Source organism: Eublepharis macularius, chromosome 17 (assembly GCF_028583425.1).
Source record: "Eublepharis macularius isolate TG4126 chromosome 17, MPM_Emac_v1.0, whole genome shotgun sequence".
NCBI lineage: Eukaryota > Metazoa > Chordata > Lepidosauria > Squamata > Eublepharidae > Eublepharis > Eublepharis macularius.
In genome coordinates this window covers 32,165,437-32,309,615 of record NC_072806.1, presented here as the reverse complement: position 1 = coordinate 32,309,615, position 144,179 = coordinate 32,165,437, and the positions used below count along the sequence as shown (strand labels likewise).

Here is a 144,179-nt window from a genome sequence, read left to right as displayed (position 1 = left end):
TTCTCTCTCCTTGATAAGTTATGACGGGCAGAAAGAGCTCCCATTTGCAACTTCCCTGTGTCGCTATTTTGCTGGCTCATAGCCACACTTTAATGAGCGCTTCTGTTTCCCTTTCACAGACAACACAGAACCGGAGGAGGAGGAGAGGAAGGTGTGCGGCAGTCTTCATACCATGGGTTTTTTTGGTAGAATAATTTTTATTTCCAAAAGAAAGAATTTAGAATACTTTGCCTAATCACATTACGAAAGCACTTTTTATTTCATTTGGAGCCCACAAAAAAATTAATAAACTAATATTAAAATATAATAACAGCAAGTTTAATCATGAGTTATAATTATATCAATTTTGAGGCTTATTGATGTAACAGTTACTTAATTCACACTTTCTTAACAATTTACTAATTTCCATTATTCGGTTTAATATAGAAGAGATGCATAATTACACATTTAAAAGTATATTTAATTTATTCCTCCAAATTAAAAAAAAACCCAGCTACCAGGAAACTAAGCTTTTTTAATACAACAGTCTCTTAATTGGGCAAGTTCTGACAATTTTGATAATTTTGCAATAGCCCAGACTTTTTGAATCCAAAATTTAATTGAAGGGAGCTCGTCCCACCATCCTCCTTTTTAAACGGTGGAGGGGGTGGGGGGGCGGGCGGGGGAGAGTCTTTTGGGTGCTGCATTTTTCATTCACAGTGTATTGTTTCTTCTCCTGTTTTTGTTTCAGGTCTCCCGCACTCGCTTCCTATCCAGAGCTTGGTGTAGAGTGGGGAAGTTTTTCAGGTAACTCAATATTACAGAGCAGTGCCTCAGAAGGCAGGGGGCCTCCATGCCAGTTTGGTGTAGTGGTTCAGAGCGGCAGGACTTTAATCTGGAGAGCCAGGTTTGATTCCCCACTCCTCCCCTTGAAGCCAGCTGGGTGACCTTGGGCTAGTCACAGCTCTCTGGATCTCTCTCAGCCCCACCCACCTCACAGGGTGATTATTGTTGTGGGGATAATAATAATTATTTTGTAAACTGCTCTAAGTGGGTGTTAAGCTGTCCTGAAGGGCAGTATATAAACCAAATGTTGTTGTTGTTTGTTTTTATTTATTTATTTATTTATTTATTATATTTTTAACCCGCCCGCCCTGCAAGCTCAGGGTGAGGCACAACATTGATTAAAATACAACATAAAAACAATAAACACAGCATAAAAACAGCAATCAATAAAACCACTCCACGATGGGCAGACCTGCCCTCCTGCCTGTCAACATACAAAAAGGGGAGGTAGTAGCGGACGGATAGATTACTGTACTCCGTTTCAGGGCAGCCAGAAGTGGACCCTCCATGTTGTGGTTGTTGGGACCCTACTAGAGGCATCTGGTTGGTCACTGCAGGGGTGGAGGAAAAACACTGCGCTCCTCTTCAAGTGGCTCCAGCAGGGCTTGCCTTATTTGTTTATGAATTTCATTCATACCCTGCCTTTCTCCCCAATGGGGACTCAAAGAGGCTGACCGCCTTCTCCTCTCCTCTGTCGTATCCTGGCAATAGGAGGGAGTTTCTTCTCTCTTCTGACTCTTCCTTCTTCTGCAGGTCAGCATTCTGTTTCCCCAGGACCAGCTGAAAGAGCAGGCAGGTATGTTCCCTGTCCTCAGATGGGTGGTTTGGGGAGGGGGGCTGCCCATTCCTTGAATCCTAGGGAGAGGCAGGCTTTTCCTTTTTGGGCTGAGGAAGAGAGGTGTGGAATAGCTTCATTCTTCCATAGCAACAAGCATACCTGCATTCCCACTCTGTGTCAGAGGATTAAATATTGAAAACCTTGTTTGAACCAAAAGCACAGAGGAAGTAATATGGTGCATCTCTTCATGAGTCACTGTTCCTCCTGGGCTTGTCCCATTTTGAAAACCAATCTCTCGCTGTTCTGAGATGTAGCAGAATGAGCTGCCTCCAGAAGAGAGTGCCTCTTAATAAGTTGCTGGCATTTTTCACGTGTCTTTAACATCACGCAAATCTCACGGAACAAGGGCATCTTCAAGGCATGATTTCTGACATTGTCGCTTCACAAAAATGGAATAATGACAGGGTGACATAAGAAATCGCACCATGTAGACTCTGTCTGGGGTCCACAGCCCAGCCCCCGGACTTACCTGGAGGAGGGGATGGGAGACGGCCGGGAGACAGCCGCCCAGTTGTCCCAGCAGGCTCCCAGGGCCAGAACCTACCTAAACGGGAGGGAAAGAAGCACCCAAGCCTCAGAGGGTTAGAAGGTGCAGATGGAGGCCAGCTAGTCCCACCCTCCAGTGGGAGTCTAGGAGCCCAGGCAGGGAGAGTAAGGTCAGCCCATAGGGGGCCAGAGCTGAGGGAGAGGGAAAAGGCAGTGGGGACAGACAGACAGCAGCTGACCAGAAACTTTACCAGCCAGGGAGGAGAAGCAGCCTCAGCAACCCAGAACCACGCCCCAGCCTGCAGCCCAGCTTGAAAGCAATAATCTAGCCCAGGGGAGGCCAGGAGCAAAGCAACACCAGGTGGAGCTACCTGAGGCAATCCAGGGGAGCCGATGGGCAGTCAGCCAAGGAGGCTCAGCTGGACCTGCCTTCAGCCATCAGCCCAGCCAGAGAGGCTGGATAGCCAGCCAACGAGGCACAGGTGTCCCAGCCCAGTGCTTCCAGCCAAACAAGCACAGGTGCAGCTGCCTAGGCCAGCCAGGGCCATGGTTAGAAGACAACAGGAGGGTGTGGTTGGCAGGTGGAGCATGGCAAGGCTGAGGGGATAAAAGGGAAGCCCTCCCACAGGGCAGGGTGGGTTGAGTAGGACTGATGGTGTGGAGTTGGAGCGGAAGGCGGAAGGCGGAAGGCGGAAGGCGGAAGGCGGAAGGCGGAAGGCGGAAGGCGGAAGGCGGATGAAGGAGATGGAGGAGATCAAGGGGGAGGACTGGATCAGGTTGAGCAGGCCAGCACATGGACTGAGAGGGAGTCTGGGTGATGTATACCGCCCCTCCTTCCACAGAGCAGGGTCCTGAAGTATCCCTGACACCCCTTTGACATCAGGGCCAGGGCTACGCCTGGCAGCCGCCGCAACAACCCCTGACAGACTCTCTTGTTCCGTGAGTTTTGCGTGATATTAAAGACATGTGAAAATGGTCACTCTTTCCAGCTGGAAGAGGCCTCCAGAAAAAGGTATTTCCAAAAAAACCAGGAAGGGACGATCCTCCAGTGAAGCAAGAAATTAATCATACTCACAAAACCACTAGTCAATTTCAAAAGAGAACATTTCCCGAACTTCCCCTCTGTCGATCGCAGCAGCAAAGCAAATGCGGCAAGCCATTCTATTGAAATGATAAGTCTCGGTGGCGGGGGAGGACCTCCCCAAAAGGATTTAAAGTGAAAAGAACAGCAGACCAATATACCCAAAGCATAGCACAAATTAAATCAAAAAGCAAGATCAATCCATGTTAACATTTAAACCCAAAGGAGAAACAGTACTTAACTTAAAAATCCACCACGACTCCTTTCGCAATAAGTCCCTCCTGATAGACTCCGGATTAGAAGATTTGCTAACATATAATACTGTGAAACAAACCCCTATCCTGATGTCCTACCTGGGAGAACTGTGGTACCAAAGGTGCCTCTAAAACATTTCTCCTAACCCGTGACAGGCGTTCCTGAATCCTCAGTCTAATTACACGAGTTGTGCTCCCTACAGACAATAAATTGCAATGGCATTTAATTAGATAGACCACATGCTCTGTATTGCAGGTAGCGAAGTCGCATAGGGAAATAGCGAATTCACTAACCTCCTCAGTACCCATAACCAGACTACACACAGAACAGTGGCCACAGGGAAAACATCCTCATGGGAGACTGTTGATGAAAGGGGGAAAAAGAATGTCTGAATGAACCAAAATTTCTTTAAAGTTACGTGTTCTCCTGAAGGCTATCCCAAGGGGCTGTTGACACCCTGGTACATCTTGCGCTATGGACCAGTGTTTGAGAATAGTTTCCTGATGATGTTAGAGAGAGGAGTATAGTCCATTACATAAGTCAATCTATTATCAGACCTCCTCAATCCTGAGTGTAGAATTCCATGTCTACTCTAGGGGTGTGCGCTTCGGGAATCCGATTCGGGTAAAATACTCGAATCGGACCCGATCTGGAAAGCTTAGGGATTTCCGAAATGGGGCCAGCATGCTGACCCCGATTTGGAAACCCCGAAGCAAAGCTTCCCGAACCATTTGTAATGCTTCGGGAAGTTTTGGGTTTAAAAGCCCTTTTCCCTGTCGCTGCAAACAGCAGGGAACAGGGCATTTAAACCCCTGAATCAGTTGTTCGTCGGGGGCTTCCCCCAACAAGCAGCAGAGTGCCGGCGCTGTCGGGGCCAGGGACCTGAAGAGAGCAGTGGTTCTCAAAAGTATATGCTACAATAAAGTTGGTCCTCTTAAAGTGCTCCTAGATGAAATGGCTGCTTTGAAGCATGGACTCTGTGGTGCTACACCCTGCTGAGGCCCCTCTTCTTCCCAAGACATACCCTCCCTCGGCTCCTGTTCCCCAAATCTCCAGGAATTTCCCAACACAGAGTTAGCAACCTTGCATGAAAATAGGTGGCCAGTCGAGGTATGGCTGTGCTGCACCCATGCACTCAGGTGGCAGGTGGCTCAGACCTCCCCGCTGTTAATTTTTCCCAAGACAACAAAGGGGTTTCCTGAGGCCTGATCGGGGCTTGCCTTGGCTGCTCGGGCAAGAGGACAAGAGGGCAAGGGTGGGGGGAGGCTGCCTGTGACCCCTGGACCCACAGAAGACAGAGGAAGAGGGAAGGCGCACTGAAGGCGTGGCCCCCATCTCAGAGGAGAAAGAGGGCGGGAGTGCCTCTAGAGCTGCCAGCTTGGAGATGGTGGGGGGAGTTGCTCATTGATCTCTCTATATAAGCATAGCTCACCTTCTGTACCGCCCCCACCCCTCTCTTTTTCTCTTTTGCGGCCTTGCTTGTGGTAATAATGCATAGAATTCTTTCTAAAGGACCTGGTTCTATACAAGGTTCTGAAGTGGGTGTGTGTGTGAAGAGAAGTTACATCAAGAGGACGGTGTGAGGCAAGAGTCTGTCATGGAGTTGTGTTGTGTTACCCAGCCTTCTCCTGCTTCCTTCTACCCTCTCAACCACCTCTGTTTTGTAAGTTGAGCTGTTTCAGATCCGCACACTCTGCATTTGAGGAAGTGAGCTCTCACTCACGAAAGCTTCCGCTATAATCGGTCTGCTGAGCGGAAGGTGCTACTCGATTCCTGTTGAGTTCCACTGACCTCTGGTCCCCAATTTTTGTGTCATTAGGTTCTTTAATGAAGAAAGATTGCAGACCCCTGCTAGACAGTGCCATTTTTAAATTTTATTTTTTTAATTTACATCATTTATAATCTACCTTTCTCTCTGAGGCTCAACAACAATGGAATAGCCAATAAATAGTGCAGGAGGGTTTGTATGGTAGAAATCTGAAAATGAGCAGAAATCTGAAACACGGCTAAATCAAATGCGAAACAAAGCATAAGTATTTAAACATGACACATTAAAGAATGCAGAAGTTACCCAGTAGGAGCATACTTATAGCAACAGACAGTACACAATAGTATAGTCCATAGTTCCTATCCCTTTAGCAATGCATCGCTTTGAAAGCAGTACAGAACAGCCCTCCTATCTGAGTTAAAAAAGCCCTCTTTAATAATTGGATTTTGCATAGCTTGTGGAATGCCAAGAGAGTGGGAACCTTCCTAACTTCTTCAGACAGGCCATTCCACAAGGTAGGAAAGAACGCACGTGAGTGGGTAGCTATAGATTTTGCCCATGAGCAGAGTGGCTCCTGCAGAAGGCCCTGTTCGGATGAGCAAAGCTGTCAAAGAGGCAATCCTGCAAATATGATGGACTGAGGCCATGAAGGGCTTTGTCTGTGATAGCCAATACTTGGTTTTGAGCCTGGTTCCAGTGGTGGGCAGCCAATGGGTTCCACGCAGTCGAGTCCAACAAATACTGCTGGGTAGCTCAATCAAGTCTGGTGTCATTTAAAAAAAACCAAGTACCAGTGGAATAGTACTTCAGCAATCTGCAACTCGTTGTCATTGGAATTTGTTGCTGTCAAAGGAAACTGAAACATATTTTTCATTCTAATCCCCGAGTGTTGTCATGGATGGATTTTTCACTAGGTCACAGAGTATCTCACCACCTGTGCTGCCTCCCCAGCACAGGGGCCTGGAAGTTGCCCTGGCTGCCCCACAGGCCAGACTGCCCCTGCCCAAGCCACAAAACAGGCAGTCAAGAAAAGAAACTCTTCCCCAAATAGCAGCCTTTGCGTTTCCCTTTGCACCAGACCAGGACAAAGTTCCGCTTCAAATCTAGGTCAAAGAATGGGGGTGAAAGAAAGGCCCCCTGTTAAATACAGTGTGGGGCGACAAATGGCTAGTCTGTTTCTTGGGTGGGATGGGCCAATCAGTTGACTTCTCCTGCCCCTTCCTCAGAAGGGGACAGAGCATGTCTGGAGGGAGTTGAATCAAAAGGAAACCTGGTGGATTTTCAAGCTTAATACAGTTTATCCGGAAGGACTCAACATAGACGTAGATTTTTCACCATATTTGTGAGGTGCTGTGAACTAATAGTACTGGCCCTTTATATAATTTTTGAAGTGTGTTTGGGACTTTAACCCATTTCTTTATAAATTGCAATTAACATTGTACATTTCACTTACATCAAAATGGAAGACGGATGCTAAAGGCGTGTAATTGAATGACTGTTTCAAGTGTATATGTGTGTATAATTGCACATGTTGCTTCTATTTATTTTTGGATAATGCAAATACAACTGACTTTATGATGGACCTTTTAGGTTGAACTCTGATATAACGACTGCCAGGATGAAGAGATGAAACGGGCAGATTGCTGGCTTCCCGTCGCAGTTGTTTATATTACCATCGTTGTTGCTGTTCATTATCTCCATCGTAGTTTACTGTACAAGACCATATACACCTTTTTGACTCAGTAGAATAATAACTGTGAGATTGATGTTGAAGACCTTTTTCATTTGCACCATCAAGAATAATTTGCTTGGACTGAATGGTGGTTACTTTGTAGACATTCTTGTCAGTTTCAGGCACTAGCACTTTAATATTGCATAGGAATTCTGATTGACTATTATTTTGTAGGATGCTTCGCCTTATGTATATGTAACCACTTTATATGTATATATGTTCACCATTTTTCGACTGTTTGGAATAATGTTTAATAATAACTTGTATTGAATTACACATTGTATATTAGTTAGGTTATCACGGCTTCTTGTTTTCTTTGTCTTTGATGATTACCGTGATACTCTCTGTTTTTCGCTTGGCGTTCCTCAGAACAGAACAGGTTTGCTACATGCCAGAGTCTGGGGATGGAAATACACTAAGTACCAAGGGATGCTCAAATGAACCTCCTTTCATGTGTCCCTCCTCCAACTTCCTGTGCACTCACTCGCACAGTCACACCTCAATCTGCTCCACAGTCCATTCACGCATTCAATATCAGTTCCTCCTCAACTGTGAAAAGTATCCCAGGCTGTTTGCAACTGCCAAGTTCCCAGTTCCCCCCACCTCCCACATCCATCCATTGAAATGCTGCTCTTGACACTTTCTCACACCTTAAAGAAATGCAAATTGGCAAATCAGAGGAGCCTAAAGTACTTGCTCTACGGTGTCCATCCCTGCGAGTTCTTCCTGCGAAAACAGAGCTGAATCAGAACTCTGCCCTCCCGATTCGGGCGTTCGTACTCACTTCTAAATGCAATCACACAAAAGGAGCTCCCGTTGAAGCAGCATGCGCGTGTGCCCAGCAAGAGACAGCCTGCGCGTGAATGGAAGAACACATTCTAAATCCTGCACTTGAGTGTCCCCAGGTAATTTGCAACATGCAGGGTTCATTTTGAGGGGGAACGTGCAGGAACACAGTTTCGGCAGTTCCCCAAGAGGTCACATGACAGGTGGCCCCGCTCACCTGACTCTCGGCCATTTTGGGCCCGTTTTGGCCTAGATTGGGGCCGTAACGGCCCAGGTCAGGCCTGACAGGTGGTGGATCACTCTCCTGCTCAGCAGTGGCCCGATCCTGACCATTTTGGGCCCCTTTTCAGCCATTTTCAGCCCCTTTTTGCCATTTTGGGCCCAATTTTGGCCCTGAATGGCCAGGATTGGGTCCAAAACCACCAGGATAGGTGATGTCAGGGGGTGTGGCATATGCAAATCAGTTATGCTAATGACACACTTCCAGTGATGTCAAGGGGTGTGGAATATGCTAATGAGTTCCTCACGCTCTTTTTCTACGAAATGACCCGTTTACCACTCAAGGGCATTGTATGCCAGGATAATAAGCACAATCTGCTCCTCCTCTTAGGAGATTAGCACAGCCAAAAAGAGCTCATGGAGGCAGACGAGATGCTAAGATGATGGCCTCATCCTTTGGCATAGCAAGCTACTACTGATTCAGTAACAAGATACTACTGAATCCAAATGAGGCACAAAATGGGACAGAAAATGCGACGATCATTGACACCTAACTTTACAAAGGGCATCCAGAGTTCAGCAACTGCTTTAACACAAGAACTGCTCTCCCGGATTAGTTTAAGGACCCAGCAATGGCCCGTCAGATCACAAGCAGGGCATGAAAGCAACAATTCTTGACCTTTGTTTGTCCCCCCAAAACGGCATTCAGAGGTAGAGTGCCTCTTTAACATGCTTTGGACTAGGGTTAAGCCTACCACAGCAAATGCATTATGTCTACTCTGCACTTAAAAGGGAAAAGAAATCCAAGTTCTGAACCAGGATATCAAAATACGGTGCTAGGACAATCTGCATTCAACTTGTAGACATACAAGCAGACTATAAAACCATGTAAATCCTATTCAATTGATCCCTTTTATTTCTGAGAACCTATTTTGATATAAGAGCCTTTCTCCAAAAGACAAGCAAAAGACCCACAACAGTAAGGACTAGCAATTTAACATAAAGTCTACCAAGTACAACACACAATCATAGTGTAAGTTACTGACCACTTTTATGAACAATATTAATCACAAAGGCCACTAGCCTGTTCCTTTTCAATACAAAATGAACACAAGGACTGCACAACAAAAAATCCACACTTCCCTCCGGGGAAGACGTCCCAAAATTGTCTGTTAATGAAGCGAGTCACTCCTTTCTTCTTAATCACGGTGGTCAAATGATGAACACATTCCAATGATCAGCCCCCAGTCGGGAGATTCCGCAAGAAGGACGCCAAACCTGCAGGGAGGACACAAAGCCACTGTGCGCTCAACAGGGCGCAAGCTGAATTCCTGTTTTGTATCTTCTTTGTCAAGAGCGCTATATACCGGTGGTTGGGCGGTTCCACAAGGGTGCACTCTCTCCTCTAGCTCCGAAATGGATATCCATTTGTGTTCATTTTGTATTGAAAAGGAACAGGCTAGTGACCTTTGTGATTAATATTGTTCATAAAAGTGGTCAGTAACTTACACCATAATTGTGTGTTGTACTTTGTAGACATTATGTTAAGTTGCTAGTCCTTACTGTTGCGGGCCTTTTGATTCATTATCTCTGTTACCACACAGTGTTCCCCTCTGTATTTTTTCCAAAAGACAACCAGGCAGGCACTTCTAAGTTGTACTATATATGAATGCTCTTACTTGTATGTATATTTAATTGCCTGTTGTATTCAACCTGTTCGTGTTCTTTTTCAACATATTGTATTATATTGGCCGTTTTCACACTGCTTACAGGCCACGGAACATCGCGCCGAGCTCCCGGAATGACAGCGTCTTCCTGGCGCGATTTTGCACGAGAACAGCAGTTCTCGTGCAAAATCGCACCAGGAAGATGCTTTTGTTCTGGAAGCTCGGCGCGATGTTCCATGGCCAGTAAGCAGTGTGAAAACGGCCATTGTATTGTTGAGCTAAATGGTTAAGTTTTTTAAACATTTTTTTTCCAAAAATAAAAAGTAAAAAAAAGAAGAAATACAAGCAGACTAGTAAAATGATACAATTCCATTCACCATTTATATATTGCTGTAGGCGTTTAAATGTTTTCCAAGATTTGGAAAACCGGCAAAAAGTTACGATGTCTATTTCAGGATAGCCTGAGAGCCAAGCTACAAGTGACGCCTGACACAGGTTGGACACTTGTCAGCTTCCCTCAAGTTTTGATGGGAAATGTAGGCGTCCTGGTTTTTACAGCTTGGCTCTCCATTACAGCTACAAGACCAGGACGCCTACATTTCCCATCAAAACTTAAGGGAAGCTGACAAGTGTCCAACCTGTGTCAGGCGTCACGTGTAGCTTGGCTCTGAGCCTGCAGAATGCATGGTTTCTGGTTCCAGTGCAGCCTTACCATTAATCATTTGTGCACAAAAGAAACACAGGAGCATATTAACTTGTTTCTTAACAAGAATAAGTAGCAGAACAGATTATATACATGTGGATTAGTTTAAACATTAAATGATCTCACGATATATTAAAAATGATATTGTTGCTACGGTTGCTTTATTAAACTAGATTTACCTCCCCAGCAGAATGCCTGCAAGGTATTAAGAACATAAGCAAAGCCATGTTGGATCAGGCCAGTGGCCCATCCAGTCCAACATTCTGTCACACACAGTGGCTAGAAATCCAGTGCCATCTAAAGGACTGTCAGTGAGGCCAGGACACCAGAAGCCCTCCCACTGCCTTCCTTCCAGCACCAAGACAACAGAGCACCACCTCCCCACAAAGAGAATACCATCTATCTCCTGTGGCTAATAGCCACTGATGGACCTCTGCTCCATATATTTGTCCAGTCCCCTCTTGAAGCTGGCAATGCTTGTAGCTGCCACCACCTCCTGTGGCAACGAATTCCATGTGTTTATCACCCTTTGTGTAAAGTAGTATTTTCTTCTATCTGTTCTAACCCGACTGCTCAATAATTTCATAGAGTGCCCACGAGTTCTTGTATTGTGAGAAAGGGAGAAAAACACATCTTTCTCTACCTTCTCTAACCCGTGCATTATCTTGTAAACCTCTATCATGTCTCCCCTCAGTCATCTTTTCTCCAGGCTAAAGAGCCCCAAGCGCCTCAATCTTTCCTCATAGGGAAAGTGTTCCAACCCTTTAATCATTTTAGTTGCCCTTCTCTGTACTTTTTCCAGTGCTATGATATCTTTTTTAAGGTGTGGCGACCAGAACTGTACACAGTACTCCAAATGAGGCCTCACCATCGATTTATACAGAGGCATTATGATACCGGCTGATTTGTTTTCAATCCCTTTCCTAATAACCCCTAGCATAGCATTAGCTTTTTTTATGGCAGTCGCACACTGTGCTGACGTTTTTAGTGAGTTATCTATCATGACTCCAAGATCTCTCTCTTGGTCAGTCTCCGCCAGTTCAGACCCCATCAACTTGTATTTATATTTTGGATTTTTGGTTCCAATGTGCATTACTTTGCACTTGGCTACATTGAACCTCATTTGCCACATGGATGCCCACTCTTCTAGCCTCGACAGATCCCTTTGGAGTGCCTCACAATCCTCTCTGGCTTTCACCACCCTGAACAATTTCGTGTCATCTGCAAATTTAGCCACTTCACTGCTTAATCCCAATTCCAAATCATTAATAAACAAGTTAAAAAGCATTGGACCCAATACCGACCCCTGTGGCACCCCACTGCTCACCACCCTCCACTGTGAGAAGTGCCCGTTTATACTCACTCTCTGTTTCCTATTAATTAGCCAGTTTTCGATCCACAAGAGGACTTGGCCCTTTATCCCATAGCTACTGAGCTTACTTAGGAGCCTTTGATGAGGAACTTTGTCAAAAGCTTTCTGGAAGTCAAGATAAACAATATCTATCGGGTCTCCCTTGTCCACTTGTTTGTTCACTCCCTCAAAGAACTCTAACAGATTGGTGAGACAAGATCTTCCCTTACAGAACCCATGCTGAGTTTTCCTCATCAGCTTTTGGTCATCAATGTGCCCACTAATTTTATTTTTGATAATAGTTTCCACCAACTTACCCGGTATTGACGTCAGGCTGACTGGCCTGTAATTTCCCGGATCTCCCCTGGAACCTTTTTTAAAGATGGGGACAACATTAGCTACCTTCCAGTCCTCAGGAACAGATGCAGAGTTTAATGACAGATTACATATTTTTGTGAGGAGATCTACAAGTTCACACTTGAGTTCTTTCAGAAAACAGGGTTAACATACCTGTAACTTATGTTCATCGAGTTCTTCTGTGCTGACACACATGGGGACTGCGCAGGCGCAGGCCAGCCGCCGGAGAATTTTCTAGAGCTTCCATGGCTCCGAAGGGGCCGTTTGTCGCGCGCCTCAGCGACCGTTTTCCCGCCCAAACGGTCACGTGATCCTCCAGCGACCAACGGCCCCTTCCCTCAGTTCTCCCTTGCCGCCGCCTGACCAACACACTTCAGCCATAACACCTTAAAAACACCAATTTCCGTTACAGCCATCACATTATTGTGCATTGGAGTTCACAGCGGGGTAGGAGGGAGGGTTGTGTGTCAGCACAGAAGAACTCGATGAACATAAGTTACAGGTATGTTAACCCTGTTTTCATCTTCGTTCTTCTGTGCCTCCACACATGGGAGTGTACCAAGCTTCACACAATAAGGAAGGCGGGGGTGAAGTCCAACACAATTTTATTGAACAAACAAGAACAACAATAAATAGACATGCATATATACGTCTATGTAAAAATACCGTGTAAGGACACATAAATACTCAAAATTTACATATATACACACCCCCAGGTACATATATACACACTTTCACTCAAGGGTACCCAGCAGGTACGCCAAGAAAGTCATTCCAAAACTCCCTCAGGAAAAAAGGGAGTGTAAGACAGCCTTGGCCACAGATACATCCTGCTCCGCATTGACATCAACGGCGTAATGCCTGACAAAGGTGTCTGCAGAGGACCATGTGGCTGCTTTACAAATGTTAACCAGGGGCACCCCCCTGAGGAGTGCCGAAGAGGATGCTTGGGACCGCGTGGAGTGGGCTCTGACATGAAGCGGGCAAGCCACCCCTGCCAGGGAATAGGCCTTGCTAATGGCCGTCACAATCCACCTAGACAGGGTCTGTGAGGAAGCCCTGTTACCCTTGTCCTTGGCCCCAAAACATACAAACAGGTGAGGACTGGAGCGGAATCCCTTCGTCCTATCCAGGTAATAGGCTAGGGCCCTCTTCAAGTCTAGGGAATGGAGGGCCTTTTCCCCCTTAGAGGAAGGCTGAGGAAAGAATGCAGGCAGTGAGATATCCTGCGAGAGGTGGAAGGCGGACACCACCTTGGGCAGGAACCCGAGGCAGGGACGCAGGACCACTTTGTTGGGATGAAACACAAGAAAGGGAGGGTCAGACCGCAGTGCAGACAGCTCACTGACCCTTCTGGCCGATGTGACGGCCACCAAGAATGCTACCATGTAGGATAGCATATCCAAGGGGCATGTAGCCATAGGTTCAAATGGAGGCAACATGAGACGTGAGAGCACCAAGGACAGCGACCACTGAGGCACTGGCGCCGACACAGGTGGGTAAAGATTGTACATGCCCTTAAGGAACTGGCGGGAATGTGGGTGAGAAAACACCGTAGCACCCTCAACTCGGGCGTGAGCAGCTGATATCGCTGCCAAGTGTACCTTGAGGGAGGACACCTTCAAGCCCAGGCCACGCAAGTGGCACAAATACTCGAACACAACCCCCAAGGGACTGGTGTCAGGCACCACTCCTCTGGCAAGTGCCCAGAGCTCAAACCTGCGCCACTTGGCCGCATAAGCGCGCCTAGTGGATGGCCGACGGGCATTCAGGAGGACCCGCTGTACCTCGTCAGTAAAGCCTATCGGGGAGGAACAATCCGCCAAGCCGTTAGGTGCAGCTTCCTGGGATCGTGGTGGACTAGGCTCCCGTTTAGGAGAAGGTCTTGCCGAGGGGGCAGACTCACATATGTCCGTTGGGACATCCGCAGGAGCTTCGGGAACCAAACCTGCCGTGGCCAGAAGGGGGCCACCAGGATGCAGTCCGTCCCGTCCTCCTCTATCTTGCACAGGACCCTGGGAATCAAGGGGAACGGAGGAAACATGTAGTGCAAGCCCTGCGTCCACGTAAACTGGAAGGCATCCCCAATAGAGAGGGGGTCGCTCCCTGCCCTGGAACAGAACGTGTGGGCCTTGGTGGTCGCCGCAGTGGCGAACACGTCTATCACTGGATGACCCCACATCTGGAAGATCGGCCCAACGCACTCTACGTTCAGTTCCCACTCGTGGTCCAGCAAAGGGACCCTGCTGAGGGCATCTGCCCGCGCATTGTCTGACCCAGCCACGTGTATAGCACGGAGCGACACGCCGTTCTTGATAGCCCACTGCCAAGTGAGTGTGGCTTCCCGGCACAGGGCCATGGACACTGTGCCCCCCTGCTGATTCACGTAGTACATGGCAGTCGTGTTGTCCGTCTGCACCAAGACCTGACGATTTCTCAGCAGTGCTGTAAGAGACACAAGTGCGAAACGAATGGCCCTTAGTTCAAGCACATTGATATGGAGGGTCTTTTCCCTGTCAGACCAGACATCTTGCACAGACACATCACCACAGTAAGCCCCCCATCCCAACAGAGAGGCATCAGTGGTAACCGTGATGTCATGGTGTTGATACCCAAAAGGGGTCCCTCTAAACAAGTTGTCATCAGACAGCCACCAGTCCAAGGAGGAGAGGATGACCCTCGGGATAGAGAATTTGAGGGACGGAGGGTGCAGCAGAGCATCGTACCTCCGCACAAACCAGTTCTGGAGAGGGCGCATACGCAGCCTAGCGAAAGGCACCACAGAGGTGGCCGCTGCCATATGCCCTAGTAAGCACTGGATAGTGCGCACAGACTGGAACCGGTTCCTTTTAAACATGGACACTAGACCCCTTAGGGACCGAGCCCTCTCCAAGGGGAGCAGAGCCTTACCCTCCACAGAGTCTAACAGTGCACCAATGTAGGACACCTTGCAGTTGGGCACCAGCTTGGATTTCTCCAAGTTCACCAGGAGCCCCAGGCGTTGGCAAGTGCTAAGTACCAAGGCAATGTCCTGCACCAGCCTAGACTCCGATTCAGCCACGATGAGCCAGTCATCGAGGTACGGAAAGATGGTACAGCCTTCTTCCCGTAGGAAGGAAACCACAGGGACCACACATTTAGTGAACACTCGTGGGGCAGTGGACAGGCCAAAGGGGAGCACCTTATACCGGAAAACCCTTTGCCGGTAAACAAAGCTCAGGTATTTCCTGTGCTCCTTCCGTATGCCCACGTGAAAGTATGCGTCTTTTAAGTCAAGAACCGCAAACCAATCTTCCTGTTTCAGCAAGGCGATCACAGCCGCCAACGTAACCATTTTGAATTTGGTCACCTTGAGGAAGGCATTAAGGCCCCTCAGATCTAAAATGGGACGTAAGCCCCCATCCTTCTTAGGGACCAGGAAGAACCTAGAGAAGAAACCCTTTACAGAGTCCTCATAGGGCAATTCTTCCACAGCACCCTTGGCCAAGAGCGACACGATCTCCGCATCCAGCTCGGCCATAGTGTTATTAACAGCTGTCAGGGGTGAACTGCATCTAGGCAGCTCAACGAATTCCAGCCCGTATCCCAGTTCAACAATAGTTAAGACCCATGAGTCAGATGTTATTGACTCCCACTCAGAGAGGAGTGGACTCAGTCTGTCCGAAAAGTCCGGGGATACGGCTGGCGTGACCCGTCAGTACTGCCTCCCGGCGCCCTGCTGATCTTTCTGCTGGGCCGGTAGCTGCGCCGGATGAGGCTTGAAGGGCCGACGCCTCCTCTGCTGTTGTGCGGGAGGGTAAGGCCGCTGCTGGTAGGCAGGATACTGTTGGTAGCCCGGCCGCTGATGTTGGTATCTGCCCTGGTAGTGGTAAGGGCCGGACCGGGGAGCGTACCGTGGCCTGGAGGAGGGCTTGTCTGCTGGAGCCAGACCCAAGGACCGCGCCGTCTGCCTGTCCTCTTTTTTCTTTTTCAGGGTCTCGTCGGTCGATTTGGAGAACAGCGAGTCCCCTTCAAAGGGCATGCTCTCCACCCTGGAACGCACCTCCTGGGACAGGGCCGTCGACCGTAACCAAGAGTGGCGCCTGAGGACCATCGCCGAAGCCATTCCCCGAGCAGCAGTGTCGGCAGCGTGGCTCCCGGCATTCATTTGCTGTTTAGACAGCCGGACAGCCTCTGTCTGCAACAGGGAGACGACAGCCTTCTGCTCAGGTGGAAGGTCTCGAGTGTAGGATGCCAACTTCTCCCAGAGGTACAATTGGTACCCTGCCATGATGGTCTGGTAGTTGGCGATCCTCAGACCCAGCGAAGCGACGATGTACTGGCGCCTGCCCATGGCATCCAGCTTCTTGCCCTCTTTATCGGCAGGCACCGAGGAGTGACCCGACCGTCGGGGGTTGAATTCCTCCGTGACCAAGGAGGAAGGTGGAGGGTGTTTCACCAGTGCCGGCCAGGTACCCTGCTTGATCTTGTAGAGCTGCTCAATCCTCTTGGATGTTGGAGGCTGATCACAGGGCACCTGCCATACCTTCTCCACGATTTCCTCAATACCCTCGAGCATTGGAAACCCAACGTACGCCGGATTATCCCCGTAAATACGTTTGAGTAGCTTGTCCTTGGTCTTCGGGGCTGCTGAAGAGATGTCCATCTCGAGAGCCTTGGCCATCCTTGCCATCTGGTCGGCGTAGATGCGGAGGTCCTCGAATGGGGAGTCCGCAGATGGCACTAGCTCCTCAGCTGGCGATGGCTCGGACCAGGACTCCGACTGGTAGCCGCCAAAGCTCTCCACATCCTCATCGGAACCGAGCTGGGATTCCGGGACCTGGAGCGGAGGGGGAGCCCACGCCGACCTAGATGTCGAAGGCCTCGGTTCCGACACGGAGAAGCCCGCAGGTGCCCCCTCCCATTGGCAACGGTATGGCGAGGGGAGGTAGGAAGCCTGCCGATGCCGGGACGCAGTGGACCGGACTGATCGGACACTGTCCCCGGAACCATGCCGCTCACGACCGACCGGAGGTGGAGACGGACGGACAGGCGACGGACGGCTCCGACGAGGAGACGGGCTCGGTTCCAGCCTCGGCGACCGAAGGGGAAGCGATGGTCGGCTCCGACGGCGCGGGCTCGGCTCCGGCCCCGACGAGAATTCCGCGGGCACCGTCTCGAAGGCCATCGGATCCGGCACTGGCACGGAGACGTCTTCTGGCTCCGGGGAGCCCAGATGAGGGGAAGGCGTGTGAGGAAGCACGATGACCTCCTCCTGAGGAGCGGGACGCGGCGACCGGTGATGCTTGGTCTTCTTCTTCTTCTTCGCTGGTTCCGAAGAAGACCTCGGAACCGACGCGCTCCTCGCCTTCGAAGGTTTCGACCCCGACCTCGCGGAGGCCACTGAGCCAGCTCTGGAATGCCGTTCGGCAGAGGGGCTAGGGCCGGCCTTGGACGGACGTAACGGGGTTCCCTCCGACATGACCTTCTGCCACAGTGAGGAATTAAGCCGGGCCTTGCGATCCTGCCGGGCCTTGCTGGTAAAACCCTGGCAGATCCTACAGGCCGAGACATTGTGGGTCTCCCCCAAGCAAAAAAGGCACAAATCATGGCCATCGGATTTGGCCATTTTAGTGTGGCATTTTAGGCAATGCTTGAAGAGAGCCGTAGAGGCCATCTTCAGGGGCACGCGAAAGAAGGGTCAAAAACAGTCCGAGTCAAATTACCGAGTCCACGTCAAAGTCCAAATCGAGATCCAAAGAATAGTCGAGGTCACGAAGTCCGAAGTCAAAAGCCAAGCAATCAGTTAGAGTAAAGTACGAAGCACAAAAGCACAGAGCAACGAAGCTCACGTTCTCTCCAAGCGGCGGCAAGAAGAGAACTGAGGGAAGGGGCCGTTGGTCGCTGGAGGATCACGTGACCGTTTGGGCGGGAAAACGGTCGCTGAGGCGCGCGACAAACGGCCCCTTCGGAGCCATGGAAGCTCTAGAAAATTCTCCGGCGGCTGGCCTGCGCCTGCGCAGTCCCCATGTGTGGAGGCACAGAAGAACGAAGATGAACTCTTGGATGTATGCCATCTGGGCCCGGTAATTTATCAGTATTGCTATTCTGGGAGCAGCTGAAAGGAGGGGCTGACTCCCAAGTAGTTTTTACACGCTGTCTCTGTCAACTCCGATTTTAAAGGAATCCTTACTTACAGCTGGAGCCAGTAAACAAGACATGGTTCAATCAGAAGCTAGGTACATCTTTATTGGTCCACATTTATTTGCAGACTAGCGGTGAATTCATGAAAGCCTTTTCATCCTTGCTTGAGGGAGTAAGTAGCAGAACAAAGGGGGAAAGAGGACCATAAAACTACATTTTTACAGGAAGACCTACAATAAACTTCTATGTTGGAGGCGGGAACTACGATTCCCATGAGTACCAGTGGTTAAAGGGACAGCACATGGTTCTGACTACACAGATACAGAGGTTTTCTAAGCTGTGGTTACAGTACAATTGCCCAGGATGAGAGTTATTTAGAACACACACACACACACACACCCGTACTTACCTTTCCTGCCAGGGGCTTGAGCTGGACAACTTCCCAATCCCCTATTTGTTCTCCTTTAAATGCCTCAACTGCTTTCAATCAGTGTTGCTTAAAACACACTCAGCTTTTACCGGGCTTATGGGGGGTGGGGGCTGGCCTTTTTCTTTTAGCTAATTTACGTGTATGTCTGTATACCTGAGGAGCCCCCTGAACAGGTATATATCCCTACCTATCTGAAAGTAGTCTCGGTTGGCTGCTTTCCTGATTGGCAAGATCCAGGGCTTTTTTTCTAGGAAAAAAGGTGGTGGAACTCAGTGGGTTGCCCTCGGAGAAAATGGTCACATGCGCTGGGGGCCCCGCCCCCTGATCTCCGGACAGAGGGGAGTTTAGATTGCAGCGGTGCGGAGGGCAATCTAAACTCTCCTCTGTCTGGAGATCAGGGGGCGGGGCCACCAGCACATGTGACCATTTTCAAGAGGTTCCAGAACTCCGTTCCCCCCGCATTCCAGCTGAAAAAAAGCCCTGGTAAGGTCTATCCACTTTCCTATTAGATACAGTGCAGCACATTAACATTAACACACTTAGATGCCAATTTATTTTAATGCTGCTTGTTATGGAGGGGGCAGAGAATTATGCAGTTTCATTTCTGCTGTCACAAGGTACAAGAGCAGGGCTAGGGGAAAAATTAGCCATCTTATTGCACAGTTCATAAGACTGCCAATGCCCACTGAAAAACATCAACCGCCTATTCTGTCATCTTTTGGGAATTCTCCAGATGTTGAACTAAATATGCTAAGGCCTCTTCTGGCAATCATAAAACTCAGAAACTTTTAGATGTCAATAGATTTGTAGTTCCAGGATGCTTAAATAAACCTCTCATTTTCAGGGGACAGAGGAGTTTTGGTAATTCTGAGGCCCCGGGCAAAATTATGCCCCCCCATATTTATTCCTACCCATCCCTATTTGAAAGCATCATGTTTTAAAAAGCCAACAACAACCATGAACAGTGCTAAGGAGACGCATCATGTGTAGGCATGCAACAGGAATATGGATTCAGTCACATTATACCGTAGTTGTACATGTGTATTCTCGTGAACTGTGTATGCACTTTAATGTCGTTTTTTAACTGGATGTAAAACCACATAGATGTTCCTTTAATTTTTGATAACCAGTTAAAAGTAATGGACAGTAGCAGACAAATGGTTCTTTAATTGCTAGAATGGATCAATGATGATCTGCTGATTTAACTTTTTCTGTCCCCTTATAACGATTTATGCAGTATTACTTTTTGTCCAGGCAGAGTATCTCGTGATTGAAAATCTTTGATATTGTTGTCACATGTGAAAGATTTCTTAGCAGATAACACATTCTAATTAAAATAAGTCACCCAAACAGGAAGTTAGAGGTTTGCTGAAAGAAATATCATCAAGATCTAGGAGAGAAAAATATATTTGTATCTCTGTTTGTTGAAAATTCAACAATTTCATAGTAAACCTGATTTTAAATCAGTGGTAGATTTGAGAGATGTTAGGAGAGTTAATCCTTGTTGCATGTATTTGTTCAATGCTCATATGTTTTATTTTAATAATCCTTTATATTTTGCTAGCTTGCTTCGTTTAAAAGATTAATTTATCTCAATAAAGAATAAACATTAAATTCTAAGAGAAGTCTGTGTGTGCCTGGATGGGGAAAGAGTTAAAGCAAGGAGAACCCATATAAATTATTTGTACTAAGTAACAGGTTCTTCAAAGAGAGAGTCCCTATTTTTAGATCTCAGTATCTAAGGCATTCAAAGCTCTTGAGTTATGATATAAATTTCAGCTTGGGACAGTTTGCAAGTCTTAATAAGGCACAGATAAGTAACCTGTTGCAAGCATTATAAGCACAAGTGGAACAGATTGTTTTTGAAGAGCAGGTAGACATCTGGAACAGTTAGAAAAAGTTTGTTTCCAAAGAAAACTGAAAGATGAAATCACTATCAGATGTTTCATTTTATACACTGGGTGATATAATTGATGGATTCCTTAGCAGGTCCTGACCTATCCTGGCTACTAAAATCTTGTAAAGACAACATAAAAGAGTCTTTGATGTCTATAGTCACTAACTCAAGACACCTCCCTTCAGCCTCTCAAAGAGCCGGTCATCTGCCCGCTACTTTAAAAAAACCCTTAAACAAAAATGATGTAGCCAATTACCAACCAGTCTCTAATCTGCCCTTTTTTGTAAAGTGGTTGAGAGAGCAGTAGGCAGGGCTTTTTTTCAGCTGGAACATGGTGGAACGGAGTTCTGGAACCTCTTGAAAATGGTCACATGGCTGGTGGCCCTGCCCCCTGATCTCCAGAGGGGAGTTTAGATCGCCCTCCGTGCCGCTCAGTGACGCGGAGGGCAATCTAAACTCCCCTCTGTCTGGAGATCAGGGGGCGGGGCCACCAGCCATGTGACCATTTTCTCCAAGGGCAACCCACTGAGTTCCACCACCTCTTTTCCCAGAAAAAAAGCCCTGGCAGTAGGTAACCAACTCCAGGCCTTCTTGGACAACTCTGGTCTTTGGACTCTTTTCAGTCTGGTTTTAGGCCAGGCTATGGGGCAGAGATGGCTCTACTGGCTCTAGTTGATGACCTCTACCTGAATGTAGACATAGGCCATGCTTCATTGTTGTTCCTCCTCGATCTGTCTGCAGCCTTCGACACAGTAGATCATGCCGTCCTGTTGAGACATTTGGAGGCAGAAGCAGGTATCAGGGGATGCGCCTTGAATTGGTTTAAATCATTCCTCATGGGATGGACTCAGAGTTGCTATTGGAGACTAGCCATCCTCAGTGTGGGAATTATCTCGGGGGGGGGGGTCTCACAAGGTGCCATCATATCCCCCATGTAAAGCCTTTAGGAGAACTCCTTTGTAGCTATGGAATTGGACGCCATCAATACGCAGATGATACTCCGCTCTGTATCTTGTGATCCAAATCCCCTGGTGATGCAACTCCACTGTTTGGCAGCTGCTGCCAATTGGGTGAAAGCAAAGAAATTGAACCCAGAGACATGATGGAAATGATGCTTGTTGGCAAAGCAGATATCTTGAAGGACATTGTGCTGCTGACCTTTGATAGGGCTCAGTTGACCCTGGCTGATTCAGTTAACAGCCTAGAGGTTATACTAGACCCAGCAATGCTGCTAGAGAAGTAAGTAAATACTGCTGCAAAAAGGGCCTTCTTCTAACTCAGACTAGCCTAGAAGATGGCCCTCTACCTTGACAAGGCTGATCTGGCTACCTGGATTAATGGCATGGTAACATAAAGACTAGACTACTATAATACATAGTACTATATAGGTCTTCCCTCAAAAGCTGAAGACTCCAGCTGATGCAGAACGCTGCAGCTCACTTACCCTCAGGAGCCAGATGGAAGAAGACATCACTTCCATTCTGCAGTCACTCCATTGGCTTCCCAGTTCAAGGCTTCTCAGTTCAAGGTCATGATCATCACATTCAAAGCCCTTCATGGCCTTGGCCCCTATCTGTTTAAGGAACTCTTGGCAGCTTCGCTAATCTAGTCAGGGTCTTCTGCAGATGCCACCCTGCAGCTGGGCAAAATCAACAGCTGCCCATACACATGCTCTCTCTTATGGAATGGCCGGTTTGAGTAGGTCAGAAAAGCTCCCACTCTCCTGGCATTCCACAAACTTTGCAAAACTGAGTTATTCAGGAGGGTTTTCTACCCAGATTATAGGGCTGTCATAAGAAATAGCTCAGAAAGATGCTTTGCTAGGGACAGGGACTATATGCTACGCTATTGGGTACTATCTGCTGATGCAGATATGCACCTACTAAGGAGTTCCCATGTTGCTAAACATGCCATGTAAATTAGTTATGTGTTGTTCCAAAAAGATTTCATCTCTATGCTTGACTTTATGCTTGTTTTCAAATTTTCTGCTACCATACCCTATAGTATCTGTTCACGGAATGTCCTAACGGGTTCATTATTGTATTTTCCTCAGGGAATATCCTAGCTGTTGCAGCTAGGATATCCTAGCTATTGTAATCTGCCTTGGATCTGTGAGAACGGCGAACTATAAATAAATAAATAAATTCATTCACACTGGCTGTTGGGGCCTTGGACAATTGCCCAGGCTGCTTCATAGGCAAAATGGAATGAAGATGAAGAACAGGACCACGTACAAAGAAGTTTAATGTTCTTGCTATCGAAACTCAAATATAAGGCACTCAATTGTAAGGCACAGTAAGCCAATGTCAACCGAGGAGTTGTGAAGAATTCCCAAACTCCCAGCTGGAGGTGGCAACGGGTTTGCCGGCTTGGAAATTAGGACCCGTTTCGCACAATGTGCTTTGTCATAAGCCACATATAAATCAATTATGGTCTGCTACTGCTACTCTTCTCTTAGAAGCTTCTGTTCCCGAATGATTTTACTACATGGGGTCTAAACGGGTCCTAATTTCCAAGCCGGCAAACCCGTTGCCACCTCCAGCTGGGAGTTTGGGAATTCTTCACAACTCCTCGGTTGACATTGGCTTACTGTGCCTTACAATTGAGTGCCTTATATTTGAGTTTCGATAGCAAGAACATTAAACTTCTTTGTACGTGGTCCTGTTCTTCATCTTCATTCCATTTTGTTTGGGACCACCCCCTCTTGGATTTGCTGCTTCATAGGCAAGACAAACCCCTTCTAGGGAAAAATATATCATCAGATTATTATTTTTCATTACAGAGAATAGTTAAAGGTAGCGTTTTTTACCAAGATCATCCCCTGCAACAGGAATATGAATAGCTTTAAATCTAGATCTTCCTGGTTTGAACTCATGTGAGCTTGGGCTTCAGAGTTTTTTTTACTTCCATGAAGCTGTGACCACAAACAACTCCTTAATGGGAAAAGTCTTGCATCTTTTTAATTAAACTTTATAGGTCACTTAAATGTAGCTAGGTAAGCTATTTAAATCAATGAACACTGGCACAGACTTGGCACTTCTGCTGGTTATAACCTGAACGCTTTCTAGACATGGGAGAGCATTCCTAGCACACAGGAAAAGTTTCTGCAGTAGCAAAAGGTTCTTATGGAAATCACAGGTCTTTAAAATTTCTTTAGAGAAGAAACAATTGGGGAAAAAACAATCAGCAGAGCTCTTGAAGATAAAGGTACTTTTTTTTTAACCTAAAAAAAGGACACACAATTCTACATTTTGGAGCAAAAAAGTTTTTAATGCCAAGTGTCACATTTTCACCTCTTTCAGAAGAGCTCTTGGTGCTGGAGAATTTCTGCAGATGGGAAACTGCACAGAGTATTTCGCAGCATCCTTCACTATATGAATGATACTAGATTACAATTTAAAAAACCCAATGAAGACAGACTAGAACAGAAGGAGAAAAACCTCCAGGATGTTGAATACTCAGAAGTTCTCTCCTCTTTCCTATGAGATGCATTCTTCTGAATAAGGAGTGCCTGGGACACGGACACAGTAGCATCCATTTCGGGAACAAGTCCCTAGTTGTTTGTGAGGGTGGGGCATGAGAACAGTTAAACCAGTTTACCCTGATCTTAAAGCAGTACGTGGAATGAAGTCCCATTGATTAAAATCGACAGGTAAGTCCACGTGTCGTGCACAATCTACCCAATTGGTCACTTGCGGGGAAGAGTGCTCTGTTGATACGGATCCATCCAATGCAGCTTCCTCACAAAAGCCACAGGTGACAACATTAGGCAAGGAAGTGTCTGCTTTAGAAACTGGCTGCACTGTCGAGAAAGCTGTACTACAGATCTGCAACTCCAGAGAATAAGGGTCCAACTACACCATCAGTACGTGGAACTCCCAATGAGGCACCTTTTTTAAAACTCACTGAACAGGCAACTAGGGACCCATCTGGATCAGGATTATAGCACAGGGAAGAAGGCTTAAAAGACCCCCCTCCTCACACCACAGTGCCAATCCCAACTAGGCCCCTGCACACCTGGCAAGTTAAAAAAATGACAGAACAGGATGGCTGGGAGGGCATAAAGTAACTCCCCACTTGCATGATGCGTGCATGTTGCGTGGAAGAAGGAAATCCTATTTATTGTAAAAACATCAAGGGGGGGGACCCAAACCATTAATAAAAATTAGCCTATGCCTGCTTTATTCTGCTTTTACTAAGCAAAGGGAAGGGGGAAAAGCATGCAGAGCTCCCAACTGCTGGATCAATGGAAATCAGATACCCAGGCACTGCCCCGCCTTTTAACTATTTTCCAGCTTCACAGCCTTCAAGATAAGAGATTGGAACCAAAACCACCATTTTCCCTTGGCTTGCTCTCAGAAATGGAAGCTCAGTACTCTGGGGTCCCATGAGCGATAGTCCAGCCCACATTTGTGCAGTTATAGGAGCCGAACATAAATACGACCGCCAAATCAATACACACCGCACATTGTCGGTGAGATTTGGGGCACGACTTCACTTAAGGGGATTTATAATTGGGAGCTACAAATCTAGAACAAAGGACGCAATCTTATTCATTCTCCCCAAACGCATGAAGTCAGTTGATTTATTCCATTCAGGCTGGGGAGCTTATTAGCAGGGCTGGTTCAAACCAATTATTTTTTTACTTGTGCTGGAACTGATCGAGTAGCTCAAGGGTATTCTACCATCTTAGTCAGAAAAAGAGCTGAATTCCCATTGAACACAATTTGCCTCGACTGTGACGAAGTACAGAAGGCAACCGCAGAGCTACTGGTATCCGACTTAGAAATCAGCGGCATTTTGTGCTGTTAAAAAACTATGAAACCAAACCCACCTTCATGAGAACGAGCCTCCTTTTGAATTCATGCTGCTATTTAACATTTTACACACATGGCTTTGCTAAAATGAGATTGCAGGCTCCCTACACTCAGTAAACCTGTTGAGATGTGGAGTTGAATCCAAGGACAGTTCAAATACCAAGAGATTGGCTGTGTAACTTAAACAAGACTTCATGAAAAGTGGAAAACTTGATGCCTGCTCCCAGGGACTAACAATCATTTAAAAACAGGGTGCGTAGGGTGGAGGGGGGAAGCAGGGGGACTGCAAAGGAAGAAGCCAGGGTCTCAAGCAACTTCCATCAAGAATACCTATTATTAAAAGAAATCCAAACTTCTTTCTTAGGCATCTGCTCATAGTGCAGTTATACAGGTGAAAAGAAAAGTCTTAAATACAGGAAGAACTACTAAGATTTGAATATTGCTTGGAAAAAGAATTACTTTTGCCAAGACCTATGTTGCAGAGGAGTGCAGTCTGTTTGTGTCATGACACCAGACCAGAGGTGAGCATGACCGACAAGAGCGTGTGTTATTTTACTCCAGGCAGTGCTCTCTGTCAAGCAAGTTAATTTCAATCAGGACGGCTGGAATTCAACATAGGTCTTTTCCAAGAAGGCACACTTTTTTTTGGCCTTCTAATCGGAAGACAGCTGCATCCTCCCTAGTAATCCTTCATGAAAACTTGTAAGATATACAGAAGCACACTTCAGCGTGCTACACTTCCTACACTTCCTAAAGTAGATCCTTGCATTTTTAAGTCTTAGTAATCAAATCTGCATCCTGCACTTCCTAAAATGAGATCATAGTGGAGCATACAGTGTTTTAATTTCCTCCTGTTACCTTGACAACAGCCACATGAGGTAGATTAAGAAATTCTGATTGGTACAGGCTTGTCCAGTCTATGTCACAAGGAGAAAGGCAAACGTACACTAGACCCTCACTTGCTACAGAAGCCCACTCCTGGCCACTCGGATACGTATCACAAACAAGTAGGGACAGGTTTCAAACAAAATACTGCCCAACGAGGACTTAACGGTCTACAGAAACCTGATAGAAAATAACAATAATGCAATTTTCATGGAAGTGCCAATGCAATGAGTGCAAAAAGTGCAAGGTAAGTATTCCAATATATATACTCCAAAAATACTAGGGACTATCCGTCTGCACACATGTAGCCCCAATGCATGGAATACGGTCCAAAGAACACATGTATAACAACATGCATATAAATACAAAGTTCGTCTTTCAAGGTGTACAGTTCCAATGGGTTTTTTCTTCTTTCTTGCAGGCAAACCTGCCAATGAAGGGCAAAGAGGGTCCAACGGGAGTCAGAAGGTCGGTAAGGAAGCTCCCGGGCTGTTGGCAACGGGCGCGCTAGCAATTAAGACAGCCCGTTTCGCTGTGTGTTGCTTTGTCAGGCCATTCCTGTTGCCTCATCTCCTCCAAACACCACTGGACCCTCTTCGCCCTTCAATGGCAAGTACTTACTTACCTTGCCCTTTTTGCACTCATTGCATTGGCACTTCCATTAAAATTGCATTATTGTTATTTTCTATCAGGTTTCTGTAGACTGTTAGGTCCTTGTTTGGCAACATTCAGATACGTAAACAGCCCTCTCACCTGGGCTAGGCTTGGGGGTGGGGTGGGGGCACCTGTCCTGATTTTCACAGCATTGCTTGGCTGATCTCCACGTGTCTGTCAAAAACCGCCACCCTATTTCAGACAGCATACAGCACTGATTGTCTGTCTGACAGCTTCATTCCCTTTCTGAACAGATTTTAAAATAGTCAGAAGCGTAAAAAAGGCCGAGCCCCTACCCCTCTCGCACAGGAATAAGACCATCAGTCCAACAAGGTCAGTACTGTCTACTCAGACTGGCAGCAGCTCTCCAAGGTCTCTGGTAGAGGTCTTTCCCATCTCCTGTTACCGAAAGACTTTTTAACTGGAGAGGCCAGCGATCGAACCTGGAGCCTTCTGCGTGAAAAAGAGATGCTCTGCCACTGAGCCACACCCCATCCCTCCAAACCACCAAACATCTGGCCCAGAAAATGCATCTGATGCTTGGGGCGGCGGGGTGTGTGTGTGTGTGTGTGTGTGTGTGCGCGCCCACCAAGTAGACAATCTCCCTGAATCACTGTGGGGAGGAGTCGCTAGATGGATGCAGTCAATGAATGGTGCGTTTGTTTTTTTCACACAGTGAAAGGAGAGTTCACTATGTAATCAAAACCCCTCATCTGCTCTTGTGCACAGGTATGTCTAAGAACTCCATTATATTTTACACTGTACTTGCTTCTGTTGCCTTCAGGCTGTCTGCTAGGCATTTAAAACACATGATAGGCCCTTTTAAAAAACTTGAACGGATACTGTTTTCTCCAATTGTCAGCAAGTTTTAAAAAGTCGCCCAGTGTATCAGTCTGGGAAACTGGTTCAGTTTACCGAAAGGGTGCCAGCAAATGAAAGGAGACGACTTTTCCGTTTGATTCTCAGCTTGCTCCAGAAATTCTCTTCTCCTGCCGAGGCTCCAGAGCTCTAACAGATGCACATAGAGGCATTTTTAGATACACCAACAAGACTATTCAGAGCCAATTGCTCCAAACTTGAAAAATATTTCAACTAAATATATTGTCAGTACATCACATCAGTATCTTTGCATGATAAACTGGCCTGAATATCCCTACAATAGTAGTACTATAGCTAGCTTTAAGAATCACTTTTGGACAAATACACAGGTTGCTAGTCTCATAAGCTACACTGGAGACTAACAACTGGGTGCCTTGACCACATCTGGCCCACCCAGCTGCCAACCAGGAGAAGAAAGCGAGCAGTGACTGTGTTGAAATGGGACTTGCAGTATCCCAAGGGGACAGAAGAGGAAAGAGCGGTGGGGGCACAGCTTGTCTCTGCTTGTCCCCAGAAAAACCAGCTGTGGACTGGAGGCTACCCACACTGAGAACTGTATAGTTCAGCACAGAATTTCCATGTTGCTTGCTCTTATTTCTTATTGCTTCCCCCACAGATTACCTGGGGTGACCAGGTAACGTAGTCACGTCAAGCAGTTTACTAGCAACATTTACACGTACTACACAACAACAAAATTATGTCTTCCTGGAATGCTTTCTGCAGGCAAATTTGGTGAAGTTGAAGCGATGAGGTCTAGCAACATACACAGTAAGTTATGCCTACCACTTCTATGAGTTACCCTGTCTGCACGTCTCTTTCTAGATATATCTACTAGGTCAGCGACTGACAGCTCACCGAGCTATTTACAAAAAGAAAATAAATGTAAACTATTCAATTAAAATTTTAAATAAATATAGCTGTATACAATCTCTATACTGTGTAATGACTTAAGAATGAGGTAATAAAATCCCAGCTATTTATGTCTGCCGTCAATGGGGTGAATGTGTTGCTGGAAAATCAGATCGCTGGACTAGCTTCCTTGGCTTGATCCTGTCTATTTTCTTCGGAGGCACTGTCCTTGGTATCTTTTATGCTGGGTAGTTGTGCAAAAAGTTCTTCAGTTTTGTTGGGTAGTCTGTCATGACTCCAGTCGCGCCCAAGTCAAACGCTCGCTTGTATTCTGGTTCTTCGTTTAGCACCCAGATGTACACCTGAATGGAAGGATAGAGTGAAAGATCTCTGTTCCAAAAATGCAGCAGTCAATCCCATTTGTCCCCCTCAAAGCCTTTGGTTTAGACCTAATCTCCAACTGACAGCAAGCTTAAGTACGAAGTAACTTCATCTGCTTACATTCTTCCTATTGCACTTGCTTCTCCCCCAGTGATGAAATCTGGACTGTAGGCCAAACAGGGCAGAAAGCACACTTTTGAGCTTTTACGTACAACAGAAGTACAGATATATACATACACAAATAACTATATACATACACATACAACAGTACAGGAAGACTGAGAAGGGGCAATGGAAAAAATCCCCTCAACTGGTTTCCTTCTTCCTCCACTTTGATTCCCAGTCCTTGACTGGATGGCCAATGCCTTTAACATTCTGTGGCTTGTTGAGAATTGTCTGTCCCCATGCTTTTTGAGGGATTTTTTTAAATTTAGAAAGCCTTTTCCGGCATGCCAAGGGAGCCCCCAAAGTATGAAAAATCTCCACTTCTTTCAGGGGGCCGATTCATTGCCTTGCCTTATCAGACACTTCATCATGAAGTTAAAAAGTTGAGAAATCTCTCCTCATCCCAACGTGCGTCTATATGCAAAAGAACAGCAGCTGCAAACTTTGCTCGGCTTAGTAGGTGGCCTTTTTTTGTGTCTGCCAACAACTCTTCCCTCTCTTGAGCATGCAAAGAACTTGAGGGAAGAGAAAGGGCTGGTTCTCAGGACCAGCAAAGCGAGAAATTCCTTGCTTGAGCGCCGTAGTTTGCAGGGCTCAAGGAGAGAGGGGATCTTGGTCCTGGGTGTCCAGGGAGAGGGGCAGTTGCGAAAGGGGATGTAACCAACCTAATATAACTCGGGGCCTGCCCTTCCCTAGAGTAAGGAAATACCCTGTGTTTGAGATAGCATTTTAGGTTGCCCGAATCACCCCAAATAGTACACAATGTTCCATGGTCCCAACCAGGAGGGCCAAGTTAGGGAAAGGAGAAGGGAAGAAGCAGGGGTAAGGAGACAGCATGGCAAGGGAAGAGGGGTTTTGCCCGCACACATGGGCTCAAGAGCCCTGGCACAATTAATAGACAGTGACAGAAGAGGGAAGGAGGAAAAGGCTGGGACAATGTCAAGCTCTTTTTAGAATCACTCTCATCCAGCCCCTAGAGCAGCACAACATTAAGTCCTCCAGTAATGATATTATGACTCTACATTTACTCAACAGTTAAACAGCAACCACTAACACAGAGTTCCCTACTCCTCTTGCTCGCCTTAGTAATACCAGTTTTGTTCTGCTATAGTTTTGTTCTGCTTAGTTACATCAGTTTTGTTTTGCATTTGACTTAACGCCTTAGAATAGGTGACTGTGTGCATACAGCTTAGGGGCTCTAAGAAAGAACACACAAAAATACCCCAGGGTTTACATTTTTCAATAAAAAAAGCTTTACCCCCTCACTGTCAAATTTTGAATGTGGTAGCGCTCTGGCCATGCAATGATCTCCTCTCACATTTTCAGCAGTTTTGTAAAAAGAACATTTCTTCTAACAACCATAAGGCCTAGAAACTATACTTTTTAGAAGGTAGTGCTCTATGGCTCACAGCTTCACCTCACTACTGTGATGTAGTGGTTAAGAGCATGAGCTAAAGGCTCCTTGTTCACATAGCAGCTTGGCCACAAACTTGCTACTGCCTGGTGTTAGTTAAGCTACTTCCCCACTTGCTGTCTCAATTCTGCCTGTCAGGGCTTGTCGCTGCCGCCGCTGGGCAGGGCCCCAGCTGGGCCGGCCCTGACGTCAGAGGGGTGCCAGGGATACTGCAGGACCCTGCTCTGTGGAAGGAGGGGCGGTATACATCACCCAGACTCCCTCTCAGTCCACTCGCTGGCCTGCTCAACCTGGCCTGCTTACCCTCTGCATCCTCCATCATCTCCTCCTTCCAGAACTCTCCTCCAAGCCTCCACTCTTGCATTGCACTGCTCTCACTCCACACCGTCACTCCTTACTCACACCCACCACCTCAGAGCTCTTCCTAGCCACCTTATATAGGGTTTCCTTTCCCCGCCCCGCCCTCCTTCTAGGCTTGTTCCTTCTCCTGACTTGGTCCAGCTGTGCCTTCCCTCAGGTGTTTCCCTCCTACCACTAATCCCTTCCTGGCTTCCTTGCCTTGCTGGCAGGGTGGGGCTGAATGCGAGCCATCCCCAGCTGAGGTCTCTTTGGCCTTGCTCACGAGGAGCTGCCCTGGCCAGCTTCTGTCAGCAAGTCCGGGGGCTGGGCTGCTGACCCCGGACACTGCCTCTGTAACAAGATGCTGATATTGGCTTACAACCACTGTGTAGGGTAGAATAAGGATCATACCTGGGGGAAGTGCCATATAAATAATGTATGCAAAGTTCTTCAAGCATTACAAGTAGTCTTTTTTTTAAAGCCAGTTAGAGACAGGAACAGTAGACAACACAAATGTAGAACCTCATATTACTTTCTGAAATCTTTGCCATGCTGTACCTGAATGCCTCGAGCAGTGAGGTGGTCAAATAACGCTTTCCGCATTAGCAACCTACAACAATAGGAAGAGAAAAGATCACTTACATGTTTTGAGGTCTTTGATGTTCAACATTTAAATCAGCCTTGCCCTGACAGAAGATGTAGAGACAGGTGGAACTAGGAAATAACAATGCCAACATTCATCATGCCCCTTGAACGCATTGCTTTGATAACTGGGGGTCTGTGCTCCAGAACAACATGGAAGCTTCAAAGGGAGACCAAGTACGGCTGATGTCTGGGAAGCATGCTTTGCCACACTGGGCTTGCTGTATGCAGTTGGACAGGGTATGCTTTATGTCCAAGTATTAGCTTTGGAGGGTAATCTGCTGCCAACCTCAGTTGTAAGAGTCTGCTGTATCGCAGAAAGGGGTCACCCACTCCAGCACTTCCAACAGCGGACAACCAGGTGCTTCTTGAGAAGCTCGCAAGCAAGACATGAAGCCGACAGCCCTTCCTCACTCATCTGCAGAAACCAGGACTCAGTGGTGCGCTTCCTCTAGACAAAGAAGTTCCCGTCAGCTGTTACAGCTAACAGCACCCAATGGGTCCACGCTGCATGAATGTATCTAACCCTTTTTTTAAAAATGAGGTGTCTAAATACGGTGGCCATCTGTGACAGTGAATTCCTTGCAATGACTGCAAGTAGTACTCCAGGTTCTGTTGGGACAGGGAGAAGAACTGGTCCTGGGTCACTTCTCTCAACCAGCCCACCAGTTTGCATCTCTTCCCAAACGTGACTCTGCTGCATCCCAGCCGAGAAACAGGAAAGGTGGCACAGAGGCACTGACGATGAAGCAAGAAGAGATGCATGGGGCAGGCAAAGATAGCTATGAAGGTTCAGAACCACATGCCCCACTTTCCCCCTCTTGCAGCTCCTCTTCTCCTGCAAGAGCCATAGGGAACCACGTGAGCTTTTGCCCACTGCCAAGTGAAGAGGCCTGTGGAAAACAGATTTTTGTTTTAAAGTAACTTGTTTTTGTTTTAAAGTAAAGAAGCAAATTAGCTACAGTTGGGTTTTTTATTTATGTCAACACATTTTCTCGAGGAACAGCAGATACCCACGTTACTTAGGAATTCCAGAGGGGTAGTCGTGAGAGTCCGCTGCAGCCAAAGGAATATGGTTTTGTGGAACCTTAAAGACCGATTTATTATAGCAGAAGCTTTCTGGGCAACAGCCCACTTCATCAGATGCATTAAGTGTTACATTAAGTATTTATGCAGGTTTATACTAAGAAAGGCACAGAGTGGGGTGTGTAGGAAAGCCATACATACACACGCCTGGCCTGAGCACTTTGGTTCAGGCTTGGAAGTTCTCACAGGCCCAGTTCTGGCTTGCCACCCTGGGAATGGAATGAACAGGCTCCTTGACTGATTACACCTGCAGCCAGTTGTTGCCGAGCAAGATGTCCTTGGGTGGAAGGGTGCCTCAGCTCCGGCTGCCCCCCCGCTTTCTCAGGCCTAACAACGCTGATATCAAGGTGTGCCCTGATTGGCTGATAGTCCTAGAAAAGATGGCTCCTCACAGCACACATCATCACACACTCTAGCTTGGACACCTGATTTGACCATTTTATTGAGAGACTTTGCTCCATGCCAGCATTTGAGAGACGTTGCTCCATGCCAGGTCCTACAATAACCAGAGCTGCCTGGCATGGCTGGACTTTGTGAGTATGAGCAACCTAGAAGCTACAGGGAAATGCAAGTGAGCAAGTTTTATGTCTAGTCAGGGGTTTTAGCCAGAATTAGGTAAGCTGTTATTTTATTGCCTTTCGCTTGTGCCTTATGGAGTGGTTCCTGCCCTGCATACACTCTCCTGAATTAATAAACAGCACTTATATTTAAGCCTGTCTAGAGTCTCTGACCACTTGTGTGCAAGTTCTCCCAGAACGAACCCAGAGACTGGGGAGTCTCAACAAATCAAAGGACCTCAACCCCCACAGAAAGCTGCTAGGGGTCTCAGTGGCTGTGCACCAGAGCTTGAGAATGGTAGCCGGGGGTTGAACGGTTATACATGGGGGGATAGGATAAGAACTGTTAGACGGAAGTCAGAATAGGTTCTCTTTAGGCACAGCCAAAAAGGTGTGCCTAAACAGCACACCTGATAATGCATATGACAAGAGCATATGACAATGGAAAAAGACAAGAGCATATGACAATGGAAAAAGGGATCAAAAAACAATCACAAAAACTTATATTGGAATAAATGTTAGTCTAAGACGCCACTGCACTTCTGTTTTGTCAAGAAACAAGGAAACCTTACATGTCAGTAAGCCAAATGGTAAACCGTTGACTTCTTGAGATCTTCTCTGGTTCTTTGAGCCTGAGATTGGGAGCGGGGGGAGGGGGAGGACAGAAGAGAACTTTGATTACATTCCCGTTACAAACCATCCCTGACAACACAGGAAAAGGAAGATGTACAGAAACAATTTCACAAGTGGCAGAAGCAACAATCTCAGCTCAAAGAGCACCTAAAAGATCACCAGCACTATGAACCTGATGAAGAAAACGAGCCCCTGTGATGAAAGAATGGCTGAGGCTCTCAGACCTATATAGAGAAGCCTGAATACACCAGTTCATACAAAAACACAAAAGCAGCCAGAAAATATATACGACCTGTGTTCTAAACCATTTTAAAATTAAATACAGGAAGCTGAAGGTAACCATCCTTACAGGAAGCTGTAACATTTGGTTAAACCTGGAGAGAGAGAAAATCAATCTAGAAGTAACTCAAGAGAGATAGGAACCATGAACAAAATTCTGCAGTTGGTCTTCATTTAGCTACAGAGCTGTGCGTAATGTGAGAGAGCAGAAACAGCATGGGTGTGACCAGGGCTTTTTTTCTGGGAAAAGAGGTGGTGGAACTCAGTGGGTTGCCATCGGAGAAAATGGTCACATGGCTGGTGGCCCCGCCCCCTGATCTCCAGACAGAGGGGAGTTGAGATTGCCCTCCCTGCTGCTGGAGAGCAGGGGGCGGGGCCACCAGCCATGTGACCATTTTCAAGAGGTGCCGGAACTCCGTTCCACCATGTTCCAGCTGAAAAAAAGCCCTGCTCTTATACATCTCTTCTGGGGCATACACATACCTTCCCCCACTCGAGATGGGTTTCACCAGGGCAAGGAACACTTTTTGTGACAAACTGAATTGGACACAAAAGATTTCCAATGCAACATAATATCTCCTTTGGACTGTCACAAGCAAATGGCTACTGTGTTATTACTGAACTGCTGTCAGTGTTTTATTGCCAGAAGTGTTATTAACTTGAAAATTACAGCTTTTCTCTTCTTTGTTACTCTGTAGCTTTGGTTAGGACAATAAAATTACCCCCGGTTAAGTGCCCGCCCTACCTCCTCCCCTATCTCCTTTACAAGTACATTAAGATGTGCCTGCTTATACACAGGCTAAAAAAATCCCGCCTCCTTTTGAATAACAATTCCATGAGCCAGGATAATGAAAAATTATTTCAGGGATAAGATAAACAGTTCTGCTTGCAAAAATCTTCCGCTTATTTGAGATATAGTTTTTATGCTCCATTTCATTTCAGAACTGGGCAGGTACTAAAGTTAACTGATAAAACACTGAGGAGTCTGAGGCCTAAAATAATTACATTATTCTCCCTACTTCCAGAATCGAAAGCACTGAAGCGTGTTATATATTTACAAGTGGATTATGCTAAGCCAATCATTCCCTGGAAAGCAAACCTTATTCAGCTTCCCTGGAGAATCTTCCAAGCACTGATAGCTCGGGTCTATACGGCAAGGATTCTCCACATAGCCTTCACTGTTGCAACAAAACATCTACACAGCGGTTTTCCAGGCACTGTCCTTATCTCAGCAGCACCCTGTGGCCACCATTTACCCCCATACCACGGGAGGCCTATTTGGGGGGCTTTAAAAAAAGACCATAATTGTTAGACTGCCATAACATTGCTGTTATAACCTGGCAAGAGTTAGTTTCTCTGAACTTTCAGCTTTTATTTTCAAACAAGACCTTTTTGTTGCAGAGATATAGGAGGTACAGCTTGTAAAAGGACCCCTCTTCCTTCCCACTGCCTTTGCCTGAGAGGCAGTGGGGAAGCTGCATATGTGAATGAGGGTTTGCTCCAATTGCCTCCCCGGCTCTTACTTTTCTTTGGTTAGCCATCATCACTCAAGCGATGCCCTCTCTTTCACTACCTGCACCTTGAAACACAGACAGGAGCTATGTGCTTGTGTGCCCTGCTTCTCTCCTTTCCTCCTCCCTAGCCAGCTGTCAGTTGCCCAATCATGAATTTCGGATCTGTTGCATGGATGAGCAGTCAGGGGCCTTCGGTGAGATCTCTGACCACAGCCTGATATCGTTACGTACTATGATACAATCTCAATGCACTAGAGCCCAAAGCACTGGAAAATTATATCAAAACACTACAGGATGCCAAGGTGACTGGCACCCGTGATGTACAATCTAGTTCATTGTCTTGTTTGATTTCTTTTCTTAGTTCTGTAAAAAAAGAAATCAATCAAGGGACTACGTTGGACTCGCAGCCCTTCCGTGTAATAGACGCAGACATGCGGGAACTCTGAGAACAGAGGCTCATCCACACAGACTTCACTCCACTGCCGCCCTTGTTCCCCAGTCTCTGGCTTGTGTTCTTCTGCCAAAACGTCCAGACATTTTACCCCTTCCTGTTCCAGCAAGGATGGCTTCAGCTTAACCTGTCATGAAAGCTGGAGTGGGCCCCACGTGTATTGCTGTGCATCTTCTATCCAGTTAGTTATCAAGGTGCAAGTCCCCCACAGCCTTTCCAGCCCAACTCAGTATATCCAAATAGCCGTCTATCTTGCCCCTTCCCGGAAGGGGGGCAACCTCCATCCTGCCCACTTGTTTCCATAAAAGAAGCTCATTTCCTCGTAGCCTGAAATCGGAGTTTATTGCTTCGTCTCCCAGAAAAAAGGTCTTTCCTGAGATCAGGGCATTCCTGAGTGTTAAGATAGCCTGTATATTTATATCACGCCTCTTTCCCCTTATATCACTGGTAGGAAAAACTGCTAGAAGTTCACATTTTTAAAAAAAGGAAAACTGGGAGTTCAGAGAAGCTAATAAATGGTGCCAACTGATTGTTACCCTGTTACAGATATATACTGATACAAAAATATCCCATTATTTTAAAAGCCCGAAAAAAGCCCTCTAGTGGCTGGGAACAGGGTGGCTGCAAGGGGCAAAGAGAAGGAAAATAGCGCTGATGTGGGCAGGTCCTTGGAGAATGGGCAGATTCCCATCCAGACTGCTTGAGAACACATTTGGACTGCGCTGTTGGCAAAGAGGTGGGAGAAAGAGCATGCTGAAGACAGATAAAGGATGAACGGAGCATGAACAGACTAGTATTTCATGTGGATGCAAAAAAAAAAAAAAAGCACGGAGGTTTGGCACCTGAAGCAGAGAAAAAAGTCAATACGGCAGCAGCCATCGACTCTGGAGAGTGATGGTTGTTGGGGGTTTTCCGGGCTGTATTGCCGTGGTCTTGGCATTGTAGTTCCTGACGTTTCGCCAGCAGCTGTGGCTGGCATCTTCAGAGGTGTAGCACCAAAAGACAGAGATCTCTCAGTGACACTGTGACACTGAGAGATCTCTGTCTTTTGGTGCTACACCTCTGAAGATGCCAGCCACAGCTGCTGGCGAAACGTCAGGAACTACAATGCCAAGACCACGGCAATACAGCCCGGAAAACCCCCAACAACCATCGTTCTCCGGCCGTGAAAGCCTTCGACAATACATCGACTCTGGAGAGCTTTGAGAAACCCTTGTTTCAAGACTGCAATGCCAGTGTCATTGGTCCAGGTAGAGAAGCAAAAAAAAGCCACTTACTTGAGAATTATTGAAGGCATCGGAATCTCCAAGAACTCCTCCATGATGGGAAAGAAAGGCAGGAGTCCAGTATAGAACAGGCCAAGCAGCAGCAGGACACGGCGCAAGCAAAAGAGGATAGGAATGTGGGCATTCTGACAAGAGACGCAGACAGAGAGAGAGAGAGATCAAACAAAACTACCAAACGCAGGAGGATTAATTCATGACTAAGATCAGCTCCAACAGCTTCAGCAAGCTTCGAGTCAGAGCCACTAGTGATAGCCACTAATATGGCTGGGAGATTTTTCAAATGCCTCCCCAAGATGGAACAGAGAACTGACACGGGAGCCAAGTGGAGCAGTAGAGTTGATGCAAACTGTACACAGTGTTATCGTCCGCATTCTACCTTTATAGGAGAATGCATGAAGTTGCTCTAGACTGTCAGACAATTCAGGTGACTAGCTGCAGCTCTCTGCTGTCTCAAGCACAGAAACAACTTCCGGGCACTTGGCCCCTGCGCCTTATGTATGTCAAAGGCTGAATCTGGTGCCTTCAGCAAGCAAAGCACTTGCTTGTCCACTGAGTGATTTCTTTAGCTAAGGAGTCCCAGGCACTTACCTCTTTGTGACACTTGTCCACAATCTCATGACTGACATTCCCCCACACGGTCAGATGTTCTCTTTGGTACTGGCTCACCAACTCGGAAACCTGGGATCAGTATAAAACCACAGATCTCTTACAGATGTTCACTGATCGCTCTGGCCCTCGGGGGGATTTTATTTTATGTTATTCTGGAGCAGATGTCTCATGCCGTGAGAATGCCTTGGCAAGATTATCACTACAAACTTTCTTCTTGTTAGGGAGACCAAAAATTACAGTGTGTTGGACTCATGCTCACTTAAACTAAAGCAAATTCAGACAAGCTTGAATAAAAATATAGTTTCAAATTTTATGCTATTCCTTTGAAATTGACTGTGCTGATATTATTTATATGTTGCCTCTCCAGAGCTGCTTGAGATGGCTCACAGTTAAAATAGTAAAAAAAATAAAAAGAATTATCTCAGTAAGAAATAAAAATATCTATAGAATATTACTAATAAAAACATCAAGAGAAAATTGGAAAGATAAAATGACAGGCTATGTGGCAATGACAAAACTAACAAATTATATAGATAGAAGACCCATTAAAGAATTTGAAAAGAAATAGGAAAATTACTTCGCCTATTATTGATAAAGATGAGAAATAAAAGAATTAATAATGTAAAGTTGGACATGAGCTTTGATTAACAGAGGTTATAGTAATGTTGCTTACTTTAAGTTTCAAATTTTCAAAAATAGTGTATAGAAACACATTATTTAATTTGACTGATACATTTATTTATTTATTTATAGTCCGCCTTTCTCACTGAGACTCAAGGTGGATTACACAGTATGAGATTAGTGCAATCAGCATCAAGTACATTTCAATACAGTATCAAGGAATTAGCATAATTTGGTATATTATAGTATATTGTTAGTATTAAAATGTTTATATCAGAATATGTTTTATATAAATAGTTTGGAGGTAAGGAAAGTACAACAATATTGTTAAATACTTTTAAAATACAACACTGTATTTTTAATATTTGATTTAATAGTGAGATATAGTAAAAGAGAGAGAGGAAATGTTTCTGAGAATGGCTGTTATAAACCCTAAATACAAGATTTAAATGATATATGGTTATTGTATTCTAGACAATCTTTGTAATGGGTATCTTCATCTTTCTTTAGTGTAATTTGTATTCCTGTTTCTTTTTTGTTTTGTATCCCTTTTATAGTTTGGAAGATAAAAAAATATTAAAAAATAAAAGCTATCAAGAGTATAAAAGATACAGCAGATTTTTCTAGATTTCCTTCAAGAGAGATGAGAGGTGAGAAGTACAAGGCACTGGCACAGAGCAATGTACTCTGCACTTCGATACCAATTTCAGCTACAGACAGAAGCTAAGGCCATTAGAACTCATCTATCAAAGCTGCCTCACTGAAAACACACTTTAAATTGTTTATGAAATGCTTTATAAGAGTCAGCACAGATTTCAAGTCAGCATTACAGCTTATTAATGAATTTACTGCTTCATGCTTTCAACAATGAATCACCTAGTTAAAAATAGCATACTGAAACACTAACAATATAGTCAAAGGATATGCCTACCCTATAAATATGAAACCCATTTCAAGGCAATGGAGCCCCCTGCCCACTCTCAACATAACTACAATTCCCATAACACACTGGGTGAAGACAAACCTTTTAAAATGGATATACAAGGCTCTGCAAACAAGGCTCTGCAAACAAGCTAACCTACCTTACAGGGTTGTTGTGAGGATAAAATAAGAGAACAATGTAAGACACTTTGAGTCCTCAGTGAAGAGAAAGGAAGTAAATAATTATTACATCATACAGAGAAGTGTCATTTGGGCTTTTTAGAAAAATTGTTCACTTCTTTTAGCCGTCTCTTTGGTGAATTGCTTTGACAATTTCATTTCCCCATCCCTTCAATCCTGTTTTCCTTTCTTCTCTCGAGATGATTGCTGCTTTACTACCTCTAATCCTGGACTACCCCACAGAGAAGTTGTGAGGACCAAATGGAGAAAGGGGAGAATCCTGTATTTATAGAAATAAAGTATATGTAAACAAAGGCCAGGGGAATGGCCTGGGAGCACCAGATGCTAGTGGGGCCCTGTTGGTAATAAACAGGTTTGGGCCTGACCACAGACTTGTGTGGGGGCCTGTGGGAGTGCCCCCTGCCCTGGAGCAAGGTACGAAAATAATCAACAAAAATCCTCTGCTTCCCGATTGTGCATCCATACTTCGTTCTTTGAACAACTGCTCCCTCGCTTCTTCCACACTCCCTTCTCTACACATTTTCTATGATTTCTTCCCCAGTAGAATACAATCTTGGTGCCGCATCTCATTTTTAACAGCGGTTTTCAGCGGTGACACTCTTATGACCATCACTGGACTGATGCAGATTCCATACTTGCTCTTTTCAGAAGGGCTTCTCCTACCAGTGCTTAGTTCTTCTGGCCCCTTCTTACATGCCCAGGATAAGTCTGATTGTCACCTTGGGGTCAGGTAGCAATTTTCCCCAGGCTAATTTGGCTAGGGATCCTGACAGGTTTTTTTGCCATCTTCTGGGCATGGAGTAAGGGTCACTGGGTGTGTGTGGGGAGCAGGGGGAGGGGAGATATTTGTAAATTTCCTGCATTGTGCAGGGGGTTGGACTAGATGACCCTAGAGGTCCCTTCCAGCGCTATGATTCTACCAAATCTTAGCCAGGAGATCAGGCTGCTGCCATTCAAAATGAAAGAGGTGACATTTGCCCAATCTGACATGACTACAGAACAAGGCTGCTACTAGAAAAACTAAATGACCAACTCACCTTTTTGATCAGCACATCATTGTTCACTTTGATATCTATGTTGACTGGGGTATGGGGAAAGGCCTCAAATACCTCCTTCAGCAGGGGAATGCGCTTGTCTTCACCCTCACAGTGGCACTCTGACAGAGGCAAGAAGAAGTTGGTTGTTGTAAGAGGCACTCACGTGCCACTTGCATTCGTGATAAGGAGAATCGGGTCTTTTTCGGGCTTGCATTGGTCCTGGGTTCTGCCAGGCATATTTAAGTGACACTAGTTCTGTCGGGCTTGTAACAGTGTCCCTTGCTCCAGGTCGGTTCCGGTGGGATTTTCTGGTTTGACATTGGTTCTGGTGGGCTTTGTTTGTTCGGTTTGCATTGGGAAGGTTTTGTTCATTGGTTGCTATTTTGTGTTTGACTAAGGTTTCCTGTGTCCTGGAGAAAGCCTTGGATTTTGTCCCAATAGGAAACAACGGAGAGTGGCTAGATGCAGGTGGTTCAGTGGCCAATCTGCTTAAAACTTTGGGGGGGGGGTCTTTAGTGAACAGTCATAACTAGATTACCTGCCATTTTGGTGTAGTTTGTTTGAAAAATGTCCCTCAACATACAAACTCATACCACTCGCCCCAGAAAGATTTCCCCATATGGAGCTGAATCTATCTGGATTTCCTGAATTCCAAAAGAGAATATTATACTGGTATTTTTGGACCCATATATTGGGAATACTGAATCCAATAGCAGATACCGGAATCCAAATAACAGGGTGTTTTTTTTTTAAATTGCACTCCCCTACCACCGACTCATGAAGCTTAGGGGGTGACTTCTGGACGCACCACTGTAACCTAACAATGATGCTATAAAAGCTACCTGTAGTAGCTGCTACATTCACACTACCCTGAGCTCCCTCGACAAAGAGTGGGACACACATGATAATTTACTATGCTGATTTATGGACTGGCAAAATTAATGCATTACTCTGTTTATAAACTATTCCAGTAATTTTCAAAATCTTAGAAAATTTAATACACTATTAGGGTAATACTGCAGTTGTCTATTTCAAGAACACACTAATACCAGAAAATTTGTTTTTGCAAGCTATCTACAGTTCACAACATTACCTTTTTGAAAAGTTACATCCAGTCTGCAGAGGTATGGTGGGAGTTCCTTTAAAAGGAGAAGAAAAGAATATCAGCAGAAATACAACTGTGCTGAGTTCTGCAACTTGAACAGCTTTCATTCAGAATCAGGCTGGTTTCAATCTACCAGCTGCGATAGCATGTACTCTGGGAAAGGACAGTCTCACAAACACGAGTCATTTTGGAGGACAACACAAAGATTTGTGATACATGCTATCTGAAACTGGTACAGCCAAAGAGCCTGTGGCAGAACAGCCCTAGTAACTCACAGGCCCTCTCCTATTCAGTTTTCCATGGCACCTAGGCAGCAGCGGTTATTAGAATTCTCCACTCAGTGACAAAACACTCTCCTAGCTCTCTCAACTTGTGTGTGTGTGTGTGGGGGGGTCGTCCCCTGACACTTCTCTTTCAGAAAACTGCCCCAGCTGGTCAGTTTTGGAATTACCCACCAAGAGGACCGAGTACTCCCAGCTTCCTTTCCACGCTGCTGATAAAATGCTTTGCCTAGTACCTGCATCTCCTGCTACCCAGTGACAGGTTACCACAGGGACAGCTTACCACATCTGCACACTCCCAGAGAATTAGTGATCCAGGAACCAAGTGCTTCCATTCCCCTGCCATCCATTTTGAAATGTGTGTTCAAACGGTGGCAGTCTAAGTGGTATGGGGAGCAACTATGAGTATTTAAAATAGTGAAGAATTTATTAAAGGGGAAAAGTCCACACACATACTGTGCACAGCAATGGACTGACCAAGTAGCACAAAGAAAGGGTGCAAACATGCAATTCTCTGTATTGTCGAAGGCTTTCACGGCCGGAGAACGATGGTTGTTGTGGGTTTTCCGGGCTGTATTGCCGTGGTCTTGGCATTGTAGTTCCTGACGTTTCGCCAGCAGCTGTGGCTGGCATCTTCAGAGGTGTAGCACCAAAAGACAGAGATCTCTCAGTGTCACAGTGTCACTGAGAGATCTCTGTCTTTTGGTGCTACACCTCTGAAGATGCCAGCCACAGCTGCTGGCGAAACGTCAGGAACTACAATGCCAAGACCACGGCAATACAGCCCGGAAAACCCACAACAACCATGCAATTCTCTGTTCCACAAATCTACACATGCCTTAGAGCCTTTGTCCAGGCAGACAGTCCCTTGTCTGCTCCATGTGGCATGGCAGCCATCAAGACAGAGCTCAGGCATGAGAACTCCTTCCTACAAAAAGATTTAACCAAAACTGACCCTCTCCCTTCATGCCGAGATTCTGTCTCTTCTTTCTGCTCTCATCCCTCATGGGTCAAATCATTTCTTCCTGCAGTCACCAGGAAAGATCCTATTTAGCCTCCTGCATTCCAAGTCTCTGTCACCTTCTGGGTATCAGATTCCAGTCAAGTTGTGTCTCTGGTCATAAGCAAAGCTTTGATGGCCTGATATTCAGTAGAGCATTGGTAGGACTGGTGATACCTGCGGAGACGGACATCCCCCCCTCCTGCCTGTCTTCTGCTCACAGAGAAAAATATCTAAAATCAAGTGTGGGGTTTCTGCAGAGTGCAAGCCTTGAAATAAAATGCATTTCTTCACAGAGCCAACAAGGCACATCAATTCTCCCCATCAATCCTACACAGAAGAGCTTCAGGCTCTTCCTGAAAGCAGCACCACTATAGACCCCAATCCTGTGGAGACAAGTTTCCCTTTCTGTTGAGGATTTTACCTTGTTGCAGAAGGCACCGGGCAGCCGGCAGCCAAGCTGCAATGCCGCCTGTTCCCTGCCTCTGGATCTAACAACAGTCTCTTGGGAACTGGCCCTCGTATGTGGAGAGAGCTTACAGGACACAAACATGAGCCAGAACATTGTAAGGCTGACTCTTGGCAGAGACTATACTTGTGTACATAAAAACCTTGCTGAGTCAGACCAGTGGACCATCTAGTCCATCATCCTGACTTACATAGTGGGAAACTAGTTTCCTTGGAGGCCAACAAGACGGTATAGAGGCTAAGGCTTCCCCTGATGTTTACTGCTTTTGAATGTAGAGGGCTCCCTTTAGTCCCCACGGTTAGTAGGTACTGATAGAATTATCCTTTGTGAATCTGTTTAATCCCCCTTTAAAGCTGTCTATGCCTGTGGCCATAACTACTTCCTCTAGCAGCAAATTGTACATTTTAATCACTCACTTAGAGTCTCTCTAAACAAGACACATTATGAAAGGATGCTCAAGTGAAGGAAACACAATGTTAGCTGGGAATTGTGGTGTAAAAAGACAAATCGGAAGGCTCCATCCTTTTCACCTCTCTAGAGCCGCATGGCAAGATCATTCCTCAGAGGGTTTGTTGATTTCCTCTTTGCCTCCCTGAAGGCTCTGTCAATTTCCCCTCCCCTTTGGGGAGGCGGAGAGGAAATAAACAAACCCTCTAAGGAGGGATCTTGCCTTGGGAGTCGAAAGAGGAGAAAATGACAAGAGCGTTTCAATCTGTCTTTTCACACTACAATTCCTAGCTAACATTGCGCCTCTCTTCACTTGAGCATCCTCATGTAATGCGTCTCGTTTAGAGAGACTCCGAGTAAAGCCTTATTCATCCTCAAGCGAATGCCTATCAACTTCATTGGATACCACTGAGTTCTAGTATTTTGAGAGAGGGAGAAAATTGCTGTGCCCACTCTCTCTAACCCATGCATTGTTAAATAAACTTCAATCATGTCCTCCCATAATAATCTCTTTTCAAAACTGAGAAGTCCCAGACTCTTCAGACTTTCCTCACAGGAAAGGAGCTCCAACCAAAGTCCTTTTGAGCATCATCTGCTTAACCCCAAGGTAAACTTTTAGTGGAATGTGCAACCCTCAGCATGTGCAAGGTTGTTTTCCTGAGCGTCTCAGTTTCCATGTAAAAACACAAACTCCAGCTCACGTATGTTGATTAAAGTTTGAAAGCACAACAACGAAGTCCACAACCAGGAAGATACCTGATGGTATTCAGTGGGCAAGACTAGACATGGCTCACTAGCAAACAGTGTGAGTTCTTGCAATGTACATAATTAATCACTTTCAAACTGAAGGGATATTATGTATCCAGCAAAGGAGGCTCTGGTTCAAGGAATCTCATATCACAATACTTTTAAAAAATCTTTGAAGTGCCACAACACTATTATTTTGGCTACACTTATCTTGTTGTCAAAGTGCATAAAATTACAGATTTCCAGCCCGGCATGTGCTTCCCCAGCATTCTTTAGCCACAGAACAAGTTTCACCAGGCAAGAGGTATTACAAGGATGCAAACAAGCCTTTGCCCTTTTGCAGATTTTAAAATTAATTTATTTTAAATTTTAAATGTTAGCTTAGGTAAGACTGCCAGTTAGTTTTGAATACTTTGGGAATCAGGGTAGGGGGAGCATTCTCATTAACTTACCGAGTACTTGAGGTCAGATATATTGATATCTAGTCCTGTTGATCGTTTGAGATTCTCATCATGAGACACCACGACTTGTTCATCCTTCGTCATGTGACAGTCAAGTTCCAACATATCGGTCCCTACATTAACTGCACTGAAAGAAGAGAATAACCCTGAACATCTTTACACTTTGGGAAGAGGGGAAAGTATTTGTAACTTCATCCATTAAAAAAGAAGGAAAACATGTTTTAGTTTAGTAACAATAACAACAACAACTGCGCTTATATACCGCTCTTCTAGAAAGATTAGTGCCTCACCCAGAGCGGTGAACAAGTTAGTGTTATTATTGTCCCCACAATACAGCTGGGGAGGAGGGGCTGAGGGGAGGGGCTTACCCAAGCCCCCTACTGAGCTCATGGCAGTAGTGCCAAACTATGGCACCTGAGCTCGACACAGTTCCCAGGTAGTTCAGATAGTACACGACGTGAAAATGCTCTTAGCTGGGATGGAACAGCAGCAGCTTCTTGAAAATGGAGTTGCAGGGAGGCGAGGGAAGGGAAAATATCCAAGAAGTCGGACAGTTGGGAGGAGAGAAAGAATAACCTGCGTAGCTACCCCTTGTCCTGAGCGTTACTGCCACCCACAAAAAGCAGACAGAATGGTATCTTTAGTTTGCAGATGCTGTTCTATGAACAATCAAACAGTTCAGTTAGCAACGAGCTTTGAGGTGAAGATATCACATCCAGCAGACATGACTTCATTTTACCCTTCAGAATGAGAAGGAAAAGGTAAACAACAGCTACATACAGGCAATTTACCTAAGGGCTCTTCAAGGACTTTGAAACAAGGGATTTGAGCCAATTAAAGACTTTTGTTTTCCATTTGTAAATTAAGTTTGCTTTGGTGTTCTGTACAGAGGAGATCAATTCAAGAGCCAGCTCTTTTCACTGGAGGTGCATAATTCTTTTAATATCAGCATTTTTTAAAAAATGCTGCTATTACTCCACGCTAACATCTAATTTGGAGTGTGAACACAGTATGGAGCTCTGCTTTACCTTCAGAGAGTAGTAAACAGGGAAACCCCAAGGCTCGCCTTGTTTCATTCTAATGCAACACTTGCTTTATGGTCTGGCCGCCGACACCAAGCAGTAGCACTTGAACAGAGATAAAGGGATTCTCTGGCAGCCTAGCAAGCAATATTTTACAAAAGCCATTCTTTGGAGCGAAACGATCTTGGCTCTGCCCACGGACCCCTCCGTGTGAGCCCATATGAGCAAAGGGCTCTAACTCTCCTCTTCCCCCAAGGTGAATAACGACAGAGGCTCTGGCCAAGTCTTCCCCTGATACATCTTTACTACACATTCAACTTTCCTGCAGCTTGGCTTATGCGTGTGAGGAAAATCTCCTCTGGGAACCGAAATGTGTAAAAGGCTAATTTTTTAGTAATGCAACCTGAACACATCATGTTTACACCTACATGTAATAATCAATTACCATGTGTGTGTGGGGAGGTGGGGTGCTAAACTGCACACATTCTCAAGTACACTGAAATAAACTATTAATTCACAGAATGTGCAAAATAAATGTCAAAATGGTAATATGATGGAAGAGCACCGGAGGTCACTTCTATAAGGGATAGTGACATGGCCTATTTCATTGTTTCTTGCACGTATTTATACTGCAATGTCCTCTACCTTTGTCATGTTGTAGAGTGGTTTTTGTTTGTGTTGTTTTTCCAGTTCTGTAATCCTAGTTCTACATTGTTTATTGGAGGTCTTTCCTGTCTGACTAAACTGCTTTTTCGTATTTTGTAATCTGCTTTTACCTCAGTGAGAAAGACTGGCTATAAATGAAGATAATAAATATTTATCTACTAAACGGGGGAATTAATGATGTGCTCTACAACATGTTGTAGAATAAGGTGGCGCTCAGCTGTACCACTTCAGGTAAGCAACGACATTTTCCAGTGTTCCCCCATACTGACTCCCTGCAAATAGAAAATTAGCACAGCATGGTAAGGACCAGGTATACACCCTTCTGCTTTGAAAACACTCAGGATGCCTTACTATAATAATAAGAAGGTAAAACAACCTAAGCTAGAACCTCTCTCCTTGATGTTCTAATTATTTTTATGTTGAGTCTTTGCACGAGAATAAGTATTAAAAATCCAACTCTCCTCAACTGCAGTCTGAAGTGGTACAGCCTGATATTAACACCTCATTCTGCCGCATGAGTAGGCCAGGCCTGAAATTAACTGAACATTTAACTGATTTCAAGAGACAATCAACAATTCACCCTGTCTTCTTGTGCAAGTCACCACAGCCCTTCTAAAACGGAATGTGTTAGCCTTTATATGTGAACCATCTATGCTGAGATTAAGCATGAATGTTTTTATTTAAAATAAGGTCCACTAGGTCTGCAGTCCTCTCGAAATCTGAACCAGAGATGCAACTCTCCTCCCAGAGGTCTGTTCTAGTACAGTTAAAAAGAAAGGGACAAAGGAAGACTCTGCTGTTAAACCATCATATATAACTGCCACGGAGATCAGAAGCCCCTGTAGCACTTTCCAATAACCTTGCAAGGTTAGGAAAATGTTGCCACTGCAGAATACTTTTGAAAGAAAGAATACCAGCTGTGATAATGCTGTTCAGGGCAAAGAATTCTTTTAAAAATCAATCCCTTGTAGTAATAACTCTCTCACAAAGAATTTCATGTGCACTTTCAATCTTTTATAATACGCCATTTTGCTGGGAGTAATTTGATGGGCCTTGGGGAAAAAGCACTTTGAAATTCAGGTGTTAATACTACAATCTGCATCCCACTCAATTTTAGAATGGTCTTGAAGTCAATCTCAGTATCTGAAGTAGAATTAGCGTGGCGTATGTGGGATGTAAAGAGCAAGCTACAATGTTCACACACAGCTATTATCTACATGGGGAGTTTTTGAGAAGCAGCTTGGGCTCTATTATGCCTGTTCCGCCCTATGGATTTTGAAGGTAACCTGCTTCTTTTCAGGTGGCCTTGAACTGTTGAAGAAACCAGAGTTATCAAGGTCTTCTGAGCCAGTCTGTGACACAACAGAAAACAGATTCTTGAACAAAAAGTATAGGGGTATATATCAACACTCAACAGCTAACTGTAGTAATCTGCAACATGTACACACTCAGACAGAACAGGGTATCAGTGAAAGGAATGAAGTCTAGAATTCGTGAACTGAACATGTTAAGTATTGTAGGCAAAAATGCCATAGTTCAAGGAAAAACTGTTCCCTAGCTCCCCAGGTGGTGGAGAATGCCCTCAAGTCACAGCCAACTTATGGCGACCCCTCTTGGGGTTTTCAAGGCAAGAGACTAACAGAGGTGGTTTGCTATTGCCTGCCTCTGCAACCCTCATCTTCCTTGGAGGTCGCCCATCCAGCTTAGCTTCTGAGATCTGACGAGATCAGGCTCACCCAAGTATTATAGTTCATATGCTGCTCCAATGCCTTGCGCCTTTTTGTACCAAGTTAGAGCAGATGTTAGCTAGAGCCAATGGCGCTACTGATCCTGCTAGGTGCCACTGTGGAGCAGGTTACCCACTCGTGCTACAAGGCTCATTTATCCAGAGAAAACTACGAACATGCTCCACGGGCACAAATGTGGAGGGTCAAATGCCACCATAAGCACAAATGCATACCCACTGCCCCAGAATTTGTTTCAGAAATTGACACCTCTATGGGCAAGAAGGAATTTAAAAAAATTAAAAAAAAAATATTCTTTGGAATTTCCTCTCTGCAACCTATTTCATTATATATGCTAAGCTATAAATGAAGTATTTTGTTATATCAGTAAAAGTTTAGATAGGAAAGTATTGTATGTATTTTAATTTCCCCCCACATTTCCACATAAGGAAATTCATGCATGAAATCTATGCAGTGTAGTTATTTAAAGAGCCCGGGGAACTTCCATATGGCATTCTCAGTTTGATACCAGGAATTAGCACTAGGCTATTCCTGTTACCAGACATTAAATACCCAGCTTTATAAAACGACTAGGGCTCTGCTGTACCAAAAAGCAGGACAAAATATCTGTAAAATAAAAAGCAAGTGGCGTAACAAGAAAGGCAGATTTATGTTTTGATTTGAGAAAAACTTAATATGGTCTCTTGGGTTTTACTCCCAAATCAAATGATTGTGGGCAAGTCACAACTTGCAGGCCAGATTCCCTCTATCACAAGCGTGGGTCTCTGATTTCCAAAACAGAGAACAAGCTTTATTTATTCAAATGCAAGAAGAATTCCTAGGGCTTCCCATGAATTTCTGCCCTTGCCAAAATGTCATCAACTCCTCTGGGTGAAGCTGACAGAACAGGCTTAAACTGGAAGAGACAGGGATACCTTCATACCTGACATGGGAACTAAATATGTTCTTGTACTAATAGCGTACTTAACCAAGTGGATCACAACATAATGTGGCTTGAGAACAAGTGAAGAGAAAAAGGAAAACTTTCCCCATCCCTAAAGGGACTTCAAACAAATAGCTGTGGGGAAGAGAGAAATTTAAGCCTCATGAGAGAAAGGGGGATGGGAACAGGGATAGAAAAGTCCTTCCTCCTGGAAGAAGAGCATAAGCCCTCCTCCATCAAAGTTGTATCAGAAAAAAAGGTTTTGGTTTAGAACACAATCTACGGATTCTGTTGATGTGAGAAAACTGCACAATGTTTTAGATACACACCCTGCTTCTTACTTTCAATTTCATTCAGGACACTGCATAAAAATATACAATGATCCCATTGTTTACCCCTAATATTTGATTTCCAGTGATCAAAAAGCAAGAGCTGATCCTCCAGTTAACTGGGAGCTCTGCTTAGACCTCATATTTGGATACGAATCTCCAGTTAATCCTTGGAATATTCAAAGGAACCAGACTGAAGCAACAGTTATTATTCAACAAGTGATCACATGAAACAAGTCTATAGACACACAAGCCAAGAACGTCTGGTCAAAAGTCAATCTTTATACTCACTGGCGAAAAGCTCCCATGGTATTTTCCAGATTCTCTCCAGCACCTGTGGGAGTATTGAAAATATATTTTAAAGTGGTGTTAACTGGTAACCACACTGGTAACCACTTTCTTCAAACTTGACAACAAATATAGTTAGTGTTCAAAGAGTTTCAAGGGGGCTAGCTGAATTCTGCAGATGTGAACTTCAAAAGGTACCCACTGGTGACTTTCAGTGTATTTGCAGGAAATTTCATGAGTTCTGAGATCTTCTTTTCCACTTATCTGACTCTTACAGGAATATGTATCTGGCTCATACAGGAACACATATCTGGCTCATACAGGAATACATATCTAGCTCACACAGGAATACATATCTGGCTCATACAGGAATAACTTTACCTACATCATGTATTGTACAAGGTGTATTTGGACAAAGGTAAAAAAATACTATTAAAATAGTGTACCAACCTTCATTTTAGTACAGCTAAACTTTCCACAGAATTTTTTTTTCAATATACCCTAATAAAATTCACATGCCACTATCAGAACTGGCCAGATATGTAAATACTATTTGCAGTATCATCTAGCCTCAGTACTACGAACCATTATATTATGCAGAAGTAGTAGTCAATGTCAGTGAAAAGTTTTTCTCTTCTCTTAAATACTGTCAGAGAGCCAGAAGCGTCACAAACCCTTTGCCAGTTACCAGTTACTGTAGCAAGATATACAACCAAAAGAAAAGAAAAAAGAAAAGAGCAAAATAAGCCCTGTGCAAAGCTGCTCTGCAAGGTGGATCGATGCCAACTTATAACCACTTGATATGCAGTCTAGATGGCAGCAAAGGGAAGTGTCAGTATTATTTACTCTCATGTCTCAGACATACAATACTTCTGTTAAAATGTATGTAACTCTGCAGCTTCAAAAGCTATGCTAGACAGTTAATTTATTGTGTCTAACTTTCTGCAGTTGAGAACAGGGCTAAACAAGCATTCATCCTTTTCCAGTCTCCCATCCAAAAAATCTACACCCGCTGGAGATCCCTGGACACAGGAAACTTACCCAAAATATTCCTTTCTTACTCACATGCTGTGTTCATCTGGCATACTCCTGAAAACCTAATGTAAGGATTTTTAAGAGGCCCCCAAATCTTTTCATGTATTAAACGCTGGTAAACACATGTGGAAATCAGATAAGTGTCCAGTGTGCTCTCTAGAGAAAAGAGGGCTGTGGGAACAAAGTGCTCTGAAAGGTCAAAGTAAGACAAGCAAAGAACTGTGACAGAAGGAAATCTCTAGCTACAAACAGCCAGGAAAAGTTGCAGGCATCTACCTGTATTATAAAACAAAACTGGAGAGGTGATGATGCAAACAGGAACTAGAGTAGCTCTGGACCCACAAGGTCATCCTCTTTGTTGTCTCCCATACAAGTTAAAGGCACCCATTTCCCCCAATGGCACCGCACTTGGAAACAGTATTGCAGTGAAGGGGGGGGGGAATCTTACCCTCCACCCTGAGGTTGGACTGGGAGGGAGGCACAGAAAGGGCACTGAAGTAGCTCACTTCATCCCCTCCCATGCAAACTGTCTCTTACACCGTCCCAACCCGCCATAGCAACAGAAAGGAGAAACATCTGTGCCTTTAAAGTAAAAAAAAAAGGATATGCAGAGGATACTCTTCCTGAAACAATATAAGAGGTGCAGCAAGAATCCAGGAAGTATATTTCAGAAAATGAAGATCAGAACAGAGATAGCATAAAAGAGCAGTTGAGACAGGGTCAATGAAAACTGCCAGCTATGAACTGGGAGGATTAGGATGGCCCTTAATTCGGAAGTAGGTTTGGTGCAGTGAGAGATGTAACATTTTCAGAAATCCCTGAGGGCCCCCCCTCTTGGTTTTGCCCCCTGGGGAAAAAAGGGACATGTGGGGTAAATTGCTGTAACATCTACTCCCTTTATCAACTTGAAACTTATTTTACTATTTTAGCAACATAAGATACGTCATTTATAACTTGGTCGGCATATAAAACTGTAATACTTTATCTTATTTATTTATTTCATTTATACCCCACTAGGGGTGTGCAAGCCAAAAATTTTCAGCTATAGCCGAAAGTAGAAAGCCGAAAGAAGATTCTCTATTGTTAAAGCTGAAAGCCGAAACAAGAATCTCTTTCGGCTTTCGGGATTCTTTCGGCATTCTTTCGGCTTTTTTCTATGGGAAAATGCCTCCGTCTTCCAGGACGCCTGGAGGAGGCATTTTCCCACCGAATAAGCCCAAAATTGGTGGGGACCTTCCTCTAACCCTTCTCTAACAACCACCCAAGTTTCAGACAGATTGGACTTTGGGAGGCCATGTTATGGCCCCCCAAAGCAGGTCCCCCCATCCTCCCATAAGAAAGCGAAGGAGCAGCATATTGTTAGCATGCTGCTGCTAATCTTTCTTCATTATTTCCTATGGGGAAAAAATGAAGAGGCAGGCTTCCTTTGCCAGGGGTGGCATTTTGCATGCAAAATTCCCCCTTACCCTCAGGAGCCCTTCTCCCACCCCTCCTCCCACCCCCCACCAAGGCTCAGCCTGCTCCCACTTGGGGGGGCCATTTCATGGCCTCCCCAAGTAGGTGCTCTAATCTCTACCACTGACAGCTGGGGGAGGCTTGTCTTGCCAGGGGTGGCATTTTGCATGCAAAATGCCCCCCAACCCTCTGGGGCCCTTCTCCCACCCTTCCTTCCACCCCCCACCAAGGCTCAGACTGCTCCCACTTGGGGGGGGCATTTCATGGCCTCCCCAAGTAGGTGCTCTTTTCTCTACCACTGACAGCTGGGGGAGGCTTGTCTTGCCAGGGGTGGCATTTTGCATGCAAAATGCCCCCCAGCCCTCAGGGGCCCTTCTCCCACCCCTCCTCCCACCCCCCACCAAAGGGCATGGCAGCAGTATCTTACACAAAAATAACACAACTCACTTAACATCAGAGAATCACCCCAAAATATTGCTGTCAAAAGCACTTTATTTCCTTAACTGCTTTAGGTTACACAGTAGGAAGGCACAACAGGGCATGAAAGCAGTGTACTACATAAAAATAACACAACTCACTTCACATCAGAGAATCACACAAACACAACTGCTGTCAAAAACGGTGAAGTGGGTTGTATTATTTTGTGTAGTACACTTCTATCATGCCCTTTGGTGCGCCCCCCTGCTGTGCCCACATTTGTGGCACCCCTGGGCTGTGCAGAATTGCCCAGGGAAAGAGAGTTTAGAAGTTCCCAGCATAGGGAACAAAGGGAGAGGGCTGGCCTTTGCCAGCCTGTTCCTGGGGTTATGGGTGTGGGGCAGGTGGGGGTGGATTTGGGTCTGTGAGGGGCTAATGTGGGGATTTGGGTCTGTGTGTGGCAGCTGGGGGGGAATTGGGTTTGTGTGGGGCTGTAAGGGGTGGACTTTAGGGGCTGACAGGACCTACTTGGGGAGGCCATGAAATGGCCCCCCAAGTGGGAGCAGGCTGAGCCTTGGTGGGGGGTGGGAGGAGGGGTGGGAGAAGGGCCCCAGAGGGTTGGGGGGCATTTTGCATGCAAAATGCCACCCCTGGCAAGACAAGCCTCCCCCAGCTGTCAGTGGTAGAGATTAGAGCACCTACTTGGGGAGGCCATGAAATGGCCCCCCCAAGTGGGAGCAGGCTGAGCCTTGGTGGGGGGTGGGAGGAGGGGTGGGAGAAGGGCCCCAGAGGGTTGGGGGGCATTTTGCATGCAAAATGCCACCCCTGGCAACACAAGCCTCCCCCAGCTGTCAGTGGTAGAGATTAGAGCACCTACTTGGGGAGGCCATGAAATGCCCCCCCCAAGTGGGAGCAGGCTGAGCCTTGGTGGGGGGTGGGAGGAGGGGTGGGAGAAGGGCCCCTGAGGGTGAGGGGGCATTTTGCATGCAAAATGCCACCCCTGGCAAAGGAAGCCTGCTTCTTCATTTTTTCCCCATAGGAAATAATGAAGAAGATGAGTAGCAGCATGCTAACAATATGCTGCTCCTTCGCTTTCTTATGGGAGGATGGGGGGACCTGCTTTGGGGGGCCATAACATGGCCTCCCAAAGTCCAATCTGTCTGAAACTTGGGTGGTTGTTAGAGAAGGGTTAGAGGAAGGTCCCCACCAATTTTGGGCTTATTCGGTGGGAAAATGCCTCCCCCAGACGTCCGGGAAGACGGAGGCATTTTCCCATTGAAAAGCCGAAAGAAAGCCGAAAGAATCCCGAAACGTTTCGGCTTTTTTCTTTCGGCTACCCGAAACGTTTCGGCATTCCCCAAAACGTTTCGGCATTCCCCGAAAGAAGCCGAAACACTTTTGTTTCGGCATTCTTTCGGCATTCTGAATGCCGAAACGCACATCCCTATACCCCACCTTTCTCCCCTCACCGACTCCCAAGTTGGCTCCTCTCCCCCATTTTATCCTCACAACAATTTTACTGTTGAGGTAGGTTTAGCTAAGAGTGTGTGGCTGGCTCAATGTCATACATCAGGTTTCTAGTCTCTGCCTTTGAGATGGTAAACGCTGAGATATATGTTCTAAGTAGCACAGGGAACAAGCAGTTTGCAGGTCTATCTCAAATACTGGATATATTCACAGTTTTGGACATAGAAAGCTAAGGTGCGCACACACACATATATATATACATTCCATAAATATATTCATTTAGGTAATTTCACTTTGCTTTTTTCCATAACAAGGAACCCAAAGCAACTTACAAAAACTCCAAAATGTAGTACCCCCCCCCCGGTCCTGACAAACTATAATTTAGGGGGGGGGGACAAATAAATTAAATCACACCCTTTGGAGCCAACCCAGACTGTAGCTTTTCCACTTGACTCATAAATATGCCAGATAGTACAATGCTATGCTATAAATTATGCATTTTATGCTGTTTAAAGCAGTTAAGTGATCCCTCAATCTACAAATCTTCCCTTTCTGTGCCCATATGTACATGCACGTATCTGCCAACTGAGGATTCTAATCCACAAAAACTTGTGCCACAATAGCCTTTAAAGGTGCCTCAGGTTTTGTTTGCTTTTGCTGCAACAGACCAGCATGGCTATCCTTCTGTTATTTAATTACCGCATTAACTCATATTATTAATGCGCTTGCAGTCCACATACCATAATATATTAATACATATAATCCAATCAATGTTTGCCTACAAAATTACTCTGCTTCACATCTGAGTTTACTATGCCCAGTGTTTTTTCATGCCTACACAGAACAGGAAGGCTGGTAGCATGCAACTCAAATCGGAAGAACTTTAATGAAACAGATTGGCTAAATCTTTACAGCAATAAGCTTAAGCTTCTGCGTTAAGCAACCTTGGAACATTTCAGTCCCATTTATATTTTGCCCTTTGCAGGCAGTACAGAAAGAAACTTCTCTTTCATAAGCAGTCACGGTCTTGCAAGTAACCCACTTCTGACATTAAAAATTGCTTGCCTTGAAAGGACCAAAAGAGAACACAACAGAACACCACAGGTTGTCACTTTGAACTCCCAGCTCAAACCAGTTCAAGACATCAATGTTCTACACAACCCATCCTGGATAATAATCTCTCTTTTCAGAGGCCTTGGGAGGCAGGCCTTTCCTTGCTTACAGACAGAACCTAATAGGGGTGGGTAATTCAGGATCGATATTTGGTTAAAATACCAAATTTTACCTGATTCGGTAAGATTCAGTAAATCTGAACTTTAAAAGGAATAACAAATCAGATTAGTTACTAGTTAGTGTACATTCCATGGGGCAGAAAAATGAGTGACAGACCAGAGAGGGGCCCTGAGAGAAAGGTGAGGGCTAAGAGTGGGAGGGGGGGGGGCTGTGGTTCTCCCCCACCTACGTGGAGCAGGCCCGTCCCAGCGCAGTTGCCGTTTACCAGCCTGGCTTCTAGTGACAGCAAGAGGGTTTGCAAGGCCCTCTTTCCTGAAGCAGCTGCAGGAACACCACCCCCACCACAGGTGCCTGAGGCAAGAGCTGGTACTGGGCAGGGGCCTACTGCTGAGGCTCCTCTTCCAGCTGTTGAGATCCAGCAGCGGGAGGAGGAGCAGCATGAGGAGTGTTTTGGGGTGGGCTTGGGGGCACATGAGTTTGCCATCCCTCGTGCTCACCTCAGGGACCCAGAGGATGTTGGAGGAATTAGTGGACAGGCCCACCATCGGAGAGCCTTCCCCAGTTTCCTCTGACACCAGAAGCAGGCCTTTCATGGCGAGGCAGGAGAAGAGGATGGTGGAAGAAGAGAATGTGGAAGTGGTGACCCCCAAATCTCCACCCTTTCACCTTCAGCCATCTTTTTCTGCCCAGCCTAAACATGGTGTGTCTGTCCCAAGCACCCCACAGGAGGTGTCTCCTGGGGTACCCACAACTGCAGGGCAGTGTGGGAACCCCTTGTCCTCCAATGTCCAGGGGCACTTCCAGAAGCTGGAGGCCCCTGGTATGCACAATGCCAGCAATGTAGGGCCTGAGTCAGTCGAGGGAGGGATGTGAATCATCTCTTGATGACAAGCCTGAGGAACCACATGAAGAAGCACCACCATGTGGAGCTTCTTCAGGAGGAGAGAGGGACTGGCACCACATGGCTGCCAGAAAACCAGCAAGAGGTCGTCCTGCAACTACCTCTGGCACTCTCCCCCCAGGTTTCCCTCTGCTGGAGATGTTTGCTGTGCATGGCATTAATGTGCCAAGAGGGGTGCAGGGATCCAGAGGGCATTTAGGTTCATCATTTGGAAGACTGTGGGGATGATCACCAATATAGGCCACCTTTCTTCATAGTAGAGGACTTCGGCTTCTGAGGGCAGCTTCAGCTAGTCTAGCCTTGGTACACACCCCCTGCTCACACCATGCTGAGCAGGACCATGGTGCCCTCCCTTTACAGGGCTGCCAAGGAGCACGGGAAAGCCCAGTTGTCTCGTGCCACTAGGAGAAGTGTGCACTTCACCTCAGTCACAGCATGCGTACTTCTTGCTTACTGAGCACTGCTGGCAACCCGATGACCTTCAGGGTGGGGGTGGGCCAGATGAGAGACTACTGGGCCAGCTAAAACAAGGCTTTGCTCCATGCTGAGGTTCTCGACAAGACATACATGGCGGAGAACATCACTGCCACCATCAAGAGGGAATCAGTGGACTGGGAAGGTGAGGGCAGCGTCACCAAGGGATACATGGTGATTGATGGTGGCGTAAACAGGAAGGCAGCGGCGATGTGAGTGGGTCTCAAGCGCATTTACTGTGAGACCCATAAACTTCACCTCCTGGTGAAGAACGTGGTTGGTCTGGGTTCCTCTGATGAACTTGCAGAGGATCCCACAACTCATGAGTTCCAGTGTCTCTTCCAGCATGAAAGCAACTCACCAATTGTGCCAGAAGCAGGCCAGAACAGAACATCATCTGATCACTGATGTTGTCACTCGCTGGAACTCCACCAGTGCCATACTTGAGCATTTGATGGAGCAGTAGGCCACCCTGAGGGTGTGGCTCTCAGAGAGCAACACTTCGAGGGGGAAGGTTGAGTTCAGCCCAGAGAATTGGCTCACCATCTCCCAGACAGTGGAGGGCCTGAGGCCTCTCACGGAATTCACTGTCATGGTCTCGTCTGACACGGCGCCCCTGGATCTGGTCATTCCTTTGGTGCATATACTTCAGAGTGCTACGGCCTCCTTCCTGGACCCACGTGCAGGATGTGCAGACCTCACACACTTATGAGAAGGCTGCAACAAAGCATCACGTCCTGGCTGCAGCCTCTCACCAAGAAGGAGTCATACGTGTTGGCAACCATGTGTGATCTGCATATCAAGGGGCACCTTTGGCAAGCAGGCAGAGCACCTCATCAGCACGAGAGATGCCCTCTCTTTGGGGGTGCTGTGTGGGCAGGCCAAGAGAGGCTTCCTGACAGCAGAGGGGACGGGGGAGGGGCCCAGCTCAGCTGGTCCTGCTCCTACCCATTCTCAGCAGGCTCCACCCCCATGGCCAGCACTAGGATGTCCATACAGATGGAGATACTCTGGTGTGCCTTCAGCCCCTCTGGGAACATGAGGTGCACGAGCCATGATTTGGCGAAGGCAATAGTCAGGGACTACCTTGCAGAGCCCTGCAAGTTGCTTTCCACCAATCCGTTGAACTACTGGGCCAAGGAGGAGGTGATCTGGCTGAACCTCTCTCCTCTCATGCCCTCCAATGAGCATGGAGAGCGAGCGTGTGGGCAACAATTTCCAAACTTTGGTCTTCCAGAGTGAATGAGGTGAGCCCACCTTGTGGCCTGCATCCTCTGAGAGTCTGTGAGGTGGGATGGAAATGTTCTTCCCAAGACTTAAAAAGTTAGGTAGAAAACAAGCAGAAGGAGGACAGTTGGCACAACAAATGCACACTGCAATTTGGATCCCCACACATACATACTACAAAACCACCAGCCTGTATTAGCACAAATTTCTATAAGTAATTGAGAAAAGAGGCCCCAGAGATGTTGTTCTCTTGCGACTGAGATGGGAAGAGTCAAAGAGATATTAGGGAAAGCAGAGAATGACACACCATGTATCACAGAGGGAAACCCACAGAAACACCCAAAGCTAGTGCTACAGACTGCAGTTGTGTAATATAATGTATGTAATGTGCTTTTCTAATGTTAACATAACTTTCCTCATTGCAGGGGTGGGAAGGATGGCTGATGTAATGTGCTGTTCTAATATGTTGTTGTTCTCATGTTAACAGTTGCAGTTCCACAGGGCTTGCAAAACAGAGATGTTGAGAGCCAGTGAATTATCCCCTTCCTGTTTGCTAGTGGCCACCCTGGGCTGTGCCACAGTTATGTACATGTTTTTTTAGTTATTTATTATAGCCTGAGTTGATCATGGCACCAGTTGTTTGTATTATTTTTATGGTTTTTTAAAAATATGTATATGGTTTTAGTTGTATAATGTTGTTAGCTGCCCTGAGCCCGTTCGCAGGGAGGTCGAGGTATAAACCTCAGCCCCTTGGATAGCCCCTATAGATTTCCCCACAGGGATTAATGGAGATTGGAGTTGGCCGGAGACACCTTCTTTGGGGGGGCCATAAAATGCCCCCTGGGGTCCAATCTTTGTGAAATGGGGGAGTGTGTTAGAGGACAGTTAGGAGGAGGTCCCTGCAAATTTGGTGAAATTCAGTCAAAAATGACTCCCCACAGGCCACTGGATATACCCAAATTGAGTTTCCTATAGGAAATAATGGCCAAATTTTACCGAATTTGCTCTGTACTACCAAACCAACCTAGAGAACAATTTTAGTATTTGGGGAATACCAAATTTTGTTCCCAGTTCAGTATTACTGAACCGGAATTTACTGATTTCTTTTCCTGTGCACAACCCTAGACCCTAACTTAAAACAGCTTCTGGCCAGCAGTGATGAGCCACCTAATATAGAGGCAAACCTAGGGACCAAAACAGCAACCAGCTCCTATACACACTTGGGCAATAGCATTACAGGGTCCAATGACATCAGCTACATCATCATGGGCTCATCCACTTTTTCCTCCAATGTGATGCCATGCATCAACAATATCCTGCTGTCTGCAAAGGACAAACAGGTCAGTCCCTCCCTACGCAAAATAATAAATCTAATACTCAAAATAATTCAGGAACTAGTGGGAGAACATTTCATTCTCACAGCATGATTTCTGACAAAGTCACCATCCTTCTACAAAACAACATCAAAGGAAGGCACCTGCACGAAGCTGCTGAATTAGACTTTATTAAGTCTTCATTTAAAAGGTGCTACTGGACTCTTTTTGATTTTAAAAAGAGTAGCTCCTGTAGAGCTGTGTATTGAGTTGTTATACACATATTCGGAAAAATCAAGAATATCAATCCAATCATCTTGTTGATAGTTAATGTAGCATCTTAAAAACTGTTCCAGCACTTGATTTGTGAGTTCCGACTGCCCGTCGCTCTCGGGATGATAGACGGAGCTAGTTCCTTGTTCAATCCCAGCAAGTGTGAGAAGCTCCCACCAGAAGTTGGCAGCGACCTGTGGGCCCCTGTCGGAGATCGCCTTATTAGGAAAGGAGTGTAGTTTGACCACGTGTTTGATGAACAGGCTGGCTAGTTTCTTGGCTGTAGGGATCATAGTGCATGGAATAAAATGAGCCTGTTTTGAAAACAAATCTACTACTACTAAAATGACTATATATCCTTTCAAGGGGGGAAGATCTGTGAGTCCACTGATATCACAGCCCACGGTCTAGGAGGGGTTTCTAAGGGTTGCAATAGTCCTGGGGGTTTTCCCCTCTAGATTTACCCATTATACAAACTGGGCATGAGGATACATATTGAGAAACATCTTTTCTCATTGCTGGCCACCAAAACCGTCTTTGTACTAAGTGTAGGGTTTTAAGATACCCAAAATGTCCAGCTGTTTTGGCATCATGACATTGTTGTAAAATTTCTTTTCTTAAGATGGCTGGGATGTATAATTTGCCCATTCTGTACCAGAGGCCATCCCCCTCCTGTTTCAGGTTGGCTTTGGGCGCATTTTCCCCCTCCCTTTCTGTTTCAGCTTTTATCTTTTCTCCCAATTCTGAGAGATCAGGTTTTGTGCCACTTTGTGTTTTCACAGCTTGGCTGCATGTCGTCATCGCTCCTCCCAGTTGAGCTGGTGAGAAAACTGTATCAATTATCTCCTCCTTCTGGCTGTCGTGTTGGGAGCATACGTGAAAGTGCGTCTGCAAGGAAATTTGATCGGCCAGGGAGGTATTTCAACATGAAGTTGAACTTGGAAAAGAATTCCACCCACCTTAACTGTTTGGTGTTCAGTTTACGGGGTGTGTGTAACGCTTCTAAGTTTTTATGACCAGTTCATACTTCAAAAGGAATTTTAGCCCCCTCTAACCAATGTCGCCAGGTGGTGAGTGCAAATTTCACCGCAAAAGCTTCCTTCTCCACACGCTCCAGTTGCGTTCTGCCTCAGAGAATTTCTTAGAAATGTATGCACAGGGGTACAACTTCCCTTCTTTATTTATTTGCAATAAAATGCCCCCTACGGCAGTATTGCTCACATCTACCTGGACCACAAATTTTCAGTTCTCATCTGGGTGCTGTAGAACCGGTTCTGAAATAAACAACTTTTTCAGTTTTTCAAAAGCTTCCTGGCATTCCACAGTCCAATTCAGTTTAGCACTAGGCTTTTCCCCTTGCATTCCCCTCCCCTTGGTTTTTAGCAAGTCTGTTGGGGGAGAGCGATTTGAGCAAAGTTCTTTATGAAGGGTTAGTAAAAGATAGCAAACCCTAGAAACGATTGCAATTGCCTTCTTGTTGTGGGGGGTTCCTACCCCACTACAGCTTGGACTTTTGCCAGGTCCATTTTAAGTCCTTGATGTGAGACCTGGTACCCCCAAAAATCTAGTTCCTCCTTGTGGAACTCGCATTTAGACAGTTTCACTGGTAGTTTGTGCTTTTTCAAAGCGGTCAGCACTTTTCTCACCAATTCCACATGGGATTCTTTATCAGGAGAATAAATCAACATGTCATCTAGGTAAACAACTACACCTTTGTACAAGTACTCATGCAGCACTTCATTGATTAAATTCATAAACACACCTGGCGCCCCCTGCAGGCTGAAAGGCATCACAAGATATTCAAATTGGGGGGGGGGGTGTTAAACCATCGCCTCTATGCAAACACAGAGGCATGTATGAACCACTGTGCAGCATGAATTGTAATATTTAATGTTTTTAAAATGTTTTTAAATGTATTATTTAATGTTTTTAATGATGTTTGTATTTGTTATCCGCCCTCAGCCTGCAAAAGCGGGGAGGGCGGAATATAAATATAATAAATTAAATTAAATTGCCCCAGGGGGGTATTGAAGGCAGTTTTCCATTCATCCCCCTCCCATATTCTGATCCGGAAGCAAGCATCTTTTAAATCTAGCTTTGAAAAAACTTCCCCTTGTGCCACCACACTGAGCAAGTTTCTGATCAAGGGGAGGGAGTAAGCATTTGACATGGACACAGCATTTATTCCACGATAATCAGTGTAATAATTCCATCAGTACACCATGTCTAAAGGTTGGAAAGTTTTATTTAACAAAAGCAGGGCCTTCCTTGGCCTCTGCTTGGGAGAGAACAAACAGACCACAACATGGAGGGGAAATGAAACTAAAACTACTACACAGGCTTTTTGGCCTAAAGGTAACGGGAAAAATACTAAACAGTTCAATAAGGGAACATCACCAAATCCACAACTTGCCACGATATAACACCCCTCTTCCTTTAAGACTCGATCTAGAATGTTAATCCATCTGGTTTTCTCCGTAATCTCCTGGACCTCCTGGGGCCAGTCATCTCAGAGTTCGTCTGTGGCAGTTCTTGACCTCTATCACCTTGGAGGGGCTGAGCCTCAGTCACTCCTGATGTTTGAGGCTCTTCTGCAACTGCTGGTGATTGTTGATAAGCCCCTGTGTCACCTGGCTTTTGAGGGGCCAGCAACTTCCTCAGCAGGGAATAGGACTTTTGCCCACAAACAGTCAAAAAGATAGATCGCTGCTGGACTGCATCTTCAATCTTGTTTGCCAGAAAATAGTGTTCTAGCCTCTCCACATACTCAGACCAGTCACTGACTCCATCAAACTCCAGCATCACACCATACATTGCCATGGTCACTGTAGCTTTATCCACATCGCCAGTGTAATAATTCCATCAGCACACCTTGTCTAAAGGTTTGAAAGTTTTATTTAACAAAAGCAGAGCCTTCCCTGGCCTCTGCTTGCTAGAGGAACAAGCCCACAACATGAAGGGAAAATGAAACTAAAACTACTACACAGGCTTTTCGGCCTAAAGGTAACAGGGGGGAAATACGAAACAGTTCAATACGGGAAAACAGTTCAATAAGGGAACATCATCAAATTCACAACTTGCCATGATATAACAATCAGTACACAGTTTCATTCCCCCATCTTTCTTTTTGCGGAATAATACAGGCGTGGCATGGGCGGAGCTGGCAGGGTGGATGAATCCCTGCTCCAGGTTTTGATCAATTAACTCTCTGAGTTCTTTTCTCTCTGCTGGGTTCATAGAGTACAATTTTCCTTTAGGCAGCTTTCCCCCTGGAATTAATTCAATAGTGCAGTCTGTGCTTCTATGGGAGGGGAAGCTCACCAGCTTCTTTTTCATCGAACACTTGTTTTAAATCATAATATTCGGGGGGAATGGCTTTTTCCTCCTCTGTGGTCCATCACACAGTTTCTAATGGGGAGGGTGCCTCCTGGCCCCACACTTTAGTCCATGCATGTTTTGCACAATGATCCCATTCCAGCGGACCATTTGATGTACGGGTCATGGTCCCACAGCCACCGACTTCCCAATACCAAGCGGTATTTGGCTACATCACTGACTACATACGTTCTATTCTCCCAATGATTCCCCATGCCCGTTGGGGTAGGCTCAGTTCTATAGGGTGCAGGAGTCATACTAGACCCATCCATTTGCTCAAATACTATAGGGTCTTTGAGTTTTATTACTTCTAGTCCTAGTCCTGTGACCAGGGCTGGTGATATTAAGTCCCAAGAACGTCCAGAATCTATTAATGCTTGCACCTGCACATGAGTTCCCTTTTTTAGATTCAGTAACATCATGGGTATAAACAGTATAGCCCCTCTTTCTCTCACCTCTGGTGGTGTGGGCTCTTTAGGGACCTGCCGGCGGGACCTTTTCACGGCAGGTCTGTCTCGTTTCCCAACGGTGGGGTAAAACCCTCCTCTGCTTCTTTTTGTATGGGTTCCTCAGTGTTTTCGGGACTTTCCTCGGCATCCAAGCCGGTCTCTGGCCTCCCACGCTTCGGAGACAATCTCCGATCTGGCGGTTTAACATAGTCCTTGTCTCCATCTCAATTCTCTCCCAGTTCCTGGGATGGGGGGCCTTGGCCCTAGTGAGGTACGTCCCCTCTCTGTGGTAGGGGGCCTCCTTGCCCCCGCATGTTGTTGCATTCATACGAGTTTCACCACTTGGCTTCTGTTTTCAACCTCACATGCTAATTGGATCCACCCTAACAAAGTCTGTGGGGTCATCCTGCATTAATGCTCTATCTAGCAGGTCAGCATTTAAAGTTCAATTTTAACTCCTTCATGATAAGCCTGAACTTTGGTGGCTAATTGCCTGAATTCAGCAGCATATTCTCTTACAGTTCTGGACCCTTGTCTTATGGTTCTGAGTCTTGTTTGAGCCCTTTCTCCTTCTAACAGGTCTTCAAATTGGGCTCTTAGTGCATACTCAAAACCATTTAAATCATACAGCTCAGGTGCTCCCATGTCATGCAAAGTTGCATACCACTCGGCTGCTGGGCCCCCTAGTCAAGATCCTAAATAGCTCACTTGACTGTGCTCCGTAGGAAACAAATGTCCCCAATCTTGGAAAAATTCCATGGCTTGTACTATAAAAAATCCCAAGTCTCCAGGTTTTCCATCAAACCTGGCTTCCAATTTGAACCATCCTTGCGGTAGTCCCGCTCCGGGAGCTCCTACTCCCAATGCCATGCCAGCTGCTGGATTGGGGCCGCTCTGGGGTGGGGGGTGGCTGAATGTGTCCCTGTGCCATGAAGGGTATTTGATACGCTCCACTTGCTCCATATACCATAGGAGCGGCTTGAGGCACCACTCTGTACTGTGGTTGAAAAGGGTGCGCTTGAACCCCCAATACTTTTCAAGGGGGGTATACTGTGGGACCTCCTGGTTGCAGATGACCCATTTGTACTCTTGTCCCCATTGGAACGATGATAGGTCGGCTGGTTCGGGGCACCCTCATCCCTACAGAGGCAACCGATGCCCCTGTGCTTGTGTGGTGCGGGTAGCTGCAGCGTCTGGCCCCAATCCTGGTTACTCAGCCCCGCTGCGTCTCCCAGTTCACATGCGTCCAAGGGATCTGTCCCTGCTGCAACTGTACAGCTCCGATATTATCCGATATGCCTGGGGGTAATCCAGGGTCCCCCAGTCCTTGTAGTTCTTCCACCATATTCTGCATCATCCTCCATTCGAGGGTTTCAGCTCGTCCATATTCCCTTGGTGCAGGTACGATCGCCCACATCATAAGTTGCCTCGTGTCACCGGGGCCCCGCACCCATTGGTCACAGGATGTTTTCACCTCCCTCGGGTCAGCGATGTACTCCTCCATCTCTAGGGAGTGACGAAAATAGGTTGTCCTTCCACGATGTTGAATCTGCAAGGGACCCACTCCCAGGTGGGTGGTAAGCTCCACTGATAGTAGATAGACCCAGCCTTGGGGATCGCTCCCAGTTCAAGATACATCTGGTGGGTTCCTGTGGCTCTGTGCTGGAATGCAGGTGGGGAGTCTGCCTCAAGCTTCTCTAAGAGTCCGGAGCATAACCAAGCCGACCGGGGAGCAAGCAGAGAGCGTAGTCCAGGGAGCCGAATTCAAAGGTCAGAGTCAAGACAGCAGTCAGAGCAGAGCTGGGTCGCAGTAGAACCGGGCAGGTCTGTGCGCAGGTGCGTCTACAATGAGGGGGAGGGCGTCCCGGCTTAAGAGCAATCACTTCCAGGGCAGTGCTGCATCCTGTTAAGCCTCAAGGTCACTACGCCGCTGTTTGAGTGCCTGAAGCCTTGCACTTCATCTCCTTTCCTGTGCAGCAAGACGCTGCCGCACCCTACGCTGCCTTTCAGGCTCAGGGGAGCTTGGTGGGGATGTTGCCCTGGTCTCAACTGCTGGGGCAAGTAGGGGAACAGCCTCTGTCTCTGAGTCTGCCCTGGATTCCTCAACCTGCTCTGGCAAGGGTTCCTGCTGTTCCCCTCCCTGCTGGTCTTCCAAGCGGCTGACTCTGGAGGGGCTTTGTATACTCTCTCCCGTGTCATCCTCCCTGAGGTCTTCATCCTCTGAGGACTCAGAGCCCACGACAGGCTCCAAGTCCCCTCATCTCAGATATATTAGTCTATTAGATAGTCCGGTCTCGATTGAGTCACAGGCACCAGCTCCCTAGAATGTCCACCAGGAGTTGCACCTGGTCCCAGTTGCAGGTCTGGTTTGCTCATTAAATCCTCTGGCTCCATAGTCCCTGGGTCTGGCTCTGATGACATGAAGCCAGTAGCCATTCTCCAAAGGTTACAGGTACAGAAGGATTAAAGAAGGATTCCTGTCAAAATGTCAGGCTATGGATGACAGGCTATGGCAGATAGATCCCTGTACCATTGCAACAAGAAATCCAAGCTCTTGGTTAAATGGCTTTATTCAGAAATCAGATCATTTCCACAGATATGTCCATAGAATTACTCAGAAGCAAGGTAAGCATCTAAGTAGTAAGAAAAGGCTGACAGGAATAGTAACCTGTGGGAAAATCCTTCCTCTTAACACCCACGTTTGCTCCTTCCCCCTCCCAACAGTAAAACAGAACTTTTGGCGCGAACTCATCCTGAGAGCGTCTCACATATTTGTACTATCAAGTCGAGACACTGAGAAAGCAAGAGATCAAAGTTCAGGCATAGTAATGCATAGGAGTGAGCAACATACAAGGTCAGAAGCACTGAAAGTTTCTACAGTCCGTTAGATAAGGCACCTGCAGCTTCAATAAGCCTGTGAAAGGAGACAGTTATGGCATTGGCAATATGACATCAAGTTAATAGTATGAAACATTGGTTCAGAAACAACAGGTCAGCAAACAACAGGTCAGCATTAAGTAGCAGCATGGATGGGGCATAGACATGACAATTATAAATGTTATTCAACTGTATATAAGTTTAGAGACACCAAGTTCCTTAGTTTGTTAAAATTCAGTTTGCAATTATTCTCTTTGTATATATTTATTAATGAATGTTCTATTGTTTTTATTGTTTTTTAAAAAAAACTAAATAAACAGTTAAAAATAAGATAGCAGGGGAAGGAAGGGTGCAGGAAGGTAACGTATGAGACGGGAACCCAATTCCCAGCATTCCCACCTCTGTTACCCACACCCAGCAGGACCACGCTCCTTTACATGGGGCTTTCAATGAGCACAGGGCTGCCCAGTCCACAGGAAACCCTTTAAAAGGAAGGAAGCAGGGTAGCCAAGGAAGACGGGCCAGGCCTCTACCTTGCACTCAGAGGAAATGAGAGGAGCAAGGGAGATGGGCTAGTGTGAAACAGAACCCTCCTCCTGCCCCAGTAACAGGCTTTGTCTGAGGCCTGCCACTGAAGAACACTGGAGAGCACAGCAGCCCTGGATTCCATCCCTTGGGATTTGGAGCCTGACATAAATTATCTCTATATTGGGCTTACAGGAAGAGCCCCAGACCGGTCAACTGAAGGTACCAGGGCCCTAAAGGCTGATCATCTTAATTCAGCTCTGTAATTCAAGCTCTGAAAATGTGACCCAGATAATTAGCAGTCTGTTTCTGCCTCTCTCTTTTCTTCCAAGCCTCATTTTGTTAGTCAGGAAGGTGTCACAGAGTAAAGGAAAATGCTCCTGAAGTGCTGTGTGGGCACAAGCCTCACTCACGCCCAAGAACGAGTCCAACACAACACAAGTGCATTGATGTTTGGTCTAATACAAGAAGGTTCTTTGTTTTGTTTTTAAATGCTGCACCTTAAAGGTTGAGATTTCATTTTAATTCAACTGGCAAATTATTCTGTGCAAACCATGGCGAAGGTAATGCTAGGAGCTCAGTGAAAAGAGATCCTCGACATCCTCACCAAGGTTGCCATTTAAAAGTAAGTGCATGAGGGCGGTCGCACAGAACTTTTACCTGCCATTCTTGGACAAACTTTCTTGTACACTTATCAATACTATGTGTTTGCCAGTGGGGGAAAACAGTCATTCCATGGGGCTATTTCAGGTCAGAAAAAAGGGGAGGGTTAAATCTACTCTTCCCTCAGGTACCCATGTGCCTACTTTTAATGAAAAAATGCCAGAGGTTCCCTCCACGAAACTCCTCGTACCACGCCTTCTTTGGCCATCTAAGATATTGGCAGCATGCAACAGTTTAAGAGCCTTACAGTTAAGACCTGGTCAAGGAGAGTGGGGTGGGGGGAGATTTTGGTGTTGTAGTGGAGAGCCTGGTGGATATGTTTACTCAGCAAGTGACTGTGTTGAAAAAAAAACTTCAGGCTAAGAAAAGAGACTGAAAATAAAATGACCAATATTGTCATGTGCTTGTCTATACTAAGACCTCATTTGCAGTACAGCGTACATTTCTGGTTTGCCATATCTCAGAAGTTATTACAGACTGTTTCATAAAGAGGCAGCAACCAAGATGAATAAGGAGCTGGAGCACATTTCTTATGAGGAAAGATCAAAAAGTCTTAGACTTTTTTGTGTACAGAAATGACAATTAAGAGGAGGAACATGACAGAGGTTTATAAAATTAAGCGCAAGACAGAGCAAGTGGATACAGAGAACTTTTTCTCTGCCATAATATTAGATTTTGAGAGGCAACCACTGAAGTTGATAGGAAAAAGATCTGGGATGGACCAAGAGACGTACTTCTTTACTGAAGAATTATGTTTCAGAATTCACTGCCAATACACAGGAGCGCATGAAGCTGCCTTACACCAGGTGAGACCACTGGTCCATTGAGGCCGATACCAACTGGCTGCAGGGTCTCAGGCAAAAGTCTTTTATATCACTTAGCATCTGATCCTTTCCACTGTTGATGCCAGTGATTGAATCGGGGACCCTCTGTATATAAAGCAGATGCTCTATTATGGCCCCAGCTGACTTACTGATGGCCACTAGCAGATGCCTTTAAAAGAGCAACAGACAGATATATGGAGAATGGAGCCATCCATGGCTACCAGCCACAAGGACTAAAGGAACCTCCACTATCCGGAGGCAGTAATCTTTTGAACAGCAGTCTTATTAGGCAATGCTTCTATGCCCTATTTGTCGTCTGTCCAAGGCACCTGGTTGTCCACTGTGTGAAACAGGATGCTGGCGTGGATGGACTCTCCTTACATTTTTATGGAGGCAACCCATTTGTTTTTGGCAAAGGGATAACATGAGCCAGTACTTTAGCAGCAGGGAGGACTATAATGTAAGTAAGTGAATAAATAAATAAATAGTCAGTAGATGTGGATGCTGAATGGCCTCTGCATAACTGCTCCCCAAAGACAGAATTTGATTTTCAATATTTGAAATCCTGTAATCTAAGAGCTTCAAGTTTGGCAGCTTTGCCCTCCTCATCCTCCCCGTAGGCCACAGAGCCTCTCTTGTTCTACTCTGAATCCATCTACTCTGGAGTCAGCAGCCTGTGCAGCAGAGAAGCCCCATCTGCACATCCGCCCCATCTGAACCCTCAGACTGAGGGTTCTGGCACAGCAGTCCATAAGGCTCAGTTACACATCTTCAAGAACAAGCAGTTTTCAAACTCCATCTGATACAGTATTGGTCACAAATAATAGATGAGGATCTTTTATGCAAGCCTTGCAAATTGAGACAGGGCTTTAAGAATTCCTCAGAGAGCAGAAGTTTAATGCTCAAGATGAACAGCAGTTTGATGCTGCTGTGTTAGACAGAAACAGCACACAAGGAGGGGTTTATATATCCCAGATAACAATATGGCTAAAAGTCAGAATAATACCCAAAGAGGCACATCTCTATAGTCATCAGAAAAAGAGAGCATTTATTAAGTGCAAAGAATTCTGTACTTCCAAGAAACAAGGTCCTTCTTCAGAATGCTCAAAATCTAAATATCAGAAGACAACAGAGAAGATGCAACTTGACAAAGGGGGTAGAGAAAATGAAGACGCGCAGGTTCTGCTGTGTTTATAAACAGTAAATGCACAAGATGCCACACAGAACAAGTGATTTTTAAGGAAGAAAGGGAGGATTAAAATGATGGGCTCCAGGTATATTACAGGTGAGGAAGAGAGAGCACAGAAGGCAGTACAAAGTGATGATTAGGAGCAGAGCAAAAATAATCCCACGTAATAGTCCATTAAAATCTTAACAAGAATCTGTCAACAAATATGGAAAACAAAACAATGGCCCACAGACTGGAAACGTTAAGTCTACATTCCAATTCCAAAAAAAGGGGATGCCAATGAATGCAGCAACTATCGTGTTAATTTCCCATGCAAGCAAAGCGATGCTCAAAATTCTACAGCAAAGCTGCTCAAGGAGTGAGGATTCAGCCTGTCCCAAAGGAGACTGCACTCCTCTGAAGGAGCAGGTTTGTAGGCTTGAAGGTGCTGCTGGACCCTAGCCTATGAGTTAGATCTCCTCTGTGGAATGTACCACCTTATCAACTTTGGCTGATATGCCAGCTCCACCCATTCTAGAAACAACATGATCTGGCCATAGTGATCCACATTCCGATTACATTCAGGTTAGATTACTGTAATGCAGTCTATTTGGGCCTATCTTTGAAAACAGTCTGAACAATCAGCTGGTCTACAACGCAACAGCCAAGCTACTATCAGGGCACGATACAGAAATTGTAACACTCCAGTGCTGAAAAATCTGCACTGGACGTCCATTTGTTTCTAGGCCCAATTCAAAGTGCTGGTTTACCTTTAAATGACTTAGGGCTAGGGTACTCAAAGGACCACCACCTTCTCCCATATTGTCCAGACCACCAGTTAAGATCTGTCTCACAAGCGCTACTCTTTGTGCTACTGCTTTCAAAGGTGAAGCAGCTAGCAACCATAGCCAGGGCTTTTTTAGTAGTGGCACCCCGCTTATGGAACACCCCTTTGAGGCTCACCAGGTGCCTACTTTACTCTCTTAATAAATATGAAGCATTTCCTCCCAGCCCTGCTGAAGTCAAAAGGATTCCTTGTGAAAGACTAACTTTCTCACCCCCTTCCTCTTCTGGGAAGGCTCACAGTAAGCTTCATACAAAAATGACAACTAAAATAGGTATTTCCCATCAACCAAGGCCACAACTGCCCTTGTACACAAAAAGAGAGAGACCCACTCTTTGGGAACAAAAAGCCGCCACTACAGAAGAAATACAGAGTTCAAAGCAGGCTTTAAAAACTCAAGACTACTGCAGATTCTTATAGGCCGCCATCCATTTATTTAAAAACCTCATTTGTTTATCTGCCTAATGGACTCGAAGATTAGCTCAAGTGAATTCTCATGGGAAAGAATGGTCTTAAATGCCATCAATTGATACAATTACCTAGGAGGACAATTAATAAGACACACAACCATAATGAGAAATATCTCACTAAAAAATCCACATGACCTCTTGCGAAGGATGGGTACAATAGATAACCCCTCTAGGTAGAGAACTTAAGTGTCCACATTTTATACTCCTTGGAGCTGTATCAAAAAGCATCTAGGCGCAGGCACTTCCATCCTTATATCAGTTCTAAAGCCCTTTCCAGCATAAGGCCTCTAAAAGCAGAGGCTAGAGGCAACAGAATGGGGCACAGAGAAAACCAGCAAGCAGCTGTGCTATAAAAACGGGCAGGAGAAGGAAAGTATTACCCCCATTTATAATGACTTATAGAGCGTGACTCCAGAAACACGAACAGCACAACTAAGATAAATGTGCATCCTTGCAAGGCAGGCACAGGGACTGGGGTAGAGTGGGAGACATTTGAGATAACAGGCATCATATAAATATCTGCTCCTCACCAAGAGCCTGGGGGGCAGGATTCAATCTGTTAAACTGTGTCCTTTAAACAAAATTCAGATTCAAGTACACTAATACCCCCCAAACCCACTGTTAGCTTAACCCTGACCCTATGCCCCACATAGCCAGCCTAAACACTTCTTTTGCATTCATTAATCAAGGATATTCTTCTGAAACTTTTTGAAAGCAGATTAGATGGCTAACCAAACAGGGGCCTAGCAAAAGGGACAAGAAACAATGCAAAAGGAAAGGGGGAAGGCTGTAGAAAGCAAAAGCTCTCTCAGTTGGCTCCTTTCCTAAAGTCCCCTCATCCGCCCCTTTTCACATCATTCTGTGCCCAGATTTGCTCCCCCTCTCTCTGCTCCAAAAGGTCAGTTTCAGAAACAGTATCTTGGAAAGACTTTGCACCATCTAAGATAGTTCTGAAATTGCCCTTCTGAAGCAAATGGTTAACATGGGTTGTGTGAAGCAAAAAAGGCACCAGAGAGACACAAAACAGAGGGAGACAAAAATGTTTTAGAAAACAAGGCTGGACAGTTTTAAAGCTACAGCATTCAGATGATGAGATGCTAGCAAAGGAGGATGGCAGGTGGAGGAAGACAGATCAAGATGGGTGGCCGTGTTAGCCTGTCTGTAGCAGTAGAAAAGAGCAAGAGTCCAGTAGCACCTCTAAGGCTAACAACATTTGTGGTAGGGTATGAGCTTTCGTGAGCCACAGCTCACTTCTTCAGATAGGGGTGTCAGATGGAGGAAGAGTTACGTGTGTCATGTGCCGCCAAGTCGCCTCCGACCTATGGCCACCCTATGAACGAAAGACCTCCAAGACACCCTATTGTTAGCAGACTTGCTGAGATCTTACAAACCGGAGGACGCCACTTCTTTTATTGAGTCAAGCCATCTCATTTTAGGTCTTCCTTTTTTCCTACTGCCTTCCACTGACACAGTCCTACTAGCAAGAACTTGTTCACGCCTGGAGTGAGAGCCTCACCGAAGCGACACACAGGAGGCGGCAATCCCTATCCTCCTTTGTGGAGAAAGGGACACAGCTTTCAAGGTCACTCCTTGTCATGGGGAGGGAAGCAGCCATCACCATTCCTCCTCCTCCCCCATTAACTCCCACCCAAATAGCCCACCCATTAAACGGTGCAGCCCAAGCTTCAGAATCCACCCCCCAGAAGATCAAGGAGAAAGCATCCCCCCCCCATTTCTCACATCGAATAACTCCCTTCCCCGAGGGAGGGGGGTATTCTCCTTTATCACCTGCTTAGACTCCCGCCCCATCCCTCCCCATTGGAAGCCCCCTCTCCAGGAGGGTCTTCACCACCCCCATTTGCTGCCCCCCCTTTGAATCCTGCTCCTATGCAGGAAAAAGCCCCCCCTTTATCAGTCTGCCCCCCCTCCCCGGTTAAAGGCTACGATTCCTCGAGGCTCTTACCGCCGCGGTGGGAGATATGCCGGCAACGGAACCGGTGGCGTTTGGGTCGGTGGAGCAAGCCCGGGTACTTGAGCAGCAGCGTCGAGGTGAGCAGGTAGCCGCCCAGCGTGGAGAGCAGGTAGAGAGCGGTCGACATGGCCCTCCCTGAGAGGATGGGGGAGGCGGAGGGCGTCCGACCGGCGCTCGCCTTTTTCCCCGGACTGAGGGAACCGGAGCGCCGCGCAGCCACACAACCAACGCCGGACACCCGGCCCGGCCTCCCTCCCCGACCGCGCAGGCGCCGAAAACAGAACGAGTGGGAGGGGGGCGAGCGGAGAGGTCGGTCGCGAGCGCGCTCGTCGCTCTGATTGGCGGATTGGCCGCAGCGCGCGCGGCCGTAGAAAGCTGCTGAGGGGAGAAAGAAACACCGGAGGGGGTTGGGGTGTGTGTGTGACGTCAGAGGGCTGCGTGTGTCAGGGCCGCCCCGCCCCTTTTTTTCAAAATAAAGCTGTCTTAACGGTTCCTTGTCCTTTCCCTCACGCCTCTTTTAAATAATCATCATTTTTCTTCACAAAATTTGATAGCCCAAATCAGGGCTATCAAAGGAGACAGCAGCTGTTGTTGTTGTTGTCACAACCAAGCAACATCACATTAAAACGCTTAGAATGAAAGCCAGGAGATACATATAGCTCAAATAAAATGAACATCTATGAAAACAATCATTTGAAAAGTGTGGCGTTGTCTTTGGGTATTGAGTTAGGATCTGGCAAAAGGTGGTTCGAATCTGCACCGTCAGAGAAGCTGCCGGTCACACACTCTTAGCCTCCAACCTACCTCACAAGGTTGTTGTGAGGATAAAATAGAGAACTTTGGGTCCCCATAGGGGGAAAGCTAGGATATGGGGAAGGAGGGATCACTGGGGGAATGCCAGACCTGTATCTTTCTGTCACTGTCTTCTTCCAGCAGCAGGTAAAGACTTTTGTGTTTCATCAAAAGTCTTTACCTGCTAGAAGAAGACAGTGACAGAAAGATACAGGTGAGTTTTTCTCACGGTGTCATATTGAATATTATGACACAATAGTAAAATGTTCTTGGCAACAAGCATCCACAATTGCACACCCCATTTCCCTAAGCCTTCAATGCACCGGTCCACAAGTAGCAACACAAGAGTAATTTAGCACATTAATCATGTCGCAGGGAATAGCCCTGTGGCATATTTGTTGCACAGCAGAAACTTCCATAAGTCAGAGGGCACTTTGTGGGAAGTGTTACACGTAAATAGCGGTGCAACACATAGGACTATCCTAAGAAATCCCATTGGCTAGACCTGAGCTGGATTCTGAGTAGACCTGTTTAGGATTGCTCTCTCTTTTCAAATCATCTTGGTACCTCAGAGAGATGCTCGGCAGGCACAAAGAGCCTTTGCCCGTGAGCATGTACAGAATGTCCCTCTAGTCAGGAGAAGGAGACTCTGTTTTAAAAGGAGCAGCGCCTACAAGAATTTGTATAGTACTGACTTCTCTCACTTTCCCTTTGAAGGTTTATCTTTAAAAAAACTATTCTAAATTTTAAAAACTGGTATTTGCATGCTATGGCACTCAATCAGAGAGAACTCATTTGAAATCGTCCCTTTAAAGAACTAAAGAAAGTTGTGCTAGATTATGCAACTAAATAAAATTAGGTTAGGTTTTCATCCTCTCACTGGCACAGAAAGGATCATTTCCAAACAAATATATAGTAATTATTGGCTTTCCATCCCCCATCCAAGGAATATATTCAGCATTAACTACCTCAGAGGAAAAGAGTAGCAGTATGCATGGTGTTTTACTCAACAAAACACCAAATTAACACAGGGTAAAAGATTGGCAACTTTATGTGCATGGAATGTGTAATAATCTTCGATTGCAATGGCTTTCACTTCAATTTTTAGGATGTCATACAGAGATTTTTTTTAAATTAACAGAATAAACATCCCCCTATATATTAATGATACACAGACACACAGACACAAGGCCAACTATGATACAATAACCTGGAATAAAATACAAATGCAAATTAATGTATTTTGTGCAGATTTTTAAAAAGGCCCTTTAAGTTATAAACAAGGAACTAAATAGAGCTGCTAAACAATCATTGCTTTAGCGGCACCCAGTGATTTTTTTAATGGCCCATTCATAAAAAAACCTTTTCTACAGAGACTAAGAAAATCTGCATCACTGTCTGACAAACTTAAAGGTTTTCTCAATGAAACTGATGTTCTTTGCCCCTGTTTAAAATTATCCTGCAAGGAAAATAGGTACCTAAGAAAAAGAAATTTCACTTAGGGTGAGAGAGCCCCCTAGCAGGCCATATGCCACAACTGCAACTCTGGCAATTTCTTTCACTCAAGGATTTTTACAGGTAAACATCAGAAAATGAATGGTGGATATTGGCTGATTCAGCACATGTTGGATAATACACTTTCAATGCACTTTATCAGTCGTTTGAGGTGGATTTTTTGTTCCGCACACAAAAAAATCCATTCTAAATGATCTATAAAGAGGATTGGAAGTGCATTATCCAACGTGTGCGGAATCACTCAATATCCAGTAATATGAAACACATTCCTCTGTTGGGAGGCAATGCTTAAAAGACATTTTCAGCCTCACATCAAATACAGACTATATTGCTATATGGGGGGTGGGGGGGAGATGTCTCACAGACATCCTGAGCCCTCTCAGGCATCTCTTAGAATGCAGATGTGTGCTAATTTTCACATGCAACCCCACATCCAACAATAAAAATAACAAATATAAGTTTACAGAAGACAAGTTAAATGAGAGGAGTCAGCAATGCATTGCACCACAGCAGGCAGGTCAATAGCCATTTGCCTCTTCATCTGTATCTAGCAACTAAGCATGACCAGGCAAAGGAGTTAAGAACTGATTATCTTTTAGGCTATTTGTCACAAACAACTAGAGCTGATGTGGCATATTGGTTAGGAACTAGAACAAAAGAGAAACCACATTTGTCCTCACGCAATCATGAAATTTGCCGGGTGACTAGCTCACAGGGCTGTTGTGAAGATATGAAAGTCAGGAGAACTATGTATGCCATCTGGAGTTCTTGGAAGAGTAAAAATGGGGTAAAAGTGAGATAGATATCTGGTTTCATTCTTAAGTATGTAGCAAAGACTGACTGATTTATTTCCTGACAAAGAAGTCAACATACAGAACATGTTCAGAGAAATAGGGAAAAAATTAGCTTGAGCAAGGATTTGGATGAAAAGATTCCTTTACAAGTTAGGGTTCAAACCCCGGTATGTGTATAGAACAAATTAAGATAACCAGACAGCTTAACCTGGGCAGACTGCATTTCCCATCACTTTTGAGTAATGCAGCCTGCAGACATCTCAGATAGAGACTGCATCAAGACAAGTGTAAGCAATGAAACTGATCAAGATGGATAGCCAGGTTAGTTCGTCTGTGGCAGTAGAAAAGAGCAAGAGTCCAGTAGCATCTGTAAGACAGACAAAATTTGTGGTAGGATATGAGCTTTTGAGAGTCACCGCTCACTTCTTCAGATATTTCAGAAGTGAGTTGTGACTCATGAAAGCTCATACCCTACCACAAATGTCGTTACTCTTATAGGTGCTACTGGAATCTTGCTCTTCCCAATGAAATTGAGAATTACTACAGCAACCAGGTACCAGCAGGAAAAAAGCTACATTATATTCTAGGGTTAACTGGGCTGAGGTCAGCTCAGCTCTGGAATTCATTCTCAAAACCATGGATGAACATTAAAATGTAACAAAATGCACTCTAAGCATGTATAGAATGTCTTTTCCCCAAAGCTGTCCAATTTCAGATTGTGCCCAATCACACAGCATTAATGATCAAATTTTCCAAGGTAGATAATGAATTTACTTGGTAGCAATGGACTCTAGCCCCACTCTGAAGTTCAACAACTTAACAGCTGCTATAACTTTGACAGGACATATTAGCAGCAATCATTAGATTAATTTTGTAAGAGAACCTCTCCCACTCCCAACACTGGCCAAATCCACACATACTCAGCATCCACTTATCTTGCGCAGTCATGGCAGTTGGGTTCATTCCGCTACCATGCTGTGCATCATCACATTCACCCTCCCAGTGCATCTTTGTGGCGCAATAAGTTCTCCACACGCCACTGAGTAAAGCGTTATAGTGGGCGGTTCCCTCCTCCGTCGTCAGCGTTGACAGCGCATGTCACTTCCTTTTTTTAAAAAAAAAAGTTAATTTTGTGCTATACCGATAGTCCAACTCTTATGTAGGCAGAGCCAGGGAAAAGCCAGAGTATTTCTAGGGGGGAACCAGGTTCCATTCAAAGCCGAGAGCGGAAATAAACTGATGGTAAGATAAAGAACCATCATGTGTTTCTTTTCCCGCGCAAACCACTGCTCACTGAAGTAGGTTTTGTGGTATACCGACCTTTCTTTATTGTGCAAATGCACTATGAAAGCCCCGGGCAAAAACAAATTTCCACCATTATCACGTGGTACGGAAAGGAGGTGCAATTGTGGCGCAGCGATGGCAGGGAACACGCGGAATGGGAAGTGTGCATCTGCTTGAACAGTGCTGTGGTTGCAAAAAAGGCGCGGAAACAAAAAGGAAGTGTGGATTCAGCCACTGCACTGTTATTTCAATGACTGTATAAAGCTCCTAGCATTTCAATAGGAGCATGGCATCTAGAAATGGCCCTTTCTGGTTGCCATACTTTACAAAACATCTCATTTTTAGAACTTCACAATTAAGCTCTTCTAGATTTTATTTTTAAGATTAGCCACATAAAGGGGCCTAATGGCCAGTTTTTACTCTTCCCATCAGTTTAAGCAAGGGAGAAGAGATTTTGAAAATCACTACCAGTTGCACACGTCTTAAACAGGGCAACGAAAACAGATCTGCAGAAGAAGCCTTACCAGTCTGACTTGTCCTCCTGAGTGCCTAAAAGTAAAGCATTGTATTGTGGGAACTTCCCTCTTTTGCAGAGATGGGAGAACAGAAGCTGTTGGATCCTGCAGCTTTTCCAGGTGGCCTTTGGGAGGGGCGGGTACCAGAAGACATGGCAGGCAGTTCTATCAACACCTCAGTTGAACTTTGAAATAGGAAAGTAATTGGGGCGGTTGGCATGATTATCTCCTTCAGGCATTCTTCTATGGAACTGGATATACCAGGGAACATACAGAGTAATGAAGCAACAGAATGATGGCTAGAGCATACATGGCCTACAACAGGCTATCATTCTTCTTAAAGCCAAATCAGTAACAGCAACTGAGGCAAAAACTCACTTTTCTGTCACCATTACATCTGCTCAGACCTGTTTAAAAAGTGATATGCACCTTGTTTCATGTAGGACAGGGTAAGAAGATGGTAGAAGCCTCAGCGCTGTATTGTATAATTTTTTTGTGAAGCACTTTGTACATAAAATTGCTTTTAATATAAAGTGGGCCCCAATATTAATAGTTACACCACACAATATAACTTCTTCACCAGATTGTCAAATTCTCTCTTGACAGCAGTTGTAGATCACCTTTCTCTTGATTCTTTATTTAGAAAATATAAGCATGAAAAAGTCTGTTCCAAACCTGCCCATTACCCTAGGCCATCTTGGTTTATTTTAGTATTTACCTGAGGGAGGGTGAATTATTGGATCCAGAAGGCTGAAAATTTCTTGAGAATGTGGCCCTAATTATTTGAAGGAAGTGGTTATGAGACCATTTCTGGGGGGAAACAAACTCTCTCTGGATCTCTTAAGTTGTGCCTGCTATGTGGCACCTTGGCCAGGTGCGCAAGAGAAAATGGTGGTGGTGAAACTCCAGGTATCTTTGACTGAAAATAAACCCATTTCAGGTGGGCTTCGGGCCCTGATTCAACATTGAACCCCCTCGGATAGTTCTAATGGACAATCTATACTAGGAGAGAAAAACGGAATTGCTACACTCTGTTGTTTCTCTTGGATCCATCATCAGCTTTTGATAATATTGACCATAATATCCTTTTGGACTGCCTGTCAGTTTTTGAAAGCTAAGGACACTCTTACTTTGAAGTCAGGTTTCACGTAGTCCTCAAGAGACCATAGCTCTGTACCCTACTAGTTGAGTTATGGGACTCTGTTGAGCGACAGGTTTTCCTCGTGTTTTAAAACATACACCGTTGGATAAAGTTGTCTGAGGGCCAAGCTACAAGTGACGAATGACACAGGTTGGACACTTGTCAGCTTCCCTCAAGTTTTGATGGGAAATGTAGGAATCCTGGTCTTGCAGCTTGGCTCTCTGACTGCTGTCCAATGGACTTTTCAACTGTCACTTGTCCAACATTCCACCAAGCTGCCTACATTTCCCATCAAAACTTGAGGGAAGCTGACAAGTGTCCAACCTGTGTGATTCGTCACTTGTAGTTTGGCCCTCAGACTCTAGAGCAAGACATCATTAGCATACTAATTACACCCAGTTCTATTTATTCCTCCTTTTATCTGAGTCAGACAGAGGAATGGGTGTGCTGAACAGCTTTAGGTGGAACAAGATGGGCTGGATGAGAGTGAATAAACTGAAGATTAATCCAGACAAGACAGAAATGCTGTCAGTCAGGGGTTCAAACCATGATGATGATCTATCAACAATTCTGGAACCAGGTGACACTCCCCTTTAAAGCAGGAGGCTCAAAGCTTGGGTTGCTTCTGGATATTGTCTTATGTCATAACCAGCTGACATCTGTGGCTTGAAGTACTTCTTTCTAAATTTGGCAGGCAGGCCAGCTGCACCCTCTTTGACAAACCGTGAGCTGGCTACAGTTGCCCATGCTCTGATTACTGTAACGTGCTCGACGTGCAGTTGCCTTTTGATATCTCTTGAAAACTACAGCTGGTCCAAAATACTGTGTCAAGAGCACTGATGGAGCATGCCATAGTGACATCATCATCCTTGTGTTAAAAGGGCTGCATAGTTACTGGTTTATTTCTGGAGACACAGCAAAGTGTTGGTTTTGACCTTTAAAGTCCTACACAATCTGGGTCTATAGTAGCTGAAGGACTGCTTACTCCTGTACAAAACTGTCCTTCCATTACGATGGTATGCAGAGGCCCCTCTCTGGGTGCCTCCATCTTCTGAATTTAAGCAAGTGGAAATGAAGCTAGGGCCTTCTTGGTGGTGGCCCCATAGATCTGTCCCCTTTAAGATCACTCATCACCTTCTTTTTCTTTGTTTAGATTTAACTTGGTCTTGGTACTGACCTATAAGGCCCTGTGCAGACTGGGGCCAGCGTACCTGAAGGACCCTCTCTCCCCATATATTCCCCAGAGGACCCTCCGATCGGGAGGAAAGCAATTGTTAGCAGTTCCTGGCTCCAAGGAGGCCCGCCTGGCCTTGACTAGAGCCAGGGCTTTCTCAGTCCTGGCACCTACCTGGTGGAACGCTCTGTCTACCGAGACCAGGGCCCGGCAGGATCTATCATCTTTCTGCCGGGCCTGTAAGACAGAGTTGTTCTGCCAGGCTTATGGCTGAGGCCAGGCCTCCACTGGCTGGAGGATACAACATCTACCCCCCTCCCTGTGAAAGCTGCCCACCTCTGTCCTTAAGCTGCTGCTATATTCAGTTGTACTGTTGTATTATTTGTTATTAATTGTATTTCTGCTATCAGGAAAAAGAGTGCTGCTATTTTTGTATGGTATTTTTGTATGATGTTTTTAAATGTTTTAATATGAAATGTTTTAAACGTTCTTAATGTTGTTATCCGCCCTAAGCCTGCTCGCGGGGAAGGCGGAATACAAATATGATATAAATAAAATAAAATAAATAAAATAAACTAAGAGGGCACTACTTATAGTTTTTACACCACATAATGTATTTGTATTACTTTTTTTGGCAAGAGAAATTTTGAAAAGTTTTAAAGTCTTTACAAATCTTCTCTTGCCTTTATATGCCATCTTGAATTTGTAACTGGAAAAGAGCAAGTTAAAAATTCCTAGTGAATAAAACGTAAAATGCCACATTTCCTGAGGATTTCCTTCACCTTCAGCGCATATAGAATTAATAACTTGGTGTCCAGGGCTCAGTTTGAAAAACTAACAGTGCAGAAACCATCATGTTTAAATAAATAATTTCAAGGCTCTCTATTCCATCGGTCATTTATTTACACATAAATGACTTTTGCTCACCATTCTGCAAGGTTTCAGAACTTACATGAATGCTGTGTTGTGTAGCTGTTATACAAATCATCTCTCTTTCCTCATATAAACACACACAATATGGGATTGTTATGGGTTTGCAGCAGAGCAACCCCTCATGGTTTCTTTCCCTGATCTCCCCTTCATTTTGATCCACAGATATTTTTTTAAAAGCCAGAATCTGCCTTCAGTATTACTCTACCTACCACTCTCAGCATGTTTTGGCACATATAACATCATTTCAAAATTGGGACCTTCACGTACATTGGTTTCACTAAATCAGAGCAATGATTACTTTCAAAATCCCAGCAGTTAGTAATCAAAATCCATCATACATTTCAGGGCAATGCTGAGGGGAAGGAGAAAAAAAAATAACTTCCAATGTTTGAGGTCCAAGAACTCCTATTGTACCACAGCCTTTAGTATTCCTCGGACAACCTTGTAACTCATCAACTGCTGGTTTTCTTTCGGAGGAAAGCAGGGCCCCCGTTCCGTAACGTAAGCGTATGGAAATCGAAGGACCCACAGTCCGTCAGGAGGAAGAGTTATCTCTTGCTTCTCAGGATAAAATACAGGGCAAGGAGGTGGCCCTGGTTGGACCTGGAAAGGGAGCAGGGTGGAAAGAAAAGCAAGCAGAAAACAGTTTCAGTGACTTCAACAGGTGAATTTAACAAACCTATTTTAATTCCCCCCCTCCCCCAGACAGGATTACACATACAAAAACTGAGTCAGTTTGGTGTAGTGGTTAAGAGCAGCTGGACTCTAATCCGGAGAACTGGGTATGATTCCCCGCTCCTTCACTTGAAGCCAGCTGGGTGACTTTAGGTCAATCACAGCTTCTCGGAGCTCTCTCAGCCCCACCCACTGAATAATAATAATAGACTTTGTAAACCGCTCTAAATGGATGTTAAGTTGTCCTGAAGGGTGGTATATAAATTGAATGTTGTTGTTACCATCACCTAAAAACAAGAAGCTGCCTTATGCCACCTAGATCCATGGCACAGTAATGTCGAGACTAGACTACTGTAATGCACTCTACAATGGTCTCCCGTCAAAGTTAACTCAAAGATTTCAGTTGGTGCAGAACCCTACAGCTCATTTACTTTCAGAAGCTGGACGGAGCATTCATATCACTTCCATCCTGCAGTCACTTCACTGGCTTCCCCCTGGCACAATTCAAGGTCACGACTGTCACATTCAAAGCCCTTCCTAGCCTTGGTTCCTCGTATCTGTGCGACCACCTCCCCCCCCCCTATATTCCGCCATGGCAGCCTTGCTCACTTGAACAGCGTCTTCTGAAGGTAGTACCCTAAAGCTGGGCAAAAGCATATGTACTTTCTCTATGGAAGCCCCCACCAGGTCTGAAGTGGTCAGAAAAGCCCCCACTCTCCTGGCTTTCTGCAAATTACGCAAAACTAAATTATTCAGGAGGGCTGATGCAGATATGCACCTATTAGCGAGTTTCCACACTGCGAAACATGCCATGGAAATGAATTATGCTTTGTTTCAGATAGATTTCATCTCTATGCTTGGCTTTATACTTGTTTTAAAAACTTACTGCCACCATTCCCTATTGTATCTGTTTCACTGAATGTCCTAACTGTTGTTCATTATTGTACTTTGCTCAGTGAATATCCTAGTTGTCAATTATATTGTATTAGTAAGAGTCCGTTGTAAAAATGAATACAACAGGCTCTAGCAGCAGGGCCATGGGAGGGCCGCACCAGCATACCCCTCCCAAGCCCCCGTGGAAGCGGTGGGAAGGCTGCAAAGGGGGGTGGCTCCCCTGTGCTTTGCCTCCTTGCCAGCAGGCCTCTGAGAGGCCGTGGAGCCAGCGGGGAGTCCACACATAAGGGCTCCCCTGCGCTTTGCCGCCCTGCTGGCAGGCCTCTAAGGGGCCACAGAGCGCCAAGCTCTGCAGCCCCTCAGAGGCCTGCCGCCGCCTCACTTTTTTTTCCTGGCGCAGGCGCACCAGGCTAAGAAGTAAGTCGTTGGGAACAGTCACTTGCACTGTTGTAATCTACCTTGGATCTTAGTGAGAAAGAAAGAAAGAAAGAAAGAAAGAAAGAAAGAAAGAAAGAAAGAAAGAAAGAAAGAAAGAAAGAAAGAAAGAAAGAAAGAAAGAAAGAAAGAAAGAAAGAAAGAAAGAAAGAAAGAAAGAAAGAAAGAAAGAAAGAAAGAAAGGTCTACTTCCCATGTTAATACTTATGCTTTGCCTAAGTTTTGATTTCAGATTTCTGGTTGGTTCCAGCTTTCTACAATACAGTTCCTACTGCACTGTTTATTGGATGTCCCATCCTGTTGATTGCATTGACTTACTCTGTGTCATCTGTTTTGAGTCCCAGTGAGAAAGGCAGACCATAATTAACATAAATAAATTCTGGTGTCTTTGTCCAATGGCTTTCAAGCTGTTTGTCTTCAGGGATCCCTTTTCACACTGACTGGTTTGCGAAGTAAACCCTGCATGTCTGCCGTGGAATCCTAGCGCATGGGAGAAGGTTCTGGGGCAACTGTAGTGTACCAATTCAGTTTGTTATCTTATATATTTTTATCCCACCCTTTCTCCAAGGAAATCAGGAACACCTGAGCATTTCCATGGAACAGTCTAAAAATCAGTGTCTTTAACAAGATCGTTTTATCTCTTAGGGCCATACGCCATACTTTCGCGTACCCATGCCCATAGTCTTTCCATAATAGCATACCTTACCTGGGGGCTCAGTATTATCTGGAGTGGAGCATCGGGAACTACAACAAAAAGTCTCATCAGCTGAGCATAGTGTGGTTTCAGTCCTCGCCCTGGATTGGATGACAAGATGTACAAAGGCATATCCGAGTTGAGAGCTTTGATAGCCGATTCTTTCGGTCCCCCTCCCATCACCTTCATGACTTTCTCCGGCCCGGAACACATGAACCTTCGGCCGCGAGCGTCTTCATACTCAAACCCCACAAAGGCACGGGCCACATCATCCCGACGCCTTCCTCTTCCCATGACGACGGCGCTTCTCTTCCCAGGAATGGCTTTGTTAGGAGCCGGCCAGGAATTAGTATCCAGGTCTCCTTCCTCTTCAGTCCTTGTTCGGATCACAATGTCCCAAGGCATTAAGTAGTTTGTTCCCAGGATGAAGCCCTGTTGATCTAAGCCAGTGTGGAAGTTGTAAGCCTTGGCAGGGCCGAGTTTCACCAGCGACCAGCTGGAAAATTTGGGCAGAAGACCCTTAGGACAATTGGAATGGAGCATACCAGGGAGATACTCAACTGTAGACGCCTGACGGTCTACCAAGCTGGGCCTCTTTTCCCCTTTGGATTCTGCGGCCTGCCCGTGAGCCTCTGTGTTGTCCCCTCCACCTTGTGGATCTGCAGGGTAGGTACCCAAACTGTCCGTGGACTGACCCAAGCTGAGAGCTAAACTCAAGCTGGTGCTTTCACCCTGAGTTTGTGGCTCCTTCTCCTTCAGTTTTTCCACTTCTCCTTCCACAGGGCTGGCCGATGATTCGTTCTTGGCAGGTGCCGGGTCTGGTGTACTTGGCTGAAATATGGGGAAGTTGATATGATCCAGTTTCCCGCAACATTTCTCTTCCAGTAACTGAAAGGAGGTGATTGAGGGGGAGAAGAAGAGGAGGTAATATGTTAAAATTTTCACATTCCAAACAGTATGAAGATCCTCCCAACACAGCTGGACAACTGAAGTCTACATTCCTTTGTCTCCTCCAAACAGTATTCTGTTTGCCGTTTAAAACACCCATTGAAAGTTCCCCTCTTTATCTTTCCATTCTCAGACGGATCTCTACCTGGTAATTGATTTCCCCCCCCTCTCATTCCTACAAGAGCACTGTGAAGCCAGTTAGGCTTGGAGACTACAATTCAGCCAAGATCACCCAGTAAGTGTTATGGTTGAGCAGGGATTCGAATCTGGTCTCCATGCAATGCTGTCCAATAAAGACCACTCGCTCCCTCGTGCATCTGTCCAGCAGGGCATGAATTTTGATTTTGTTTTATAGCTCCTAGCTGAGAAAATAAACCACCTGGCCCAACAGATTGGCAACAAAGCCCTGGACTAGCTATGTCATTGGGAAATTTTACATGGGAGGAAAACACTTGGCATGTCCTGGAAGCAGGCCACTGTGCTTCCTTTCCCGACACTCTAGCGACCGGTTCCTAGGCTGATTTGAGGACTGTCTCTTCAAACTAGCTAAAAGCCAATTGTTAGCAGCCACAGCAGCTTCTATGACTGACTACCTCTCAACTGGATACTGAAGTCACTATAAATTACTGCAGCCGAACTTTGACAGCCACATGTTGGGTGTCGTGGCCCAGTCTGAGCTCAGTGAGCATGAGGAATCCTCAGGAGGAGAGGAGCCTTGTGTAGCCAGCCAGGACTTCTCAGGAGAAGAGGAGCTCTGTGTAGCCTGCCCTGACTCAGCAGAAAGCAGTGATCAGGAACCACACATGCTGGCTAATCAGAGTTCACGGCCAGCAGCTGAGGCAGAGCCACCAACACTCTCCAGCCCCAACACCTCCGGGGAAGCCCAGCCAGGGACTTCCACCGCCCCCCCCCCCAGGTTCTCCCACGCCCAAAGAGTGCCGCAGACAAAGCCAGAAGCTGCAAGAAAGACGGCGCAGTGCTCACTTTCTGAGCCGATGCCAGCTGCTGGAGAGTGAAGAGTAGCATCAGGATGGAGCCCCAGCAGCTGGCCGCAAACTACACCTGGCTATAAAAGCATGTGGAAGAATTGCCAGGTGTGGAAGCAACATGTTGACTACCTGTGACCACCTCCGTGAACCCTGCACCTTGCTCTTGCCTGGACGCTCTCGTGCTCCGACCCCAGACTGGACTTGACCTAGTGTTTGGATTCTGGACACACCCCTGGCATTTACCTCGTGCTTGGACTGTGGACCGGACCTGGATTTGAACCTGGAACTCCCCCTGGGCTTCATGTGAGTGCTTGGGCTTTGGACTATCTGCTTGGGCGAGCCCAGCCCACGACAGTGGGGGTTCAATAGCTCTTGTAAGCTATAGCCTCAAAGCAGCCATTCACCAAGTATTTGAGTCTCCTCTGGGCACGAGTGATAAACAACAGAATCCAGAGGAAAACAAGAACCACAAAACACAGCACAAAACGTCTACTGGAGACTGCCCTCTTCCTTGTAGAACTCACTCTTCTCTTAGAACAAAAATTAAGATGTTTCTGGAGACACGTGGAAACCTGGAGACATTTTATACCACACATGGCTCAACTGGAGGGGGAATACAGGTGACCAGATTACTGCTTGGGAAATGGGGACGGGGGCTTCTTGTTCCTTAACTGCATGCTAAAGATCATTCTTCCCAAATTACTCTGTGCTGCCTCAATCTGGATCAAAGGACCTCTGGACCATCTTGATAAGCTTCAGCAAACTTTCTTAAGATTCTTTCTCTTCCTCCCAGCTCTAGTGCGACTAGAACTTGGACTCCCTCAAATGTCAACATTAGTACGGTATCATGCCATTAAATTCAGATCATCGCTCCGTGAACCCAACACTTTACCATCTCTACTGAAACCAGTAATAGCTGATGCTTCTGGTTCAAAACTTGGCTTAGCCCAATGGATTCAAAGCTTGCTACATTCAACCCAAGCTTGAGTCATAGGGTTTCACTGAAAAAATCTTTGCAAGATGTATGAAACCATATTTTAAAAAGACGGCTATGTTCAAATTCAAAGCTGATTGGAAATGCTCCTCTATTTATTTTCATCTATCCTATCAGAAAATGTTTGAACTGGCTAAATATTTCTTCTATTTAACAGTTCCAAAATATTGACGCTCTTTCATGTTACTCAGATTCAATGTGTTACCTTCCGCTGAGATGATGAGCCATTTCAGTAGAATTCCCCCTGAGAAGCGCTATTATATTCATTGTACGGATCAAGTTGATTCAGTTGCCCATATCCTTTTTAGCTGCCCCATTACAATTTAGTTCACAATCAATATATTACTACCAGGACTGAACGTCTGCAGAATATTTCTGAACAACAGGAATTAAAGATCTTGCTGTCAGGCAAGATAAAAATATGTACATATGATCAAGCCATATTTATCCATGGAGTTATAGACTACTGATAAAATACTTCACGTATAACTTGTAGACTGTTAAGTTACAGATAAAGGAAAAGGTTGACTTGTTAAAAGTACACACATACCACCCAACCCCTCACTATACATTCAAATGTAACATCAGAGATATATTAGGGTTAAGGCTGCCAGCTTCCAGGTTGGGCCTGAAGACCTCCCAGAATCACAACTGATCTCCAGACAACAGAGATCAGTTCCCCTGGAGAAAACGGCTGCTTTGGAGGGTGGACTCTATAGCATTATTCCCTGCTGAGGTCTCTCCCCTCCCCAAACCCTAACCCGTTCCACACTCCACCCCCCCAAATCTCCAGGAATTTCCTAACCCAGAGTTGGCAACCCTAACTAGGGTACAACTTCTTTCTGGAAAAGAAATGCCAATGTGCCTAACATAAAAATTAAAATGCCAGACTATAAATGGATAAATAATCTTTCAAAGCACATGAACTCCACGTGGCATCATGGAATCCGAAGAAGACACAACAGACCCAGATGCCAGCTCTGCCCCTATATCTACCCAGGGAATACAATTACAGGACCCAATGGCGTCAACTACACTGTCTCTGGCTCTTACAACTGCTCATCCTCCAATGTGATATCTGCCCTCATGTGCCAACTACGTCCATCTGCTCTGTACATTGGACAAACCCGCCAACCTCTGCGCAAAAGAATAAATGGAAAAACTCCTCTGCAAGAGGACACAGGATTTCTCACAGAGATTTATGCAGCCATGAACCTCTAGCAGCCTGGGAGAAGACTTCTTCTCTCACAACACCAGCCATGGATTACTATATATAACCATCCAACCATGTGCAAAAGGATGCGGGGAAAACTCACCACCCAATAGAGGCCCAACATCCTTTAACACACATCAGCAAGCACAGCTGAAAAGACTGTGTATTTTTTGTAATGCAGATAACCAAGCTGCCCTGTAGTTGGATGCAGAGTTTATTGTCTATAGCCATAGGCCATCACAAATTTTCCAAACATCACATTGACTAATAAACAGTTAACTTCCATCCCAGTAGTTAAAATAGACACCTATGATGGTACAAGGCAGTAGTCGGCATTGGCTGAGAGCCTTTCCTGGACTGAAAAGTAAAAACAGCCATATCTCGGGGTGCCTTTTACCACCTTTAACTAGTTAGCCAGTTGCAGCCTCCTTTCCGAGGCCTGCTGTAGTGATTCCTCCTTCCTGCTCTCTGTTTTAATGGTTGTTTTCATGTTTTCATATGTATATTTTCGCTTGGTTTTAACTGTTTTAATTATTTATTTTCATTTAATTTTAATGGTTTTTATGATTTGTTTTTATTTTATTTTACTTATTAGCTGTCTTGGTGGCCCTGACAAGGGCAGAAAAGCAGGGTTTTGTAAATAAATATTCATCTAACACTATATTGAAGCACTGAGTAAATAAATAAACAGCCACATTTATTTGAAAAGAGATGGTGACTCAGCATCCCAATCAAAGAACTGAGAAGTCAGTAAGCGGATTACCTGGTAGAAATCATAATTCGCCGTTTTTATGTCAAAGGGATCATCTCTTGGTGCCTGTTTCCTCCCACAGTTGCAGGCACCAGTGGAGCGAGCGCGGCTGTTGTGGTACAACACTGGCGGATTCCTATCCGGTTCAGGTTTTTCCCCTTTGAAGTGAAGCCAACGAAAAATGCATTTGTTATACCCCATTGGAGCAGCAGAAAGTTCATTTGACTGCTTCTCTTGTCTTACACTGAATGGAATCCACCAACCTGAGAACTGTAACCTTCCTCTCTTTCTACCATTTTAAAAAGCAGGTTTCTAGTCCACAGTGAAAACATGGCAATCATCTAGCAAAACCCAGAATATTTCTACAGGAAACTACCCAAGACCCTCAGGCAAGTATTTGTGGCCACAGGTTTTTTTAAAAAATTGTATTATCCCCAGTATTTTGTACTCATCCATGAGTTAAGACAAGTCAGGTTAAAAATCCAATGGGTAATGTGAGTTGGGAGTGAACAGAAAAATGAAATTTGACCTATATGCTCAACCACCTAGGTTGTACGACAAGGTATGCATCTGATGAAGTGAGCTTTGACTCTCAAAAGCTGATGTGGGCATAAATTTTGTTAGTTAGGTGCCACTGGACTCCTATTTTCTTTTGCTGCTTCAGGCCAACACGGCTATCCATCTGGACGACATTAACAGTGCAATCCTATGGAGAGTTACTCCAGTCTAAGCCCATTGAAGTCAATGGTCTTAGACTGGAGTAACTCTCCATAGGATTGCACTGTAAGTTGTCAAGAGTTTAGCAGACATCGGCTGTATAGTTTCCTACACAATGATGTGGCTCATAAACTAGATTTGCCGGTAGAGGCCCAATGTAAAAAAAAAAAATTCTCCAAAATGTTGACATATATATAAAAAGGAGCGGGAGAGACAGACATAAATATTTCCTATGCTTACCTGATTTAGGGAGTAAGTGAAATTTATGCACGCAGTGCTGGTCAGTGAGACTCCTCTCTTCGCACAGCTGGTGTCCATTGCTCCAAAACTTGTAGCAGTCTTCGTGGAGTTGCAAAGCGTATTTGTGAAAAGCCGGTCCCCGGGCATGCTGGCTGTACACCCGCAAGGCCTGAGCCAGCTGGTTCTTATGAACCGTCATGGTGTAATTATGCGGAAGGTTGGACTGGTATGCACTGTGGGCCATCGGCAAGGCCTTTTGGCAGCGGTTCTCCGAGAACTTGGTGTCTATATCCAAGTACCCTTCCAAGACTTTGATGCTCCCCAGAATCTTGGAAGTCAGCTCCCCAGCGAGAGAAGAAGAATCGTTGTCTTTGCCTTCGATGGCGACTTCATACAATTTAAGCGCAGTGGCCACCCACTTTTGGTAAGTAGGAAGTTCAAAGTGGGACGGTTGGGGGTTCCTGCCCACACTATCGTCAAAGCCCTTCTTGCCGAGGACGAGCTCGACGTGCTGGAAAAGGAACTCCTTCAAGGTGCAGTCCACCAGCTGGCCCGAAGAACTGCAGCTGCTACTCTCCACGTGGAACGACAGCTGCTGCTGCCCGTGCCTCATCATGTGGTATCTCCTGGGCCCGGCCAAGGTGGGCGTCAACAAGGACTCTGCCTCTCGAGTCGTGCAGTTGCTCCGGAGCTGATCCAGCAAGACGGCAATGGGGTCATCACCCTCTTGAGCACCGCCGGCCACAATGTATACGAACGCTTGGTTGGCCGGGACAGTGAAGAGGCAGTTGATGCTCTGGTTCGTCAGCACCCGGCTCTTGCGGAAGATGCGATAGATCTGGTCCTCCAGAGCGTGCTGGAGCCTTCTCTTGGGAGAGTGCTTCTTCGGGGGAGGCTTCTCCAGATGCCCACAGAGCTCCTGACCCCTGCCTGGAGGGGGGTCCACTTTGAGCACCCCGTTGAGTTGGAAGAGGAAGAGCAGCCGGGGTGGGCAAGGCCTGCAGTTGAGCTTCCAGTCCTTGCCGACAGGACAGTCCTTTATGGCGGTCTTCAGGGAGGGCAGCACCTTCTGCCGCAACCCATCCAGGGCGCGGAAAACCCGGTCGTAGGTGATGTCGAAGGAACAGGTGGGGTGCACCATCAGGAGGATGTGACAGACGGAGAAGAGGTAGAGCAGGCTCAGGCAGTGCAGTTTCTCCTGGTGCTTCCAGAACTCGTGGGCCTCTGCGTGGGGCAGCGGGGAGCCACCCGGGGCAGGATGCCCCCCGAGGCCCCCGGGCAGGCGGCCGTCCCCCATGGCCTCCAGGTCCCTGCATGCCTGCAAGAGCTGGCGGCTGTCACAAATGGAGGTGAGCACCAGGTACAGCACCTTGCACTCCTGGCTGTAGTAAGCCTGCAAGAGGTTGTAGTCCCCTTGCAAAGAGGAAGAGGAGGAGGAGGAAGAAGAGGAGGAGGAGGAGGAGGAGGAGGAAGGAGGAGGGGAATCAGCGGGCAGCTCTACTCCTTCCCTGGCCGCTGCCCTGGCCTCGCTCTCCCGCTGGAAGAGAGGGAACACCTGCCTGTCGCACACCGTGTTCACCAAGGCCGCCTTCTCGGAGCCCAGCTGCAAGGCCGTCTTCCCGAAGATGCCCACCACGCACACCTCCTCATCCTCCGACGGGGCGGCCGCGCCGGGCCCGCTGCTGCCGGGCGCGGGGGCGATGCCGGCGCCGCTCCCCTTCGCCCCGGCCAGCAGCAGTTCGTGCAGGTTCACGGGGCTGTGCACGGGCGTGGCGCCCACCATCCTCGCCGGCGGGCAAAGGCGCTCCCGCCGCGACCGCGATGCGCTTGCCTGGCGCGCTCCGCCAACACCGAGTTCCTAGGCTGGGAGGCAGGATACGGCTGCGCACGCGCGGGGAAGAACGCGAGCGCGGCGGCCAATCAGGCCCCGCGCGCTGGAAGCAAAAGGCTACATTTTCACTCGCGGGGGCGGTCCTAGGACCGCGCGTGCTCAGTCGGGTATGCGGAGGCGGCTGGTCTTTCTTCCGCCCTTCTTCTGCCCACAGTCCTCTGAATGATCCACGTGGTTGACTTACTTTGTTAAGCTAAAGGAGAGGAACGCATGGGAGTTTGTGTTGTATGTAAAACTACTTGACAGGCATGCACATGTTTGCCATGCTCTGTATGTTGTGTTCAGAAACGTCAGTCGGGGCAGAATGTTGCAGCCAGGTTGTTGTTGGCTGGAGTGAGTTGTAGGAACCATATTACTTTTCTCAGTTTATTTTAAGACCAATTCCAGATGCTTTAAGCCATATATGTTCTGTGATCAGCATACCTTAAAGACCATCTATTCCCATATGAACCTACCAGACCACTATGGTTATTTTTGGAGGCCCGGCTTCTGGTGGCCCCACCTCCTTAGATTAGAAAGGGGCAACCAAGGAGCAGGCCTTCTTGGTTGTGTTAGGGTACTAAAGCTCTGGCACTGTCTCGTCTGGGATACTTGGCTGTGCCCTTTGCTTGCTGTCTTCTGTTAGCAGATGATGGCTTTCTTTCTTTCTTTCTTTCTTTCTTTCTTTCTTTCTTTCTTTCTTTCTTTCTTTCTTTCTTTCTTTCTTTCTTTCTTTCTTTCTTTCTTTCTTTCTTTGATTTGCCTTCCTGTCCAATAGTTTTAATTGGTTTTATGTATTTCTGTCTATTTTAGTTCTTGGTTTAGTTGTTTAAATATGTTCTTCTCTGTGTTTGGTTTTAAAATGTGATTTTACTGTCTGTTTTCATTTGCCTCCTTGACGGCCTTGTGAGGGTAGAAACAAGCATACATTTTGTAAATTAAATAACATTTTAATGTATATATTAAATATTAATATTATATGTTGATTCCTTATATATTATATCAAAATTATAAATCTATCTTAATGTATTTAATTGGGTGTCCGAATGTGTGTATAGTTGTGTGTTAACTGTATACACATACACTAACACATACAGGTTCAATTGCTATATGTAATAGTAAAGTGGCTAGCAAGCCATTGTGCCAATGGGGAAAGCAGCTCAATAGGAGTCAAAACAACCCCCCCCCCATACAAGAAGGGTTTTACCAGGGGTGCAGATTCTGTGGGTTGTGGGGAGCAAACATAGAGGAGTGTTGGAATCAAACCTGGAAAAGCTAAGGTCATTTCCGCACTTCCTAACATCGCACAACACTCACATAACGAGGGCATCTTCACGGAGCAATTTCTGACGTCACACCACGATACCATTTCCATGGTGCAATGATGTTAGACATCATGCCGTGAAGATGCCCTCGTTATGTGAGTGTTGTCTGATGTTAGGATGTGCGGAAACAACCTAAGATTCAAAAAGACAGGGCTCAATGAAATCCTGCGCCAAGTCATAGTTGACTTATGGCCAGGGCCGGATCGAGGGGGGGCAGGGGGGTAGTCTGCCTCTGGTGCCACCAAGGAGGGGGTGCCGGGAGCAGCTGCCAGCGGGTGCAGGCAGCAGCGCGGGCAGCCTCGCAGCCCCCTGTGCTGCCTTTCGCCTGCGCTGCAGGGCAAGGGGTGCATGGCAAGCTGGCTGCCCCCTGTCCTGTGGGGCAGGCAAAAGCAGTGCGGAGGGCTGTGAGGCCACCCGCACTATTCGCCTGTGGGGAGGTGAATGGAGCGGGCGGCTTCCCAGCCCCGCACGCTGCCTCTGTTCCGCCCTGCGTGATGATGTCACCGAAGTGACGTCATCACGCAGCGCGCACAAGCTGTGCGTGCGAGGTGGCCGGCCGAGGGATGCCTCAGGCGTGGGCAACCCTAGATCCGGCGCTGCTTATGGCGACCCCTGGTGGAGTTTTCATGGCAAGACACTAACAGAGATGGTTTGCCATTGCCTGTCTCTGCAACCACGGTCTTTGTGGGAGGTCTCCCATCCAATTACTAACCAAGGCTGACCCTGCTGAGCTTCTGCAATCTGACAAGATCAGGATCTCCTGGCCTATCTAGGTCAGGGTTAATAATTGTCCAGCTAACTACAATATTAACTAGAGCAAATACAGTCAAATAGATACTTCTTAGCTTCTTCAGCACAGAATATACTTCTTCTCATTGGTGCTATAATGATAATAATATTTGATTTAAATACCGCCCTTCAAGACAACTTAATGCCCATTCAGAGTGGTTTACAAAGTATGTTATTATTATCAGGGGTCATTTCGTAGAAAAAGAGCTGGAGGAACTCATTAGAATAACTCATTAGTATATGCCACACCCCTTGACATCACTGGAAGTGTCATTAGCATGAGTGATTTGCATATGCCACACCCCCTGACATCACCTATCCTGGCTGTTTTGGACCCAGTCCTGGCCATTCAGGGCCAAAATTGGGCCCAAAATGGCAAAAAGAGGCTGAAAATGGCTGAAAAAGGGCCCAAAATGGTCAGGATCAGGCCGCTACTGATCAGGAGAGCGATCCACCACCTGTCAGGCCCGACCTGGGCCGTTATGGCCCCAATCCAGGCCAAAACGGGCCCAAAATGGCTGAGAGTCAGGTGGGTGGGGCCACCTGTCATGTGACCTCTTTGGGGAACTGCCGGAACAGTGTTCCTGCACGTTCCCCCTCAAAATGAACCCTGCATGTTGCAAATTACCTGGGGACACTCAAGTGCAGGATTTAGAATGTGTTCTTCAATTCACGTGCAGGCTGTCTCTTGCTGGGCACGCGAGCAGGCTGCTTCAACGGGAGCTCCTTTTGTGTGATTGCATTTAGAAGTGAGTACAAACGCCCGAATCGGGAGGGCAGAGTTCCGATTCAGCTCTGTTTTCGCAGGAAGAACTCCCAGGGATGGACACTGTAGAGCAAGTACTTTAGGCTCCTCTGATTTGCCAATTTGCAGTGTGAGAAAGTGTCAAGAGTTGCTTTTCAATGGATGGGGTGGGAGGTGGAGGAAACTGGGAACTTGGCAGTTGCAAACAGCCTGGGATACTTTTCACAGTTGAGGAGGAACTGATATTGAATGCGTGAATGGACTGTGGAGCAAATTGAGGTGTGACTGTGCGAGTGAGTGCATGAGAAGTTGGAGGAGGGACACATGAAAGGAGGTTCATTGGAGGTGCATTTGAGCATCCCTGGGTACTTAGTGTATTTCCACCCCCAGACTCTGGCATGTAGCAAACCTGTTCTGTTCTGAGGAAGGGGCAGAAGTCAACTGATTGGCCCATCCCACCCAAGAAACAGACTAGCCATTTGTCTCCCCACACAGGATTTAACAGGGGGCCTTTCTTTCACCCCCATCCTTTGACCTAGATTTGAAGCAGACCTTTGTCCTGGTCTGGTGCAAAGGGAAACGCAAAGGATGCTATTTGGGGAAGAGTTTCTTTTCTTGACTGCCTGTTTTTTGGCTTGGGCAGGGGCAGTCTGGCCTGTGGGGCAGCCAGGGCAACTTCCAGGGCCCTGTGCTGGGGAGGCAGCACAGGTGGTGAGATACTCTGTGACCTAGTGAAAAATCCATCCATGACAACACTCGGGGATTAGAATGAAAAATCTGATGTTCATCTGTTTCAGTTTCCTTTGACAGCAACAAATTCCAATGACAATGAGTTGCAGATTGCAAAAGTACTATTCTACTGGTACTTGGGTTTTTTAAAATGACACCAGACTTGATTGAGTTATTGAGCAGTATTTGTTGGACTCAACTGCGTGGAACCCATTGGCTGCCCACCACTGCAACCAGGCTCAAATCCAAGTATTGGCTATCACAGACAAAGCCTTTCATGGCCTCGGTCCATCATATCTACAGGATTGCCTCTTTGACAGCTTTGCTCATCTGAACAGGGCCTTCTGCAGGAGCCACTCAGCGCATGGGCAAAATCTATAGCTGCCCACTCACGTGCGTTCTTTCCTACCTTGTGGAATGGCCTGCCTGAAGAAGTTAGGAAGGTTCCCACTCTCTTGGCATTCCACAAACTATGCAAAATCCAATGATTCAAGAGGGCTTTTTTACTCAGATAGGAGGGCTGTACTGTACTGCTTTCAAAGCGATGCATTGCTAAAGGGATTAAAAATTTAAAAAATTAAATTAAAAAAATAAATTTAAATTAAATTTAAAAAATAAAATTTAAAAATGGCACTGTCTAGCAGGGGTCTGCAATCTTTCTTCATTAAAGAACCTAATGACACAAAAATTGGGGACCAGAGGTCAGTGGAACTCAACAGGAGTCGAGTAGCACCTTCCGCTCAGCAGACCGATTCTAGCGGAAGCTTTCGTGGGTCAGAGCTCACTTCCTCAAATGCAGAGTGTGCGGATCTGAAACAGCTCAATTTACAGAACAGAGGTGGTTGAGAGGGTAGAAGCAGGAGAAGGCTGGGTAACACAAAACAACTCCTTGATGGACTCTTGCCTCACACTGTCCCCTCGATGTAACTTCTCTTCACCCCCCCCCCCACTTCAGAACCTTGTATAGAACCAGGTGCTTTAGAAAGAATTCTATGCATTATTACCACAAGCAAGGCCACAAAAGAGAAAAAGAGCAGGGTTGGGGCGGTATAGAAGGTGAGCTATGCTTATATAGAGAGATCAATGAGCAACTCCACACACCTTCTCCAAGCCGGCAGCTCTAGAGGCACTCCCGCCCTCTTTCTCCTCTGAGATGGGGGCTACGCCTTCAATGCGCCTTCCCTCTTCCTCTGTCTTCTGTGGGTCCAGAAGTTGCTCCCCATTCCCCCTCCCGTGTTTCCCCTTGGAGCCTATGGAGCTGTGTGAGATAGTCAAGATTCAACGGGGCACGTTACCTGGCCCCGATTCTGTAGATGGGACTGGATTCTGGATTCTGTAGATGGGACTGGATTCTGGATTCTGTAGATGGGACTGGATTCTGGATTCTGGGGATGGGACTGGATTCTGGATTCTGGGGATGGGACTGGATTCTGGATTCTGTGGATGGGACTGGATTCTGGATTCTGTGGATGGGACTGGATTCTGGATTCTGTAGATGGGACTGGATTCTGGATTCTGTGGATGGGACTGAATTCTGGATTCTGTAGATGGGACTGGATTCTGGATTCTGTGGATGGGACTGGATTCTGGATTCTGTAGATGGGACTTCTGTCGAGGTCTCCTGCTTCCTCTCTCTCTGATGTGCTGTGAAGCCTGACTGAAGTCTTCTGCTCATCCAGGAAACAGACTGTGGCCTTTGCACTTCACTTAACCAATGTTTGCCGTCGTGAATACCGTAAATCTAAAGAGAACCCTCACGGGAAGGAACAACAATTACAAATTAATAACAACTCTATTATAAGTGCATATATAATAGAGTGCATATTGTGTAATTTGGCCCCCGTAAAAAAAAAAAAAAAGGCATGTGCCTCCGTTGGAGCTCTTGACGCTGAAGTCCAGAACAGCCCTAAGGACGGGCTTGCCCGGTGTTGTGCATGTTTCTGTTTTGACGTGACCTTGGGCATAAGAGAGAGGCCACAACAACATTTTAATGCTGAAGAACAAACTTTAATTATCTTTCCAGACCACACGAACAGCAGTAATTGCACAAAAGCACCAAGATACAAACTTCAAACTCCAAACAACGCCACCAACACCACAAACTCCAAACAACAACAACACAAAAAAAATTCAACCTTCCAAATACAAACTGTGGGATCAGTAAAGCAGACTTGACAGCCTAGGTCTCCCTTGAGGGGGATGGCCCGCCTCTCCCCCTCCCAAGAATGTCCCTGAAGGTGGGAACTCAGCTAAATGGTCGGCTTCTTTTCAGCGAGGGGGGGTCTAGAGCACGATGCCCCGGCGTCCTCGACCACTTGTCCCTTCGCTGGTGGGCACTGTTTTATGGTTGCAGCTGGGGACATACCTCCATCGAGCAGGTCTACCTCTTTGTCCAGTGTTGGCCCTCCCGTAAACAGCATTTTAGAAGAGAGATCAACCAGTCTTGCATTGTGAGTGCTTTCTGACATTTGATGGCACATGCACAATCATTTTCCTAAGGCTGTCTGGTGGACTTTCAGTGCATCGATCGGCACCTGTGAATGAACAAACACTTGCTAATCTGAGGAACGGCCACTGTCCTGAAATGAAAAATTTATAGATTCATGCTGGGGTGGTGTGGAGAGGATGACGAGCACTCACGAGCAAAGCGACAGAGGTAACATAACACTGCACAATGTGCACAGCACACGCAGCAGCACAGGATATACCTGCCCTCGCACGTAGTGCTGGGAGTGTTTCCCCCCCTTCTAATGGTTGCTGTGTGAATTTGCATTCTGTTGACGGGCAGAAAATGCTTGCTGCAAACTTCAACGTTTAGGTACAGACATGCCACTACGCGGAAGACTTTGGCCAGTGCCAAAGCAATGGGCAAAAACAGACGCCAACACGCGCCCCCCGTTTGGAAAAATATACACTGGAGATTGCATATGAACTCGACAGGTGGGTTCCCCTGTGCAAGCCCCTCCCAAAAAAGGATTGCTGGGCCTGCAAATGTGGGCAACGCGAGCTATGAACTGCCCCTAGAGTGCTTGCCAGTGGAAGCCCCGCGCCTCAGGCAAAAAGGCATTCTGACCCCCCCACCAAGGACAGAGACCTTGCAAACAATGGGTGAGCAGGAGAGGGGTTGCAAACCGCCACTCCCTAAGTGCAGGAAAGAGCGCCATCTGCCAGCAAGTGTGATAATACCAAGCCGTGCAGCGAAAGCAGGAAGCTGCTGCAGATCTGAAAAAGCCGCTCAGTGCGGGATACTTGTTGGTGACGGAGAAGAACACGTGCCACCGCAGCCACATGCATGCAGGCACAGCGACAGCGGGACACATGCGCAACTCTGGGAAGGGACACGGGCGGGCAGGAACAGACATGCTTCCTGGCACTCGCTCAAACACATGTAATTCGTAACATCTGTTTCGGCTCTCAGTCGTCACTTCTAGCTTGGCCCTCCGTGGTTTCCCTTTAGCCTCTGCAGGATCTCTTGCTTCACTGGAGGATAATCCCTTCCTGGGTTTTTTGGAGAGACCTTTTTCTGGAGGCCAGCTGGAAAGAGAGAGTGAACATTTTCATATGTCTTTAATATCGCGCAAAACTCACGGAACGAGGGAGTCTACAGGGTGCGATTTCTTTTTTTTTTATAACAATTTTTATTAGGTGAGTATATTTTTTTCACAAAAATCATCAATTAAAACTTTGATATCAATTTCCCCCCACCCTTTCCCTCCCCCCCTTTTCAGACTTCCAACAGCTTTCCAACCCCATATCCTATTCTAATACTTATTTATCTATTCTTTCTATAAATCATTATATCATTATTATCTTTTACTTTATTATAGTACATTCTATCTATTATTGTCAATTCTATTCTAAATTTAAACTAACCACAGTCAATACTTCACTTTATCTGGTAAAGATCCCCATCTCTTCTGCTCCCCCCAAAGTTAATAACTTTCAAATTGCCATAATTTCCCTTTCACATCCCACTTTTTCTCCAAATATTGTTTCAATCTTCCCCATTCAGCAACGAATTCTTCTAAATTCTGGTCTCTCAGTTTCCTTGTCATTTGGTCCATTTCCGCCATGTACAGCAATTTATATATCCAATCTTCAGTAGTTGGTACTTCTTGCACCTTCCATTTCTGCGCATATAATACTCTTGCCGCTGTTGTCATATAAAATAACAATGTTCTATATTGCTTAGGAACATTCTCCATATTTAAATTCAGTAGCAACAGTTCTGGGTTCTTTTTTATTGAGATCTGCAGAACCTCATTTATTACTTCTAAAATATCTTCCCAGTACTGCTTAGCCACATCGCAAGTCCACCACATATGATTCAATGATCCTTCGTGCTTTTTGCATTTCCTACATTTATCTGACATTTTGTTATTTCCATGCGCTATTTTCTTAGGCGTCAAGTACCACCTATATATCATCTTGTAAACATTCTCCTTAATATTGGTACATGTTGAAATTTTCAATGTATTTTTCCGCAAATACTCCCATGATTCCATTGTTATTTCTCTATGACAGTTAATAGCCCACTTCACCATCTGGACTTTAACAGCTTCATCCTCTGTATACCACTTCAAAAGTATTTTGTAAATTTTAGATATCTTCTTCTTACTTTCCTGTAATATAGTTTCTTCCAACTCTTGAGTTTTCCCATTTAATTCCTCCCTTTATACAGTCCGAGTTATATAAATCCTTAATCTGTCTATATTGGAACCATCCATAATAGGAAGATAATTCTTCTTCTGTTTTCATTCTTGTCTTCTTTTGTTCCATAATCAATATCTTTTTGTATGGCAAACATTGTTCTTTATTATAGATAGCTCTCGGACCAATGACTTCAAATGGTACCACCCATGAGGGGGTACCTTCACCCAGATAATTCTTGTATTTCTTCCAGACCGTAAAGAGGCTCCTTCTGTAATGATGCAGAAACATCAAATCAGCTTTCAATTTGTCTTGCCACATATAGGCATGCCATCCAAACAATTTCTTGTATCCTTCCAATGTTAGAAGTTTGCGGTTCTCCAGTGACATCCATTCTTTTAACCAAACTAGGCATACTGCTTCATGGTATAGTCTAATATTCAGCAGCTGCAGTCCACCTCTTTCTTTAGCATCACATAAGACTTTCATTTTTACTCGAGGCTTCTTGCCTGCCCATACAAAATCAGATATCTTCCTCTGCCATTTTTCAAACTGTTTAGTGTCTCTAATGATTGGTATTGTTTGTAATAGAAACATGATCCATGGTAACACATTCATCTTAACTGCCGCTATTCTTCCCAGCCATGACAAATTTAATTTATTCCATTTAATCATATCTCTATCAATCTGTTGCCATAGCTTTTCATAATTGTTCTTAAATAGATCAATATTCTTTGCAGTAATCTCAATAACGAAGTATTTTACTTTATGGGTTACTTCACAGTCAGTAATTTCCATCAATTCTTGTTGCTTTTGTTTAGTCATGAACAAATAGAAACCAAGGGTCTGAAAGGAAGAATGGCCATGATGGAATGTAAACATATGGAAAAACAACTTAGGTTTCGTGGGGTCCCGGAAGTGGAAGGAAAATCAGCTCAAGAGCAGATATCAGAAATATCAGATATCAGAAATACTTGCAGAATTTTTAGACAAGGAACAGGAAGAAGTTGCAGCCTTTTTAGACGTGGCGTACAGAATCAACTCGAAATACGCAGTGCAAAAAAACCTACCAAGAGACATGATACTGCAATTTACAACTAAAAGAATAAGAGAAGATATAGTGAATAAACAATTTCAAAACCCTCTGGATGTTGATGGAAAAAGAGTGAGAATAATGAAAGAATTACCTAAGGGAGTATTGTTGGAGAGGAAGAAATATAGAGAACTGGTGCAAATGTTGAAAGAGCTGAATATCAGATAGAGATGGGAGATACCAGAGGGCTTAAGTTTTGAATTTCGTGAGGTTAGGAAAACTATCAGATCTGGGTACGAGATGGAAACATTTTTGAAGGACAATGAAAAAGACTTACCTAAAAGACCCAGAATTTGACCATGGAGTGTAAAATCATATCTTGGAATGTAAATGGACTTAATTCACCTTCAAAATGTAAAACTACTTTCCACTGGCTATCTAAACAACACTGTAATATAATTTGTTTGCAAGATGTGAAATACTTAAAAAATGTTAAATTAGGGAAAGAATTTGCAGCTGCATCAAAGCAAAAAAAAAAAAGAGGAGTTGTTTTATATGTTAAAGATGAGTTGCAACCAAAAATGATATTTAATGATGCGGAAGCCAGATATATAGCTGTGGAAATTATTTGGAAAACAAAAAAAATATTGACGATTGGAATTTATGCACCCAATGGTGCTGAAGAGAACTTTTTCAAAGATTTACAGAAGCAATTAGATGGATTAACATATTCACAAATAATCTTGGCAGGTGATTTCAATGGAGTCTTGAACTTGGATGATGATAAAAAAACAAAAGGAGTTCACAAGAAAGGAGGACTTTTGCCAAAATCTTTCTTTGAAATTAAAAATCAGGAAAACCTGGAAGACATTTGGAGAAGAAGTAACCCTAAAGTAAAACAATATACGTACTACTCGGCAAGACATTCGACAATATCGAGAATTGACATGATCTGGGCCTCTAAGGACTTGGTGGTATGGACTAAGGATGCGGAAATAATGCCTAAAGTACGCTCAGATCATAATCCAGTTATGTGGAAATTTGGGAAAAGCAACAAAAGAAGAGGATGGAGAATAAACGAAGATTTGCTGCAGCAGGAGAGTAATAAAGAATTACTACAAAGAGAGACCAAATTTTTTATACAGTATAACTTAAACAGAACTGTTTCAACAAATAAAGTTTGGGATACTTACAAAGCAGTTATCAGAGGAATCTTAATGGATTTAAATGCAAGAGACAGGAAAAGAAAAGAAGAAAAGAGGAGAGAAATTGTGGAGACTATAAAAGCTAAGGAATTACAATTGAAGAAAAGACCTGGGAAGAAGAAGTTGTATCAAGAAATAAAAATTTTGCAAGAACAACTAAAAGTAATGGATAACAAAGAGTTGGAATGGGAGTTGAAAAACTAAATCAAAGGACATTTGAAGGTGCAAATAAACCTGGGAAATATTTAGCGTGGCAATTAAAAAAGAAAAGAGAAAAAAAGGTGATAACTAAGATTCAAGAAGATGGTAAGATGTTAACAGATCAATCGGCTATTAGTAGAGCATTTTTTAAGTTTTATGCAAAATTGTACCAAAGGAAAGAGGTAAACCTGGGAACTATTGACCAATATTTGAATAAAATTAAACTACCAACGTTATCGGGAAAAATGGAAGGAAAAATTGAATGCGGAAATAACAGAGACAGAAGTAAAAGAGGCTATTCAGTTGACTAAATTAGGGAAGGCGCCAGGTTCAGATGGAATTACGGCTAAATTTTATAAATTACTGGCAAATGAACTGGCACCGTTCCTGAAAGAGGTGATGAATGAAATTTTAAAAGGACAATTAGTTCCACAATCTTGGAATGAAGCTAATATATCACTGACACCGAAAGAAGACCAAGATCCATGTAATGTTAAGAATTATCGTCCTATTTTATTATTGAACAATGATTATAAAATATTTGCAAAAATTTTGGCGGAGAGATTAAAGGAGTGGCTTGTTGAGTTTATTGCAGAAGAACAAGCAGGTTTCCTCCCAAATAGACAAATCAAAGACAATCTAAGAACTGTTTTAAATGTGATTGAATATTATGATAAACATTGTGAGAAGGAGGTTGGTTTCTTCTTTGTTGATGCAGAGAAAGCTTTTGACAATTTGAACTGGAATTTTGTGTTCGCCACTATGGAAAGGCTGCAAATGGGGGGAAAATTCATTCAAGCAGTAAAAGTGATATATAAAGACCAATGTGCAGCAGTTGTAGTAAATGATGACGTAACAAAAAAACTGGAAATAAGAAAAGGTACAAGACAAGGTTGCCCGTTATCTTCATTGTTCTTTATCTCGATTTTGGAAATGCTGTTGATTCAGATACGAGAGGATGATGCGCTAAGAGGCATAAAGATTAAAGAGTTTACCTACAAGGTTAGAGCTTTTGCGGATGATGTGATGGTTATTGTTGAAGATCCAATACAAAATATGCCAAAGTTGCTTGATAAGGTAAAAGAATTTGGAGATCTGGCTGGATTTTATGTCAACAAGAGAAAATCAAAGATATTATGTACAGGGTGCGATTTCTAACGTCACCCTGTCATGATTCCGTTTTCATGGAGCTATGATGTCAGAAATCACGCCTTAAAGACGCCCTTGTTCCATGAGATTTGCGCGACGCTAAAGACACGTGAGAACGGCCAGTGACTCATTCAGAAGCACTCTCTCCTGGAGGCAGCTCATTCTGCTACATCTCAGTACAGCGAGAGATTGGTTTTCAAAATGGGACAAGCCCAGGAGGAACAGTGACTCATGAAGAGATGCACCATGTTACCTTCTCTGTGCTTTTGGTTCAAACAAGGTTTTCAATATTTAATCCTCTGAAACAGAGTGGGAATGCAGGTATGCTTGTTGCTCTGGAAGAATGAAGCTATTCCACACCTCTCTTCCTCAGCCCAAAAAGGAAAAGCCTGCCTCTCCCTAGGATTCAAGGAATGGGCAGCCCCCCTCCCCAAACCACCCATCTGAGGACAGGGAACATACCTGCCTGCTCTTTCGGCTGGTCCTGGGGAAACAGGATGCTGACCTGCAGAAGAAGGAAGCGTCAGAAGAGAGAAGAAACTCCCTCCTATTGCCAGGATACGATGGAGGAGAGGAGAAGGCGGTCAGCCTCTTTGAGTCCCCATTGGGGAGAAAGGCAGGGTATAAATGAAATGAAGAAACAAATAAGGCAAGCCCTGCTGGAGCCACTTGAAGAGGAGCGCAATGTTTTTCCTCCACCCCTGCAGTGACCAACCAGATGCCTCTAGTAGGGTCCCAACAACCACAACCACAACCACAACCACAACATTTGGTTTATATAGCACCCTTCAGGACAACTTAATGCCCACTTAGAGCAGTTTACAAAGTCTATTATTATTATCCCCACAACAATAATCACCCTGTGAGTTGGGTGGGGCTGAGAGAGATCCAGAGAGCTGTGACTAGCCCAAGGTCACCCAGCTGGCTTCAAGGGGAGGAGTGGGGAATCAAACCTGGCTCTCCAGATTAACGTCCTGCCGCTCTGAACCACTACACCAAACTGGCATGGAGGGCCCCTGCCTTCTGGGGCACAGCTCTGCAATATTGAGTTACCTGAAAAATTTCCCCACTCTACACCAAGCTCTGGTTAGGAAGCCTGTGCCGGAGACCTGAAGCAAAAACAGGAGAAGAAACAATACACTGTGAATGAAAAATGCAGCACCCCAAAGACTCTCCCCCGCTCCCCCCGCCCCCGCCCCCGTTTACAAAGGAGGATGGTGGGACAAGCTCCGTTCAGTTAAATGTTGGATTCAAAAAGTCTGGGCTATTGCAAAATTACCAAAATTGTCAGAACTTGCTCAATTAAGAGACTGTTGTATTTAAAAAGCTTAGTTTCCTGGTAGGTGGTTTTTTTTTTAATTTGGAGGAATAAATTAAATATACTTTTAAATGTGTAATTATGCATCTCTTCTATATTAAACCGAATAATGGAAATTAGTAAATTGTTAAGAAAGTGTGAATTAAGTAACTGTTACATCAATAAGCCTCAAAATTGATATAATTATAACTCATGATTAAACTTGCTGTTATTATATTTTAATATTAGTTTATTAATTTTTTTGTGGGCTCCAAATGAAATAAAAAGTGCTTTCGTAATGTGATTAGGCAAAGTATTCTAAATTCTTTCTTTTGGAAATAAAAATTATTCTACCAAAAAAAACCATGGTATGAAGACTGCCGCACACCTTCCTCTCCTCCTCCTCCGGTTCTGTGTTGTCTGTGAAAGGGAAACAGAAGCGCTCATTAAAGTGTGGCTATGAGCCAGCAAAATAGCGACACAGTGAAGTTGCAAATGGGAGCTCTTTCTGCCCGTCATAACTTGTCAAGGAGTGAGGAGGGCTTCTGCCCACCCGTGTCTCCACCCTCCCGCCCCCATTGCTGCATCTCTGCATACCTGGAAGGAAAGAAAATTTCCAGGAAGGAGTACAAAAGCACCCAACTTCCCGCTGACCAGCAAGGAGCCGGATCTTGCTTGGCCCCCTCTCCTCAAAATTCCCTGCCAGGTATGGAGCAAAATTTCCACACCAAGAGATCAGAAGCTGAGCAAGCAGTGAACCCTCGGCTGCTGGAAGTTGGCTTCTGATGGCACAAGTGCCTTTCATCCCTTGGTAAGGCTCTTGCATTCAGAGCCTCCAAAGCTCTCTGGTCTTCTTCTCTTCCTTGTCTCCTTGCTGGTGCTCCTTGCTCTCTATACCCGACACATCTGACATATGAAGATCACATATCTGGAAATACAATGGAAGCTGGGAAGGGCAGTTTAAAAAGACAGAGCCAGTGGCTGAGCAACGGCTTTGCTATACACTGGAGCAGTGTGAAGGGGCTGTGAAATGCCAGAAGGGAAACTTCAGCCAATTATAACCTGTCCAGGTCCAAGCTCGGCTCTGGAAGGCAGCTCCAGCCCATTTTCATTTATTGTTGCCCTTTGGTTGTGATCTAACTCAGTATTAGGCTGGAGAGGTGAAATTGACAGAGCCTTCCAAGAGGTGACGATGAAATTAACAAACCCTCTAAGGCATGATCTCCACCTGCTCTGTCTTTTTAAACTACCCTTCCTAGCTAACCTTGCATCTCCCTATACTTAACAAACACATGTTGAGGCATCTCGTGTAGAGCGACTGGGAGCTTCAGTTGTTCTTTCACTGCTCACAGCTCTTGAAATGTCAGCAGACATGCTCAATCAGGCCCATGGCCCAAGCGGCCTCCCACATGTCCTTGGCATACTGGCTGGCTGAAGCCCAAGGGGGGCTGCAGAGAGTCTGTCAGTCCACCTTGGAGCCAGAGAGTAACAATATGGGGAAGGATGCAGGGACGGACAGACAAGGTGCGTTCCTAGACATGTTCGTCAGAGTATATCAGGGGAGCAAAGTTATCCAAAGAAGCCATGAGCAGATGGTAACTGAAAAAGGGATCTGGAAATGATTATGTTGGAGAAGCTGGGAGTTTAGAGGTGTTGGGATGTGACCATGGGGAAAATCTCCTCCCCCTGCTACAACTCACCTTTGGCAGGTAGAAGGCCTTCTGTGGATTCTGAAGCAATATTTGGGGGGCTTTGGGAATGGAAAAGACCATTGGCGGAACGGGCGCTGGCTCTCAGTCCGGACAACTGAGCTGCTGTCAATGGCCTGCTAGCCCCGCTATCCGCCTCCCACCATCCCTGCTGGGCGTGGCTCACCCTCTTTGTCGCTGCTACCACTCACTGATTTGTACACCGCCTGACTGAGGGGCAGTGAGACCCCTCTGGCTGAATTTCCTTACTGGAAAATGAATTACCCAATCTTTGGGTGGGCCCTAGCGAATTGGCAACCCACCAAGGTCTGGCCTGATCCGTTTCTCCCGGGCTCCCTCCCTTCCTGTAGCGTGCCAAGTGGGGGAGCTTATGTAGTCAGAGCACCACAAGGTCCTTTATATTCCAAAAAAGTATAATTTAATAACTATGTACAGAGCACTATATACAAAGCAGGTAAAGGCACAACACATAGGGGTAGACCCCCCCTGTTCAGAACTCATAGGGCAGAAAATCAAACTGAAGAGAACCGCCGTCTGCTTTCCCTACCACACTGTCCCCTGCTCTACCTTAAGGGGGGGGGGGGGTCTCAGGGAAGGTTCCCCCTTCCTTTCCTTTCTGCTGCCTCCCAGGCCCTCCACACTTAGGGCCTAGGCACCCGGGTCTCACCCAGCAGCAGGAGCCTCTCCTTCTTCAACCAAGAAGGCGACTAACTCCCCCTCAGGATGGGCTGGGTATTTCTATTCAGGCTCCACCCCTTATTTTTCCCGCACTTTCTTGGCCCCGGGGCAGCTGGGAGCTGTAGTCCAGGAAGAAGGGCATCCCATACCAAGACTCCTACAGGCCCGTCCCTGGCCCTGCAGCCCATTAACCCTCCTGGGGAACATTTTTTTCCTTTTTAAAACAGATTAACTGCAACCAGCACTCATCTCATCCTTGGCAACCATTTCGTTACAGGATGTGACTATGAGGAAAATCTCCTCCCCCTGCTACAACTTACTTTTGGTAGGTGGAAGGCCTTCTGTAGATTCTGAAGCAATATTTGGGGGGCTTTGGGAATGGAAAAGACCATCGGGGTGCAGATCTTGAACGACAGAATGTACCGTGTCGCTCGCTTGGGAGATCTGGTCTGCTGAGATGGGGTTGACCGGATCACCTTCCTCCATTACGGCTCCTGGATCTTCCCTTATGGAGTCATTGGTGTCCATCTCTGAGTCACCCTCAGACAAACTCGTGCTAAAGATTGAGCGTTGGGAACCATTTGAGAAGGTTTCCAGCCTTTTTGGGATTTCATTTTTTGTTTGGTTTATTTCGACAGATAAGATGCCAAGGAGATCTTTCAAAATGAGGATGGCAGAGGCGTTTTCTAAGTGAGCCACAATGTTTTTGGAATGCTGCGTTGCCCATTCCAGGTCTTCCTGAATGAGACTCAGAGCTGCAAAGGTCAATTTTTCTGTGCATCGCCTTAACTGAGATTCTATCTGGAATCTATCTTTCTCTTGACCAGAGAGGGTCAATTCACAACCTAGGAGCTCTCGGAGAAAGGACACCAGTTTGCCAAAAATTTGGTCAGTTAAATGTTGAGTCGTTGATTCTGGAAGAGGGTCCTCTAACCCCAGAAGTTGCTGGATTGCCAATTGATTCCGTTGTTTCTGCTCTGGCACTTTGTGCTTGCCCCTTTCAAAGTTGACAAGTTGGGACAAATGCCCTGGCACGGTCCCTGAGGAAAGATCATGTATGATCCTTTGAGCCAGGAGATCACAGAGAAGACACTGGATCTGGGCCGAAAGGAACACGTGGGACGTCATGCCAGCTGCCAGAACAAAGCCAAGATGTGCAAGGACCATGGTGAAAATATCCTCCGTTAAATGCCGTACATCAGACCTTGGCAGTTCCTTAAGTCCCACGAAAGAAGCTGGCAGATTTCCCCTCTCTTTGATTCTCTGGCATGTTTCTGTTATACAGTTTTCCACTGCATTGTGGCTTCGGATTTGAAGGTCTGTTTTGTAATCCTGATTTTTCCTGAGCAGCTTCTCCAAAACATGCTCCTTTGGCAGGATGGAAGCCTGCAACTCAGAGCGGAGCTCCAGGGAACTGAAAATGGGTAGAACCAGATAGATTATCTGACTGGCAGCGATGCTTTTCGAAAACAGAACTGAGAGAGTTGCACTCTTTTCCACTTCATCATCTAAGCGCTGCTTTAGGATCTGCAAGATCTTCTGGGCGACTTCCAGGACAGAGGCTGTAAGTTGAAAATCGGAGAGGGGGAGCTTGTCTTCCTCCTTCTTCTCCGGAAAGAGAGATTTTTCTGCAGAGTGGTCAGGCGCACAACCGTATGGAGCTGCTGACGATTCGGAGATACTGGGTGGCCTTTCCACAGAAGGCTGCTGTGGAGGGTTGCCTTCTTCAACAGACAATTCATGCAGGCATCGTTTATGTTGACTAAATGTAGCAAACACTGTCAGTTTATCTATAATGATCTCCACCATTTTCTTAGCAATCCAATTGGGCGAGGAAAGGGGGATTCTGGCTTTCCAGGGGCCCAAACTGGAAATATCAGCTTTTCCTGAGAGTGTCACAAATTTAATCTTTGTTTCTCTACTGATGCCCCTCTTTGCTACAGTATCCTGATATATATTGTTTGTGATGGCCTGTAGCTTTTCCAAGATGTTTTCAACAAGGTCCTCAGCCACAGCGTGGGCGATCCTTGAGAGGCTTTCAGAGTTGCCTGAGACATGGCTGCTGAAGAGGCTCCCCAAGAAGAATTCTGGGAAATCCTCAGGGGTGACGGTGACCGAGTTAGCTGTGAAACCAAGGTTACTCAATATCCTTTGGAATATGTCTTCCAGAAGAACTGCAACCAGAAGAGTCAGCTGAGGCTTCAGCTGGGAAAATACACCTGGGAGGTCCTTGAGGGCCATGGCTGCTCTGGGCTGCACACCCAAGGAGACCTTCTGTGGCGTGGTCAGCCTCCAACTGACACATCCATGCAGACATTCTAGAACTGAGCACCTTCTGAGGCAATAATTGCAGGGGGCCAGCCAGGTTAGTCTGCAGCAGCAGATGAAAACAGGAGTTTGGTAGCAGCTTACAGAATAACAAAATGGCTTCCAGCGGGAACTTTTGTGAGTCAGAGTTCATTGCGAGAGATGTATAAGGTGCATGACCGTCAGGCAGAAGTATGTATCCTCGAAGATGCAGACAAGAGAACTGGGGTGAGGCCAGTTAAAAATAGTATTTATTTGAAAGAGTGGGTGAAGACCACTCCCAGCTGTTAACCGATAGGGTCAGTGTTGCCAAGTAGGCCCCCTCCCCTGCTTTAAAGCCTGCTATGAACTGTGTTAAAGTTTCCTGCGTTACTGTTTCACTGCTGCACAAAGACTGCTTTGCACGTGTGTGTTCTGATACACGTGTCAGTTTCCTGCCTGCGTGTCAATTGCCTTGCTGCTGTTATAGACTGTGTAGTTTACTGACTCCATGTTTGGTTAACTGCACAAAGGACTCTCTTCCTGGGCAAGCCCTGCCCTGGCCTGTATCTGGAATTCCCAGTGTGTGTTTGGACTCTGTTACAAGTGTGCCCCGTGCCTGCATTGCCATCTGCCACGGACCGTGCCTGTTCCCTGCTTTGGACTGTGTTTTAAAGTGTTGTTCCCCCTGCCTCCATGGAAGCCTGCCTCATATGGGCCCAAGCCGCTGCTAGCAGCCGGGCGCCTGCCGGGGAAACCTCCAGCGAGCCTGGCTAGGCGCTCCCTGGTCAGTTCCCGCCTGGAGCCTCCCGCGGGCTGGTCGCCGAGCTTGCCCTCGCTACCGGGCAACCTGCTAACCAGCCCCAGCTATGCCCAGCCGGCATCCATGTTCTCAGGCAGCCAGAAGACCCTGGGAAGAAGACTGCTTTGGGAAGCCATTTCGGCGAAGCGGGCACACCACGTCCGCAGCGAGAGCCCCTCGCCCCGCTCTGCATATCTTAGGAGCCGCCCCGGAGAAGAACTAAGTGCCGACCATCCCAAGCACTTAGAGAATGCATCTCAAAGAAACCTCCACATTCCAAAGCTGATGACATCAGGACAAGCCCTGTCCGCTGGAACATCCTTTCAGCCCACTTGGATTTCCCCCTCCCTCTTTTGTCCCCTCTTCCTGAGGTGTCACTTATCACAATCTGATTACCAAAGTCGCCCATCTAAGCCATTCAGTGACCCATTAGACCCTTTGTTTTAATCTGTGAGAACCACCAAGTACAGCACCAGCCCCAGGGTACATTTTGGGGTATTTAAGCTGGTCTCCCAGACCACTCGGTGCTCAGGCCATTCCCTATCCAGACCTCCTTGCTGTCCGTCTGTGGTTCCAGTGCTGGCATTGGACCACTACCCTCGCTGCTGCGTCTCTGCTTCGCTCCAGGATAAGTGAGTATTCCCCCTATCATCGTTGGGAACCAGCTAATGCAAACGTCTCTGTATTTCATACCCTGTATTTCTTAGGTCTTGTGTGTTCTCTGTATGCTTGTGCAAGTTTAGGCATTACGCCACACTTAATACACGTGTTTGGAACTCATTCGTTGTCTGCCTCTTTTTCACTAGAGTGTCTGGGATCGGGACCTCCGTAAACATAGGTTATGATCCGCGCTTAATATTTAGTTACAGACTGCTATAGCTAATTCCCCATTATAATAAAAGAGCAGTTCTGGTAACAGTTTACTGGTGGAGAATGCGGGCATAACCCAGTTCGTGTGAATACACGTGAGTCGACACGCGTGTCTTCAGCGAACTGACTTAGAGGAAAATTTTCCAGACCTCTGTGTAAAGAGCGCAATTTAGCTCAGGGAATTAAAAGTGTGAGTGTGTGTGGCTCTAGCGAGCATTTCTATCTTGTGGGTTGGCTTTTTCCCCATTTCCTCCTTCAGCCAGCTTTGGACTACTTGCCTTTTGTGGTGCACCGCGAGGCCCTCCAGCCGTTATAACCGGTGTACTGTGGGTGAGGACCTCTGAACTGGTGAAGTTCCTGGCCACCTTCCGGGCCGCCTAAACGCGTCTATGTGGGTGGGATCCCAGAAGTAGGCTCTAGATATATACGCATATATACTTCCTGAAGCAGCACATATAAAACTCTCTTCCGCCCTCCCCCGTCTCTCCTAAGCCCGTCCAAACCCCGTTCCTGCCAGCACTTAGGCTTCAATCCCCACTCCGGAGGAAACGTGAAGGGATCGTTAGTCCGTTCGTTTAGTTCAGCTTTGGGAATCTAAAGCCAGGTTCCTGAAGCCCCGCGGCAGCCGGCCGCACCGTGCTTAGGAGTTTTAAGTTAGACTCTTGGGCGCCTTTCCGCTTGCGAGTTTTAAGTCAGACTCGTGGGCGCACCCTGCTTGGGAGTTGTTTGAACTCTTGAGCGCTTTTTCCGCTTGGGAGTATTGTAGTTTTACTCCTGGGCACTTTTGCTTGGGGACTTGCAGAGGCAGTCCTTGAGCGCATTTAGTCTTTTGGTCGAGGCTTGGAGACAGTTTAACCGTTTGTCTCTGAGCGTGAGGCCTGGGGACACTTTGAGTTTAGTTCTTGGGCAGAGAGCTTGAGAGCATTGTAGCTTCTGAGCAGAGGCTTGGAAGCACTTCAGTTTCTGAGCAGAGGCTTGGGAGACCCCCTTAGTAGCAGTTCCTGAGCAGAGGCTTGGGGACACTTGTTGGTTTCCGAGTATAGGCTTGGGAGACCCCTGAGCTTTAGCATCTAGGCAGAGGCTTGGAAGCACTGAGCGTTTTTGTTCTTGGGCTTAGAGAGCTTGGGAGCACCTTCTGAGCCAGTAAACTTTTCCTGGTCCCGTGGCTTGTAGGCAAGCTTGAAACGGGAATAGGAACTTTTCCTTCTCCCCCGGTGGAGAAGAACCGAGTGTAGGACCCTTAAAATACCCTTTAACCCTAAAAGTAGGATCTTAAAACCACCCCTGGTAAAAACCTGTGTAGAACCCAGTTAAAAATCCTTGAGGACCTGAGGGAAGGATAAACCTCCCGAAAGGGACATAGAGAGGAAGAAGTTGTTAAAACCCTTGAGCAGCTTTAATCGCCCCACCCCTGGTGTCGCTGATCCACTCTTTAACCTCCCCCGAGATCAGCCTTAAACGAAAGTAAAAATGTACCGGGCAAACCCCACCGTGCCCCGCCTGGAGAAGTGGCTAGTTAAGAAGGGAGATTGCCCTTGGGAAGCCGGTTCCTTCAAGGGACCTGACCCGCTCCAGATAGTCAGAAGTGCCTTCCAAGATTTTTGTGAGAAAGAGAAGCCCAAGTCGAGCAAGAAGGACAGATACGGAGCTTGGGCACTTTTTACTGCCTTACAAGACAGCGTGTCCCTGATAAATAAATTACGTATTGCGCAGGAAGATAGTGAGCAGGAAATAGAAAGGCTCAGATTGGCCCAAGACAAAGAAAGGAAGGAGCTAGAGGAAAAAGCCAAGAGAGAACAGGACGCCCTGCATCTAGAAATCCAGAGTCTCAGGGCCAAACTAGTCGAACAGGAGAGAGACCATGAGGAGAAAGCAGTTGAGTGGCGCGCTGAACGCGTCAATTTCATATTGGAAAAACAAGGATTAACCACTGCCCTTCAGGACGCCCAGCACAAGGCTGAAGCGGCCACCGCTCGTGCCGACATGGCTGAGCATGCAGTAATCGAGGGACAGGAAAGAATCGCTAAGCTAACCCATGCCGCCCAGTTCATGGCAGAGCACAATCACTCCAAGGTAGCTTCTGCGGACCACTCCGCCTGTAAGAGGGAGCTAGAGGCCCTAAAACAGCACCTGGGGATGCAGCAGGCCGTAATCTCCGCCGTGCATCCCGCAGCCCTCTTGGCCCTCCCCGAAGGTAGTACCGATAGCTGGTCACCCCCTTCGCCCCAGCCTGCGGACGCCCCACAGCCCCTCCATCCGATAGCTACCAAAGAAATTGTCTCCACAGACGAGGATGGCAGGAAGACAGACCGAATAGTTAAAGAGACCCGCAATTGGAGGCCCGATGAGCTCCAAGCCATAGCGGATCGAATGGGACCCCTGAACCGAGACTCAGCTATACAATGGTTTGCTCACGTGACCATGTCCCAACCCTCCGCCAGTGGCTCCGATGTAGCTCAGCTGGCTCGCCATTGTGCCAGCCCCGAAATAGTCACCTCTCTCAACGCATATATTTCTAACAGAAGACTAGCCACTCGCAGTCAGTATGGTGCCATGAAAGAGTTGTGCGCCTTCCTGTGTCCCACCAAGAGTTTAAAAGCCCTGTATATTGCAGAGTCTCAAAAACCCGGAGAGGATCCAGAGGCATATTTAGCCAGGAAACAGCTCCTAGCCGAACTAGCAGATGAGGTAGATTTAGACTTGAGCGACATGCCGGACTTCGACGACTTAGAATTTAGGAGGGCAGTCATAGATGGACTCAACAGCACCACTCGCCTGGCCCTAGCAGGAGTAGAGCCCGGGAGCATTACATGGGGAGAGCTGGAATCCCGCATCAGGAGCATTGCTGGCCTGTTGCGGGAGACCGGCGCCATCCGCCATGTGAAGTCCCCGGCCGCTCGTAGAAAGGAGAGCGAGCCGATAAGTGCAGTCACCTATGCCAATCATGGCCCCCACTCTCAATACCGACCGCAGGGACGCAGCCCGTACCCGGAGGCAAGGGGAGGGATCCTGAGGGGAAGGAGCAGTAGCTTTAACCGGGGAAGAGGACCAAGGGACTACCGCCCGGGAGTTTCCTTTGCGCCCACCCCGAGTTACGGCTCTTCCTCCCAGCAGGGACCCCACGAGCCCCGATTGCAGGAGGCACCCCTAGCCCCTTCTCACTCTCGAGCATCACACCCGTACAATCATCAGGTCTACCCGCCTCCAGATCAGTCTAACGCTTGGGGAGCATCGCAGGGCGACCACGAGGGCTACCGGGACCGCGGCAACACACCCCAGTCCAGGGACCCCCTCCGTTGGGAACTATGGATGCGCCTCAAAAACATTGGAGTGAACATGGAGCTATTCGATGGAAAGCCCACGTCCGTTCTAATGAAAGCGATCATGGAGTGGGAAGACCAGCAACAGCCCCCAGTACCTCCGTCAGCGCCCCCTTTACCGCCAGACCCTCCCTTCTCGAGTCCCCCGATAGCTGCGGTCCGGGAACGACCGAGCCCCAACAACCCCTTTAGAGGAAGCGCCGCTTCCACCGACCAGTGTGCAGGATCAGAATAGGGTTGCCCCGAGTCCCAGTCTCCCTCCGTGGGCATAGTTGCCAAACTAAAGCCGGACACATGGGGGAGACCGACAGTGAAGGCAGGGATCGGGACTCCCGGGGAAAAGAAGAAGCCTGCCACTCTCCTCATAGATACCGGAGCTTCACTTAATATACTCCGGCCCACCTTAGTCACGAAGGGCACCCAGACCCCCACAACCATGCAACTCGCCGGTTTTGGAGGCGGCATGCAGGAATCCCCGGTCTGGCAGGATATCCCCCTCTCCGTTGGGAACCTGGCCACCCGGATTTCGGCATGCGCAAACCGGGGAGAAGATGATGGACTTTTGGGCATGCCATTTTTCCGTGCCGAAGGACTGACCATCGACCTAGCAAATGGGCTCCTGTGGCGCATCCCAGGAGGCCCTGACTTTGTCAATGCAGTCCATCGATGTGCAGCCCTTAAGGCCCCCCTTCCTCTCGCCCCCATCACAGGAGACCCCTGGGTTCAGGACTTTCCCGAAGTGTGGGTGACAGACAAGGCCGAGTGTGGGATAGTGAAGGGCGCCTGCATCCTGATTGAAGGAAAGGACCCCCCTCCCCAACGACAGTACAAGTACCCAGCGGAAGCTGAGGCAGGGATAGCCAAAACTATAGAAGGACTCCTTGAGTGGGACGTCATACTCCCGATGCAGTCCATCTGCAACGCCCCATTGTGGCCAGTTCTAAAAGCAGATGGAGTGACCTGGAGAATGACGGTCGACTTCCGTGCCCTGAATGCCACCACCCCTCCAGTTGCCCCGGTTGTGGCCAAGTACAATGAGATCCTAACGGCCATTGCCGCTGGGTCCCGGTTCTACTCGGTCATAGACCTGGCCAACGCTTTCCACTCCATCCGGTTGCATGAGTCTTGCTGGTACAAGTTCGCGTTCACTTTCCGCGGCCAGCAATACGCATTCAAACGGACACCCCAGGGATTCCACTCCAGCCCCAGTATTTGTCATGCCCATGTGGTTCAGATGTGGGAACGCCTCCAACCCTCCTCGAGGCCCCACGTACTGAGCTACGTGGATGACATTTTGGTCCACGCCCCCACGGAAGAATTAGCCCGCCAAATCACCAGGGAAGTCCTGGAACTCCTCCGCGAGACTGGGTTCAAGGCAAGCAGGGAAAAGGCCCAATTGGTTCAGACCAGCGTCAAGTACCTGGGTCTGACCCTGGGACCCGAGGGTCGCACCCCGGACGCCCAGCGAATGGAGGTCATTTCCAAGCTGCCTGCACCCACCGATGTCCCCTCCCTCAGAGCCCTTCTAGGAACTTTTAACTTTTCCCGAGACTTCATCGAGTCCTTTGCAGATAAAGCTCGCCCCCTTTACGCCCTCCTCAAGAAGAACACTCCCTGGGAGTGGGGACCGGAGCAACAGACAGCCTTAGCCGAGCTGAAGCGCAGTCTGGCTGCAGCCCCGGCCCTAGCCCATCCGGATGTCACCCAGCCATTCTTTATTCAGTTAGCAGTATCAGACAAGAGCATAGGAGCCACGCTCACCCAGCAGCAAGCGGGAACCGCTAGAGTAGTAGCCTATGCCTCTCGCAATCTAACTTCAGTAGAGACCAAGTTCAGCCCATGCGAAAAGACTTGCCTTGCTCTAGTTTGGAGTCTGACCCATTGGGAATTTATCATAGGAGGTTCACGTACAATAGTTCAAACCACTCACACGCCTCTCAAATATATTCTGTCTGGAAAGATACAAGACGGGCAAGTCTCAAACGCCCGCATAGCGCAGTGGACCCTGGCCCTAGTCAACCGCGGAGTAGAATTTAAAAAGGAAGCCACCGAGCCACCAGCCCCCTATGGCCTGTTAGTAACTGGGACCGAGCACGAGTGCCCCCTGGACCTGCCACCGCAGGTTGTCTGGCCAGTCACTTGGGGAGTCCCGCTAGAGGAAGCCCGACAGAACGGCTTCACATGCTGGTTCTGCGACGGCTCCTCCTTCCACGTTGGAGGCTCCCCCCGGACAGGCTACGGCGCCGTGCGAGTGAGCGACGCCCATACTCTCAAAGGTCCAGCCCGCCCCCATTCCAGCCAAGCGGCTGAGGTGCAAGCGCTTCTGGCAGTGCTTGAGTTTGAGCCCCCAGAAAGCCCGCTGGCCATTTACACAGACTCGGATTGGACGGCCAAAGCCGCCACGGTCTGGCTTTCGGTATGGCAGAATCAGGGGTGGAGAGCTAGTGATGGGAAACCCGTAGCCCACCTACAGCTATGGCAGCAAGTAGCAGCACTCCTTCAGTCCCGCTCAGGCCCAACGCAGGTTACCCATGTCAAGGGACACCAGAAGACAAACTCAGAGACCGCTTATTGGAATGACCAGGCAGACCTCGCAGCCAAGGCAGCCGCCACTGAAAATGCTCCCCTACCGGAACCAGCTACCGATTGCCCCTTACACCCTGTCACCACTCGCGCACAAGCCCGCGGCCAGGCTCAGGGAACTACGGGAACACTAGACCTAGCGCAACTACAGCTATCTGACCCAGAAGTAGCTGACCTCCTAACCGCAGGAAGAGATCAGACAGGAAGACTAATGATCAGAGAAGAAGAAGGCATAGTTTGGGCAGTAGATGCAGCCGGCGAACGCCACTGGGTAGTGCCACTGGAAGTCAGGGCCGACCTGATTCAGTTTGTCCACGAGCAGGGACACCGAGGCAAGGACCTGACTCTGGAAAGGGTAAAAGAGGTTGGTTGGTGGCCTGGCATGCGCACCGAAGTAGCGCAATGGGTAGACAACTGTCTGTCCTGCGCTATGGTCAATGCAGACCCCACCGGACCTAGAGCTCCCCTCCAGCATCAGAGAATTGACGGACCCTGGGCTCGCATACAGATTGACTTTATCGGCCCCCTTCCCCCCACTCCTCGCGGCAATCGCTACTGTCTCACTGTCATAGACCCCTTTAGCAAATGGGTCGAAGCGTTTCCTTGTAAGCGCAACAATGCAGCCACCACAGCCAAACTACTGTTCAACAATGTCTTTTCAAGATGGGGCATTGTGAGAGTCATGGACTCTGATTTAGGCTCACACTTCATCGGAGAAGTCACGCAGGAGCTCTGCAAGGCGCTAGGCATCCAACAACGCTTCCACATAGCCGGCCACCCTCAAGCTTCGGGCGCCATAGAAAGAACCAACCGGACCCTCAAGGAGGCTCTCCGCAAAATGGTTCGCTCCTCCGGGAGAGACTGGGATGAAAAACTCCCCATAATCCTAATGGCCATCAGAGGTACCACCGCAGTTCACGGGCTCACACCCCATATGGTAATGACAGGGCGAAGAATGCAGCTCCCGGAAGCCTTCTGGCTAGATACGCAGCTCCCTTCTGATATGCAGCCCGTAGTGATTAATGACGCTTGGGTCCAGGATCTGCTCTCATCCATACACGCTGTCCACATGCAAGTGGCCCAGAAGCTGGGCACCGCTCAAAAAGATATGGACCGCAAATTAGGATGGGTCAGGAACCCCAGGCAGTGGGAGGAAGGACAGCTCGTTCTGTACAGGAAGTTCTCGCAAAAGGCGCATTCACTAGCAGCCAAATGGCAAGGCCCAGTCCCCATCACGAAAAGAGTCTCCCCAGCCGTCTATCAGGTAGCTATCCAGAGAAAGACAGGAGGCACTTGGTTAAAATACTTTCACGCCTCTCAGTTAAAAGAATGGAAAGGGAAGCCGCTGCAAACTGCCCCTCCTGTGTATGACCCTGGGGGAGCCGCCACCAGCCCAGCCCCCCTCTGCCCAGTGATTCGCCAGATATCCCTTCACCCTGGGCCAGAGATACCCTGTGTCCCCTTAGACCAGACCTTTTTAGCCTTAGTATAAAAGAAACAGTAGAATATGTAGATATAGGTGTGAATGTCAAAAGTTTTTCCAGTTCTATTCTTTAACTTCATTAGGCGGGCCCCACAGTTGGGACCCTTGGGGAAGACGCGGCAACCAAAGCCAAATAGGACCACCACCGAGAGTGATTCTTAATTGGATTGTAAGCCGCATGTTCGGAAAAAAATTGCACAGGCAAAAGAGATTTGCTGTGTGTGAAAGTGTTTGGAGAGGCTTTAGCCCAAAAGTGAATGCAGTCTTCCAACGTTGAAACCACCAAAAAAAGGTGATTTCTTTGTTTGAAAACATTTCACCCGCCGTGCTGGTGAAGATCCCGCATCTACGTAGATTCGGGGTCTCACCTGCCAGACCCACGCTTTCGCATGATGGTCGGCTTTGGCTTTGAGGGCCGTGCCTCCCCTGGAAAAGGACCCCCAGATAGCCCAACATCCCTCTTTTACTAATGTTCATATTCGTCATGGTGAGTTGCTATACGGCGCCACCATCTAGTACGCTTTAGTGCAAAGGTAAAAGACCCGCCAGTATTTTGTAAATATGTTACCTCTGGAATGTGTTATTGAGGTGCGTTCGCTACGCACAAGGGGCAGCGTGCCTCATTTACATAGCCAGGATCCCCCGCGCCAAGATGACCCCCGAATAACCCAGACCCAGTGGCGCCGGCAGATCTCGGCCGCCTCCGCCGCTTTTCGATAAACGCTGCCGAGCACCTTCGGCTCCACTTCGGCCCTTTCCGCCAGCAGCCGCCCGCCCCACGTAATCTTTTCCCTTGCCCGTACCGTACAAGGGAAAAGAAGGGGGGGAGACATATTGAAGTGTAATGAAGCCATGCCAGGCCTTCCAGGTGAGGGCAACCCGAAAGTACCCCACACCCGTGTGCTTTTGCTTTGTGTGTTTCTTTCTTTTAACATGAAAACGGGGCCTCCCGAGGGAGTCCCTCCAAAAATTGGTTGTCCTGCAAACATATGACGAAGGCCTATTTTTGAAAATTACAGCGAGGGCCCCCGTCTGCAGCAACCCTTATAGTTAATGGAAACCGCTCTCTAGTTTTTTTTTTCTTTTTAAAACGGCAAGGACAGGCCGAGCCGGACCGATAGCTCTCAGCCCGCAAAATAAAAACAACCCGCCACCGAGCAAGGGGCACCTGAAGGCCACATAGTCTAGGCACCCAGGGACCCCTGGGGCAAGTTTGCATAATCCCGCCTAACGCACAGCCGACCCTTGCCCGACGTAAAGACGTTTCCCCTCTGAAATATACATGCTTTTGGAAGAAGCCTCCGCACAGGAGTTCCCCAGAGCAACAAGCTGGAAGGCTCGCTTAGTGCTCCGGGACTTCTCGTTCGAACCCCGCCTAATAAACAGTGCTGGCAGAAAAACGCTCTCCCTTTTCCTTTTCCCTACTTCACTTCATTTATTTTGCTGCAAGAAACTCAGGGAACCTGTACTTATATCCGCAGGTCTCCCCAGGATATTTTCACCAAAAGGAAAAGGAAGGCCAGGAGATGAGGCACCTGGCTACTCTGTGTTTGCTCGTGCTGGCAGGCACCCTAATAGAGGGACGCCCGTCCAAATTAATGCCCTACCCACACTGGAGATGCATCAATACCCTGGCAGAAAATGAAATGATGGTCTGCAAGGTTGTGCAGCAGAGCAATATGACCACCCCCACGGATCGCACTAACTTCCGCAGTTGCGAAGAGCAGTGGATCCGGCCCCCAGAGCTTGTTATTTTATGTGTAGGAGTGAAAACCATGTCCCAAGAATTAGTATGTTACTCGCCTACCGATACAGTTTCACCACTTGCTCCAATTCCATGTATGTTTCTTCCCCGTATAAGGCCAGCCCCCACCGCAGTCCCGGTGGTAGACAAATATACCACCCCTGCCAATGTCGAAACCTTGCCATTTGTCACTGAGGCTTTCGGACCATACTGTGAAGTAATTTTAGTGTCGGCCGCAGTATGGAAGGCAGGAGACCCCTTTAGAATGACCATCTTACTAGGCACTACTACCACTGAATCTGCATCGGTCACTGTCACGCCCCCTTCAGGCGCAGTTCTCTCCTTTGCTATAGAGCACTGGGAGAACCTGACCTGGATTGTAAAAGAGGAAGATCTAGCCAAACACGGCCCACCCGATTGGATACTGGTTCAACAGACGCCCGAATGCCAAACCAAGCCCCTAGTAGAGAAATTTCACCGGCTTGGGCTGCTCTTTGTAAATTTGACTCACGAACCAGGCAATTACTCCCTGCTGATCCGGACCCAGGAGACCCACGCCATCCAAATTGACCCTTTGATTGCTAGCAATGAACAATTAAGCCAAGGCGGCACGCATATAGTGGGCTCCCATGTTTTGAAAACTGACATTCGAGAGAGAGTTCTAGTCCGCCCGCAAATGTCTTTAAAAGAGATCCGCATAGACTTAGCTGAGCTAAATGTAACCCAGAGGCTGCCGCAGTGCGCTCCCTATCTGGAGGCCGGTAGCAAGGGTTGGAATGCATGGCTACAACTGTGGATCGATCCCTCTCCCTCTCTCTCGCGTGCCAGACGAAGCATTGCCGACTGGACTGCTCCTGCAGCCGGAGGCTTAGCAATCATGGATTCGGTCAACATAGAGACTCTCGCTAATAAGTTTGCCCATGTCACGACTAGCATCTCCGACTTAGGTAAACCGGTGGTGCAGTCCCTAAATTCCATTTCGAATGGGCAACATGAGATCAGCTCCATTTTAGTTAACTGGGAGAGTCAAATTGAAAGAGATTTTTCTCTGCTGCTCAAAGGAACACAGTCTGTGGAACGCAACGTGTCAATAGCCATGGCATGTATGCAAGCCCAACAATTAAACCAGGCTGTGGCCATGGGGCTAATTCGGCAAGCCACAGACGGGCACTTGCCCCTGGAAATTAAAAGATTGATTACGCCCAAATTGTCACCCATTGAACTGGAGCTTGAATCCTGGTGGTCTCTTGTAAATTCCTCATTCTCACCGACCACCCAGGAGCTTAAATTATTTTTATTAACGGCCAGTGCGCACGAGTCATTCCACGTGTATCCAGTCGTGCCTCTGGGACTCCAAGTCAGCGACACCGAAGTCCTCTACGCCCGCCACCCCGACCATTGGGCCCGCTTCACCCCGACCGGATGGCAGCTCGTCAGCCTCCAAGGGTGCCAGCATCGAGACCAGACCGGCTTCATTTGCCAGGACCAAGCCTTTGCACCTCATCACCCCTGTGTAGCCCCGCAAGTCGACGCCCTCAACGAATGCCCTTTCAAGGTCGTCCGGGAGAACAGCTCCGCTGTCGTCTACATTGGGAAAGGATGTGCCTGCGTGCGAACGGCCTGCGACTTTGTGATCCTGAACTCGTTCCAGCTCAAGCCCGTGATCCCGGGAGTCAACCGCTGCTTCTGCAACCTGTCTTCGGTGGCAGCCTGCGACTTCACCTACACGGTACCGGTCTGGACCCAAGAAGAGATCCTGGTGGCACCCTCCATCTATCGCTATGTGAAGCCAGTTTCCCTCGGCATCGGTCTGGAGCTAATCCACGAGCTCCTGACCCACCCGCAGCTCCACCGCACCCTCCAGAGCATCCAGAGGGACGGGGACACTACTGCTTTGGTTGTGTCCCACAACGGAAAGGAGATTTTGGATCTTGTCCAGCGGATTAAGACCACCGGTGAGCACTCGTGGTGGGAAACCCTCTTTGGCTGGAGCCCCACCGCCACTGGAATTTACAATTTGGCTTTGCACCCGATTATTGTTATCTTGGCTTTTCAAGTTTTACTATGTGCCTCACTGCTTTATTTGGGCTGTTGGAGCCGCCGACAGCTCCAGCAACTCCAGCTGTCTTACCGCTTGGATCACTATAACCCCGACCTTCTTCTGCCTTAATGGTTGTTCTTGGCGCCCTCCTTTAACCCTTGTTTGTTTGCTTATGTTATTATGAACTATGCTTGGATTTTATTATGTGTACGGATCCTGAACCAGCCCCATGGACGCTTTGCTGCTGGACACCGCTCCGAGGCCCTCTTGTGGACTAGGGGGGGACGTATTACTCTGCCTCCCAGCCCACGGCCCGTCTCCAAACGACCGCCAGCAGCGCCACCTCCATGAGGACTAGAACTGTGTGTCCGAAGCCCTTCTCGCCGCCTGCCGACCCTGCCCTGCGGATTGACGCAGACAGCAAGGGGGGGTGGAAGTGTGTTTTGGAACACATGGACTAAGTTTGCTTGTTCTTGTAAATATGCAACCCAGTCTAGCAGCTGTACTGCGGACTGAGCCGTCTGTGATCTTTGCTGCTCTATTGTTTTACGTTTCTTATGAATTTCTCGCCATTGCTTCTTATGAATTTTACTCCCATGAATTTAGCCCCGAACTAGTCCCTCCCTCTATCCACTGCAAGTGCGCCCATGAACTTTATCCCTATGAATTTGATTTTAACCTTTTGAATTGCCTTCTTAACCCAACTCCCTCCGCCGAGGCAGTTCTAGTCTATGAATTTGATTTTAATCCAGCCGTATTGATTTGGTTTTTAATCGCAGAGTTTATTTTTCTGTCCCCCATGAGCCCTTCCGCCGCTTACCCCTCATGAATTGTTTCCACGCACTTGCTTTTATTATTGCTGCTTTTATTTATATACTGGTTTTAATCTCTTATGAATTGTTTTATTCTATCGATTGCTTTTAACCTCATATATACATATATTTATTATTTTAACCACCCATGAATTACTCCAATATTGTATCAATGAATTGATCTATGCCTTGCTTGCACATCTCACTTTTATCCTGTATGAATTGCTTTTACTCCTACATTCATGAATTGAATCATGAATTGTCTTTGCTTTTAAATCTTATGCTTATGAATTAATCCATGTATATGAATTGCTCCTGGTTTTTTTAATGCTTTTAACCCATCATGAATTCCGTATGAATTACCTTCATCCATGAATTGATCAATGTACACCACTATGAATTATTGCTATTTATATGCATGAATTGCTCATTGCTGCCTATGAATTGCTGTCTATGTTGACTGTAGCACTTAGCACACCCCCTGGTGTGAACCCAGAGACCTGCAGCCCATTGGTTGATCTAAATTGCACTTATTTGGTTAGGTGGTTCTCCAAACTAAATTTTTGAGTGACGCCTCCCCCTCCTTCCCTTCCCACTCCTTCTTCGCTCGAAGCTCGACCACCGGACATTGCCGACCACCTCGCCTTTGAAGTCAAGTTCGGAGACCCGCGCGCCTGACGTCACGGGGTCTCCGAGGGGGGGAATTGTTGCCAAGTAGGCCCCCTCCCCTGCTTTAAAGCCTGCTATGAACTGTGTTAAAGTTTCCTGCGTTACTGTTTCACTGCTGCACAAAGACTGCTTTGCACGTGTGTGTTCTGATACACGTGTCAGTTTCCTGCCTGCGTGTCAATTGCCTTGCTGCTGTTATAGACTGTGTAGTTTACTGACTCCATGTTTGGTTAACTGCACAAAGGACTCTCTTCCTGGGCAAGCCCTGCCCTGGCCTGTATCTGGAATTCCCAGTGTGTGTTTGGACTCTGTTACAAGTGTGCCCCGTGCCTGCATTGCCATCTGCCACGGACCGTGCCTGTTCCCTGCTTTGGACTGTGTTTTAAAGTGTTGTTCCCCCTGCCTCCATGGAAGCCTGCCTCATATGGGCCCAAGCCGCTGCTAGCAGCCGGGCGCCTGCCGGGGAAACCTCCAGCGAGCCTGGCTAGGCGCTCCCTGGTCAGTTCCCGCCTGGAGCCTCCCGCGGGCCGGTCGCCGAGCTTGCCCTCGCTACCGGGCAACCTGCTAACCAGCCCCAGCTATGCCCAGCCGGCATCCATGTTCTCAGGCAGCCAGAAGACCCTGGGAAGAAGACTGCTTTGGGAAGCCATTTCGGCGAAGCGGGCACACCACGTCCGCAGCGAGAGCCCCTCGCCCCGCTCTGCATATCTTAGGAGCCGCCCCGGAGAAGAACTAAGTGCCGACCATCCCAAGCACTTAGAGAATGCATCTCAAAGAAACCTCCACATTCCAAAGCTGATGACATCAGGACAAGCCCTGTCCGCTGGAACATCCTTTCAGCCCACTTGGATTTCCCCCTCCCTCTTTTGTCCCCTCTTCCTGAGGTGTCACTTATCACAATCTGATTACCAAAGTCGCCCATCTAAGCCATTCAGTGACCCATTAGACCCTTTGTTTTAATCTGTGAGAACCACCAAGTACAGCACCAGCCCCAGGGTACATTTTGGGGTATTTAAGCTGGTCTCCCAGACCACTCGGTGCTCAGGCCATTCCCTATCCAGACCTCCTTGCTGTCCGTCTGTGGTTCCAGTGCTGGCATTGGACCACTACCCTCGCTGCTGCGTCTCTGCTTCGCTCCAGGATAAGTGAGTATTCCCCCTATCATCGTTGGGAACCAGCTAATGCGAACGTCTCTGTATTTCATACCCTGTATTTCTTAGGTCTTGTGTGTTCTCTGTATGCTTGTGCAAGTTTAGGCATTACGCCACACTTAATACACGTGTTTGGAACTCATTCGTTGTCTGCCTCTTTTTCACTAGAGTGTCTGGGATCGGGACCTCCGTAAACATAGGTTATGATCCGCGCTTAATATTTAGTTACAGACTGCTATAGCTAATTCCCCATTATAATAAAAGAGCAGTTCTGGTAACATCAGGTAGGATTCAAGTTAGCATAGTTCAAGGGCAAGTTGTCCAAGGTACAGAAGGGCACATATGCACCTGAGGGCATCTATGTGACCTTAGAGAATGAACCAGTGAATGAGCCCAAGACAGTGGGGCCAACTACTTATTAGTTCCTATGTCTGTGTTACTTGGGTGTATATGTGAGCAACGTTGCCCCTCACAGAAGACACGAACCAGGAACCAGATCCAGAAAGAAACCTGGTTTCAGCTTTGCCCTCCTAGACCGTTGGTGAAGAGTACAGTTATTCGGTGTCATCTTCTGGGCATGGAGTAAGGGTCACTGGGTGTGTGTGTGGAGGGGGGAGTGAGATATTTGTGAATTTCCTGTGTTGTACAGGGGGTTGGACTAGATTACCATAGAGGTCCTTTCCAACTCTATGACTCTATGATTCCTGTGTTGCAAATGATATGGAAGAAGCTGAAAAACTCCCTGTGGGTGCGTTTCTTGAGGGTGGAGCAGCTGAGCCAAGAAGAATGGTACCAATGTGGGTGGGTTCTTCATGAAAACCCACCTTCCTGTCCACATGGCATCCCAAAATGACACTTGGGAGTGTGATCTTCCCAACAATATACTTAATCAAGTTGAGAAAGATTCCAGCACAACAGAAGACTGAATTCTTGCTCTAGTGGGAGCTCTATGCCCAGAGACCAGACTGGTACATTTTCCCTCCTTGACTCTGCGATGTCTGCAATGTGAAGATCTGCAGTGTTGTGAAGTCAAGCCTATTGGCCTTGATGGATAAAGTAAAACCTCTGTTTTACTTTATCCAAAACTTTTAAATTCCAGCCTAAGCTTTTGTGGACTAGAGCCGACTTCTTCAGATGCTACAAGTGGATTCTTGCAACACACTCATTTTAAGCAAGAAGTATGGGAAGAAAATCAAACAGTGAGTTGGCCTTTAAATTTCCATAAGATTCCTGCTTATTTTTTGCTACAACAGGCAGTGGTTGCACTAGAATTTGGAAGACTCAGGCTCAAATCCCTGTTCTGCCATAGAAGCCAGCTGAGTGAAATTAGGCCAGTCACCTTATCTCAGCCTAACCTACCTCACAGGGTTGTTGTGTGGAGGGAAGAATGATGTTGTAAGCCACTTTGGGTCCCCATTAGGGAGAAAAGGGGAGTGTATCCAGGGGTCATTTCATAGAAAAAGAGCTGGAGGGACTCATTAGCATATGCCACGCTCTTGACATCACCAGAAGTTTGTCATTGGCATAACTGATTTGCATATGCTACACCCCCTGACATCACCTATCCTGGCTATTATGGACCCAATCCTGGCCATTCAGGGCTGAAATTGGGCCCAAACTGGCAAAAGGGGGCTGAGTGATGCCCAATTCTGACCATTCTGGGCCCCTTTTTGGCCATTTTCAGCAAAGGGCTCAGGAATAATTGGTACCCTCTGAAGACGTGCCTTTGCATGATCTTTATTGTGGCCCACCTGCTGACATACCGGGCAACTAAGCACATAATCCTTAACAGTCTTTGCAATTCCAGGCCAATAAAACACTGCACTAACCCTTGCTAAGGTATGCCGATATCCTTGATGTCCCCCAAGGGGTAAGTCATGAGCTGCTTTCAGGATTTCCTGCCAAAAACATGGTGGGACCACTAATTGCTTACTGGGCACTAGGTCCACTCCTTCTTTCTTTGGTACGAACTCTCTATAGAGTAATCCATTTCCCCAGAAGATTTTACTGTCCCCTGGGCTATTCATTGGCTGATTTGTATCATCTGCTAGTTCTCGACACTTCCGCAGAGCTGAACAAATCAACTGCTGCTGTTTAAATTCCTCAGGTGAAGAATCAAGGTCTGCTATGCTTTCACTTCCTTCACAGGAAAAAAGTTCCCTTTTCCCTTTTGCCGCGGCTGGAGCCTCCCCTCCGCACTCCCCCTCGTTAGGAGATGAAGCTAGTGGGGAAATTCCTGGGGTGGGGGCTTCCTCACTCATTTTCTGCCGGCTGCTGCCTAAAGGCGTTGCTGGGAGGCTCGGCTCCAGCTGCTCTTCTGAACTAATTAAAGCAGCCCTCGCTTTACTTCTGGTGGTTACTGGAAGTTTTTGGAGCCTTGCACAGTGGATTTTATATTGTACATCCATTCCAAGCAAAAATTCAGGATCATCTGACTGGTGTACTAACAGGGGGACTCTTTCTTCCCAATCCCCAATGGCTATTTTGGCAAATGTGACCGGCTGCTCTTGGGCCTGCCCATCATAAGTATAAATATCCACTTTACCATCTGCTTGCAATTCCAAAGTGTGGAATAAGTGTTCTGACAGAGAGCTCAGGTAAGCCCCAGAATCAAGGAGAGAGGGCACAGTAATCTGATCTTGAACTTGGACATACACCAGTCTTTTAGCATCACACCAGTCTGCTTGATTCTGGCTGATGTAAACTGAAATGTCCCGCTTAGGAAGATTGGCCAATTGAATCCTCCTCATATGAATCTTATCCCTCTCATCCTGTAGGGCAGCTTGGGGCTGGCTCTGGTCTCTCCTTGTCTGAATAGCCTGAACTGGCCAATTCCCTCCCAAGGACCCCTGACTACTCACGAGTTGTAACTGAGATGCTTCGTCAGGAGAGGCAACAGAGTCTGTGGTACCCATCTCTTCTCTTCCTTGTACATCCCAACCTTCCTCAAGTACATAGTCCTGTGAGAGCATAGCTCTCTGTGTCCCACTAGAAACAATGTGAACTCTTGGCTGCCTTGGCTCTGGTCTCGGCTGCAACTCAAGGCAGCGAGAACGCACATGTCCCGGCCGTTTACAATGATAACATACAATATCTCCTTGCCTTGACATCTGCCCCTCCCCACTCTTACGTTCCCTTCTTACTGTTCCAGGTGAAAGCAGAGCTCGAGGCTTGGGAGTCGGAACTGATTTATAATTGGACTCACCCTCTCTGCATCTCCTAGGGAAAGAGATTGGAGGTGTTGAAGCTGCTTGCTTAAAAGTCAACGGCTTACACTCAGCAGAAGCTTGGCTGGCAGCTGCAATTTCATCTAGAAGCTGAGCCAGCTCAGCCACTCTTCTTGGTCTCTGAGCTCTTGCAAGCACAGCATGCTCTGGTGGTACAACTTGATAGATTTGCTCCTTCAACATCAGTTCAAGTAAATCATCAAAGGTGCGGGCATTAACAGACTCTACCCACTTAATGGCCATTCTCTGCAGTCTATTAGCAAACAGGGCATGTGTTTCTTTATACTGGGGAGTAGCATTCCTAAAACTTCTTCGCAGTTGTTCACTGGACTTACCAAAGTGCTGTGAGGCCAAGGTTTTAAAATAGCAATAGTCTCTGGATTGCTGGGCCGTTAAGCCCGCCATCAATTCCAATATTTCTCCTCGTAAGGATCGTCACAGAATTCCCATATACTGATCTTCAGGCAAGCCCACATCTTGAGCTACTGCCTCAAAATGATGAAAAAAGGCACTGATATCTTCTCCCTTCTGATATTCTGGGAATATCATACGTGCCCAACAATTCTGTTGTCCTGCAGTAACTTGAGTCTGTAACAACGCCAATTGCTGAGCATTCTGTGCCAAAACCTGGGTCATAAGGGCACAAAGCTGCTGCTGCACTGAGTCCTGCCCATTCCTTAAAGCTCCATCCTGGTCTTGTTGTCCCCTCAGGGTCTCACCCACTGTCACTTGATCCTGCCACCAGGGATCTCTTCCAGAACATAGGACTTCTCCAAACAAGGGCTGGCCTCCGATTTCCTCTTTCAACGGAGACTCCTCAGCCTGCTCAAGATTTCTATCCTGACTCATCCTGTCTAGCAAAATAACAAACCTGCCAATGCTGTGCACATAAACTAAAGCCTTAGCAAGAATACTGCTACTGTGCCAAGATTCTCACCCAGACTTTTCCGCTGCCACCATGTAAAGGGCAGGTACACCCTCTGGTCCCGTCCTGGGTGCTGCTGACAGCCACCCTAGGTTCCAAGCAGCACTTAGAGGAGTGAACCTCCCTGTTTCACATGAGACCCACCCTGGGTCTCTGGGTTCTCAGCCTGGAGGATCCTGCACACAGCAGTCAGACACTCGAGCCTTAGGCAAAATAGTTATTTATTAGGTCAATAAAAGCCACAACAGTAATGGTAAATAACAAAAAGAAAAAGACCCAACTCTAACTTGGGCTAACACTAACTAAACAAGTGAGTACCAAGCTCGTCCTGGCCGTCAACTAGCTAGCTCTTCCCCCGCCCATGCCATTCCTTTATCTTAATGAGGAGGAGGAACCACCTAATCTCAGCACAACCCAGGTGCATTCAATTTGCTATTATCTGCCGTTCTAGACAAGCCCCCAAAGTCCACCCCCTACTGCCCCACACAAACCCAATTCCCCCCCAGCTGCCACACACAGACCCAAATCCCCACATTAACCCCTCACAGACCCAAATCCACCCCCAGCAGCCCCACACCCGCCATAACCTCAGGAACAGGCTGGCCAGCCCTCCCCCTTTGGGAACTTCTAAACTCTCTTTCCCCGGGCAATTCCGCACAGCCCAGGGGTGCCACAATGGTGGGCAAACTTCTGAGTGCCAACTTGTCCCTGGGAAAGAGCACCTGACACACAGACAACCACCCCCTGACACCCCCACCACCTACAGAGAAGGCTGGCCAGATTCTTTGATGTGTAGTGAATTGTGTAGTTCTTTTGTGTGGGGGACAATTAGTGTGATTTGACATGATTTGTTGACCTGTTGTACTTAAAAGTGAGAAAATAAAGTTTTTTTAAACTTGAGTCATTGTGTGTGTCCTTCCTTCTTTGATGTGAGGTTGGTTCAGCTCAGCATTGGAAACAATGGGGCAGGCTGGCCAGCCTTCTCTGTAGGTGGTGGGGGTGTCAGGGGGTGGTTGTCTGTGTGTCAGGTCAGGTGCTCTTTCCCAGGGACAAGTTGGCACTCAGAAGTTTGCCCACCATTGTGGCACCCCTGGGCTGTGCGGAATTGCCCGGGGAAAGAGAGTTTAGAAGTTCCCAAAGGGGGAGGGCTGGCCAGCCTGTTCCTGAGGTTATGGCGGGTGTGGGATGCAGGGGGTGGATTTGGGTCTGTGAGGGGCTAATGTGGGGATTTGGGTCTGTGTGTGGCAGCTGGGGGGGAACTGGGTTTGTGTGGGGCAGTAGGGGGTGGACTTTGGGGACTGAGAGCACCTACTTGGGGAGGCCATGAAATGCCCCCCCCCAAGTGGGAGCAGGCTGAGCCTTGGTGGGGGGGGAGTAGAGGTGGGAGAAGGGCCCCTGAGGTTTGGGGGGCATTTTGCATGCAAAATGCCACCCCTGGCAAGACAAGCCTGCATGGCTGCATCTTCATTTTTTCCCCATAGGAAATAATGAAGATCAGCAGCACCAAGCACAACTTAGGAGCTAGAGATCAGAAGCAGCAAGCTAAAGCTCTGCCCTTTTTAAGCGAGGATAGGGAGACCTGGTTTGGGGGGGCCATAACATGGCCCCCCAAAGTCCAATCGGTGTGAATCTTGGGGAGGTGTTAGAGAGGAGTTAGAGGAAAGTCCCCACCAATTTTGGCTTGATTCGGTGGGAAAATGCCTCCCCCAGACTTCAGGGAAGCCTGGGGAGGCTTTTTCCCATTGAAAAGCTTATCCAAATCGACCCGAATCGACCCGAATCGATTTGGATAATGCTGATTCGGATTACCCGAATCGATTCAGGGAAACCCGAATCAAGCCGAATCAGGTTTCATTCGGGTTTCATTAACCCGAACTGCACATCCCTAGTCACAAATGAAAATAAAGCAGCAGAATGAATTCAAAGCAGCTTACCCTCCTTTGGAGACAAGCCCCACCCAGCTTGTACTCACTCACTCACTCACTCACTCACTCACTCACTCACTCACTCACTCACTCACTCACTCACTCACTCACTCACTCACTCACTCACTCACTCACTCACTCACTCACTCACTCTCATGAGTCACAAATGAAAATAAAGCATCTGAGCAGAATGAATTCAAAGCAGCTTACGTTCCTTTAGAGCCCAGCCAGGAGGAAAAGGAATCATGTGGGTGGGGCCAAAACCCACGTGACCTCTTTTCAGATCTACCGGAATGCCGTTCCGCTGTGTTCCACCTTCAAATGAGCCCTGGTTGTGGGGATAATAATAAAAAGGGGCTGAAAATGGCCAACGATCCCTGCATCTTGTCAACTTTGAAAGGGGCAAGCACAAAGTGCCAGGACAAAAACAACGGAATCCATTGGCAATCCAGCAACCTCTGGGGTTAGAGGACACTGTTCCGGAAAGAACGACCAAATTTTTGGCAAGCTGGTGTTTTGGCAAGATGTACTCTGCCCCATTAGAGGAGGAGATGCATTGCATTCAACTGTAGAGACCAGCTGCACCCCTACAGTTGAAATTTCAGGAGATCTCCAGCCCCCACCTGGAGGCTGGCAACCCAGTGCAGAACAGATGTAATGTGCATCTGGATGGTGTCCCAGTTAGATTATGCACTACTGCTGTACTGGCATAGTCCGCCAGGGGCCAGAGTGCAGGGGACAGTCACAACCAGGGAGCAAAGAATAAACAGAGTCCAGTCCAAGAGTCAGTGTTTCAGAGAAGCCAAAAGTCAAGTCCCATACAAGAGTCCGAGTTCCAGAGTGTGAGCAGTAGCAAGGCCAGTGGAGCAGCCATAAAAAGTACTAGTAACTTCCACAAACTGCTGCTCCTTCCAGCTGTTTTTATGGCAAAGTCTTAATGAGCTAAACAGTCAGCCCTTTACTAGGCAGACATCCTGATCTCACTCATTCATCCTGGTCCTTTGACGGTTGCTGCTGACTCATGAGTCGTGCGCTCCTCCTGCGTTCTTGCAGCTCTACCCGTCTCTGACAGTGCCGGGGCTGCAAGGGTGTTGGCGAAGAGGGAGGGGAGGAGTGGCTTTCTGCAGCTGAGTCTGTTACAGTCTGTTACCAGTTCCTTCAATGCTCCAGGAAGAACTCTGGAGCTCAAGGAGAGATTAACAATGGCCTCCAAAGGAGCCTGAAGTCTATCAGCACTGGCCTTCCCCAGCCATGACGGAGAGGGCACCAAGGGGCACGTGGTGGGCTTCACTGCCCACAGGATCCTGTCAGCCTTGTCCTGGGAGACCAGACTGAACTGATCTAACACACAACAAGAAGATGGCCAAGGGGACTCCAGTTCCATCACTGTATCAAACGTGGCCAGCAGTGCCATTCTCACACTGCTTGCCGGCCATGGAACATCATGCCATGCTCCCAGAATGACAGCGTCTTCCTGGTGTGGTTTTGCGCAAGAACCGAAATCACGCCAAGAAGATGCTGTCCTTCCGGGAGTGTGGCGTGATGTTCCGTGGCCAGCAAGCAGTGTCAAAATGGCCCAGGTCACAGCGGAGAGACAAGATCTTACCTCCAAAATAGCCCCCCAAAGCCTCACAGCTAAGACTCGAATTCACAATTTGTCAATTTCCGTGTGAAAGGGAGAACAAAGACCAAACGACTTTAAACAACTGTGCAAGGCATGAGTTTGTGGATGCAATGAAAAGATGGAGGGAAGATGGGGAATAAAGGTTTAAATGAACAAACAATGGGAACAATCACTAGCCGTCTATTCAGAAGTCAGTCTCATTTTATTCACTGGGGTTTACTCCCAGGAAAAAAAAAATGTTCTTAGGTTTGCAGACTTCATCTACTGTTTCTAACCCCCAAAGAAGATCCCCCCAAACCGTTACAGACCAGTAATCTGTCAAGAGAGGAAGGGCCCTTGTATGGAAAGGTTCCAACCGCTTTCGATGTCTGCATATAACGGAGGCCTTCGTTCCGATCCAAGTCCCATGGGAGTCACTTCACACAGAAGAGTGTTCCTGTTTCCTTCTGCAAAACGAGGGAGGGTTTGCTCACCTAGCTGTGGAAAAAAAGATGGTTTCCTTTCTCCCGGGGGTGTTAGTCATCATCACCAGTATCTTTGAAGATGGGTACGTGGATTCGTGCTGGTTCTATAGACCTCATGCAACTGTGATTGGGCTGAGGCAATCAGGTGGTTTGCTGAGGTGACTTTTAAGCTGGAGTCTTTTCTTTTTTCACCAGGAACAGAGTTTTGCCCAAAAGTTGGAGCACCCTTGATGATGTGCTGATGTCACTTCTGGGCACACAGGAAGTGACATCAGCACATTGGGACACTGCCCCTCCCCCCCCAATTTCCTGCCAGTTTTTCTCAGGCCATCCAGCTGAGCAGCTTCCATAAGCCATGAGATGGAAGAAAAAGGGTTCTCAAACAGATATGCTTAAACAGAGGTTTTGCTTTATCCATCAAAGCCAATAGCCTTGACTTCGCAACCTTGCAGATGTCTCTAGAGCTCCCACTATAGCAAGAATTCAGTCTTCTGTTGTGCTGGAATCTTTCTCAACTTGATTAAGTATATTTTTGGAAAGATCACGCTCCCAAGTGTCATTTTGGGATGCCATGTGGACAGGAAAGTGGGTCTTCCTGAAGAACCCACCTACATTGGTACCATTCTTCTTGGCTCAGCTGCTCCACCCTCAAGAAACGCACTCACAGGGAGTTTTTCAGCTTCTTCCATATCGTTTGCAACACAGGAATCATAGAATCATAGAGTTGGAAAGGACCTCTATGGAAATCTAGTCCAACCCCCAGGCACAACACAGGATATTCACAAATATCTCCCCCACACACACACACCCAGTGGCCCTTACTCCATGCCCAGAAGATGACAAAACACCAAACAATTGTACTCTTCACCAAGGGTCTAGGAGAGCAAAGCTGAAACCAGGTTTCGTTCTGAATCTGGTTCCTGAGTTTGTGTCTTCTATGAGGGGCAATGTTGCTCACATATACACTCAAGTAACACAGACATAGGAACTAATAAGTAGTTGGCCCCATTGTGTTGGGCTCATTCACTGATTCATTCTCTAAGGTCATATAGATGCCCTCAGGTGTGTATGTGCCCTTCTATACCTGGGACAAATGCATCAGTCTCCATACAAAAGATACATGGATAGAAATCTGGCATTATGAATCACAAAATTCAGAAGCCAATGGGGAACTTTTCAATATTCCAGGGCATTCTGTTGCTAATCACGTTATCTTATGAAGGCTCTAGCAGGAAACTGCAGAATTAGAATTCATCTGGTATCTTAAGTCTGTGTCTCTGACGAGGACCTGACATTTCTCATTCACCGTTGGTGGAAATATCTTAGTACATCCCAGCCTTACAGAGGTTTATAAGCTCAGTATTTCTAACTTGCTCTTGGACTATGTTAACTTGAATCCTCCCTGACTCTATCGGTTAACAGCTAGGAGTGGTCTTCACCCACTCTTTCAAATACATGCTGTTTCAGGTTTTATCCCTAACAGAAATTTAACAAATAATATATATAAGACGCTTAATTTAATATCTCATTGCCAAAAACATCAGATTGATTCAATATTTCTTTCCCTAGATATTGAAAAAGCCTTTGATTGTATTGAAATTCAGTATTTTAAAAAAACCCTACAATATATGGGCTTTGGAGAAAAATTCCTTAGAATAATAAACACCATATACACACTACCCACAGCCCATATTATAATTAATAATCAAATCTCAGAAAAGATTACAATTCAGAGAGGAACAAGACAAGGATGTCCGCTTTCACCCATTCCATTTGCCTTAGCAATAGAGCCATTATCAATCGCAATTAGAGATGACGATCAAATTCAAGGTATCAATTTGGAGAATAAACACTATAAGTGAAGCTTATTTGCGGACAACATGTTAATTTATATCACAAGTCCTCTAAATTCCTTAACTACACTCCAAAATAAATTATCAGATTTTGGTTGAATCCCAGAGTTAACATTAAACCACACTAAATCTCAGTTACTCCCAATATATCTCAAGTCTAATTGTAAGAATAGAATTAACAAATCACGAAATTTAAATGGGCATCTAATCAGATTCAATACCTAGGTATAACCATCTCAACAGACCTCAAACAGCTGTTAGATTTAAATCATGTTAGGGCAATGACTCAGATTAAATCGGATTTAGCTAAGTGGGAGAAACTCACCCTTTCATGGTACAAAAGATATCACCTTATAAAAGCTTTTATTTTCCCTAAACTTCTTTTCTATATGAGAGCAATACCACTTACAATCCCACGTAATAAACTAAGGAACTGGAAGAGTATACTAAATAAATGTTTGTAGCAAAACAATCGGCCAAGGATTGCATTCACAACACTCAGACTTAAAAAGGCACAGGGTGGTTTTAACTACCCTGATTTAGACCTCTATCAGGTAACTAGTAGATTACTAAACACCTTACAAATCTTAATCTCATCAGATAATATAGGATGGGTAGATATAATGCAGTCAGAAATCAAATCTAATAAAATACAAAATTTATTCTGGAATGATAAGAAAGAACGTCGACAAAATATCAGTAACCCTTTTTTTCAAGCTATACTCAATACTTGGGACCAATTTAGATATAAAATCATGCCAAAAATCTCTAGATATTCTTCATTTCTTGAAAAACAATGGTTCCTTCCAGGATTTTCCAAATCCTTTAAAGAAATATGGATGAAATCAAATACAACTCGACTGATAGATATCATATTTAAAAAGGTATATTAAATAAAATAGAATTAGAACAAAAAATACAAGGGAAATTGCATTGGTTCACGTATCTACAACTTTCTAACATGTTAAATCAAATTAAGGTCCAGAATATTTTGAAAACTCCTGTGACAGAATTTGAATTACTCTTAGAAACTAAAACCATAAAACATAAAGGCTTGATTTCAAAATTGTATAATCTGTTGTTAGCTTCACTGCCAATAAAACCTCTGAAAGGTCAAATAAATTGGCATTTAGATTGTAAGTCGCAATTTACATCTGAACAATGGAAAGAAATCTGGTCTTCCATGATACTAAATTCATGGATAATCACATCTAAAATTCAATCATATAAGATATTACACAGATGGCATCTCACACCAAAAAAATTATCACTAATATCTCCCACAAATACTCCCTTTTGTTGGAAGGGCTGTGGCAACATAGGGACATTTGCCCACTGCTGGTGGGAGTGTCCCCGAATCAGGGTGTTTTAGCTAGATGTACTAAAGCAAATAAAGGAAATAACAAGCTACAACATCCCTCTTGATCCGGAAATTTTATTTTTAGATAAATGGAACACAATAAAAATTCCTTCCATTAGAAGAGATTTGATTAACAATTTTCTAGTAGCAGCTAAGAGCTTAATTGCGACAATTGGAAAACACAAAAAATACCTTCGATAGAAAACTGGTATGAGAAAATTTGGGAATATTATGTACAATCAAAAATACATGATAAGATATTTCAAGCAGAAAATTACCCAAAAGAAACCGACTTTAAAGCTAAATGGTACCCCTTCCTTGAGTATATAACTGTAACTAGCATGCTACCTCCCAAAAACTTACTGTTTATTACTATGGAATGATAAAGGTTAACTTAAACCTATAAAGTAATGGTGTTTTGTATATTTAGCCAAGTTGTTTATTCTATAATTGAGTTATATGTAAATAGTAGGTAGTATTATTACTAATTAAATCAAATGTTTCAGTGTTGTTTGAAAGTTTTAATTGTAACATTTTGTAATCAATAAAAGTTTTTTTAAAAAAATACATGCTGTTTTTAACTGGCCTCACCCACAGTTCTATTCTCCGCATCTTCGAGGATACATACTTCTGCCTGACGGTCATGCACCTTATACATCTCTCGCAATGAACTCTGACTCACAAAAGTTCCCACTGGAAGCCATTTTGTTATTCTGTAAGGTGCTACCAAACTCCTGTTTTCATCTGCTGCTGCAGACTAACCTGGCTGGCCCCCTGCAATGATTGGCTCAGAAGGTGCTCGGTTCTAGAATGTCTGCATGGATGTGTCAGTTGGAGGCTGACCACGCCACAGAAGGTCTCCTTGGGTGTGCAGCCCAGAGCGGCCATGGCCCTCAAGGACCTCCCAGGTGTATTTTCCCAGCTGAAGCCTCAGCTGACATCCTGGAAAAGCTGCAGGCCATCACAAACAATATATATCAGGATACTGTAGCAAAGAGGGGCATCAGTAGAGAGACAAAGATTAAATTTGTGGCACTCTCAGGAAAAGCTGACGTTTCCAGTTTGGGCCCCTGGAAAGCCAGAATCCCCCTTTCCTCGCCGAATTGGATTGCTAAGAAAATGGTGGAGATCATTATAGATAAACTGACGGTGTTTGCTACATTTAGTCAACATAAACGATGCCTGCATGAATTGTCTGTTGAAGAAGGCAACCCTCTACAGCAGCCTTCTGTGGAAAGGCCACCCAGCATCTCCGAATCGTCAGCAGCCCCATACGATTGTGCACCTGACCACTCTGCAGAAAAATCTCTCTTTCCGGAGAAGGAGGAAGACAAGCTCCCCCTCTCTGATTTTCAACTTACAGCCTATGTCTTGGAAGTCGCCCAGAGCCTAAAGCAGCACTTAGATGATGAAGTGGAAAAGAGTGCAACTCTCTCAGTTCTGTTTTCGAAAAGCATCGCTGCCGGTCAGATAATCTATCTGGTTCTACCTATTTTATGTTCCCACAAGCTCCGCTCTGAGTTGCAGGCTCCCTTCCTGCCGAAGGAGCATGTTTTGGAGAAGCTGCTCAGGAAAAATCAGGATTACAAAACAGACCTTCAAATCCGAAGCCACAATGCAGTGGAAAACTGTGGCGCGTTAGAATTTACTGCCGCCCAGACCGGGTCTCCGAACCAATGTTTTCCCCGTGGTTTTGCCGTAGCAGTTACTCCTGAGGAAGCTTTTGTGAAATCTGTGCTTCAGCCGGCCCCAGATAGGGTGAAAAGGTTCGCCTTGCCAGTCTCAACCTTGCGGCTTTTCTACCATCTGGAGGAGACATCTTAAGATAATTGTTGGAAGAAACGACAACGGAGACAGGACATGGACATTAACCTTATAGTTCCCGGTTGTTCCAGTAGAATGTATTTAAACTGTACATGAATCGTTGCTGCTATATTGCTTTTATGAAGAGTTAGCTACTTATTATATTTATTACACTTAATGTATTGCACTAACCTTGTTTAGAGCACTTGCACTTTAAAAACTGAACATTTATAAAAATTTATTTAAGTGGATGATTGATATTGTTGAATGCTTCCCATGGGTTAGTCCCAACATTCTTGCCAATTTCTAAGGAAGCAGCCATTCGTTGATTGCACGGTCTGATGTACGGCATTTAACGGAGGATATTTTCACCATGGTCCTTGCACATCTTGGCTTCGTTCTGGCAGCTGGCATGATGTCCCACGTGTTCCTTTCGGCCCACATCCAGTGTCTTCTCTGCGATCTCCTGGCTCAAAGGATCATACATGATCTTTCCTCGGGGACCGTGCCAGGGCATTTGTCCCATCTTGTCAACTTTGAAAGGGGCAAGCACAAAGTGCCAGGGCAGAAGGAACGGAATCAGTTGGCAATCCAGCAACTTCTGGGGTTAGAGAACCCTCTTCCGGAATCGACTCAACATTTAGCTGTCCAAATTTTTGGCAAGCTGGTGTCCTTTCTCCAAGAGCTCCTGGGATGTGAATTGACCCTCTCTGGTCAGGAGAAAGATCAATTCCAGATAGAAGCTCAGTTAAGGCTGTGCGCAGAAAAATTGACCTTTGCAGCTCTGAGTCTCATTCAGGAAGACCTGGAATGGGCAAGGCAGCATTCTGAAAACATCCTCCCTCACTTAGAAAACATGTCAGCCATTGACATTTTGAAAGATCTCCCTGGCATCTTATCTGTCCAAGTAAACGTAAGAAAAAATGAAATCCAAAAAGGATTTCCGTCAGATCCTTCAGAGGACAGCACCTGCTCATTGCTGGAATCAGAGGGTGAAATGGACGGGCTGGAAACATTCTCAGATGGTTCCAAAAAATCAGTCATGAGCATGAGTTTGCCTGAGAGTAACTCAGTGATGGACGCCAATGACTCCATAAGGGAAGATCCAGGAAGCCATGAAGCCAGCATGAAGCCTCTTGTGGATGGGAAAGACTTGGTGCATAGGGCGTCCTCAGGGAAAAGGACGGATGTGGGAGGCAGCAGGTCAGCACAGGGGGCCTCTGCCCCACGTTGATGTTTGTAGGGGAACCATTTAGCTGTGTCTGGGGGTCCACCCGGACTGCCTCCAGGCTCTACCCAAGGGGAATCGAACAGTAGCCCTGTGCCTTTTCTCCGTGCCTTGCCTGACTTTGCAGACTTTCCCACCCAACACCAAATGGCTAGCCTTAACATCAGGACTGAGAGCCAAGCTACAAGTGACAAATGACACTTGCCTGGCAAGTGAACAGACTCAACGTGTATTCCTCCCTGTTCACTTGCCATTCACTTGCTCGCAAGTGAAAAAAACAGATATTTCAAGTGAAATATAGTTTCACCAATGGTGCATAAAATAGTCTATCAAAAATACAAGCAAACATATATGCACATTTTACAATCGGCAGCAGAAAAGACCGGCTCCACTCACATGTTTTGTTCTTCAGGTGCTGGAGAGACCTGCTAGGTGACTTGGGAGGGATATGGTGATACGTATGATGAGAGGGAAAACCCAAACAAGATAATCAGTACATAAGAATCCATTTAAACAGTACAAATATTTATAAGGGGGAAACCCACAAACTCTTCCAGTTAAATGTAATTTCACCAACGGCACGTAAAATATTATATTCTAAGAAACAAATACAAGCAAACACATAGATACATTTTACAATTTCTGATAGAAAATACAAGCAAATATATATACACATTTTACAATCTCTGGCAGATAACACGGGCTCTGCTCACATTTTGTTCTTCGGATGCTGGAGAAACCTAATGAGGAAATGGTTAACAGGACAGATAGAAATTAGGATCGTTCTTCTAAGTGGGGGCCAAGCTAGAAGTGACAAGCTGGTGTCCTTTCTCCAAGAGCTCCTGGGATGTGAATTGACCCTCTCTGGTCAGGAGAAAGATCGATTCCAGATAGAAGCTCAGTTAAGGCTGTGCGCAGAAAAATTGACCTTTGCAGCTCTAAGTCTCGTTCAGGAAGTCCTGGAATGGGCAAGGACAGCACCTGCTCATTGCTGGAATCAGAGGGTGAAATGGACGGGCTGGAAACATTCTCGGATGGTTCCAAAAACTCAGTCACGAGCATGAGTTTGCCTGAGAGTAACTCCGTGATGGACGCCAATGACTCCATACGGGCTCTGCTCAGATAAAACGGGCTCTGCTCACATTTTGTTCTTCAGATGCGGGAGAAACCTAATGAGGAAATGGTTAACAGGACAGATAGAAATTAGGATCATTCTGCTTATTGGGGGCCAAGCTAGAAGTGACGAGTTGCACTTGAATGGCAAGTGAACAGACTCACGTGTATCCCTCCCTGTTCACTTGCACTCCACTTGCATTCCACTCGATTACAGAGTGGAAATGCAGGTATGCTTGTTGCTCTGGAAGAATGAAGCTATTCCACACCTCTCTTCCTCAGCCCAAAAAGGAAAAGCCTGCCTCTCCCTAGGATTCAAGGAATGGGCAGCCCCCCTCCCCAAACCACCCATCTGAGGACAGGGAACATACCTGCCTGCTCTTTCGGCTGGTCCTGGGGAAACAGAATGCTGACCTGCAGAAGAAGGAAGAGTCAGAAGAGAGAAGAAACTCCCTCCTATTGCCAGGATACGATGGAGGAGAGGAGAAGGCGGTCAGCCTCTTTGAGTCCCCATTGGGGAGAAAGGCAGGGTATAAATGAAATGAAGAAACAAATAAGGCAAGCCCTGCTGGAGCCACTTGAAGAGGAGCGCAATGTTTTTCCTCCACCCCTGCAGTGACCAACCAGAGGCCTCTAGTAGGGTCCCAACAACAACAACAACAAACAATGAGGGTCCACTGCTGGTTGCCCTGAAAAGGGGTACAGTAATCTATCTGTCCGTTACTACCCCCACTTTTTGTATGCTGACGGGCATGAGTGCAGGTCTACCCGTCTTGGAATAGTTTTATTGATTGCTATTTTTATGCTGTGTTTATTGTTTTATGTTGTATTTTAATCAATGTTGTGCCTCACCCTGAGCACGCTTGCAGGGAGGGCGTATTAAAAATATAATAAATAAATAAATAAATACAAACAAACAAACAACAACATTTGGTTTATATATCGCCCTTCAGGACAGCTTAATGCCCACTTAGAGCAGTTTACAAAGTCTATTACTATTATCCCCACAACAATAATAACCCTGTGAGGTGGGTGGGGCTGAGAGAGGTCCAGAGAGCTGTGACTAGCCCAAGGTCACCCAGCTGGCTTCAAGGGGAGGAGTGGGGAATCAAACCTGGCTCTCCAGATTAGAGTCCTGCCGCTCTTAACCATTACACCTAACTGGCATGGAGGCCCCCTGCCTTCTGGGGCACAGCTCTGCAATATTGAGTTACCTGAAAAACTTCCCCACTCTACACCAAGCTCTGGATAGGAAGCATGTGCCGGAGACCTGAAGCAAAAACAGGAGAAGAAACAATACACTGTGAATGAAAAATGCAGTACCCAAAAGACTCCTCCCCCCCCACCCCCCACCTCCATTCACAATGGAGGATGGCGGGACAAGCTCCCTTCAGTTAAATTTTGGATTAAAAAATCTGGCCTATTGCAAAATTATCAAAATTGTCAGAACTTGCTCAATTAAGAGACTGTTGTATTAAAAAAGCTTAGTTTCCTGGTAGGTGTTTTTTTTTAATTTGGAGGAATACATTAAATATACTTTTAAATGTGTAATGATGCGTCTCTTCTATATTAAACCCAATAATGGAAATTAGTAAATTGTTAAGAAAGAGTGTGAATTAAGTAACTGTTACATCAATAAGCCTCAAAATCGATATAATTATAACTCATGATCAAACTTGCTGTTATTATATTTTAATATTAGTTTATTAATTTTTTTGTGGGCTCCAAATGAAAAAAAGGTGCTATCGTAATGTGATTAGGCAAAGTATTCTAAATTCTTTCTTTTGGAAATAAAAATTATTCAGCTAAAAAAAACACATGATATGAAGACTTCCGTGCACCTTTCTCTCCTCCTCCTCTGGTTCTTTGCTGTCTGTGAAAGGGAAACAGAAGCGCTCATTAAAGTGTGGCTATGAGCCAGCAAAATAGCGACACAGTGAAGTTGCAAATGGGAGCTCTTTCTGCCCGTCATAACTTGTCAAGGAGAGAGGAGGGCTTCTGCCCACCCGTGTCTCCACCCTCCCGCCCCCATTGCTGCATCTCTGCATACCTGGAAGGAAACAAAATTTCCAGGAAGGAGTACAAAAGCACCCAACTTCCCGCTGACCAGCAAAGAGCCGGATCTTGCTTGGCCCCCTCTCCTCAAAATTCCCTGCCAGGTATGGAGCAAAATTTCCACACCAAGAGATCAGAAGCTGAGCAAGCAGTGGACCCTCGGCTGCTGGAAGTTGGCTTCTAATGGCGCCTTTCCTCAGAAGGCTGCTGTGGAGGGTTGCCTTCTTCAACAGACAATTCATGCAGGCGTCGTTTATGTTGACTAAATGTAGCGAACACCGGCAATTTATCTATAATGATCTCCACCATTTTCTTAGCAATCCCATTCGGTGAGGAAAGGGGGATTCTGGCTTTCCAGAGGGCCAAACTGGAAACGTCAGCTTTTCCTGAGAGTGCCACAAATTTCTTCATTGTTACTCTACTGAAGCCCTTCTTTGCTACAGTATCCTGATAAATATTTTTTGTGATGGCTTTTCCAGGATGTTTTCAACAAGGTCCTCAGCCACAGGGTGGGCGATCCTTGAGAGGCTTCCAGAAGAACTGCACCCAGAAGAGTCAGCTGAGGCTTCAGCTGGGAAAATACACCTGGGAGGTCCTTGAGGGCCATGGCCGCTCTTGGCTGCACACCGAAGGAGACCTTCTGTGGCGTGGTCAGCCTCCAACTGACACATCCATGCAGACATTCTAGAACCGTAGCACCTTCTGAGCCAATCATTGGAGGTGTCCAGCCAGGTTAGTCTTCAGCAGCAGATGAAAACAGGAGTTTGGTAGCACCTTACAGAATAACAAAATGGCTTCCAGCGGCAACTTTTGTGAGTCAGAGCTCATTGCGAGAGGTGTATAAGGTGCATGACCGTCAGGCAGAAGTATGTATCCTCGAAGATGCAGACAACAGAACTGTGGGTGAGGCCAGTTAAAAACAGTGTCTATTTGAAAGAGTGGGTGAAGACCTCCCAGCTGTTAACCGATAGGGTCAGTTAGGATTCAAGTTAGCATAGTTCAAGGGCAAGTTAGAAATACTAAGCTTATAAACCTCTGTAAGGCTGGGATGTACTAAGATATTTCCACCAACGGTGAATGAGAAATGTCCGGTCCTCGTCAGAGAGACAGACTTAGGATACCAGATGAATTCTAATTCTGCCGTTTCCTGCTGGAGCCTTCATAAGGTAACTGGGCCTGTGATCAGCAACAGAAAGCCCTGGAAGATTGAAACGTTCCCCACTGGCTTCTGAATTTTGTGATTCATAATGCCAGATTTCTATCCATGTATCTTTGTATGGGGTCAGGTGCGTTTGTCCCAGGTATAGAAGGGCACATACGCACCTGAGGGCATCTATATGATCTTAGAGAATGAATCAGTGAATGAGCCCAACACAATGGGGCCAACTACTTATTAGTCCCTATGTCTGTGTTACTTGAGTGTATATGTGAGCAACGTTGCCCCTCATAGAAGACACAAACTCAGGAACCAGATCCAGAACGAAACCTGGTTTCAGCTTTGCCCTCCTAGACCCTTGGTGAAGAGTACAACTGTTTGGTGTTTTGTCATCTTCTGGGCATGGAGTAAGGCTCACTGGGTGT

At 46.4% G+C, this 144,179-nt stretch overlaps 2 protein-coding genes across 2 annotated transcripts; both read right to left on the bottom strand.

Moving 5' to 3' along the window:
- Positions 1-26,997: 26,997 nt before the first annotated feature.
- Positions 26,998-73,420, bottom strand: GDPD1 (glycerophosphodiester phosphodiesterase domain containing 1). Its single transcript, XM_055001512.1, has 10 exons — positions 73,174-73,420; positions 50,224-50,266; positions 45,240-45,375; positions 41,832-41,877; positions 40,739-40,857; positions 37,938-38,027; positions 37,341-37,474; positions 33,759-33,818; positions 31,460-31,511; positions 26,998-28,964 (listed from the first exon to the last, which is right to left on the bottom strand). Exons 1-10 carry the CDS (start codon positions 73,307-73,309, stop codon positions 28,842-28,844), a joined length of 939 nt encoding a protein of 312 aa, XP_054857487.1. The 5' UTR covers positions 73,310-73,420; the 3' UTR covers positions 26,998-28,841.
- A 7,860-nt stretch (positions 73,421-81,280) lies between these two features.
- On the bottom strand, positions 81,281-91,716 carry SMG8 (SMG8 nonsense mediated mRNA decay factor). Its single transcript, XM_055000994.1, has 4 exons — positions 89,881-91,716; positions 88,936-89,081; positions 84,041-84,916; positions 81,281-81,933 (listed from the first exon to the last, which is right to left on the bottom strand). The coding sequence occupies exons 1-4, from the start codon at positions 91,661-91,663 to the stop codon at positions 81,736-81,738; spliced, it is 3,003 nt and encodes a 1,000-aa protein (XP_054856969.1). The 5' UTR covers positions 91,664-91,716; the 3' UTR covers positions 81,281-81,735.
- Between the last annotated feature and the right edge of the window lie 52,463 nt (positions 91,717-144,179).

Coding starts and splice junctions, on each gene's coding strand:
- GDPD1 (XM_055001512.1), bottom strand. CDS start 73,309: ATGTCGACCGCTCTCTACCTGCTCTCCACGCTGGGCGGCTACCTGCTC. Junction 50,267..73,173: donor GCATATCTCCCACCGCGGCG/GTAAGAGCCTCG, acceptor ATACTCCCACAG/GTGCTGGAGAGAATCTGGAA. Junction 40,858..41,831: donor GGATGTAACTTTTCAAAAAG/GTAATGTTGTGA, acceptor TGCCTCTGTCAG/AGTGCCACTGTGAGGGTGAA.
- SMG8 (XM_055000994.1), bottom strand. CDS start 91,663: ATGGTGGGCGCCACGCCCGTGCACAGCCCCGTGAACCTGCACGAACTG. Junction 89,082..89,880: donor TCACTTACTCCCTAAATCAG/GTAAGCATAGGA, acceptor TTCACTTCAAAG/GGGAAAAACCTGAACCGGAT. Junction 84,917..88,935: donor CGAATTATGATTTCTACCAG/GTAATCCGCTTA, acceptor ACCTCCTTTCAG/TTACTGGAAGAGAAATGTTG.